Genomic DNA, 144,179 nt, shown 5'->3' with positions numbered 1-144,179 from the left:
AGTCAATCCTGTCCCCTCAAACAGTAGATACTTGCCTTAGAGTTGCTTAACCAATAGGTCTAGGGAAGTAGTCCCTCCTGGAGCACAGAAGGTCTGCCCTGGGGCAGATGCTTTCTTGGCGCTGTGTCTCCATCTTCTGGAACTAGCATCAGAATTCAATTTTGACTAACCAACCACATGGTAGGTAGTCACGGTGAAACTATTCAGCAAAGTGCACTTCCTCCCATGTATGAACAAGAGACCTAAGCTGAAAAATCAGACAATCTTTCCTCCCATCTGAATCTTGAGCTAAGTGACTTTGAGGCTGAAAATGAATGATCATTCACTCTAAAAGCAGCCTCAGAGAGGCTGTCTGGTAGCTCTTGCCCCCTGATTCCTAGTTCTGTCATAGTCTGCAGTTCATTCACTTTTATTACTGTTCTTTGAGATATCTGATATCCACCCAATAAAATCCCTTTTGCTAACATCAGCCAAAATCTGTTTCTGTTGCTTGCACCAAATGACTCTAATTGATATAGCCCCAAAGACAAGTTGAATGTTCTATCCTAGAAAGCATAAACTGCTTACAATTCCCCAAATGACAATTTTCCAGGCTTGAAAATGTTAAGATCCACCAGGCACCCATTATATTTCTTTGAGTCTCAGGATCTAGGATTTGCACATGTTTTCACTGCTGCTGCATTCATTTCCATAGCACCTACCATCAGGCCACAGTGGGAAGTCTTTCCACAGCCATTTCCTGGGGAAGTCATGTTATTTCTGAGCCCTGAGATACAACTTTTTAATTATTATTTGATAGGCCGGGTGTGGTGGCTCATGTCTGCAATTCCAACAGTTTGGGAGGCTGAAGCAGGAGGATTGCTCGAGCCCAGGAGTTTGTAACCAGCCTAAGGAACATAATGAGACCCTGTCTCAAAAAAAAGAAAAGAAAAGAAAAGAGGCCGGGCATGGTAGCTCATGCCTGTAATCCCAGCACTTTGGGAGGCCGAGGCAGGTGGATCACCTGAGGTCAGGAGTTCGAGACCAGACTGGAAAACATGGCAAAACCCCATTTCTACTAAAAACACAAAAATTAGCCAGGTGTGGTGGTGCGCACCTGTAGTCCCAGCTACTTGGGAGGCTGAGGCAGAAGAATTGCTTGAACCCAGGAAGCGGAGGTTGCAGTGAGCCGAGATTGCACCACTGCACTCCAGCCTGGGCAACAGAGTGAGACTCCATGTCAAAAAAAAAAAAAAAAGAGAGAGAGAAGAAAAGAATTATTATTATTATTTGATAGAGGAAACATGGTTTGCTGGATTTTCATATCATGCTTTTAGCACAGGGTATGCTGGGAAAATGAGAATTTATGTGTTGATACTATGGAAGACTGAGGCCATATAAATCCACTAGGTTATTTAAGCATCACGGAAAGCACCAGCCACAGAAGCCTGAGACATGACACTCCCATTGAACTTACTATTATCCTGATTGTGCCAGCCAGTCTTTGTGTATGTAATGTCTCTGATGACCCTCCACAGTCAGGATTATCAACCTTCTTATCACCGAACAGAGATTGGAAATATACTATATGGAGTTCAAGGCCAGGGGCCTATGTGCTGGGGTTGTAAACTCAGATTGGTAAAGGATCAGGCATGTAGCAAAACTGAAAATAGCAGATTGGTGGGATCAGTAACCAACTGAAGAGCTCATGCCTTATTTTAAGGGAGGAGGCCAATACTCCACTCCTCAAACAATTGGAAGCTGCCAATAAAAAGGAATTGTGGGCTGGATTTGACCTGTGGGCACCCGGTTTATAACCAGTGGTCCAAAAAGGTATCTGGAAAGAACAAACACAAATACTGCATTTACTCAACTAAACTCCAGGTGTATTTGCATGCCATGTCAAACACTTTCCCTCATTCAATGTTCATAGTAGCCCCACCAAATGGGTTTAAATATCCTAATTTTTCACTTATAAGAAAAACAAGGCTCAGATATCTTAAATACCTACCTGATATGGTTTGGCTGTGTCTCCACCCAAATCTCATCTTGATTGTAGTTCCCGTAATTCCCACATGTCATGGGAGGGATCCAGTGGGAGGTAATTGACTCATGGGGGGCAGTTACCTCCATGCTGTTCTCATGACAGTGAGTGAGTTCTCATGAGATCTTACGGTTTTATAAGGGTCTTTCCCCCCACTTCACTCTGCACTTCTCCTTGCTGCTGCTGTGTGAAGAAGGACATGTTTGCTTCCCCTTCCGCCATGATTGTAAGTTTTCTGAGGCTCCCCCCCGAGTCCTGTGGAACTGTGAGTCAACTAAACCTCTTTCCTTTATAAATTACCCAGTCTCAAATATGTCTTTATCAGCAGTGTGAGAACAGACTAATACACTACCCCATGTTACATAGCCAACAAGTGATTTTATAGGACTTTATTCCCAGGTGTGTCTAAAGCCCTTGTTTTTTCCAACATAAACAAATGACCTAAATGTCTACATTGTACAAGTTGATTTTTTCACCCTAGAAAACTGTTTAGAAAGTTTAAATTCATTACAAATATTCAATTGTCAAGAATTGTCACATAAAAATCTGGATTTCCAGCTTTGGGGGAAAATAAAATATTGAGTTCTCTGGCAACTCTGTAAATGCTGGAATATCTGGCAGTCTTGGATGTGGAGTTCCCACTGGCAAATCCACAGAAGCTGGGTGGTGGCTTTCTCCCTTCAGTGGGGCCAGGCTTGCCCTATCACATCCTACTGACACATCAGCCGGCTTCATTCCTGACTTTACTTCCTTAGCCCTGTGGACATTTCAGTTTGTCCCATCCCTACCTCTGTCCAGCATGTGTTTTCATCCTAGACAAGGGGAAGCTATTGCATTATCTTTTAGCATCCCTGGGCAGAATGTCTGGGAACTGCTATGAAGCATATACTGTCAGATGAAGTGCAGAAAATTTGCCCATGGGTTTTGTTTGAATTGTGTGCCTGCAGCAATGTTTAGGATTTGAATGCTACATTAATCAAGGTATTTGAAATCAGTATGTTTTTCCCTTTGCTTTCTGAACATAAAGGAATGTGCATCTTTATTCAGCCTTTAGTCTTACAAATGGCCATTTTACTACAAGCCTGACTGAAGGAGGCACAGAACTGAACTGGTAGCACACATTACTTTTTTGAACTTGAAGCCAAGTCAGAAATCTACCACAGTAGCATTTGTCGACCTCGAGCCAGCAAAACCAATATCCTGTCCCTTCACCAATCACAGATTCTAAAAGCTAACAAAGTCACTTCAAATAATGTCTAATATCCCAAGGCTGAGTCTTAAAGTGCCAAGGATCATTTTGATCTACATAAAATGTGTGTTTTTGGCTCACAGGCAAAAAAGTAAGAGAAAAAAATATATATATACACACACAGAGACACACATATGTATACACACACACACACACACACACACAAATGTTGTCAAATGAAATAGTTCACTAAAGACTGGTTTTCTCTCATTTTCCAAAGTCCTTCTTGACTAATCCAATCTCACCCTTATGCCACTTCTTCTCAGCAGTCATGTATTCAGTCTGCATTGTGTTATTTTATACATGTGGATGTATTAGCTCTTGGAATTGAATTGTGGAACATAGTGCTAAAGGGAACTTAAAGAATCATTGAATCCAAGCCTTTCATTTTATGGATGAAGAAACTGAAACCCAGAAAACTTAAGTGATTGCCCAAGGTCACAAAGACAGCTGAGAAAGGGCACACTTGACCCTATTCCATGGACTTTACACTCCAATGTGCATCTGTTTATTATGGATCCTCCCAAACACACTCTGAAAATGGAGTGGCCTGGTTATGATGTCTGTAATTTACTTTTAAATACTTTAGCTCAGACAGTGTGACATAAATGTGTGTGTTTGTTAGTCTTAATCTATACTCTAGGGACAGTTGGTTGCCTTAATCAAGAATTCACAGCTAGCATTTAATCAAAATGCCACACACCAGAGAGGACTATCGCAAGGCTTGGCTACCTTCAATCAACACCAGGGGCTCCGCTTATTATAATAAATGCTATTAATAGGCTTTTATTGGTGAAATTAGTGATTTATTAATCAGCATAATGGATACTACAAATGGATTGCCATTGGTGAAACTGGTACAGTTCAAGATGAAATGTTTTTAGAGCTACTCCCCATCTTATCACAACTAGGGTGAATCCTTCATCTTTGCCTGTAAGGATGACACCCAGGGCTAGAATAATAAGTGATTCTACATCCCTTATTTCAGAGGATTTTGGTTGGCCAGTACAACCATAGGGTTAGCAGAATCTTGCCTCTAGTTGGGGTATCTGTTTCAGCTGAATCCTTTGTATGTGGTATGGTTACAGCCCCTAAAGAAAAGAGGTCTGGGACTTCCCAAGATTATATAACAGGTTTTACGAACTGTTCCTGAGCCTACTTATGAATACATGCTTATTTAATAAATGTCTATATGTATGTAGAATTTGGCTGACAATTCTCCTGACCTCGTGATCCACCCACCTCGGCCTCCCAAAGTGCTGGGATTACAGGTGTGAGCCACCGCACCAGGCCTGGCACTGCTGTTTTAAGTCACCCATTTTGTGGTACTTTTTTACGGTATCCCTAGCAAACTAATATAATAACCAAATGGGCTGAGGTCTGTTTGTAAAATAGCTTCAATAATTGTTTGAATTGATATGTCCAGTATCACAACAGTCACAAATAGGTACCAACTGTGTAATTCCCAAAACATTTAATTGCATAAAGTTGTACCTGTGCTTAAAAATCTATCCAACATACTTTAGAATGGAAGGATGAGGCCAACACTACCTGACCCCACTGTCAATGCCCCAAACACATCTTTAGTCAAATTTTGTGTTCATTGCCTCACTGCAACAAAAGAAAATATATGCCAAAGGGAGCCATGAGGCCTCAACAAGGTGTTAGAAAGGATTTATAAGGTCTGGGCTTGTGGGGATGATTTGGGGGAAATTTAAGGAAATAGAGCTTTGCTCTTAATTGGATGCTGCCAGGAAGCAGGGGTGAGTCTATTATTGGATATTTTAGTAATTCTCATCTAAAAGGCAGAAGGAACAAAGTAAAGCTAAAGCTGTAAATGGTAAAGAAGCAACAGCCATTTATATTAGCCAAGAAAGAGAGGCGTTTTGTGGTTTGGACAATGTACTTCTTTTTATATGCGCTCAGATATGATTATGGTATTGTCTTGTTTTATCTTGCTCCATTAGAGTCACAGATTGGTCCTGCGTTGTGCTGGTATTCTGTGAAGTTGGTGATGTTCAACAGGAGAACACCAAGGTTTTAGCTGTGAGTTCCAGGCCAGCTTTTCTCTTTCTCACCATGGAGCAATCTTAACATCCCTACCAGTAAGGCAACTGGATATTACGCACCCCCAGGTGGGTTGCAAGGAGAAGTATGCCACATCACCATGGAAGTACCCTTGTTAAAAAAGAAAAAATTTCCATCTGAATCTAATGAAAACTTCAGCACTGTCCAACAGAAATATAAGCTACATATGTAATTTAAAATTTTCCAGTAAGCACATTTAAAAAGTAAAAATGGGCCGGGTGCAGTGGCTCATGCCTGTAATCCCAGCACTTTGGGAGGCCGAGGAGGGAGGATTACAAGGTCAGGAGTTCAAGACCAGCCTGGCCAACATGGTGAAACCCCGTCTCTACTAAAGATACAAAAAATTAGCCAGGCGTGGTGGTGCGCACCTGTAATCTCAGCTACTCGAGAGACTGAAGCCGGAGAATCACTTGAACCCAGGAGGCAGAGGTTGCAGTGAGCTGAGATCGCAACACTGCCCTCCAGCCTGGGTAACAGGGTGAGACTCTGTCTCAAAAAAAAAAAAAGTAAAAATGAAGGGGTAAAATTAATTTTTAAATATATTTTAGGTAATGCATCCAAAATATTTTAATATATAATCAATATAAAAATATTATTACAACATTCTATTCTTTTCGTAATAAGTCTGAATTCTGGTTGTGCATTTTACACTTACAGCACATTTCCATTCATACTAATTCATATTTAAAATGCTCAGTAGCCACATGTGACTAGTGGCTACCATATAAACAGTACAGATCTACACCTAACTCCCAGTTTAGTGGAAATATGAGAGATAGAGGAACACCTATGTCCATCGAAGGATACAATTAGCTTAATCTAAAATTTGTGAAGTTCTGCATGAAGGACTCAGTTTCTTCAACAAATAAATAAGGGAGAATAAAAGGAAGAAGAAACTTTTATAGATTAAAAGGTTCTTAAGGGTCATATTAACTAAACGCAATCTGTGGACCCTGTTTGAATCTTGATTTGAAAACACAAACTGTAAAAAGATATTTTTATAGTCAGTTGGAGAAACTGGATACCAGAGACTGTCTTTTAGATGATTTTAAAAAGTTATTGTTTTATTGTTGGATGTGATAATGTTGTTGTAGTTATATTAAAGCAAAAAGTCCTTATCTGTTAAAGATATATGCTGAAACATTTATATGTAAGAAAACCATATCTGAAATTTGCTTTAAAATATTTCAGAAAAAAAAAAAAATAGGAAGGAGAAAGGTAAAACAAAAATGGGAGAATGTTGATAATTGATAGGTGATGAGTACCCGGGAGTATATGATACTTTTTTCCTTACTATTGTGTTTGTTTGAATATTTCCGTAATAAAAAGCTTAAAAATAAGTGTGATAAGAGGAAAAACAATCCATCTTTTTATTTATTCTCTTAATTGTGCTAAAGTTTCACTGGTGTATACATGTCTCAAAACCTATCAAACTGTACACTTTATGTGTCACTTGTTGTATGTCAATTGAACCTGAATAAAGCTGTTTAATAAAACAATCTATTATAGGACCACACATACTTGGGAACCTAGTATGGATAAGAAGTTTTCACATGGATTATTTCAATTAATGAGGAAGATAATTTGTTACAACATATGTAAGTGACAGACCCCCAATTCTTTCTGGCCTGAGAAACCAAAATGGAGGATTATTATCAGGTCTGGTCTTATGAGCTAATAAGTTAGCCTGTAACTATTTCATAGATGCTGCCAGAGGACACAAAACTTCTGAATCAGATACAAAGAACTGTGTTACTCATGGTACAACAATGACGGTATAACATGAGGATCATTAACATATTTACATTGATTCCCTTGAACCCACTGATGGCAGCATTGGACTGTCCGGAATGGCCCCGGACACTGAAGATGCTGCCTGTGGCAGGGGAGGCACAACCAAGGTTGTGTGCTCTGTGAGGCCAGCAGGAGCTGGGAACAGGTGGGAGCCCCATTCCCTACTGAGTTGGTAGGGCAGGAACCCCACATTCCTGGGCACAGCTGCAGCCGCCCAGCCACCGCTGTGGACCCATGCATCCCTGCGCTCTCGGGGGCCCAGGAAGCCCCTCTGCCCCTGCTGGCTTGGAAGGGCCTGCTTCTTCTCCCTGACCTCTCCCCACTCCTGGTGCCTGCTCCAATTTTGGAGCAAAGTTGAAGCTGAGCCCAGGTGCTGTTCTGACCCACCTGGGTGTGCATGCGCTGGAGGCAGCGCTGACATGACAGCATCCCCCTCCCCCTCCCATCACCTTGGCTCCCTCTGAAACTCTGGATACGCACGAGCTCAGAGACGGAGACTGGGGGGTGCTGAGGGCGGCTCCGCATGGGCCTGCAGATACTCCTTGGCACAAACATCCTAGGCAACATAGATGGCATGTTGATGGCAGGAGGCAGACAGGTTACTGGGCAGGAAAGGGACGGATCCCTGGTGAAACCCCATCTTCAAGCCAGGGACAGCCTGAAGCCTGGGGGCTGGGCTGCCACTTCCAGGTGGAGTCCGAGGCCCAGAGTGAGAACTTGTGGTTTTTCCGGGCTGCCCATGGCAGCCCATGGACCAATCAGCATGCACTTCCTCCCATTTGAGCCCACAAAAAGCCAGATTCACACAGACATCAGGACTACCAGCTGCGGAAAGGAGCTACCCACTGCAGGTCTCCTGAGAGCTGTTCTGTTGCTCAGTGAAGCTCCTCTCCATCTTGCTCACCCTCCAGTTGTCTGGACATGGGACAAGAACTCAGGACCTGCCAAATGGCAGGACTCAAAGTGCCGTAACAAAAACAAGGCTGAAACACGACCCCCTGCTCGCCACATTGTGGGCGACAAGAAGGAGAAAAGACCAGCAGCCCTTCAGGGAATCCAGATTTAGGGCGTCCCCGAGCCAGGGCTTTGACACCTTGTTTGGGGGCTCCGTGGTTCCTGGCATCTCCAAGCTATTGGGCACCAAGTTCCCCTCATCCAGACACAGGTGCCCACAGCCGAAGCCGTATGTGGTACATCTGGTCCAGCGGCAGCCTTGCACGGAGCTGGCCCCTGTGCTGGTGCCTGGAAGTGCCCGCCCCACCGCAGCAGCCGGCATGCCTAGCTGTGCGTAGTAGCTTGAACCCACACTCGCTCACCCACACACCCATCACTGCTCCGTGTCTGGCTTGCCCTTGGCAGGTATGGGATCTGGGCTGGTGGTGCAAGCTGAGCACAGCCTGCCAGGCCGAGTGGGCAGAATGAGCCCAGAGGGCATGAGCAATACTCAGGCAGGAGGCACTGCCGCACACAGAGGTTTCCAGCTGGCAAGGTAACAGTCCAAGGATCCCGAGACACCATGTCCTTCCAGGGTGACACAGTATGGCTCAGATGGATACTTTGCACATGGTTATATTTACATTGCAACCAAAGAACACTGAGCTTAGGAAATCCATCACTTTTCTAGCAAGCAATTATCTCCCATTGGCCTGGGTCACTTCCCTTTCCCTAATCTGTGGCCAAGGGTATACTGCTCTACTTAGCCAGGGTCAGAGCAGCTTTGTACAGTTGGACAGGTTGTGTAATATGCACAGCACCACATGTAAAGAGGCACCATTCACACCATATATGTCATAAATCTGTATATGAAATAAAACAATTTCCAATGGATGAAGGTAAACGGTCCTGAGGAAGGTGCTGCATGGGTGGCCCTGGCCAGTGTCATGTGTCCATTTTCTAGCTGTGAGGTGAAGTCAATCCTACCCAAAACACACAATGTAGTTCCCCAAAGTAACACCAAGGAATGTTTATCAAGAGTGGGAATGGGCCAGACACAGTGGCTCATGCCTGTAATCCCAGCACTTTGGGAGGCCAAGGTGGGCAGATCACTTGAGGCCAGGAGTTAAGACCAGCCTGGCCAACATGGTGAAGCCCCATCTCTACCAAAACTACAAAAATTAGTCGGGTGTGGTGGCATGCGCCTGTAGTCCCAGCTACTTGGGTGGCTGAGGCATGAGAATCACTTGAACCTGGAAGGCAGAGGTTATGGTGAGCCAAGATCATGCCACGGTACTCCAGCCTAGGCGAAAGAGCAAGACTCTGTTTTTTGTTTTTTGTTTTTTTAAAAAAAAAGAGTGGGATGGATGTGGATGCTGGAAAGAGAAAACCACAGATGCCCATTACCCACCAGTATGATTATTGCCATTTTCCAGATGAAGATACTGAGATTCTGCAGTTAAGAAAATTGCCCAGTCCCATAAACTACAGAAAGGGACAGACTCAAACCCAAGTCTGTAAATTAGCCAGGTGGGGTGGTGTGTGGCTATAGTCCCAGCTACTTGGGAGGCTGAAGCAGGAGGATCGCTTGAGCTCAGGATATCAAGGCAACAGTGAGCCCTGATTGGGCCACTGCACTCCAGCCTGAAAAACAGAGTAAGATCCTGTCTCAAAAATAATAATCACCAAGTCTGGGTGACTCCTGAACACACCCATTTTCCGTTTGAGCCATCTGAATTCCCTGTTGTTAAGGCCAAGTCTAAACTTAGGTCTTTGTTGTTCAAATCCTTTTGATGAATGTTCCCACTTTTCCACCTAATCTCACCTCTCAGCACTCAAAATGGAATCCACCTTGAGGACCGTCTCCTGCCCTCATGCATTCCTTTTAGGAACCTATGATCCTTCTATTTTTATTTGAAATAAGCATTCTCTCTAAAACTCAAAGACGTACGATCCCTTAAAGTCAAGATCAATACGTCCATCATAAACTCTAAATTCTTTCCACAAAATCAAAGATTTTGCATTCATTTGAAGTAACCTCAACTTACCATTTAATTTCCCCAACGGGGCTTAAGTGCTGAGAAGCCAGAGGTCATGTCTTTCCTTAAAACACATAATAGCCTGGGTGCCATGGCTTATGCCTGTAATCCCAGCATTTTGGGAGGCTGAAGCAGGAGGATCACTTGAACCCAGGAGTTCGACACTAACGTGGGCAACATAGCCAGACCTTGTCTCTACAAAAAATAAAAAATTAGCCTAGTGTGGTGGTGGGTGCCCATGGTACCAGCTCCTCAAGAGACAGAGGCCGGAGAATCACTTAAGACCAGGAGTTTGAGTCACAGTGAGCTATGTATCATGCCACTGCACTCCAGACTGGGCAACTGAGTGAAACCCGGTCTTAAAAAACAAACCAACCAACCACACATAATAGACAACTTTTGGAGTATCTGGCCAGCCCCAAACTGCTCTTGTCAGAATTCCTCCCACCCACCCACAAGGGCAGACGAGTGGCAGCCATGTTTCCACCCAGTGAGCCTGCCTGTATGGCCTTAGCTTAATGGACTGGGAATGGTCACGTGACCTAAGCTGTCCAATCAGATTCTCTCTCCTGAGATTTGGCTTAAATCTGAGATCTGGCAGTGCCTCATCCCTCAGGAGAGGCAGCTGGAACACAGGATGATAAACTCAAAATCTGCAGGCTGGCTACCTTTGACCTTGGGCTCTGGAAAGCAGTAAGAGCCAGTCTGCAGAAAGGGGAAGGGTTAAATAGACTCTATGACAAATAATTGGAGAGCACAAGTTGACTGTTTACTGGAGGTTTGCAGCTCCTGATTCTAGGGGTCTCAGGCCTGTGGACACTGCCCACCCTTGTTTTCCATGAGACCCCCGAAGTAGTCTGAAACAAGTTTCATCTTATTCGAAGGAATTTACAACGGACCTAGCCCAAGGCTGGGCATACAGTAAATATTTTCACACCTGATGAATGCACCAATAAGGTAAATGGTTTGCATCTTATTACTCAATGCTATAGCACTCATTACATGGTAGATCAGCTATTCATTTGCCAGAATTATTTATGTTTATGCTGTGGAGACAGTGAAACAGGGGCTAGAGGAGGGAGAGGCTGGTGAGGTGGTGGAAGGCAGAGTCCCTAGGTAACTTGTGTAGGCCCTTGGTGAAGGCAGGGGCAGCAGGGATGGCGTGGTGAGCCAGGTGTGCAGGACGCGCAGAATTTGGCTAAGCTGGAGGGAGGGAGACATAAGGACACCTCCTGGAGTCGAAGCCAGACAAACGGCAGTAACGGGGCCACTCACCAAGTCAGAGAAGACAGAAGGGGAAGGAGCAGCTTTTCTACTTTTTCTTGGAATTTCTGTAGCATAGACAGCTGGAGGAACCAATTTTAAAAATCACCTGCTTTCCATTATGGAGTCAGATTCTCCCTTTTATTACCATCTCTTTTCTTGGACTCAATGACAGTCTGTTATTGGATTTTTAATCTGACAAAATTGATGTCAAAGGAAAGGAATGTATTATTTGAGGCCTCAAGGTTATGTCAATTTTGCTGGTTCTCAGTGATCCACACTCTCTGTTGGGTTAGGCTGGCGTGGATGAGGCTCTTTGGGGGAATTTCAAATCAGACTTAGGGATGTGGGGATGGAGAATAAGGAGATTATTCCGGACTCTCTCCCCTCTGCCTTTCTTCACTTCTCACTAAGGGATAGAGATCTAAGAACAAACAGTCCTGGGAGAAATGCTGTATATGCAACTCTGCCTCAATAGTGGGTTCAGAAAGGAGGCCAGCAGGGATCCAAGGATGGTTCCTAGAGGAGAGAGGACAGAAGACTCCCCAAGGTAGGAAAATTTCAGGAGCTCTGTACCTTCGGGTATACGCTGCCCTCTCTCTGGACTGCAGTCTTTACCCTCTTCTTTGGTTGTCACATTCCTACTCTTGCTTTTTCTTGATGTCTTCCTCACACTTGCCCAGGAAGTGCTGAACTTCGCCCTCCTCTCCTTTCCCATCTCCATAATACACGTATCACACTGTATTAGATTTTCCAAATGATGTCTGGCAGGACAGTCAAATGGTTAAGAGCACAGTCACTGGAGTTAAAACAGCCTGGATCCAAATCATGTTTCTGTCACTCACCAGCATATGACCTAGGATAAAGGAATAAACCTCCTCTTGGAGGTTTGTTCATCTCTAAAAGGGGATTAATAGACTACATGCCTTAGAGCGTTCTAATAAGGATTAAATGCAATGTGCTTAAAAGAGTGTCTGGGGGATGGGCATGGTGGCTCACGCCTGTAATCCCAGCACTTTGGGAAGCCGAGGCGGGTGGATCACCTGATGTTAGTAGTTTGAGACCAGCCTGATCAACATGGAGAAACCCCGTCTCTACTAAAGATAAAAAATTAGCTGGGCATGGTGGCTCATGCCTGTAATCCCAGCTACTCAGGAGGCTGAGGCAGGAGAATCTCTTGAACTCGAGAGGTGGAGGTTGTGGTGAGCCTAGATCACACCATTGCACTCCAGCCTGGGCAACAAGAGTGAAAGTCCATCTCAAAAAAAAAAAAGAGTGTCTGATATCCAGTGAGCATTGTATAAGGGTTTTATAATTAATGTTATTCCCCTACCGGGCTACTATCTCTCCAAAAATCAAGCCTGGGCTTGATATTATCCATGGCCTCCAAATGTGACACTATTGACTGAATAAATCTTTGCACTTAGCCAGCTGACCAGTGGCCACAACCTGGCTCATAGCCTTCATCTCTACTTGACCTAGGAAGCCCCTCTTGGAGCACTAGATCCTCCAACCTATTTCCTTCTTTTTGGGATCTCCAAGTTATACTCACATACTGCCTTTGGGTTACTCTTCTTAAAATATTAATTTCAGCAAGTCACCTCTCAGACCCAAAGACCTGACTGAAGCTCCTAGTTCCTTTCCCAGCAGTACAATGCCCACCTTTTCTGGCTGGCTAGTCTTTATCACCCATTTTGGCACCAACCCTGCAGCTAAATAAATCCTTCACTAAAATAACCCCCAGAAAGGCAAGGACAACACACTTTTTAAAAAATAACACATGAAACACATGAATAAATTCTCATTGTACAAACAAAAAAGAACAAGAGAAGAAAAAAGAAATAAACTCCAGAAATATAGGAAGTATGTATGTTTTCCATACTCCATATCCATTCACACTCCCCCTCCCTGGAGGCAGCTACTGCCGTCAGTTCACTGTCTTCTTCCAGACCTTTCTATGCCCTTGTAAGCATATAGTCATTTTGCCTTGCACGGTATTTTTTACAGAAATGGAATCATTTTGGGTTTTTTGGCTTTAGTGTTTTTTGTTTGTTTGTTTGTTTTTTGAGATGGACTCTCGCTCTGTCGCCCAGGCTGTGGTGCTGTGGCACAATCTAGGCTCACTGCAACTTCTGCCTCCTGGCTTCAAGCGATTCTCCTTGCCTCAGCCTCCCAAGTAGCTGGGACTACAAGTGCCCGCCACCAGGCCCAGCTAATTTTTGTAATTTTAGTAGAGACAGGGTTTCACCATGTTGGCCAGGTTGGTCTCAAACTCCTGACCTCAAGCGATCTGCCCGCTTCAGCCTCACTAAGTGCTGGGATTTCAGGCGTGAGCCACCATGCCCGGCCACAGTGTGCTTTTTTCCTGTAACCAATTGTCTTGGAGAACTTTTCTAAATTGCAGAGGGTTTTATAGGATGGCTTTCCATAGTTCTTTTTCTTATTGATGGACACTGAGGTTGTTTCCAAACTAAATGATGATTTCATTTTAGCACATCTTCTATCACATCAAATTATCATCTGAAAAATATGGATTTACATAAAAATAATAAATAAGAACATTAATTCTGGTTTTGTTGGTGTTCAATTTTTTTGTTTCTATAGCTGTAGATAATAAAAATAATATTCCTATATTTGTTTCCTTATATTTAAATAGCATTATAATTAAAAATCATTTTACATATAAGCCTTGTGACCTGGGACAGGTGTATTAGTTATATATTGCTGAGTAACAAATGATCCCAAAACTTCATGGCTTAAAACAACAAACACTGAAGCCAGGTGCAGTGGCACACACCTGTAGTCCCAGCAACTTGGGAGGCTGAGGCAGGAGGATTGCTTCAGCCTGGGAGTTGCAGGCTGTAATGCACTATGATTGTGTCTGAGAATGGCCACTGTGCTCCAGCCTGGGCAACATAGTAAGACCTTGTCTCTAAAAATAAAGATAAAAATAAAAACAGCATATATTCATTATCTCACAGTTTCTGTGTGTCAACTCAGCTGAGTCCTCTAGTTCAAGGTGTCACAGGCACAATCACTTGTGAGCCAGGGTTGCAATCATCACAAGGCTCAGCTGAGAGAATCCACTTCCAAACTCACTCACTGTTGGCAAGCCCAGGGTTCTCACTAGCTGTTGGCCAGAGACATCATTTCCTTGCCATGTGGACCTTTTTGCAGAGCTACTCCCAACATAGTAGCTGGCTTCATCCACAGAGAGGGCTCAGAGAGTGTTATAGACTGAATACTTGTGTCCCCTCAAAATTCACATATTGAAACTGTACTCCCTAATGTGATGATATTAGCAGGCAGGGTCTTTGGGAGGTAATCAGGATTAGAGGAGGTGCTAAGGGTGGAGCCCTCATGGAGAGGGTTGGTATCCTTAGAAGAGTCCTGAGGGAGCTTCCTTCCTATCTCTGCTATGTAAGGACACAGTGAGAAGGCTGCCGTCTACGAACTAGGAAGCAAGCCATCGCTAGACACCTGTGGCGCCTTGACCTTGGTCTCCCCGTCCTCCACAACTGTGAGAAATAAATGTTTGTTATTTAAACCACCCAGTTTATGATATTTTATTATAGCAGCTTGAGCTAAGACAGCAAGCAAGAGGAATGGAGGGACAGTAAGACAGAATCATAGTCTTTTTTAACCTAATCTCGGAAGTGACATTCTATCACTTTGACCACATTCTGTTCACTTAAAGCAGGATCAGCCCTCATTCACAGGAAAGGTGTTACATATTGGGTGATACCAGGAGGAGGGATCCCTGGGAGCCTTCTTAATGATGACTTCCCACAACTCTCTTGGCCTCTCTGTACCTCAGTTTTGTCATCTATAAAGATCTACCCTATAAAAGACATTGTGAGAATTAAAAGAATTAAAATATGTAAAGTACTTGGAACACTCCCTGGTACAGGGTTAGCACTAATTAGCTAAGTGTGGATATAAAAATAATGCAAATACATAGAACTGCTCTTAGTACACAGTGCTAAGTCCATGATGGTTGTTCAAAAAATGCTTGAATTAGGAGTACTTGAGTATAGGAGTTTGAGGCCAGCCTCGGCAACACAGTGAGACCTCTTCTCTACAAAAACTAAAAAACTAGCAGGGCGTGATGTCACGTGCCTGTAGTCCCAGCTACTCAGGAGGATCCTTTGAGCCTGGGAGGTCGAGGCTGCAGTTAGCCATGATCCAGCCACTGCATTAAGCCTAGACAACAGAGTGAGACCCTGTCTCAAAAAAAAAAAAAAAGACTTGAATTAAGAGACCTACAATTATTCACAAGAAGTTTGAGCATTTGGAAATTACCCCAGAAACAGACGAAGTTAAAAGTTCCTACTATAATTACCAGGGGGCCTTATATCACCTCCAGATTTCCCACAAGCTTCCCCGATGAGGAATTTCCATGCCGCAAGCTCCAATGCATACCTGAGTCATCTCTAAAAAGCCAACCACAATTTGCTCTGCAAATGCACACCATTTGCCTGATGGCAGAAGTTGCCTGATTTGCAAAACCACAGAATTTGTAAGTTACAGAAAAAAGGGCAAGAGCTTGTCTGCCTAGCTGGAGCATTTCTCACTGTGCTCAGCAGTTTAGTGAAATTAGGAACTCACCTGTGAGGTGTTTTTTTAAGACTCACCCTGCTATTTTAAGGAAAGAAAAGGCTACTCAGTACACCCCCAGTCTTTCAAGCTTAGCATAGAGCAGATGGGTTAAGGAGAGATGTCCTGCTTGACATATGCAATCTGGGACTCAGTAGGTGGGTGAATGAGGCCAACCTCTCATACAGCAGATGTGGTAAATGAGTCATGAATCAGGAGATAACAAAAGGCTGGACCCTGCTCCCCCAGACCACAAAGTTACTCACTAAACAGGCCAAGAAGCAGCAGCGACACTCCCAAGGGTAACTAAACCTCGCAACAACTCAACTCAGCACGTATTTTGAGTACATGCTAAATGCGACCTCTGAGCTGACTGCCCTCTGGAAGAGGAGGCTCTAGCTCATAGTGCCCGGTGTGCAAAGGTCACCTTTCTTTGTTTCAAAAGTCACCAACGAAGGAGGAAGAAGAAAGGCAACTGGGAACACCAGCTTGGTCATTGATGTGGCTCACATAGCAGACCTACCCACTCTCCCCCTGCCTACCTTCAGCAACTGCCCAGAGTTTTTTTGTTTTGCTTTTGTATTTTAATTACCCTGGTTGACTTAATCAGGTGTGCAATGATGTGAAGGAGGAAGAAAGAAGAAATTTCTCTATACCAGGGGAGGCATCTGCCAGGGTAAGAGTGGATGGGTTCGCTGTATTTTTAGAAAAATAAACCAAATTCTCTCTGCAGAGAATTGCTTTTCCTGTTCTTTGTTTCAACACCTCCCAAACCAAATTGTTTTCTGAATGACCAGGGCCTATCTAGCTGGAACACTTAAAGCTCATGTCAACGGGGCAAGGGTGAGGACTCCAGTCTCCTAATGAGAGCTAGTAAGAAGCCGTGGGAATGGAGGTCATCACACGAAGAGGCTGGAAGCGGAAGGAAAGAAAATGCGTTCCAGTAATAAATTCCAAATGCTTTGATTTTAAATTAAGAATAAAAAATATTACATTTTCTCCAATAACAGTAAAACAGTAGGTGATTTTTGTGTCATCACTTATGTTTTGTGTCATAAAAAGGTGAAAATGAAATAAATAGAACATGATTCAATTTTTCTCTCTAGACCTAACTAAGGAAAGAGTTTATGTAAAGTTTGCCCACAAAGTTCAGTGCCTTATTATAGGCTGAACAACTGTTTTCTGACTCTGTTGAGGGTGCTAATCTTAACTCTTTAACAAGACTATAAGTAGGAATCAGGCATAATTTAGAGGCATACAGACTAGTAGTTAAGAAGGGCTCTGAGCGTGTTCCCACATTCTCAGCTGTGTGATCTTGAGCAAAGTAACCTATGTCTCGGTTTCCTCAACTGTAAAATGGAGATAACAGTAGTATTCATCATACAGAATTATGTTAAATACTTAAAACTATCCATGCCCAACATGCAGTGGGCACTCAATTAACATTAGTTATTATTTTATGCTCCCTACCTATCCAAAAACTCAGGTTCAGCCATGTTACTAAAGACCTTCCAAAAACCCACAAAACCTAGTGTTGTTACTTGTGCATTCTTAAAAAAACAAACAAAACCCTACAGTGGTTTACCCCTATCATTGAGGTAAATGTCTTATTAAGCCAGTTAAGGCTCCCCTTGTGCTAACGCCACACCCCTACACTCCCGTTATATCCCCTCCAAGTCCCAATGCAATCCCAGAATACATTCTTTCACTCTGTGCTTTTAGCTCCTGCTATAATGCCTTCCCACCCCGTGGTATCTGAAATCCTTCTCCTACGAGTGCTTGGCTATTGGGCCTTGCTCTCTTACTAGAATGTAAACTCCATGAGAACCATTCTCAGAGCTCCAACAGTAGCTGACACATGATAAATGCTCAGGAAACATTTACTGAACGATTGAATACACCTATTAAGTTTTTTCAAGATTTATACCAAATTCCATCAATTCCATGCATGTATTCTTTCTACAGAAGCCCTTTGTAAGATTAAACTTTATTTCTTCTGGGCTCTAACGCCATATTTCTTGGACAAATTGTATTCATTCATTTTAAACATCCACTAATATTTTTAAAAGATAACAGCTAATGTTTAAACAGTGCTTATGATCGGCGAGGTTGTTTTAAAAGCTTGAAATATATTAAACTCATTTACTCCTCACTGCCCCACCTATAAGATAGGTATTGTTTTTATTCCACTTTTACAGTTGGAGGGAATCATTTTTCAGTCAGTCCTAACAGTTGGTCCTTACCTCTGTGTCGCCTATAAATATCCGATTTCTACCTAAGGTAACCCTTTCCCCAATTCCGGAATCGTTGGCTCAAGCAAAGTTTGCAGAAAAACAATTTAACTCGGAGCACACAGTTACATTTGGACATGCGGTTCACTCCGGGCAACCGTGCCCTCTAGCGCTTCTGCTGGGCCCGCAGGGTGGCCCTACGCCTCGCAACAAAGACTCGGACTTCGGCCGGCTCTCTACCAAGCGGACGCAGCGCCTTACACTGGAGGCTCACCCACTGTCTTCAGAGACCTCACGACCCAACCCACGTTTCTGGCATTCCTAGATGATCTCGAACTCTTAGCCAACGCTGCCCATGAGCTCTCTCCTCGGCCTGCTATACAAGCCAGGGGCGCTCAATTCAACGAAGCTTCCTCCTGGTCCGCTGGGAAAGGAATAAAGGGAGCTTACATCCTCCCCACCGCCCCCCTCTTTACTCAACCCCACCGTTAACTGTACAAAAACTAGGTCCTGTGCCCGCTGCAGACCCAACTCGAGCCCCTCGCCCTGCTCCCACCCAATGCTTCTCGTCCTGACTCCGAACACAGAACCCGGGTGGCCGCGTCGCCCTCCTCTCCTGCGCGCTGGTGACTCAGCCCTGAGGAGAGAAACCTCTCGGTTTTTTCCGACCAGTGCAGGGGCGCCCGCGCCCCGCCCCTGCCCGCCCGCGTCCGGTCCCACCCACCGTCCACGCTCCCGCCCCGCCTGAAGTTGCCCTTCTCGTTTGAGCTGAGGGACGCGTCGGCCAGGCACCCCGGGGTGTGGCCAGAGGACTTCGGCGACGCCTTCCCCCAGAGTGGCCCCCCTCCTCAACCCAGAAAAGACAACCCCGCGGGGCTGCGGCGAGCCAGGCATGCTCACTGGCGCAGGCCCGGCCCGCAGCCCGAGCAGGAAGCGCCGGCGCTAGGCGGCCCCCTGCGCTGCCAGCTGGAGCCGGGCGGAGCCAGCGCCCCGGCGCAGGGTGGCTCTGCCAGTCCCCGCGCGCCTGGGCGGCCGCACACGTGTCCAGGCGTCACGTCCGCGCGCGCCCCCGGGGCTTGCGTCAGCGGCCGTTCCAGAAGCGGGTGGGCCAGGGTTCTTCGCGCACCGCTGGGGTTCGGGGCCCTGGACGCCGCCGGGAGGAGGGCACCGCGCGGGGTCCGACGCGGAGGCGTGCTCGAACGCCGGGGGCTGAGGAGTGCATCAGCGCGGTCCAGCCCTCCGCCTACCGGGCGCCGAGCGTCTCCGCCGCCCGGACCTGGGCTGGGCGCCGTGGCGTTGCCTCGGAGCTCGCTGCCCGCGGGGCGCGCACCGCCTTGACCCGGGCGGCCCCGCGGCAGGCAGGCGCCCGCAGTTCCATGGTTGGTTCGGAGCGCGATGAGCCGCCCGTCCTCCACCGGCCCCAGCGCTAATAAACCCTGCAGCAAGCAGCCGCCGCCGCAGCCCCAGCACACTCCGTCCCCGGCTGCGCCCCCGGCCGCCGCCACCATCTCGGCTGCGGGCCCCGGCTCGTCCGCGGTGCCCGCCGCGGCGGCGGTGATCTCGGGCCCCGGCGGCGGCGGCGGGGCCGGCCCGGTGTCCCCGCAGCACCACGAGCTGACCTCGCTCTTCGAGTGTCCAGTCTGCTTTGACTATGTCCTGCCTCCTATTCTGCAGTGCCAGGCCGGGCACCTGGTGTGTAACCAATGCCGCCAGAAGTTGAGCTGCTGCCCGACGTGCAGGGGCGCCCTGACGCCCAGCATCAGGAACCTGGCTATGGAGAAGGTGGCCTCGGCAGTCCTGTTTCCCTGTAAGGTAAGCCCAGGGACAGCCCACGTACCTCCGCCGGTGACCTCAGGGACTCCGGTATCCTCCAGCCTACTGGCAGGCCTGGAGAGGCGGGCGGCATCTCTCATTTAAAAAAAAAAAAAGAAAAAATGTTTACACTTCGTCCACCCTCCCTCAAGCCCACTTTGGGAGTAGTTCTGGGTTGACATTTACCGAGTAATGGTTAATAGACAATTAACAGATTAATTGGCATTTGCTGGTCGTTAAAACATCGTAGCTCACCCGGCCCAATGCCCGCGTCCTCTGCAAACGTGTATTCGGGTACTCTCGGTAGGGCTGGGCCGCACCAGTAAAACTTGGACCGAGAAACTGACTATGTGGGGATTGAGGAGGGATGGGCGAGCTAAACGCACCCTTTACCAGCGCTAGGCTTGGCTGAATTGATAACTGGAGTCTGCACCCCGCGCCTACCGTCTGCGCACCCCTGACACGTGGGAGCTCTCGGGAGTGTAGCTAAAAAAAGGGCGCCTACAGCCTGTTTTCCTCTAGCTAGAAGAAAACCCTGCAAGCCACGCCTTTTTCTCTCCTAGCCTTCCAAAGACTGGGAAGGACTGAGGAGTTGTGGCTGCGTTTTTGTACTAAGTGGGGTGAAAACAGTCAATCAAGAAATTAACAAGGGCACTCAAGAGCTGTTGTTACAGTTGTTTAAAGCTCATCACTTCATTTTTTATTTAATGTAAAAAGTTTTCAATGCCCTTGCGAAAAATGCAAGCCACCAAGACAAGAAGTAAAATGAAAGACCAAGATCTCTCCCCTCCTTTCCCACCATTGTTAGGTTTAGTGTGTATCTTTTTAAACTATATATACATACACCCTCGCAGCTAAATATAGAATCATAGATGTCAGTGTATGTCAGGGAGGTTTTTTAATACCCACACATAGATGTAAGTTTTTCTCCAAAAATGGCATCTGCAACTTGCTGTTCTTAAATTCATATTATCACACATATTTCTCTATGCCTGAAACCTAGTCGACTTCATCGTATTTTAAATGGCTGCATAGTATTGCATTGTGTGGTCATATTATAACATTTGTTTACCTGCAGCTATTACGTGGAAACCTTCAGGAGCAGTTTCACAGACATACTTGTCTACATTATAACCTAGAACTATACTGTAAAGTCATTTTCTGAAATTAGAAGTGGAGATAATGTCATTAATACTTTCCAGTTTTTTTGTAAAAGTAACTTGCGCTGCCTCTTGGGCCATTTAGGCTGTCTTGCATTTTTCCTTGGTGCTGCTTATTTTATAGGACAAGAGCTCATTTTTAAATTAAAAATAATCCACCAGAGAATTCAGGCTTGGGACTCAGGTCAGTAAAATGAGTGCTTTAATTTGGTCTGCTGCCCTGCTGCAAATCAGGTTTAAAATAGCATATTTAAATAAGAGTTTGAATCGGTGTTTGGACTAGGGTGTTTCAGGCAACCTTAATAAATTGCTTTTAACCCCTCCTCATATAATGCTTACTAATTCACTCAGCCCAGTTTCTCAAAATTTAGGTAAAGTATTTGCATAGTTGTCTTAGGGTTGTGAAAAAGGTGACAACCTAGTGGTTGGAAAAGGTTTGGTGGTAGTTAACATAGAGTGGCTATTTGATGCTTGAGATATATTGCAGGGGTGGGGGATGCCCCACAGGATTTCTGGGGAGCCATTTTCTCACCCCTTTACTTTCCCTTAAACCCGCAGTGGCTAACAAAAGAAATGGCTTTTAGGTGAGTTTTAGTTCACAAATGAGCATTTGATATTAGTCAGTAATCCATAATTTGTTTTTAAAATGTAACCTCATAATAGAATTGTGTTGTTCCCAAGAGAAAGGGAAGGAAACATACTATATGGAGCATGAAGTTTCACTTTCAGGATCTAGAACTCTGGTTCCTTTGAAAGCATATGTTCTTTCCTAACGTGAAACAGGCTAGTGAAATCAACCTTGAAGAGTAGTTCTGGGAATCAGGGGTCCTCAGCCTTTCTGTACATGTCAGTGGTTTTCTGAGTCTCTATTCTATAAGAATGCAGTGGGGTAAAGCTATTACTTTGCAAGCTGAAATTTAAAAGGGCCAGTTATTCACCTACAGACCAAGAACCAAGCTTAGAATGTGATCTTGGGGATGCTTTTGTGTGTGCATGTGTGTGAGTTGTATAAAGCTGGGGTGTGCGTGCCTCACCTTTGGTTGATCAATAATCCAAACTATTGGCAGGGCAGCTCAGCCAGTTAGTCTGGATAAACCAAACTTGAATGTATACATAGGCCCAGCGACCAACCAAGATGTGTTAGTTGTAGAGGATGAGAAACAACAGGGAGTCGTAAGGCCTGTATCAAACTTAAAACAAGGTAGGTCTGTTTACCTAGTCCTTTGGCCTACAGTTTGAGGCTCCTAGAAATTATGGGACTGCCTTTTTACTGTCCCCACCTGCTCTCAGAATCTCTCATGGGCTGGCTCATGTGAAAAAAACCAACGTTGAATAAAGTACCAGAGCCCACATCTCAAGAGCTGCCTGGCACTGCCACTGTTTGCCTGAAAGACCACCTCCCAGGGCCTTGATTTCCTCATCTATATAAATGAGAGATGAGTCTGCTTGACTTCTGAGGACCTGTAGCTTCTAGCATTCCATGAAAAGAAGGGAGGCTATCTGGAATGTTATTGGATGCCCTCTATCTGCCAGCTACTTTGCAGGGGTCAGCTTTTACTAGTTTGCCTTTTTTTTTTTCAGATGAGGAAACTCATGCCTACAGAGTGGTTAAATGTGAAGTGACTTGTCAAATCACACAGCTAGTAAGAGGACCAGTCCAAGCACCTGCATCTCAAAGGCACAGATGTTTTGTCCTACACCTTACTACACAGGGATTTCGAATCTGAGAGTATACTCAAGATTCTGAATCATAACTCAAATAACAAAACCATCTGGTTGGATGAGTTCACCAGATGGGCCTCTTATGGGACCATCCCAAAATGACAACATACATAGTCACTATGAAATTCATTGGCAGGAATTTTGTAGGGCATGTAGGGTAGGAAGATGGGGGGGTGGGGGAAAACCTACAAACCTAGTATTTTGTGGGATATCATCACAGCTCTGGACTGCTTCAGTTGGCCAAAAAATGGATGTATTGCCAAATAACTATGCTACTTAGGTGTAGGGTAATTAATTAAAGGCTAGAGTGTTGCCAGCACCTTTGATATGGGGAACCAGGTGCATTATTAGCTCAGATCTTTGGGTGTGGTGGCTCATGCCTGTAATCCCAGCACTTTGGGAGGCAGAGGTGAGCAGATCACCTGAGGTCAGGAGTTCGAGACCAGCCTGGACAACATAGTGAAACCCTGTCTCTACTAAAAATACAAAAATTAGGGCCAGGTGCAGTGGCTCACGCCTGTAATCCCAGCACTTTGGGAGGCTGAGGTGGGCGGATCACCTGAGGTCAGGAGTTTGAGACCAGCCTGACCAACATGGAGAAACCCTGTTTCTACTAAAAATACAAAAAAGTTCGCTGGGCATGGTGGCACATGCCTGTAATATCAGCTACTCAGGAGACTGAGGCAGGAGAATCGCTTGAACCCAGGAGGCAGAGGTTGCAGTGAGCCAAGATCGCGTCATTGCACTCCAGCCTGGGCAACAAGAGTGAAACTCGGTCTCATTAAAAAAAAAAAAAAAATTAGCTGGGTGTTGTGGCAGGCACCTGTAATCCCAGCTACTCAGGAGGCTGAGGCAGGAGAATCGCTTGAACCCAGGAGGTGGAGGTTGCAGTGAGCTGAGATTATGCCACTGCACTCCAGCCTGGGTGACAGAGCAAGACTCCGTCTCAAAAAAAAAAAAAAAAAAAAGGAATGTCTAATAGTGTATGGCTTTCTTCCACTTGGGGTATTTTTTAACCCATTCTGTGGCTTGTTCCATGCCTGAGAACTTTTGACATCCTGTGCCCAGACTTAAACTCACCCTTTCAGTGTGTGGGTTTAGGGGGAGAAGTGAAGGTTGACACATTCATATCAACAACATAGTCTACTTTACCATCCAATGGTGTATTTTGATATCAGCCAAGTATTTCTCTCTACAACTGTGAGCAATGCTAATCCACTTCAGCCTTCTTACACTGTGATAATACCTTTTCTTTGTCCTCTCTGAAAGTTTCTAGTAGCATATCTCCAAATAATTATTGAATTTGAAAGCCTCAGCCAGACAAGTCTTCTCTGTGGTTGAATTGTGACAATGTCTGTGTTCCTTAAAAAAATAAAAAATAACATAAAACCAAGTAAGGTTAGACAAAACAGTTGAAAGTTTAAAAGCCCTTGGCCTCATCTAGTTCAGTGGAGACAAACTTTCTAAATGGGAGATGGGTCATGTAATGCAGAGGAGAGAAGTATTTGACACACTCATGGCCTCGGGGTCAGGGAGACCTGGAGGAGCAGTGGAGATGGTGGAGAGCCAGAGAACAGGTGCCACCTCCCAAGAGGCAGCCTTTACTCAGCTCTGGCTGATTAGTGGGGTTGGGGATGTGGGTGCAGGCATATCAGACCTTTAGATTTTTTCAAGAAAAGTCAGAAATCTGGATTTTTTTTTTCCTTTAAGAGATGGCCTCTCACTATGTTGCCCAGGGTGGTCTTGAACTCCTGAGCTCAAGCAATCCTCCTATCTCAGCCCCCCAAAGTGCTGGGATTACAAGCGTGAGCCACCGTGCCCAGCCTGGATTTTTTTTTTTTATGTTAAATATCTCGATTTTTTTTTCTAGCATTGGCTGACTTCACATGTATAGCCACCACTTGCAGACAAAGCGAACCATGTCTCCAGGCCAAATTCCAGCTGCCAGCATGCAGCCTCTGATCTGATTCTCTTGTAGAAGCATTCCTTGAGCCTGGAAGTTCTCGTTTAACTCTTGCCATACATGAACTTTGGAACTCTGTTAGGCCCTAACTGTTGGTGATTTTGTAGCTTGTTTTCTTTTCATCTTTATTTTGCCAAGAGAATATTATTTTCTGGCCATCAGGAACCCTCAGATGATGACCTTTTGACTAGATGTTTGACTCTATACAGGTCAGTTTCTTTTTTGCACCTGAGGGTCTTTAAGAGAAGGGATTGGACTAAATGATTATCCCAAGGTTCTTTCTTACCCTAAAATTTTAAAATATACTAAGCGGTCCCAGTGAAAAGAACGTGAGCCAGGAAACAGAAGACCTGGGTTCTCGTCCTGGCTTTGTGTGACTTTGGTCCAGTCACATACTTCCCTGACCCTGTTTGTTCATCCATTAGAAAGAACGGAGATAACTCCTAGTTAGTGGGTGCTCGGAAATCAGATTAGAAGTGCTGTTGAGGGGTTTTGCTTCACCATATGGAATGGAATATGGGGGGTATTGGGGTGGTTGGAAGGTTGTGATGGGGGATCACCTGGAAGCAGGAAGCACAAGCCGATTAGCCAAAAATACTTTCAAAAATTTCTTCCTAACCCCCAGAATTCTCCTAAGACAAAACTATTTACTTTGGAAGTTGTCCCTGAAGTCCTCACTATTGCCTGACATGGGCAAGGTTGGCCCATAACAGCACAGAGTGAACTGGCAAGGACCAGAGTCCACATACATTAACTCCGGGGCTCAAGATTTTAAAGAACAAAATTGATAATACACCTTTCGTTGTAGTTTACTTTTTGTATAAAGCAGAAGCATTAGAATACTATATGGCAGTACTAAAGCTTAATGGTGATTCCACACATAATTGGCCAAAGATTTTTCACAGGTCACCACGACCTGGAACTGGAGTAAATAGTTATCAGTGAAAGTTGAGCCTTAGTATAACCAGAACAGAGGCTTACCAAAAGTTACAGCAGGTCTGGCCTATAAAATACCAGCCCAAGATTGGGTTAGACTCTCCCCTTCTGTGGTAGAGCTGTTTTTTGAAGCCCCATTAAAAAGTACTGTATACATGAATATAGTGAGGCTTCACTGTAAAATGTCTTAAGCATCAGATTTTGCTTCTGACAAAATTTGTGAGACATGGCCGTTCTTATTCAAACCCATAAGGTCCTCACTCCTTGAAAGGGGCACGTAGCAGATACACATTTGCTAAACTGTGTACCAGTGCCAGCATTTGGAGCCACTGTGTATTGCTGGCGAGTTTTTCAGGACATGATCATACGCAGGGTATTTGAATGTGGTTGCACTCTGGACATCCTGAAAAGGAAAATAAGAAAGTCTTCCTGATCAAATGTATCTTTATTTTAAGCTTTGGGGTATCCTTTTAAGGCTTATGAAATAAGCCTTAATGAGGCTTATTTATTATTATAGAGCATACTGAAATGCTCTACAGAATTTCATCAACTTTGCCCTAGATTGCAAAACTGTTGTTTTCCTCATTTCCAGTTTGGTAAAGATTTTATGTAATGATTTTTAGACTGTGTAGCATCTATGGGATGTTCTCAGTTTTTGCCCACAGGTGATATACAGATGGATGAAAAATATTCCTGGTCAGGTGTGGTGGCTCATGCCTGTAATCCCAGCATTTTGGGAGGCCGAGGAGGGCAGATCATGAGGTCAGGAGTTCAAGACCAGCCTGACTACCATGGTGAAACCCCGTCTCTACTAAAAATACAAAAATTGTGCCAGGCACAGTGGCTCACACCTGTAATCCCAACACTTTGGGAGGCCGAGGCGGGCAGATCACCTGAGATTGGGAGTTCGAGACCAGCCTGACCAACATGGAGAAACCCCGTCTCTACTAAAACTAAAAAATTAGCCAGGTGTGGTGGCGCATGCCTGTAATCCCAGCTACTTGGGAGGCTGAGGCAGGAGAATCACTTGAACCCAGGAGGCGGAGGTTGTGGTGAGCTGAGATCACACCATTGCACTCCAGCCTGGGCAACAAGAGCGAAACTCCATCTCAATAAATAAATAAATAAATAAATAAATAAATAAATAAATTAGCTGGGCATGGTGGCTCGTGTCTATACTCCCAGCTACTCAGAGGGCTGAGGTGGGAGGGTCGCTTGAGCCCAGGAGGTCCAGGCTGCAGTGAGCTGAGATCTTGCCAATACCCTCCAGCCTGGGTGACAGAGTGAGACCCTGTCTCAAAAAAAAAAAAAAAGAAAGAAAGAAAAGAAAAAGAAAAATATTCTTTTGCTAATGTGCCGGCCTATGCACTGCTTTAAAATTTTGAGTCAGCAAAGATAGTATCTTTGGGTCCCTTTTACCCCCAGGATCCCTCTTACTCTGGCAGTTTTGAGGGCAGTGCCTCGTCTGGCCTGGTCCAAATCCCAACTCCAGCCCCACTGTGACTGGCTGGTGACCTCTCCAAGCCTCAAGGTTGCCATGAGGACCAAACACACTAATAATTCATGCAAAGTGCCTAACACAGCCCAGGCACTAAATAAATGTGCTCAGTTAGAAGCTGACAGAAACTAAATGGCGGATATCTGAGGTCAGGTTCATGCATAAACTTGAAAAAGAAAAAAAAGGAATCATTCCTATTTTTTCCCATAGATTTTCCCAATGAGCTTCCCTTCCCTACTCTTAATCATATAGTATTTTCATAGAGCTGTGTAAGTTGGCCCTTGTATTGGTTTTTCAGTGATGAGGCTTTTTTTTCATTTCTTTAAATCTTTTGAGAGGGAAAACTGGTTAAGCAGCATTTAAAGTTATATGTATTATATTTTGTGTATTTTTACATATTATGTTTTCTAAAGTTATGATTATTTTTAAATGTAGAACATATAGAAAATAGTATAAAATTAAAATCTCCTATAATCTCCCTCACCTAAAGATAACCACTATACCATTTTGCATACATCCTTGCAAACTTATTTCTATATCAGTGGAGTTTTTCTTTAAAAAACAAAAACAAAACAAATGAGATGGTGATATGGTTTGGATCTGTGTCCCCATCAAGTCTCATGTTCAACTGTAATCCCCAATGTTGGAGGTGGGGCCTGGTGGGAGGTGGTTGGATCTTGGGGGTAGATTTCTCATGAATGGCTTAGCACTATCCTCTTGGTGCTGTTCTCGTGATAGTGAGTCTTATGAGATCTGGTTATTTAAAAAGTGTGAAGCACCCCTCCCACCCTTGCTCCTGCTCTTGCCATGTGAGATGCCTCACTCCCCCTTTGCCTTCCACCATGATTGGAAGCTTTCTGAGGCCTCCTCAGAAGCAGAAGCCACTATGCTTCCTGTACAGCTTGCAGAACCGTGAGCCAATTAAACCTATTTGCTTTATAAATTACTCAGTCTCAAGTATTTCTTTGCAGCAATTTGAGAATGGAACAATACAGGTGGGGAATCCTGTTGTCCACACTGTTTCATAATCTGCTTCTTTATCTAACACATCATGACTGCTTTTCTACAGTGATAAATATTCTTTAGGATCATATTTAGTGGCCACATATGCAGTTCTATAACAGTACCAGAGTTATTTAATCAGGCTCCTATTTGTGGTCATTTAAATTCTGTTTTCTTACTGAGATTTTTTTTTTTTAAAGCACTGCTATAACCAAATCTTTGTACACAAAAAAATAGTTATTTCCTAAAGATAAATTCCTTGAAGTTGGATGGTAGAGCCCAAGGGTATATGCAGAAATCTAAGTGTTTTTTTTTTTTTTTTTTTTTTTTTTTGAGACAGGGTCTAGTTCTGTCATCCAAGCTGGAGTGCAGTGGCATAATCACAGCTCACTGCAGCGTCAACCTCCTGGGCTCAGGGGATCCTCCCACCTTAGCCTCTTGAGTAGCTGGGATTACAGGCACACACCATCATGCTTGGCTAATTTTTGTATTTTTTGTAGGAACAGGGTTTCACCATGTTGTCCAGGCTGGTCTTGAACACCTGAGCTCAAGTGATTCGGCCTCAGCCTCCTGAAGTGGCGGGATTACAGGCATGAGCCACCACACCCAGCCTGAGAAACTGAAGCTTTTTGATAGTAGAACAAAATTGTTTTCTCCCTTAGAATGGTTTACAGTTGAATGTCCATTTCTTCCCAGCAGCACCAACATTGGGTGTTACCTTTTGGTTTTCTTAATGCCGCAGCCTGCTTTTTCTTCCTGGTGCAGTGTCAGGCCAGAGTTGGCCGCTGCTGACCCCACCAACTTTACATCATACTCACTCTTGCCTTGGAATCTCCTGCAGTTCCAGGCCCTCTCCTTCCCACAACCCATCTGCCTAGCCAGTTCTTGCCTCTGCTCACCCCTCTCGTCTTTCTGAAACTCTTCTAAGTCTAATGGTGGAGACAGATGTGCCAATAGGGCAGAGCCCGTCTGAAGTACTAGGAGCTGAAAGGAGTCTGAAGACCTTGCCGCCATGGTGGCACCAGCTGCATGTTGAAGGTGTGCAGCGGTTTGCCTGTGAAGAAAGAAGGGATGGAAGCTCATAAGGAGGCTGTGTGGGAGGCCAGCAGAGTTGCTTGTGAAGGACGTTGCTTGCCTTGCTTATAGATGGCCCAAGCTAGGCACCCATGCTCATGCAGTTTTTAAGTTTGAGGACAGAAACTCCAGTCTGGACTAATTACATATATAATGTCTTTTTCACTACAACCTCTTGCTTTTTCTGTGCCCACTCTACCCTTCTGAGGAACAATGATCCCTCTTCCCATTCTAGACCCAAGTAGTGGCTTTTGCAGGGATGGCAGTGGTACCAGAGGGCCCTCTTATTAGGGTTGCCAGGTAAATACAGAATGCCCAGTTAAATTTGAATTTCAGATAAACAACAAATAACTTCTGGGGCCGGAGAGGAATAATAAGTATATTCCAAATATTGCCTGAGAGACATCTTGTATTTTTATTTGATAATTTTTTTTTTTTTAAATATTGAGATGGAGTCTCGCTCTGTCGCCCAGGCTGGAGTGCAGTGGTGCGATCTTGGCTCACTGCAACCTCTGCCGCCCGGGTTCAAGTGATTCTCGTGCCTCAGCCTCCCAGTTAGCTGGCACTTCAGGCTCATGCCACCACGCCCGGGTTCAAGTGATTCTCGTGCCTCAGCCTCCCAGTTAGCTGGCACTTCAGGCTCATGCCAACACGCCCGGGTTCAAGTGATTCTCATGCCTCAGCCTCCCAGTTAGCTGGCACTTCAGGCTCATGCCACCACGCCCGGATAATTTTTGTATTTTCAGTAAAGACAGGATTTCGCCATGTTGGCCAGGCTGTTCTCGAACTCCTGACCTCAGGTGATCTGCCTGCCTCAGCCTCCCAAAACGCTGGGATTACAGGCATGAGCCACTGCTCCTGGCCTATTTAATAATCTTACAACCCTACCACTTAAGTCTTTTGGTGAATTCAGTTGCTTTCGTTGAGAAATAAAGACTGCTGAGGGGAATGGAGCTGTTTGAAGAACTGTCAGGGCAGTTACATGGTTGTGCAGGTGGGAACCTGGCATGGAAGAGTGCGGGCATACTGAAAGGGTGGGTGTGGTACTGGTCACATGGCATAGAGCCTTTAACTCAGCTTTTAAGTGTTTTGTTTGCTTGAACATGCACTTTGAAAGGACCTCACAAAACTGGTTCTCCATGACAATGTGTGGTTACCTGCTAATTCTGGCTATGGACAGATGAGAAACATACATGGTCAAAAGTCAACCTTTGTTTAAAGTTTCTAAGATTAAAAATAAACCCCTGCCAGCCCTGGAAGTCTTTGTAAGACTAAACACACCCTCCCTCGATAGCAGGGTGTTCTCAGATTTCTGCAGTAATAATTATGCCAGGCCAGTTGTGGTGGCTCATGCCTGTAATCCCAACACTTTGAGAGGCTGACGTGGGAGGATCACTTGAGGCTAGGAGTTTGAGATCAGCCTGGGCAACATAGCAAGACCCTGTCTCTTTTTAAAAAGAAAGAAAAGAAATTTATGCCAAAGTCTTCCCAAGACACCTCTTAGTAAGAAAGCTAAAAGGTGGTTTGTTGACTTTCTCTTGGGCAAAAAGGACAGATTTGGGGGCCCAAGATTTTAATTAGAATTGTCTTCCCCAGAAGAAATTTAGTAAAGTCAACAGTAAGTGTTTCCTTACTCTCACCACTGTTTGGTGACACTGTTTGACTTGACAGTTCTAGTGCTGAGTAATAGTGTCTTCTCATATCACTGTCTGTAAAACCATTACTGCACTATTGGTTGATGATATCTCTTTCTTTTTTTTTTTTTTAAGAGACAGAGTCTCTCTCTGTCGCCCAGGCTGGAGTTCAGTGGCGTGATCTCGGCTCACTGCAACCTCCGCCTCCCGGGTTCAAGCAGTTCTCCTGCCTCAACCTCCTGACTACAGGCACATGCTGCCACGCCCGGCTAATTTCTTTTGTATTGTAGTAGAGATGGGGTTTCACCATGTGGCCCAGGCTGGTCTCGAACTCCTGAGCTCAGACAATCCACCTGCCTCAGCCTCCCAAAGTGCTAGGATTACAGGCATGAGCCACCATGCCAGGCCTGATTATCTCTTCACACTGCCTCACAGCAGAGTTCAGGAATTTACCATTCGAGTTAAGTGAAAATACGCTGTTCTTAGAGGAAGGATGCTAGACAGATGCAGGTTGAATATTATAAATAAGTCACAAGAACAGATTTCACTTTCTCCTGTTTCCCAAGCCTTAACATGATTAACTTGAAGAGTCTACAACTCTTCCACTGTTAATAATAGTCAAGGAGTAAATCATAGACAGTTTTATAGACCCACTCATAGGTGACTTGGTAGGCTCCAGGTCACACAGGACACTGGGTACTTGAGTTCCAATCACAGCTACTCTACCATTGTTGTAAACATATTTTAAGCAAGAGGAACATACAGCCATCAAAAGGACAACTGTGCTGATGTTTTCCAGTGTAGGTAAGATCTCAGAAAGGCTATAAACCTCCTCACTGACAGGCACGGTGGCTCACATCTTTAATCCCAGCATTTTGGGAGACTGAGGTGGGAGGATTGCTTGACGCCAGGAATTCTTGACTACCCTGGCTAACAAAGTGAGACCCCGTCGTTTCTATTAAAAAAAATTGTTAAAAACCTTCTCACTCCAAATATTTATGTAAATAAAATATGTGAAACACTTTCATCAAAAATGACAAAACCATAGTGCCTGAAATCTAAAACAAACATTTCTTCTTACATGATCTCAAAAATCTATTGATTTTTTTTTTAATTCTAAGTCCCACAGTAAAACTTCTAATTAAAGTAAAATTAACATGGTGGAAAACATTCCATCTTTGGCAGATACATCTAACATTTATTCATTTATCAACAAATATTAGATGGGCAAGAAGCAGGCAATGAATTAGTGAACCAATAAGCAAAATTAACAAACCCATAAATTAACTAGATCATTCAGTGTCTTTGTGGGGCAGGTAAACATTTTAAATCACAAAACAGCTAGCTTGAATTGCTAGAAGTCCTTTTAGAAGTTTGACTGATGGTTAAAATGTAACTTTTACCATGATGTGGATCTATACTAGGTTTAGCTGCCAACTCCCATTTGCACAAGTCCTAATTATCTGCTAATCATACATAATAAATTATACTGTCAGAAATTCATCCTTCCAGTTGAGCTCATATATCTCTTCTTCCCACTTCCAGGTTCACCTCCCAAAAGAAAAAGGGGGCTTGAGTAAATTTTATTCCTGGAGCTCATCTTTCAAATGGGTCTAGAACAAAGTGGAGTTTACCTTGGACCACTGAGAGTGGTGAATAATGAAACTACATGCCAAGGCCACAGACTTGTCAGGCACCCGCAAACCTTTAGAAGGATCAGAGGACAATGGAGAATGCATTGTCTTCTATAGGGGCCAAAGAAGTGTTGGTTATTATGACAATTCATTTCTCATTGCAAAATTGTATTGGTTCACTACAGTCTCAAATGCCTCTAGTAAAAGAAAAACTACCAACTTCAGTTGCATTTACATGTAGTTATGTAGTTAAAGGTATATATTCTTTTAAAACAAGCACTGTTATGATAAAACTTCATTCATTCAACCAATTCTGCATAAACCATTTCTGTCCCATGAAGGATAAATACGCTAACTCGGTCCCTGGATTCTTTAGTACGTTTTTATGTATGTATTTTTGAGACAGGGTGTCTGTCATTCTGTTGCCCAGGCTGGAGGGCAGTGGTACAATCACGGCTCACTGAGCCTTGACCTCCCAGGCTCAAGCAATCCTCTCACCTTTGCCCTCCTAGTAGCTGGGACTACACGTGTGCACCACAAGTCCTGGCTATTTTTTTTTTAACTTTTTATAGAGACAGGGGTATCCCTATGTTGCCCAGGCTAGTCTTGAACTCCTGGGCTCAAGCAGTCCCTTCATCTCGGCCTCCCAGAGTGCTTGGATTACAGGCTTGAGCCACCTTGCCTGACCATGTTTTTATTTTGATATGATTTCAAACTTACACAGCAGATCCTATTATCTAATCCACAGTCCATATTCGAATTACAGCTTTTGCCCCAGTAATGACCTTTATAGGAATTTTGGTTTCTCATTCTAGAGTTACGCATCGCACTTAGCCGTCAGTATGCATTCTGTGATCATTACAACTTATTTAGGTTGAAAGAAAGTGCCATTTGCTTTTTTTTTACTCCAAGACAAGGTCATTTCTTAGATTTAATTCAAAAGTTCATGAGCATCAACAACAAAATATCGATTGTGGTTTGTTTTTCTTGAGCCATTCTCATTTGAGGCGCTAGCAGGTATTTTGCTATAAATTTCAGCTGTTTCCTAGGATGTAAGCCAGTCTAGGCAATGTGGTTACTCACAGCTCCCGAAAGAGCCATGCTTCTGCTGTGGAGCGCATGCTCCTCCCATTGAGTAGATTGTTGATTGTTGGGTTCAGTAAATCATTCTTGAATTGCATGGAATCAGATTTAATTAAATAGGTTAAGTGACTTGTTCTAAACCAGTGACAGCATCTATGACCTTCACCAGCACCGCGGCTAAGAAGGCTTATTTTGCTTGCGTATGCATTTCATAAGTAAACATAATGTGACTGTGTTTATTAGGTAAATAACAGGTGTCTTGTGTTTGACTGTGTGTTGATGTATCTTGTTGTGTGTATTTGTGTATGAAGGGGTTTCTATGCTGAAAAGGAAAAAACCCTGCGTAAATTCCAACTTAAATACAACCTTCAAACCCCACACCCAGGAAAAGAATGAGAACTATTCGCTGCTTTCTGCAAAGACCTAAGAATGAGGGTCCAGATTACACATCGCATCTCAATGGCAGAACACATTTGCACAAGACTTTTGGGTCACTGCAACATGAAAAGTTTGTAAAGAGAAGTTAGAAATGGGATTTCAACATCTCTTTGTTTCTCATTCTGCTGGGCCATCATCTACCTCCCTATTTTTTTTTTTTTTTTTTTTTTTTTTTGAGATGGCGTTTCGCTCTTGTTGCCCAGGCTGGAGTGCAATGGCACAACCATGGCTCACTGCAACCTCTGCCTCCCAGGTTCAAGTGATTCTCCTGCCTTAGCCTCCCGAGTAGCTGGGACTACAGGTGCCCACCACCACAACTGGCTAATTTTTTTTGTTTTTGTTTTTGTTTTTTTGTATTTTGAGTAGAGATGGGGTTTCACCATGTTGGCCAGGCTGGTCTCAAACTCCTGACCTCAGGTGATCCACCCAACTCAACCTCCCAAAGTGCTGGGATTACAGAAGTGAGCCATCGCGCCCGGTCCTACCTCCCTATTTTCTTCTTTAGTTTTCAGTGTGTGTGTGTGTGTGTGTGTGTGTGTGTGTGTGTGTGTTTCTTTAGAGATGTTTACTTAAAACTAATTCCCCCTGGGGAAAATGAGCAGATATTTCCCTAAGGAGAAATCTCATTTATAGCTGTGGGCTTGTCCCAGGAGACACAGGCAGCCCTCTGCGAACCAGCCCAGGTGCCTTCTCTCAGTAACAAAAGGGTACAGCTAAGAACCAGACATCTAAAGGAAAGCCCTCCCCAGCTTAAACGCACAAGTCGACCTTTTCACATTTTGTGGGGCAAGCCCTAGCTGGAGTATGAAGTGAAACCTCAGGACTTTCTTGCCAGATCCCAGAGAAGGCTGGGAGGGCCTAATGGCTGGTTACTGATTTGAGATGCTGCTGCCTTATTCCTCAGGGAGTGGCACTTTCAGGGCTGTTTTTCTCTCCTTGCAAACCAAAGAAGTTAATATTAGAACCTGCTTCCAAAAGCAGTGTATCTGTGGACTCTGGGTTTTATGTGTGTTGGGTTGGTGGCCAGGGGTGAAAGCAGATGTAAATTATTTGTTTATTTTTCCCAAAATATTGATTCTTTGACTCCTGAGCTGTTGTGTGCAGTGAAAGAACCCTGGAGGGGCAGCCTGGGAATGCAGGGCTCTGCTCCTTGTGAAGCCACAAATGACCACAGGGGCCTGACCAGTCAGCCACACTCTGGGAGCATCCAGCTTCTAGTGAATAAAACAGGTAGAATGGACTCCCTGGTCTAACTCCATGCTTTGCTAGCGATCATGTTCTGATTGTGTGGCAGGGCTGGCATTCCTGAGTTGCCCTGGTAGTGCTCATTGGGTGGGCCAGTGACCTACTGGACCTGCTTGCTGGCATGGGCCGCTCCTTGCAACTGTGATTGTGGCTGCCTGGAAGCCAGGTTTTGTCATTCTTGAGAATTGGAATGAGTGGTTCTTATCAGAGTCAGTGGTTCTCAACTGGGGCCATTTTGCCCCCTAGGTGACATTTGGCCATGCCTGGAGACCTGGAGACATTTCTGGTTGTCACAACTGAGGGGCAGGGTGTGGTTGCTATTGGCATCTAATGAATAGAGGCCAGGGATGCTGCTAAACATCCTACCGTGCACAGCACAGCCCCCACAACAATGAATTATCGGGTCCAAAATGTCAATAGCACCACTGTCGAGAAACTCAAAATAAACTCCATTGTCAGGAAAGTCCCTGACCTGCCTTCTCCTTTAGGTTGTTTGTTTCTTTGTTTGTTTGTTTTTTGAGACGGAGTCTCAGTCTGTCGCCCAGGCTGCAATGCAGTGGCACGATCTCAGCTCACTGCAACCTCCGCCTCCTGGGTTCAAGTTATTCTCCTGCCTCAGCCTTCCTAGTAGCTGGGATTACAGGTGCATGCCACCATACCCGGCTAATTTTTTATATTTTTTGGTAGTGACAGGGTTTCACCATATTGGCCAGGCTGGTCTTGAACTCCTGACCTCAAGTGATCCACCTGCCTCAGCCTACCCAATTGCTGGGATTACAGGTGTGAGCAGCGCGCCTGGCCTCCTTGAGGTTTTATCCCCACTGTTTCCTCCGCTCACCCTGTGCTAGAACCAGATGGAACAATTCCATCCACAATCCACTTGTCTACAATAAAGCTTTCCTTTACCATGTCCTCCTCACCCTGTCCCACCTTGAAATCACCTGTTGCCCTCCTGGTCTTCCTTTACACAGTTGTTAAATCTATTATATGGTCTTTCTCAACTGGAAACACCACAAGGGCAGGATCCACAGCTGATTCCTTCTGTGTACTCTAGGATAGAGGTTCTCAGCCCTGGAAACCCTTAGAAACCCTTGGAGCTCTTCAAGAAAACACAAGCCCAGGCTGGGCACAGTGGCTCAAGCCTGCAATCCCAGCACTTTAGTAGGCCAAGGCGGGTAGAGCACAAGGTCAGGAGATCGAAACCATCCTGGCTAACACGGTGAGACCCCGTCTCTACTAAAAATACAAAAAATTAGCCGGGCGTGGTGGCAGGCACCTGTAGTCCCAGCTACTCGGGAGGCTGAGGCAGGAGAATGGCATGAACCCAGGAGGCGGAGCTTGCAGTGAGCCGAGATTGCACCACGGCACTCCAGCCTGGGTGACAGAGCAAGACTTCATCTCAAAAAAAAAAACAAAGAAAAGAAAACACAAGCCCAAGGCCAGGGGCCAGTGAGACTTGGCTTTGCTGCTCAGAAACACCTAGACAGTTTTACATACAGTCTTGGGGAATTCACAAACTCCTAAAGCCCTCCCTCGGATCCCTGGATAAGAGCCCCTGATGAAAGTGACAAAACACCCATGGTGCTCTGACATGCCATTCCAGAACAATGCCAAGACCGCTTGAAGTATGAAATGTGGCGTGTGTGTGTGTGTGTGTGTGTAGGGGGTTAAAGTTTAGACTTTAGTCATCATAAAAGTGGCACCAGTTGTTATGAAGACATGAACCTTACCCATGATGGAAAGAGAAGGAATAGATTGCCATGAAAGTTCTGCTTGTTCAGTAAAAGTAGAGTAAGCACCTAAGGCTTTAAAACTATTTATTTAAGTTAATAGAGGATGTAGCAAGATCCTTATGAAAAAACATGAGATCGTTGTCCACACAAATGCAAAGTAATGCCTTTTCTATTTGTGCAGTTTGGGGAGGTTCCCTGTTCTGTATATTTGGGTGGAAAGAAGTGTTGAATATGTGATTTGTAAGGCAAACCAAATAATTCAGAGTATAAATACTACTTGAGTGGGGAAAGTTATAAAATGATTGCCAAATGATAAATATTTGCTGTAAATGTTGAGTTCGTCATGAATGAGGAGTGGTTTGGGGCTTTGGGCAGAGGTGCAGCTGGTACCTTTCTGGGTGCCATTGGCCAAAGTTCATCTTATTCCTGGGATTATTCCTGGGCGGCTATGGGGAACAGTTCGTCTTGAAACATCTTCAGATATTGAGAGCTTGTTTCGAGACTCTGCCAGGCTCTGGGCTATTTCTTGCTATTTTTATTGTGTGTGTGTGTTTTTTCAAACTGGACAGAAATGTCTCACCCATCACTCACAGAAGAACATTAGGAGGCTCTGTATTCCTAGCCACACCCTAGATTTAAAACACAGTTGATAGGGATTTGTTTTTCAGGCCTTATAAAGTAAGGAACACAAAGTATAAATACACATGGATAAATAAATTTGTTTCTCCTGAGTGAGTTTTTTTACACCCAGGCTTTAGAAATTAGTTCAGAGTTTTAAAAGATGAACAAACAATTCCTATGGGCGAATAAGTAACTGAACTATTTCTGCCAATTTCTGTTAAATATTATAATCCGCTTAGGTATGGGGAAGTGGGGGTTGGAGGATGAGCTACATTTCTTTCTTTAAGCCACTCTCCTTTCCGATTAGGGGAGACTAATCCCCCTGAGAGTGGAGGCTGTCATCTTTGCTTCGGAATCCTCTGAGTGACTGTAACTTAGCGTCTTGTATGGAGAAGTCACATAGTGCATACTATCTGCTTGTTGCTAGGGATAAATTCATCTATAAAGGTTAGAATTTGACCGACTTCAAGTTTAAAAGGGGGATTATTCCATAAAGCAGGGTAGAGAGAAGCAAAAACAGCGGTGGTGGGTTTTTTTTTTAGCAACTGGACATAGCATCTTAGAAAAATGACCTGGCCTTGCCCTTATTTGGTGCCTTCATGTCTCAGTGGAGCAGGGGAATCCAAGTGTGGTAAGCCAGACAGTTCCCCTGCCATTCTGTGCTCTAGGGGTCTAAAGCTGACACCTAGTTTCACCCAAGAAGGTGATTCAGGTTTCTTAATTCTTTACAGAACAGCTTAGTACTCAGGGCAGGTGTCTACTTGTGGGCTGATTCTCCATCTGGTATCTAGGAATTAACACTGTCATCCTTGTGAGAGTCTGGAGTAGAAGTTCAGTTCCTCTTGGTGTGGTCTTTTGCCATGGCAGGTATGATTTATCCATTAGGAATGTCATCCCAAGTGCAAGGGAGAAAAAGGTTTTGTTCTCCTATCCTATTAAGGCAGTGTCTGAGGCGCAGACTGATCATGTCAGCAAACTTGTCTAGTTCTGCTTCCTCCCGGTCCTGTTGTGAGGACCTGACATACCTGGCCATGAAGTGATGTGCTCTTAAATCTGAGGAAGTGTTGGGAGTCAGCGAGCTTTGAGAGGACGGTTAGGCCCTTATTTTAAGCTCCACTGGCCAGAACCAGACTGACCAGCAGTCTTCCAAGTTAGTTAAGTAGCTCTTGGATGTGATTTCCTTCCACCCAAAAAATATGGGCAAAGCCCCCCAGAGGGAAGGTCAAAAGGATGCAGTGGGGTAATATTTCTAGCAGTATGAAGGGGTCTCCAGGCCTCCGCTGCCCTAGCCTGGTGATGCCAGCAGCAAAGAGCAAGGAACCAAAGGGCAGCCTTCCCCACGACCTGCCTGCCAGTCACCAGTTTGAGCCAGGAAGCAGTGGAGGGGGAGAACAGAATTATACTGTTGTTAATATTGTCTATATGTGAAAACTAATTTGGGGATAATATAATATTCCTTGCCCAACCCCATCCCCACCCCCAGGCAATTGAATTCTTTAAAAAACAGCTTCACAGAAAATATGGGAAGACCAGCTTTTACAGGGCTTGCTCAACAATTTTGAGATGTGCATAGGAAGAGAACTTTAGTTCTCATCCCTTTGACAGCAGAACAGGGGGCATGGAAAACAGCATATTTCTGGTTCAGGAAATACCCTTGATTTTATGCATGACAGCATTGATGATGAATAGAGACTGAGACTTTTAGTCTTGAATATTTCACTTGCTTTGAGCAAAAGTAGTTAAGAACACAGTTTAAGCCCAGGAAAACGGAGTTAAGTACTCATAGAGGGTTGAAGCAATAGAAGTTTTGAGAAGGCCCAATGGCTCAATGCATTTCTTTCTCTGCAGTATGCCACCACGGGCTGTTCCCTGACCCTGCACCATACGGAGAAACCAGAACATGAAGACATCTGTGAATACCGTCCCTACTCCTGCCCTTGTCCTGGTGCTTCCTGCAAGTGGCAGGGGTCCCTGGAAGCTGTGATGTCCCATCTCATGCACGCCCACAAGAGCATTACCACCCTTCAGGGAGAAGACATCGTCTTTCTAGCTACAGACATTAACTTGCCAGGGGCTGTCGACTGGGTGATGATGCAGTCATGTTTTGGTCATCACTTCATGCTGGTGCTGGAGAAACAAGAGAAGTACGAAGGCCACCAGCAGTTTTTTGCCATCGTCCTGCTCATTGGCACCCGCAAGCAAGCCGAGAACTTTGCGTACAGACTGGAGTTGAACGGGAACCGGCGGAGATTGACCTGGGAGGCCACGCCCCGTTCGATTCATGACGGTGTGGCTGCGGCCATCATGAACAGCGACTGCCTTGTTTTCGACACAGCCATAGCACATCTTTTTGCAGATAATGGGAACCTTGGAATCAATGTGACTATTTCTACATGTTGTCCATGATGTGACTTTCGTAAACCATCAAAATTATTTGGGCATAGTGCTCTATGTTTAATAAAGGTTTTTATAGATGTTTTATTCCATATGTCTTCACAAGTCAGGACCCACAATTACCTGTGTTTTGTTTGAACAGCAGTTTCCTATCTGGCTTCAACCCAACAAAGTTCATTAACCTGGGATGAATGGGGTTGGCCTGTTGGTAATTTGGACGCTGTTCTGTGATCTAAAACAACTCTTATTAAATTGTATTTACTCCCTAAACAACACTTGACAGGCTGTTGCACAGGGCTTCTATAGATCAGTCTGTTAGGAATGGGAGGCCCCTTCCTGCCTGCCTTCCCATATTGGTCCCTTGACATTGACAAAAGCACAGTGACTGTCAGCAGATTCCTTTACTTTTGTTTGTGGGAGGTAGGAATTGTTTTAATGCATTTTAAACAGTGTTTCTCAAATTGGATGGCTGGCTAATAGACACTGAATCACCCGGAGTGCTTATCTTAAAATTGCAGATTTAGGGAGCCTGCCAATTTAAAAGTCTCATCAGGTGATTCTTTTCAACAGTAATGTTTGAGAATTACTGGGTTAAATTGTGGGAAAGGGTCCAGATTTTAAAGGTGCTTTAAGGTTGCCCTCTGCCGATACTGTTTGTCTTTCTACTGTTTCATCCCCTAACTTCCCCCAACCCTCAAATTAAAGCTAGAACTATAGATCCACATGAACGCACACCTGAGATTTGGCCACTCACCTATGTTTTGGGTGGATTGCCTAGGAAAGCAAGTCATATGGCCATTGATAGTTCTCATGTAATTAGTTTTGCTCACCACTAGTACAGATGACCCGTTTACACGTGGCTTCCCTCGGAAGCCCTCCTCAACAGTAGCTGGTATGAAAGACTAGATCAGTAGAATTGGAAAAGCTTTATAACCGGTGTGTCATATGCTTGCTATTTAAAGCTGTGTGTTGGTTTTGTTTTTCTGCCACATTCACTAGTTTTTTAATAAATATTTTCCAAAAATGGATATTGTGCTTCATTTCCCTAATTGAATAATTGGTATTTATTGAGCATCTACTGTGTGCAAGTGCAATGAACCTTCATCACTACATCTGGGGTTGGAACTTTCACTGTTTCCACTGTGGAAACAGTCATTGGGCCAAGGTCATGGCACGGGTCCATGACAGCACTGGGGTCCGGGCTCATGTGTCTGAACCACTGACTGTCAGTGCTACAGGTCTCCTGCCAGGGCTGTCGTTTCTGTCTGACAGTGCCAGTACCTGTGCAAGAAGAGGATTGCCCCTTCTTTACAGAGTCAGAAGGAAGACGCTTGGCCACTGCTGACATCCAGAGTGCTGGGGTTGATCCAAGGTGACCCACTCCCTCAGTCCCAACCCTAAACTCCCAGAAGAATTCAGAGGATTAGGGCCAAATGCTCAGCAAGGATTGAAGGCTGCTTACCTCAGTGTCCCAATTTCTTTTTTTTTTTTTTTTTTTTTTTGAGACAGAGGCTGGAGTGCAATGGCACTCACTGCAATCTCTGCCTCTGGGTTCAAGCAATTCTCCTGCCTCAGCCTCCCAAGTAACTGGGACTAGAGGCCTATGCCACCACACCCAGCTAATCTTTGTATTTTTAGTAGAGATGAGGCCAGACTGGTCTCGAACTCCTGACCTCAAGTGATTCACTTGCCTCGGCCTCCCAAAGTGCTGGGATTAAGGCGTGAGCCACCACCCCCAGCCCTCAGTGTCCCAGTTTCATTAGCATACTACCAAATGGAGGTGATGGCTTTGGAGTTGATTTTGTTTTTTAAGTGAGATACAGTGTTCAGTTTTTAGCCAGCACAGGGCTCTGACATTTAAAGAATTGCTAAAGTAACCTCTTCTAGGCTGTTCTTAAATAAAAGTGAAAAACAGTGCCCTACACAAAAGTAGGGGTTTACAACATTTGTGGTGAATGAATGAAAACCACAACTCTTATCACTAAGAAAGTCACATTTCAAGTCAATATACAGAGGGACCTGTGAAGGTGAAGCTAGGATCCAGGAGCAGGTGAACTCTGACCCTCAGGACCAGAGCCAGTCCAGATATGGCCTCCAGGGCCCTCACAGCACCCACGCAAGGTGCAGTGTGCATACACTAGCCAAGCTTGGCAGCATCACTTCATGTCCACGGCTTACCCTCTTGTTACGTGTGATAGAGGAATCAGGACTGATTGGTTAACAGTGCATAAAAGGCAAAACTATAAACAAAAGACATAAAGAAGGAGAAAGTGGACACAAGTTATTCCAAAAGCACAAGAAGAGTTTTAGCCCAAAAAGGTAAAGTGATGGGCCAGCAGCCACACGGTGCATTACTGGCAGCACTGGTTCTATAATTCAGGCTTCTTGATTCCCCATTCAAACTTGCTCCTAGAACTTAACAAATGAAAAAGTTGTAGGCAACGCAACTCTGAACTTTTATTTTCCAGAGTTACGTAGTTCCCTTTCATCTCTGTCACTGGAAATCTGTAAACTTAACCTTTACTCTTGACTTTCTTGAAACTGTGCATTTTCTACCAGAAAATAAAAATCCCCAAGTTATTCCCTGTTTTAACAGGAAGTGAAAACAGCAGAAAAAGATTATGTAAATTAAAATGCCTTTTTATGCAGTTCCAATTGCAAATGCAATTTAAAACATGATGAGTATATTCCTTGGCTTGTTGCTTTAAAAAAAAGTGAGAAAAAAAAAAGAAAAGCAATGATAGGCATTTGTCAAAACTCATCACGTGGTCCACTTAAGTACCATATTTTAAAAAACAAAAGGAGAATATTTTATCTTTCCTGTCCTAGTTCAATATTCTAATTTGATAATCTGGCGATTAAACGATGGTAGATTAAGCCTGTGTCTTATGACGCATGAGTCATTCTAAAGAAAAAAGGGTTCTCAAAATACCTTGGGAGAAAATGTTAACAGTCATTAATTCTGGGTGCCTAGAACCTGGGTATATGTTATATTATTAATTGCATTGTTCTACGTTTTTAATTTTTTTAAAAAAACCAACCAACCTTGAGATTAGGGGTTCCCAGTGTTCTTGTAAGGAGGAACTGGTCTTGGTTTCCCTGAATCCGGAAGACTTAAAGGATTGAGACAATGGAGTTCTTAGAGGGAACTGTCCAGGGGATTATGGGAAATACTTCGGAGAAGAGGCACCCAAGCATCAACCATCTTGGAACTCTGCCAACTAGAACCTCGGCCTCAACTGACACATCCAAACTAATGGCTGAGTGTCTCTTTTAGCAGCATCAAGCAACTCCTTTACAATACCACCCAAAGTAATTTTCCTGAAGAAATTCTCCTTGTATCTAACTTCATTCAGGTTCTTGGGGCTTGCCAAATAGCCAGCAATGTGACCTTAACTTGGTCAGTTGACCTCTCTGGTCTCAAGTTTCCTAATCTGCAACATTTGAAGGTTTATCTTCTAAATGTTTTCACTTTAGTACTAATTTCTGTGAGACAATCAAGCTATTCAATGTTAGGCTGAGGTATGTAAATCATTCCTGCCAGCCTTTGTGCGAGGTGGTTCTGGTATCACTGTGGCCCAGCATGTGTCTGTCTATCAGCGTTGGCAGGTGAGTCATGCTCCAGCTACCTCTCAGATTCCCATGGTTTAGAGCTAGGGGTGGTGCCTGGGTAGAGAGACCAGTTTTGCTTTGTGGCTCTGGCTTGAGAGGCCTGTGGCCTTGAACCTTCCTGATTCATGCAGGCTGTGCCTGAAAGTATGATTATAATTTCACTGACCTGTGAAAGGGAGGCAAGAATGCTTAAACGGAGAAATCTAATTCCCCATATTGTTAAACATTCTACTAATTTGAAGCTTAAAATCTCTTATTTGTGAATAACGTTAATGTGTCTTGGAGTCTTCAAATGACAAGCAGAAAGAACTTTGATCTCATTGACACCAACACCCACCACCACTACCATTTTACAGAATAAACAAGACCTACAGAGGGAAACGCACTGGCCCCAAACCACACTGCTGATTAGAATTTTCTGTGATGATGACATGGTGTCTTCTGTATTGAGTAAAAGGGAAAAAATTACAAAACAGCTTAAAGTACAAGCCAACATTTTACCATGACTAAGGGAAGTGGCTCCCAGTCTCGATTCCCCACTTCCATTGCCACCATCTGGGCCAGGACCACTGTTGGGGCTCCTAATTGTTTGTCCTCCTTCTTCCTGCCTGCTCCAATCTATAGTCTACACATAGGCAACCAGAGGCTCTTCTGACATGAAAATCATTGGCATCACAGCTCTTCAATATTCTCTTGCGGTGCACCCTGTTCTTTTCCTTCATGGCACCACAATTGTGATTACATACATTTTTTTTTAATTGTTCAGCGCCTGCCTCCCCTTGACAACCTGCAGAGTAATAGAGACAATGAAGTCCCTGGCACCTAGGCACCCAATTAATATCTGAATGAATAAATAACTACTAACAGGCTAGTGTGAGAGCAGCATTGAAGTCAACACTTTAAGAGTTAAGGTTTTCTGGTTTTGTACCAAAAGTCCCTGGGGAAATTACGCAAGTAGGCAGGGAACAGAGATGGGGAGATAATCTAACAATCCAGAGAAAGGAAGAAACAAAGGGTTTCTCTGCCCCTGTCATCCTCCAGGCAAGGTCACTAAGGCTGGTTTGAAGTTTCTGTGCCTTGAAATTTATGTCATGGAGTTGCCTGACATTCAGATCAAAGGCCGACTCTGCTCTATGTTTGATGATCCTTGCAGGAAGCACAGATCAAGGTTCCCGTGACCTGCAGCAATTGGATTACAAGATTAGATCAATTTGCAAAGTACACCAAGATCACAGCAGTTGCCATCCATTAGGTACCTATCGTGTGCAAAGTGCTTTGTCTGTATTAACCCATTTAATCCTCTCAATAAAATAAGAAGTGTTTATTATCCCCATTTTGGAGTTGAGGAAGTGAAGGCTCAGAGAGATTAAGTAATTTGCCTACACTCACACAGCTGGTAAGAAACAGAATTGGAATATGAACCCATTGTGGAGTCCATGCCCCTTCACCATATCATGTGATCCATCATTATTCTTGTTTGGCTTTCACGTATTTTGACCATCAGCAGAAATATTGCTTATTTGTAACAGATAAAGATGAACAAGATGGAGGGGTGCAGGATGCTTGGTGAATACAGAACATACCACCTGTGCTTTGGAACTGCCTTCCCCACTGTTGTGGCATGCTAGAAGGGGATGGAGACCTAGAAATCGTTCAGACCCTCACTAGTTAAAGTGTGGTCCGTGCACCAGCGGCATCAGCATCACCTGGGAACTTGTTAGAAATGCAGCATCTCAGGCTCCACCCCAGACCTCCTGAGCAGAATCCGTATTTTAACACAGTATGCAGGTGATGTGGATGCATGTTCAAGTTTGGGAAGCACTGGTTGGATCAAAGGTTATCACCCCACAGGTCCTTTAGAATCATGTGGGGAACTTTAAAGAATGCCAGGACCTAAGTTAGAATTCTTGGCAGTAAGGCTGAGCTTCTGTGTGCTTTTTAAAGCTTCCCAGAAGGGACCAGCACACAGTCAGGGTTGAGAACCTCTGACCCAGTCCAACCTCACTGCCTTATTTTCTCTGGTATTTCTCATACAGCCACTGAGACAAGTGAAGTGACCTGCCAACACTGTAGACTGAATAACCAGGGAAGGCTGAGGAATGCAAGTGAATGTAAAAACCACCTGGAGGGAAGCATTGCAGCAAGAAAGGAACAGCAAGTGCAGAGGCCTGAGGCAGAACCAGCAGGGAAAATGCTTTGAGGTGAGGCAGGTAAGGAGCTAGAGCCTTGCCCTGTGAGGCCAGCTAGGGGTCTGGCTTTCTTTCCAGGTACAATGGGAGGCCACTGGAGAGTTTCAAGGAGCATGGATGATGGGATTTGGGTTTTTAAAACGAGCTGTAGGTGTTCAATTAAAACAACACAAAACAACAAAAACAATGATTATAAAGGGCAGGAATGGAAGCATTTTGGAAGCTATTGCATTTCACCCAGTGAAAGATAATTATGGCTTGGACAGAGTGAGCAAAGGTAGAGATTAACAGAAATGGGCATATTTGGGCTATGTTTTCAAGGTAGAGTTAACAGGAGTTGCTAAAAAGTTGGATGGGTGGGAGAGGGGTGATGATTATAGGAATAAGGAAAAGAGAGAATCAAGGATGATCACTCCTAGGCTTTCATGCTGAGTAAATGGGTAAGAAGTTCCATGTATTGGGGCAGAGACTAGTGAAGGAGCCAGCATAGGGCAGAAATCTAGAGAAACACATGGCTGAAGACATCAACCAGACAGTTGTTTGTATGAACTTGGAGCTCTGAGGAAAGGCCAGGATGGAAATACCGAAATGTGTGCATCATCACTATATGTATGGTGTTTAAGCTGTGGGGTGGAAGTGAGAAGACCCGGGGGGTTTGGGCGATGGAGGGAGGTGAATACAGACAGAAAAGAAGGTGGGACTCAGGCCTATCTCCTGGGACTGCCAACCTTTTAGAGGTCACATGAGGAACCAGAGCCTGGAAATGAGAGTGGATAGAAGAAGTGGCCATCAAGATGAGGGGAACTCCTAGACAGTACGGCATAACAGAACCCCAGGAAAAAAATCTGGCTGAAGTAGAACAGAGGAGTCAGCTGCTGAGAAGACAATCGAGGTCATGGCAAGATGTCAAGAGCAGTCTCATGGAGTGGAGAAGACAGAAGCCCAGAGGAGAGCAGGTGAGGGAGAGAACAGGGCATCGGTGAGGAGAGGAGGCAGGAGCTATAGCTATAGAGCTATAGACAAGGAGCTATAGACAAGGCTTTTAAGAAGTTCCCCAGAGAAGACGTAGAGAAATGAAGCAGTTGCTGCAGGAGAATAGTGGGATCAATGAAAGATTTTTATTTTGCATTTTAAAAATTGGAGCCACTAGAGCATGGCACTGTGCCAATGGGAAGGATCCAGAAGAGAGAGTGAAATGGATGATGTGGAGAAGGAGGCAATCACAGCAGGGGCAAAGTAATCAGAAAGACAAGTTTCCAGGGCAGATTACTTACTTATGCAGTCGAGATGGTCAGGAAGCAGCCACTATTGAAATAGAGAGAGGTGGGGAAAAAATTGTGCCAACAAGAAAGGGTTGAAACAAATTATGTTTAGAAGGCCCTGGTGAGCGAGTCTGTGCATATCCAGCCCTGAACAGGGAAAGGCACTGGCTGCAGCTCAGTCTAGAACATCCCAGGCGTCTGAGAGGTTTACACCTCAGCAAGCTGTGGTGTTTTTCTAGGTTCCATGAAAACCTGGATGAAATATTCCTGAGGACCATCCAACACCATTTCCCTGAGAGACAAGCTGTAAGTGCTGTTCTAGTTACAGATCCGAGTCCCTGGTACACTGATATCAAGTAAGGGTGCATGCAGCTCAGAAGGCAGTTTCCATTACACTGGACAAGAGTGTGGCTGCCTGCGTCCTAGAATTACAGTGGCTTCTGCTGACAATGTGAGGAGTAGCTGCCCTGTCCAGAGTGTGGCCGCGCACGCTGCCCCCTCCCCTGGAGGGACTGGAGAGAACAGCTTGGAGCATGCCCTTCCTTTTCCCTTATCTCGCCCGCTATGCTAATGCTGCTCATCCCTCAAGATCTGAGTTATTCCTCCTCAATTCAATACACACCAGTCAACTGCCCTGTGCTTGGTCCTGTACTTTATATCCTTGACATGGTTTAGTTTTCAAAACAAAACACCTTGAGGGGGATATTATCACTCCCATTAACAAAGAAGAAGGTGGGGGCTCAGAGAAGCTAAGTAACTTGCCCAAAGTCACACAGCTTGTAAGCAGTGAAAATGGGATTTACACTCAGGAATGTAGCCCTTCCAACAGCCCTGCTGCCTGCGAAAGTGACTCAGATATGGACTTTACAGTCTAGCAGAAGTCTGAAAGCATCAAAGAGGCAACTTACAGTAGCATGAAATATGCAACCACAACTACATCAACTATGCTTGCAAAGCAAGTTAAGACAAGGATGTACAAATTGCTATGGAGTTCAAAGGAAGATTGGAAAAGGCTTCCGGGAGAAAGCAGCGCGTGCACTGGGCCTTGGGTGTTGGGTAGGTTTTTGCAAGGCTGAGGTAGTTAGGAGGATGTGCCAAGAGATCAGCCTCTCATGGATCAAGACCAATCCACTCAATGCCTAAGTCCAGCCTTGTCCACCTCCCATCCACTTCTCAGGGCTATTCTTCTCTCACGCTTCCTTTGTCCTCGCGTTCCTGACACCCACACAAGGTCAGACACGTAGAAGGTGCTGAGTGAATATCAGAGTTCAGCAGTGTCGTGCCTGGTCCCTAATTCTAATCTATCCTTTAACCCATCCTCATACTAGCTAAATTTCAGGACGAACCCTGCCCACAATAAAAACTACTTCTTCTAGAGAATTTGCCCTGCCCATAGTTCCTGGAACACCCCATGCAAACCCCCCACTAATTCACACACCCACAAACTCGTAATGCAGGCCACAGCTGATAAGACCTTACCCAGGCCAGCGGTTCACTGGCTGAGCAGCCACCAGTCAGATTCTCTTGAGAGAGTCAAAGACAGTCAGTGGTGTGCACCAGAGTCACACAGCCCTGGAAAGTCAGCACACTAGCAAAGGAAAAGCCTTGATAGCAAGAGGCCCCGAGGGGTGGAGGGAGCAGCCACTGTCACCCACCCTCCCAGGTCCCCAGGGAGCCCAGAAACACTCCATTTCCTGCTTTGAGGCATCTTGGAAACAGCCTGCTGTGCCTTCACAATTAATTCTTCTTATCACTTTTTTTTTCAATTTTAGACCATATTTATTCACTCCCACCATCAAAATTAAAGAAAGTAACACACAAAGTTTCTCCCTCCTTCTAATTTTGCTTAATTTTATGATTATTGCTGTCAAGATGTATAACTTTTTTTTTTTTTTTTTTGAGATAGAGTCTCTCTCTGTTGCCCAGGCTGGGGTGCAGTGGTGCCATCTTAGCTCACTGCAACCTCCGCCTCCCGGGTTCAAGCGATTCTCCTGCCTCAGCCTCCGAGTAGCTGGAATTACAGGCACCTGCCACCATGCCCGGCTAATTTTTGTATTTTTAGTAAATACAGGGTTTCACCATGTTGGCCAGGGTGGTCTTGAACTCCTGACCTCAAGCAATCCACCCACCTCAGCCTCCCAAATTGCTGAGATTACAGGCATGAACCACTGCACCCAGCCAAGATGTATAACTTTAAAAAAAAAAAAAATTTTATTAAGTAAATTTTCAAAACGAAGGAGAATAATGTAATGAATTTGATGTGTTATCACCAACTTCAACCATTATCAACTCTTGGCCAGCTGAGCTGTATCTATACCCTCACCTACATCCACATGTGGATTTCTTTGAATCAAATCCCAGGCATCATATCATTTCATCTGTATATGTTTCAGTATAGAATATCTAAAGATTAGGACTTTGAAACATACTCACAATACTGTTTTTACATCTATAAAAATTATAAATTCTAATATAATGAAATATCCAGTCAGAGGTCACATCTCTCTGGTTGATATACAGTCTGTTTGAACTGGGATACATACATAAGATCCTCACATTTCTACTGATAAAATGCTTATGTCTCTTTTAATCTACAGATTCTCCCTCCATCTCTTTTCTTTTCTTGAAGTTATTTATTGAAGAACCCAGGGTTCCTATAGCAGAGTTTCCTATAGTCTCATTGCAACCCCAGAATATCATTTGATCAGATTCAGATTTGATTTTTCTTTTTACAAGACTGCTTCAAACCAACCAGGGAACCGTTGAGGGAAAAAAAGAAAAAGAAGACTGCTTCATAGGTGATGGTAGTGATGTGTATGTCTATAACACAAAGGACAAGGACAATGCCTGTTGCTCTCTTCCTCTAACTCTGTCTCTTTGTCTCTTTTAGTGATATTATCAGCCATTGATGGCTCATATTCACTTATTAGGAATTACAGAATGATCTTTCAAATCTATCATTCCTTCTTTATGAACTGGAAAACTTCTATAGTGACAAACTTCCTCTTTTCAACCATTTGTTTACCCTAAGGTACATTTTACAATAGATAGATTACATAAATGCCTGATTATTTTCCTTTATCAGTTTTCAAAACAATGAGGTAGTTTTTTAGCATCCTCCAAAAATAAAACCAATGAAGTAACATTTTAAAAATACATCAGGCAGGCCGGGCATGGTGGCTCACGCCTGTAATCCCAGCACTTTGGGAGGCCAAGGCAGGCAGATCATCTGAGGTCAGGAGTTCGAGACCAGCCTGGCCAAAATGGTGAAACCTCGTCTCCACTAAAAATACAAAAATTAGCCAGGTGTGGTGGTGCATGCCTGTAGTCCCAGCTACTTGGGAGGCTGAGGCAAGAGAATTGTTTGAACCTGGGAGACAGAGGTTGCAGCGAGCCGAGATCATACCACTGCACTCCAGCCTGGATGACAGAGCGAGACCCTGTCTCAAAAACTAAAAATCATTATGTCTCTCTCAAAAAAGAATATCATTATGAATTAATGTATTTTAACTTTTTTATGTATTTCAATTCATTGCCATTATTATCCTTGTTGATATTCATATCATTCCATCTTGGCTTGACAAATGCATATTCAGCTTGGTTCCTGAGTGCTTTTGACATGACCACAAATAGCCTTTGATGTTTCAGGCTCATCTTGTTCTTTCCCTGCCCTCAACATGTAATCAACGATGTCTTCAAGGAACCTTGATTTCTTTAGTGTGAAACAATGATTCAAGACCACAGTCTAGGCAGTAGGAGCCCCCGTTATTCAAACTTGAGCCAGTTTGAATGGATTTTCCACCTTGGAGCTGAATAGATGTTGACTAGAATTCTCAATGTTTCCACCAAAATAAGTTACAAAAGAAGCAAATCTGGTCACACAAATCTAATTTAAAATCTTCCCTTTTTTAGACAAGAGTGCCAAGATAATTCAATGGAGAAAGAATAATCGTTTCAACAAATAGGACAACTGGATATTCACATGCAAAAGAATGAAGTTGGATCCCTGCCTTATGCATGCATGTGTGTATATATATATATACACATATATATATAAATTTACATGACAGACAGACACTGTCCTTTGTGTTATAGATGTACACATCACCACCATCAACTATGAAGCAGTCAGGGTTTTTTCCCCAATAGTTCCCTGGTTGGTTTGAAGCAGTCTTGTAAAAAGGAAAATCAAATCTGAATCTGAGCAGATTATATTCTTGGGCTGCAATGAGACTATAGGAAACTCTGCTATGGGGAACCTGGGTTCTTCAATAAATAATTTCAAGAAAGCAAAAGAGATAGAAGGAGAGTCTATAGACTAAAAGAGACATAAGCATTTCATCAGAGGCCATGTAAGAATGTTTCTATTATATATTACATATTATATATTCATTCATTTATCCAACACACATATATACATACTGCTTCCCTATACTATGCCAGGTACTGTTCCATACACAAAGGATCCAGCAAAATGTACAAAAACTCTAGCCCTTGGCTGGGCTTGGTGGCTCATACCTGTAATCACAGCATTCTGGGAGGCCGAGGCTGGCAGGTCACTTGAAGCCGGGAGTTTGAGAACAGCCTGGCAACATGGTGAAACCCAGTTTCAACTAAAACTACAAAAAAAAAATTAGCTGAGTGTGGTGGTGCAAGCCTGTAGTCCCAGCTACTCAGAAGGCTGAGGCACAAGAATTGCTTGAACCCGGGAGGTGGAGGTTGCAATGAGCTGAGATTTCGCCACTGCAACTCCAGCCTGGGTGACAGAGTGAGACCCTGTCTTCAAAACAAAATAAAACAAACAAGCAAAAAACCTCTAGCCTTTGTGTTGCTTACATTCTCATGGAGAGAAGAAGGCAATAAACAAAATACATGCAAAGATTTTATACAGTATAATACATTGAAGATAGTCAATGCTATGGAGAAAAATAAAGCAGGGAGAAGGGGTGGTCAGTAAGGGAATAGGGGAGAGGAGGGATTGCAGTTATAAACAGAGTGATATTTGAGCAAATGCTTGACGGAGGTGAGGGAATGAAACATGCAGCTAATTGGAGGAAAAACATTCTAGGCAGGGGAACTAACAAGTGCAAAGGCCCTGAGGTGTGCATGTCTCGTGTATTCGAGGAATATCCAGGGAGCGGGGTCCAGGGAAGGAAAGTAGGAGCTGAGGTGAGAAAGTGCGAGGAGAGAAAAACTTTGCTATTTTATTGGAGCAGAGCACGGCGGCGTGTTTACATTTAAAAAGAGTAGAAATTATTCTGGATGGTGACTCCACAAGGGGAACATATGCAGCTTGCCTGGTTTCAAGATAAGGGCCATAATCAGTGGCACCCAGGAGCCGGCACGTACCAACTTGCAACAGTCAGATGTTTAGGAATCTTGAGAGCCAGTTGATAAACACAGCTATTATTAAAAATTAAATTCTAGATTTATAATTAAATAAGTTATATTTAACAGTATTATATTTAACAGTAGCAGTATTTAGTACTTAGAAAGTGGCAAAAGCAACAAATTGGGGCTTGATTTATTAGTTGTTGTCTAGACTTAAGTAAATGATGAAGAAAATGTTAATAATAGAGCTTTAACTTAGAATTATGTCATACTTGGAACCATTACATTGCAAATAGAAAAAAAAGTTACAGAAATATTTTTCTAGCAGTCAAAAACTATTGCCCAAATCAACAAAGAAGTCACTCACATCATTGATGACACTGATGAACCAGTGAAATTTTGACAAACATCTGAAAGTTAAGGCTTCTTCATTTTAATCTTACTGGTATCAACCAGCATTTATGTCATAACTGCTTGTTTGTCAATATCAACCACAGGTTGGCATACAATATATGCCAAGGGTTCAGCAAAATACAAGGTTCAGATACAAGGGTTCAGCAAAAAGCAATGAAAACATTCTGAGGGAATCAATAAGCTATATGGAATTTACAGTTTAGAATACTGTATAATTTCTTATTATTTGTACATTGGGTGCCACAATTCCTTTATATCAGTAAGATTTATCTGACACTTGCATGTGTTAAAAAAAAAAAATTTAATTTCTGGAGCACCAGTTGTTAAACATTTACCAGCACATCTCTGGCTACAATCTGATCAAATCCAATTTTACATATCTTAGAGCCCAGACAGATAGAGGAGAGAGAGGCCTCTCAAGGCAATGAAGCAATTAAAAGGAATAGAGTTACTTCTAAATCATTCTGCTCTAGAATTCGGAGTCGGCCACACTGGAGACCCAAGAATTCCTTTGTGTTTATATTTATGATACCTTCTATTTACAGTAGGTGATTCTAGCTCTCCATTTATGGTAGTGATACAGTCTCCTTTTCAAGTAAACTTGCTTAAAGTACCAAAAAAGACAATTTCGAGAAAAATGTTAAGTAAATGATAAACAGGAAATATACAGAAGTGACAAAAATTCAAATGATGACCTGCAATATCTACACTGGGAAACACTAGCTCAGTGATTAAGAACTCAGGCTGGCTGGGCACGGTGGCTCACTCCTGTAATCCCAACACTTTGGGAGGCAGAGGTGGGCAGATCACTTGAGGTCAGGAGTTTGAGACCAGGCTGACCAACATGGCGAAACCCCATCTCTACTAAAAATACAAAAATTAGCTGGGCGTGGTGGCAGGCACCTGTAATCCCAGCTACCCAGGACGCTGAGGCAGGAGAATTGCTTGAACCCAGGAGGCGGAGGTTGCAGTGAGCCAAGAACATGCCACTATACTCCAGCCTGCGTGACAGAGCAAGGCTTCCCCTCAAAAAGTAAAAGAACTCAGGCTTTCAAGCCATATCTGGGCTCAAATTCAGACACTCCTAATTACCGCTACCTTTGTAAATTCATTGGCCTCAGCGTCCTTGTCCATAAAACAGGCACGCTGCCAACTCCACAGGGTTGCAATGAGTTGTGAGATCCAGGGAAGCCCAGGGCCTGGCACAAATGGGAGCTGACAAAAGAGGGGCTCCAGGGAGGAGCCTCATCTGGGGCCTGGCCTCCTCAGCCCAAAACAGGCAATGCCTTCAACTTCCTCTCTGCCGTGTATAAAATGTAAATGTTCACAAGCACACACACGCAACAGCAGCACACACTGTTCCCTGACTCAGCGTTCTCCCCTAAGGCCCTAAGTGCTTCCCTCTCCTATCTGCTGGAGTAGCAGGTTCTTAGGGGTTCCTTAAACCTCAACAGAGCCCTCAGTGACAAGTCCCTGGATCTGCTGGGCACTCTGGTTATAAAGAGGAAAAGGCTTCTGCCCTGCCCCAGAGAGCTTTTCCCAGCTAGTGCAGGAGACTCGTAAACAGAGTAGAGCTGGTAAACAGAGTACCTGATGATGACCACGGGAATGGCGTGGTCCCCTAGGTCTCCCTGCGGAGCTCCCGTCGGTCTTCTCTGTTAGTCTTTTTTTTTGGGGGATGAAGCCTTGCTCTTGTTGCCCACGCTGGAGTGCAGTGGCGTTATCTCGGCTCACTGCAACCTCCGCCTCCTGGGTTCAAGTGATTCTCCTGCCTCAGCTTCCCTAGTAGTTGGGATTACAGGTGCCTGCGAAACGCCTGGCTAATGTTTGTATTTTTAGTACGGACGGGGTCTCATCATGTTGGCCAGGCTGGTCTCGAACTCCTGACCTCATGTGATCCTCCCACCTCGGCCTCCAAAAGAGCTGGGATTTCAGGCGTGAGCCACCGTGCCCGGCCTCTCTAAGGCTCTTTTGTTTGCAAGGAATGGCAACTCGGTCAAGGCCTCAAGTGACAGGCCTCTATTGTAATAACAATACTGCAACCAACATTGGCGACATTTGTGCTGGAGAGGCTGCACTGGCTCCTAGATCCCTGCTCCATGCCTCACCAACTGCTCTGGGACTGGCAGGCTGACCTCTGCATTTTGTAACCACCTAACAGCCTGATCCTTTGGCCTCCAATCAGATTGGCCTTTGGGTATCATGGGCAGGAGATCAGAGTGAGGGAGAAGACTTAAGAGTATGTATCCTTTCCACCCCTGCCCTGTAGGGCCAGGTTGGCCCAGCTGCACTCTTGTCCAGACCCCCACAGTTCCTGCCCTGTCACCCTGTCTTGAGGCTGCTGGGTGTCTGATAACTACTTCCTCCCTTCGCCTCATCAAGCCTAGGAGTACTAAAGACTTATCAGCCAGTTATAGCCCATGGTGTTCCACCATCCTTTGTCCCTTCATCTGACCTATACCTTTGTAAATAGTCTCCACCCTCTCCTCAGTTACCCAATTTGGGTGTCCTGCCCAGAACCAGACCACTACCTGCTGACAGAGTGCTTCATATGCACCAGCAGGCCCTTCTCCACATCTTATGTCCATTAACTCATTCAAGCATCAAAACAACCCTATGAAGCAGACACCAGTAACAGCCCAGTTTACAAGTGAGGAAACTGAGACACAGAGTGCTCAGTTACTTACTCAAGTTTACATGGTGGGAAGTAGTACAGCCAGGCAGTATCTCTGCTGACCCTACTCCGTGTCAGGATATGTACAGGAATAGGAAAGTGCGTGTCTATTTTTGCTTCCTGGAGCACAGGACCAGCCACACCAGCAGGTTTCTGGCACTCTGGAGTGTAGTTCAGAAATGGAAACTCACCCAGGCCCCACTGGGGTCTGAAGCCTCACTATCTCCTAGCCGCTGGTGTTGGCACATCGGTGTTACTCAGCCACATTCAGTCTGCTTCTCCTGCTGCCAGCACCCTGCTTCTCTCTGCTCTCCTCCCATACTCACTGCTTCTGCCTAGCATCTTCTCTGTGTATCCTTTAATTTCTACTCCTTACCAACTACTGCTGACTCAAACTCCCAAAGAGGGGACCACTTGATTCGGCCAGCCACTAGTCGACTTTAAAAGTCACTGGTCTCGGCAGGGTGCGGTGGCTCCCACCTGTCATCCCAACATTTTGAGAGGCTGACGCAGGGATCACTTGAGGCCAGGAGTTCAAGACCAGCCTGGGCAACATAGCGAGACCCTGTCTCTACAAAACAAAAATAACCGAGCATAGTGGTGTGTGCCTGTAGTCCCAGCTACTCAGGAGGTGGAAGGATCACTGTGTCCAGGAGTCCAAGGCTGCAGTGAGCTATGATCATGCCACTGAACTTCCAGCCTGGGTGACAGAGCAAGAATCTGTCTCTAAAAAAAAATAATAATAATTAATTAATTAATATTTTAAAAGTCACTGTCTTTTCCCTGAGTCAGGAGATGCATGGTTACCCGACGAGATATAGGGGTCAATGGAAGGGAAGACACCAGCAGACCCACACAGGATTGTTTCATGGCAAAGTAAACAGAGACACACACAAGCAGGAGATTGCACAGCCTGCTCCCAGGCAAAGGTATACACATTCTTATAGTGGGTGGGGAAGTGGATATGCCCTCCCAGCCCCTCCCAACTGTTCTGGAATCTCTGGCTGCATGCTGGCTCTCCTCAGTAGCAAGAAGCTGATGCAAAACAATTCTTGCACATTACCATGAGACTAGGTGAGGCAAGACTCAGTTTCCTAGGAGCACCCCAGCATACTGGGGCCTCAGGCCTACCCCAAGTCCATTCCTGCAGGTGTCCACTGGCTACCAGTCATGGTGACAATGAGAGGGCCACCTACAGCAGAAATACAGACCAGGCCATCAACACAAAAGAAGCCACTGAGGGCCCCTTCGCTGACCTCTCAGAGTGTAGCAGGCACCCAGGTCTTGACAGACTCCTCTATAGCACATTCCTTAGGCACCCTCTGCTCCAGTCTCCCTCAACTTCCCACAGTTCACAAACATACCAAGTTCTTTCATGACTCTGTGTCTCTGCCCAGCCTAGTCTCTCAGCCCAGAAGGTCTTTTCCCACCTTGTTCCTGTAAACTACTTCCTATTCATCCTTTAAAAAGACGCTCCTGAGAAAACCTCCTCAGATACCCCAAGCCAGATCAGCTGTCCTGTCTCCCGTGTTCTTCCTTCTTGGTTCTCTGGAACAGCATTCACCTTGTGATACACTGACCTTTTTTTTTTTTTTTTTTTTTTTTAATTTAAGCTGTCTGTTCTCTCTCTCTCTTAAACCAAGAACTCCTCAAAAGCAAGGCCTGTGACTGATTCCGTTTTATATTTTAGGGCCCTTCCCCAGACCAGGAACACACTAGATGTTCCCCAGGCAAGTATCAAAGAACTGAATAGATGAAGAGCAAGGAACATCATCAAAAAACAGCAAATAGGGTGGTGACTGTTGTTTCCCCAAAGCGAGCAGAGCCTGAGACAAAGCTTAGATGAAGTTTATTTAGGAAATGCTGGGCATGGTGGCTCACACCTGTAATCCCAGCACTTTCAGAGGCCGAGGTGGGCGGATCACCTGAGGTCAGGAGCTCGAGACCAGCATAGCAAAGGTATAAACATTCTTATGGTGTATACCACATGGTGAAACCCCCATCTCTACTAAAATTACAAAAATTAGCCAGGCGAGGTGGCATGTGCCTGTAATCCCAGCTACTCAGGAGGCTGAGGCAGGAGAATCGCTTGAACCCAGGAGGCAGAGGTTGCAGTGAGCCGAGATCGCACCACTGCACTCCAGGCTGGGCGACAGAGCGAGGTTCCCTCTAAAAAAAAAAAAAAAAAAAAAAAAAAAAAAAAAAGACGTTTATTTAGGAAAGTGATTCCAGGCAACAGACTGAGGGACTGGGAAGAGAGGAGTAGGCAAGGAAAGAAAGCCAGCACAGGTGCATTATCCGCCGGTCACTGCCTTAGGTAACTGAGGCTCAATCCCGCTGGGGGCTTCTGAGGCGCTGTGTAGAAGGACCTCAGAATTGTCCACTGAGAGAGAGAAGAGGGAGGTCTTCACCCTCCAGTTCCCATCCCCAGCTCATCAAAGGGTACCCCCTATCATGGTAAGTACCCTGCAAGTCCAGAAGGCAACCAGGAGGCAAATGTGTCCTGTGCCACACTGCAGGATCCAGGAGACGTCAGGCAGCCAAAGCCAGAGCCGTCAGACACACCTGCACAAAAGTGGTTGCTGCAGCAGTGGCTGAAGTTGCAGCTGGGCCAAGAGGATGTGCAGCATCCATTCAGGTCTGTATAAGAGTAGGCGAAGTTAAAGCTAGAAAAGTCGGGTTAAGGTTATATTGTAGAGGGCCTTAAACATCAGCCCAAAGCTTTATTTGCCACTAAGGATTTCCACACAATGCAGTAATATAAATAGCAGTACCAAGGGGGTGATTTGAGTTCCTTTCAGCCGCCTCCCTCAATAAACCCAATCTGCCATTCTCCCAAAAAAAAAAAAAAAAAAAAGTATTATCTTAGTAAAAACAATGCAATGCAAGTCATCTCCTGCTCCTCCCGTTAATCAGTTGCCATGCTTAAATCACTCTATAGAAATACTAAGCACCCAGTCGGGTGCAACTGTCTCTATTACCCTTCTATGAGTAAACTCCAATAAATAAATTGTTTTAATGTTTAGATCTTTGTGTCCATCTTTAAGATAAAAAAAAAAAAAAAAAAAAAGGCAAAGCTTAGGAACCTTTAAGAAAGAAACCAGTCAAGGTGGCTCGTGCCTGTAATCCTAGCACTTTGGGAAGCCAAGGCAGGAGATTGCTTGAGTCCAGAAATGTGAGACCAGCCTAGGCAACATAGCATAGACCCTGGAAAGAAAAGAAAAGAGAAAGAAAAAAGAGAAGAGAAAAGAAAAGAAAAGGAAGTGGGGGGAGAGAGAGAGAGAAAGAGAGAGAGAGAAAGAGAAAGAAGGAAGGAAGGAAAGAAGGAAAGAAGGAAGGAAAGAGAGAAGGAAAGAAAGAGAAAGAGAGAAAGAGAGAAAGAAAGAAAGAAAGAAAGAAAGAAAGAAAGAAAGAAAGAAAGAAAGAAAGAAAGAAAAGAAAGAAAGACAAACCAGTCAAGAGGGCCCTCCTTGTTCACTCCATAAGGAGTCTTCAGATGATGGGGAAGTTCCATTCTAATTTCCAAAAAGGCTTAGAGAAATTATTCTCTGATTTGCCGCTATTCAGAACAGTCTGGGAAGCACTTCCCTATCTCCTCCTGACTCTGGTGGCACACCTATATGAAAATCTGCCATGGTTGCTGTCTTTGTCCTTTTGTGGTAAATTAGATTTTCTTGAACAGTCAAAGATCAAAGGCAAGATGAGAGATTAAGATTTATTTTCTTATATGAGTCATAGCCTGGATCACCAAACAGAGTTCACCAAATGTTTTGAGCAGCGATGACATGACTGAGACAAGATTATGGAGTTCTGGTGTGATGTTTAATTAAAACTCTTCATCTGATCAAGGGCACTGTCACTGTTGGTGACAATGTAAATTACCCATCACCCAGAAATTCTGCCTCTGGGAATTTATCCTAAGACACTAATAAAGAATGTGGGCTTACACTTAGCTACACGAATATTCACCAGACTGCTCTTTAAAAAAGCAAAAATTGAGAAACAGCTTAAATTCCCAAAAGAAAGGGATTAGTTTGTTTTTTAAAAAAAAAAAAAAAAAAAAAAAAAGATAGATGTAGGGCTGGGCACGGTGGCTCCCACCTGTAATCCCAGAACTTTGGGAGTCCAAGGCGGGTGGATCACTTGAGCTCAGGAGTTCAAGACCAGCCTGGGCAACATGGCAAAACCCTGTCTGTACCAAAAATACAAAAAATTAGCTGGGCATGGTGGTGCACGCTTGTGGTCCCAGCTACTCAGGAGGCTGAAGTGGGAGGATGAGGCCAAGGCTGCAGCGAGTCAGATCACACCACTGCACTCCAACCTGGGTGACAGAGTATAGACACCATCTCAAAAAAAAATCTTAAAAAGATAGGTGTTCCATGCTGCCATAAATGTAAACACTATATATATGTACACACACACATATATTTATATATTATACTCTGACATAAGGTTAAAAGAATCTGTAGTATTCCCCAGGTTAATACTGGATGGATGGGATTATGAATATTTTAGATGTTCTTTTTGCATGATTTTCCCATTATGAGCATGAACTGTTTTCATAATATAGAAAAATAATGAAAAAAATTCACTGGTTAGGGGTGCAGTTTAGAGTCCCATTGCTCAGGCATAAAGTGAGCATAAATTTCCCTCTTTTTCTGTCTGCAGCTCATGAAGCAGTTTAGTCCAACAGACATTATCCAGCTTCTCCAGAGCATGCCCAGCACTGCAAACTGCTGGGGACGCAAAGGTGAAGATGGGGTACGTTTCCTGCCCCTGAGGGACTCAGGCCGAGTGAGCACACCTACACCTCAACAGAAACACACTGGACATCTCAGAGAAGCCTAGAATTTGAAGCACTCCTGGGCCTCCCAGAGACTAGATATTACATTAAAGTGCATTGTAAGGCAGCACTATACTAATGTAGGCTTCCAAATGCCTCCCATCGGAGGAACCGGCTCACGGGAGAAGCTAAGTGCTCTCAGGAGAGCTGGGGTGTGGAGTGAACAGCACGTGAGGAAATGGTTATGTGACATGTTTACGGCAGGCACATACAGGCAGGATTTTTTAAAATGCCGCAGCTATCCTTCCAGTAGGAATACGCATCCGATAGAGTAATAATACTTCCCTCCTATAGAAGAAGACTACAAGACACCATACTAAAGGAAGACATTTCACTTTCCTTTAATACTAGACATCTTCTATCTTCTTGTCCGAATTCAAGTGTGCTGATGCCGATTTTCTTCATTGCAATTGCATGCTGCCCTCTAGTGTTCGTCTATATTATTACACCCTGTTGTAATAGGTTGAAGGTGGAGGGGAGGGAGGTCTGGGGGAAAGTAAATGTATTGGACATGGGATAGAACTGTCGAAAGCACACAAACAATAGCCACTTAAATGGTAAAACATAACCAATGGTCCTATTTTTTTCTGTAACAATAAAAAATGTTCTTGTTTTGGGTCGGAATAACGACAGCTAATATTTATTTATCATGTGCCAGGCACAATGCTAAGAGCATTGCAGGTATTAAATCATTTAACCCAATAGAAGAAATAAGACGTAGTGTTTCATAGATCACTAGGGTGATTATAGTTTAGAATAACCTATTGTATATTTCAAAATAGCTAAGAGAATAATTCAAATGTTTCCAGCAAAAAGGAAGGACAAGTATTTAAGGTGGTGGCTGTCCCAATTACACTGATTTGTTCTTAACAAGTTATATAAATGTATTAAATTATCATATGTACCCCCAAAACACATATATCTATTATGTATCAATAAAAAATAAAATTCAAAAAAATTTCATCCAGCAATCCAAAGAGGGGAGAACTATTAGCTGCTCTGCGCATGTGCAGTGCTTCAATGTCACATCAAAACAAAGCAAAATCAGGGAACAGAGTGGTTAACGGGCTACAGAGCAACATGCCTAAGTTTTGTTGTGACTTCTGCAATACATACCTCACCCATGACTCTCCATCTGTGAGAACCTACCATTGCAGTGGAAGGAAACACAAAGAGAATGTAAAAGACTACTACCAGAAATGGATAGAAGAGCAGGCTCGGAGCCTGGCTGACAGAACAAAGACTGCATCTCAAAAAGGAAGAACACCTCCTACTCTGTTCTCTGTTCCTCCTCCTGCAGGAGCGATGATCCATTCTCCCCCCCAGTCTCTTCCTGTTCCTCACCAGGTATGATGCCAGCACCCCAGCTGGGGGGCCCTCCCATGATGCCAGTGATGGCCCCCCCCCGGATGATGCCAATGGGATGTGCTCCTGGAATGAGGCTGCCCATGGGAGGTGATATCATTTGGCTCTGTGTCCCCACTCAGATCTCACCTTGAGCTGTAATAATCTTCACATGATGTGGGAGGGACCCGGTGGGAGGTAATTGAATCATGGAGGTGGGTTTTTCTCATGCTGTTCTCGTGATAGTGAATAAGTCTCACGAGATCTGATGGTTTTATAAAGGGGAATTCCCCTGCACACGCTCTCTTGCCTGCCGCCATGTAAGACATCCCTTTGCTCTTCCTTTGTCTTCCACCATGACTGTGAGGCCTCCTTAGCCATGTGGAACTGTGAGTCCATTAAACCTCTTTCCTTTATAAATTATCCAGTCTCAAGTTGTCTTTATTTGCAGCATGAGAACAGACTAATATAGGAGGCCACATGCCAATGATGCCTGCGCCCCCAGTGATGAGTCCTCCCACCCTCCCACAATGGTGCCCACTTGGCCCCAAATGACTCGACCAGACAGATAAGAGTAGAGGGGAGGCCTCTTTAGATCAGTTTTATATTACTTGTTCTGCTCCACAAGGAGATTATGGTGCTGTGACTCTGGGTGTTTTCTTAACAGCATGACAAAGAAGACTTGCTCCTCCTTCCTATCAAAGAGAGAATAGTATTAGAGGGGAGAAGTGGGACCAGAAAAAGTGCAGTTTTCATTTGTATTGTGAAACGTGAAAATAAAATTATCGACTCTATCAGTTAAAAAAAAAAGAAAAGCAAAATCAAGGGGCGTGTGATGGATAGAGAGAGGAATATCAGAATGAAGATACACGCAGATGGCAGGGTCAGTGCTCTGTACTGCTGTTACATTAACTGTTGTTAATAATATCTGGGTGGGGAGATTTCAATTTACCCTCAAAAGTAAACCATTTCCTTTCCTTTTTAAAAAATAACTTTTTTAGGATATAGTTGACATACCATACGCTTCACCCACTTAAAGTGTACCATTCAGTGGTGTTTAGTATGTTCACAGAGATGTGTAAGAACACCACAATCAATTCTAGATCATGTTCATCACCCCTAAAAGAAATCACATGCCCATCAGCAGTCACCCCCCATTTCCCCAAACTCCACCGATTCTAGAAAATCACGACTCTACTTTCTTTACAGATTTGCCTGTTTTGCCTATTCTTTATTTCATACAAATAGGATCACACAATACATGCATGGTTCTTTGTGACTGGCTGCTTTCCTTTAACATAATGTTTTCAAGGTTCATCCACATTGTAGCATATATAAGTAATTCATTTATTTTTATCACCAAGTAATATTCCATTGTAAGGACACACTACATTTTAATTATCCATTTATCTGTGGCTGAATTTTAGTAATTTCCTCAGAAGACATAATTTTTTTTATAATTTTTATTTTTTTTGAGACAGAGTTTCACTCTTGTTGCCCAGGCTGGAGTTCAACGGCGAGATCTCGGCTCACCGCAACCTCTGCTTTCGGGTTCAAGCGATTCTCCTTCCTCCACTTCCCGAGTAGCTGGGACTACAGGAATGCACCACCATGCCCGGCTAATTTTGTATTTTTAGTAGAGACGGGGTTTCTCCATGTTGGTCAGGCTGGTCTTGAACTCCCGACACCAGCTGATCCACCCACCTCGGCCTCCCAAAGTGCTGGGATTACAGGCATGAGCCAACGAGCCTGGCCTGACATAATCATTTTCAAATTGATCTGTCCTTGTTTTTAATTCCATTCTATAGCTAATACAGGAGTTCAGTTACTTAAAAAATTCAGTCTCTTAAAATTAAAAGGGGGGCCGGGAGCGGTGGCTCACGCCTGTAATCCCAGCACTTTGGAAGGCCGAGGCGGGTGGATCATGAGGTCAGGAGATCGAGACCATCCTGGCTAACACAGTGAAACCCCATCTGTACTAAATATACAAAAAAATTAGCCAGGCATGGTGGCAGGCACCTGTAGTCCCAGCTACTTGAGAGGCTGAGGCAGGAGAATGGCATGAAGCCGGGAGGCAGAGCTTGCAGTAAGCCGAGATCGCGCCACTGCACTCCAGCCTGGGTGACAGAGCAAGACTCCGTCTCAAAGAAAAAAATATTAAAAAAGGGAATCAATTAAACAAATCATGCTCTATCTTGTCCTGAAGAACCAAGACCTCCCTATATTCATAAAATTCTCATTAAAGTATGAATTAAAAGCTATAAAAATAATATGCTGCACACATCTTTCTGAAGTAAGCACACAGTGAAATCTGCTTATCAGTGATTCTTCAAGTGAGGAGCTTTAACTGGCTTTGCAGGATATTCTACTGGGATTAACAAGGGAGAAAGAAAGCAGGTATTAAGAAATCAAGAAGTGAAGTGATTATGTTCATCCATGTTAAGGAGTTTACCTAGACTTCAATGATCCCCTCAATAATACAATGGTGAAGGATTCTAGAATCCCACAGCTGAAAATGTAGAGTTCGATTATATTATTGTTACACACATTCCTTTTCATCAACTCGTAGAAGCAAATCCAATACAAGCTAATTGAGCACAAGATACGGTGTTCTGAAAGCTTGATCCCTGAAGCAGTTGTATCAGCATCATTTGGAAAATTGTTAGAAATAAAAATTCTCAGGCCAGGCGCGGTGGCTCACGCCTATAATCCCAGCACCTTGGGAGGCCGAGGCAGGCAGATCACGAGGTCAGGAGATTGAGACCATCCTGGCTAACATGGTGAAATCCCATCTCTACTAAAAATACAAAAAAAAAAAAAAAAAAAAAAAATTAGCCAGGCGTGGTGGCGGGTGCCTGTAGTCCCAGCTACTTGGGAGGCTGAGGCAGGAGAATGGCATGAACCAGGAAGGCGGAGCTTGCAGTGAGCCGAGATCGCACCACTGCATTCCAGCCTGGGCGACAGAGCGAGACTCGGTCTAAAAAAAATAAATAGATAAAAATAAAAATTCTCAGATCTGTCCCAGACCTACTGAATCAAAAATCCAGGGGAGCCCAGGTGCAGTGACTCACACCTGTAATCCAGCACATTGAAGGCCACGACAGGAGAATCAGTTGAGGCCAAGAGTTTGAGGCTAACGTGGGCAACAACATAGGAAGACCCCATCTCTCAAAAAAAAAAAAAAAAAAAAATTAGCCAGGCACGGTGGTATGCACCTGTAGTCCTAGCTACTTAGGAGGCTGAGGTAGGAGAATCACTTGAGCCCAGGAGTTCAAGGTTATAGTGAGCTATGAAAGTGCCACTGCACTCCAGCATGGGCAACAGAGCAAGACCCTGTCTCAAAAAAAAAAAAAGTCCAGGGGGATAACACTCAGCAATCTATCTATCTATCTATCTATCTATCTATCTATCTATCTATCTATGTGTGTGTGTGTGTGTGTGTATATATATATATATATATTTTTTTTTTTTTACACTTTAAGTTCTGGGATACATGTGCAGTACATGCAGGTTTGTTACATGGGTATACGCATGCCATGGTGGTTTGCTGCACCCATCAACCCGTCATCCACATTAGGTATTTCTCCTAATGCTATCCCTCCCTTAGCCCCCCACTCCCCAACAGGCCCTGGTGTGTGATTTTCCCCTCCCTGTGTCCATGTGTTCTCATTGTTCAACTCCCACTTATGAGTGAGAACATGCAGTGTTTGGTTTTCTGTTCTTGTGTTAGTTTGCTGAGAATGATGGTTTCCGGCTTCATCCATGTCCCTGCAAAGGAGATGAACTCATCCTTTTTTATGGCTGCATAGTATTCCATGGTGTATATGTGCCACATTTTCTTTATCCAGTCCATCATTGATGGGCATTTGGGTTGGTTCCAAGTCTTTGTTATTGTGAACAGTGCTGCAGTAAACATACGTGGGCATGTGTCTTTATAGTAGAATGATTTATAATCCTTTGGATATATACCCAGTAATGGGATTGCTAGGTCAAATGGTATTTCTGGTTCTGGATCCTTGAGGAATTGCCACACTGTCTTCCACAATGGTTGAACTAATTTACACTCCCACCAACAGTGTAAAAGCGTTCCTATTTCTCCACATCCTCTCCAGCATCTGTTGTTTCCTGACTTTTTAATGATCACCATTCTAACAATGGGGTTTTCTAAATACACAATCATGTCATCTGCAAACAGAGAAAATTTGACTTTCTTTCTTCCTATTTGAATACACTTTATTTCTTTCTCTTGCCTGATTGCCCTGGCCAGAACTTCCAATACTATGTTGAATAGGAGTGGTGAGAGAGGGCATCCTTGTCTTGTGCCAGTTGTCAAAGGGAATGCTTCCAGGTTTTGCCCATTCAGTATGATATTGGCTGTGAGTTTGTCATAAATAGCTCTTATTATTTTGAGATATGTTCCATCAATACCTAGTTTATTGAGAGTTTTTAGCATGAAGGGCTGTTGAATTTTGTCAAAGGCCTTTTCTGCATCTATTGAGATAATCATGTGGTTTTTGTCATTGGTTCTGTTTATGTGATGGATTACATTTATTGATTTGCATATGTTGAACCAGCCTTGCATCCCAGGGGTGAAGCCAACTTGGTCATGGTGAATAAACTTTTTGATGTGCTGCTGGATTCTGTTTACCAATATTTTTTTGAGGATTTTCACATCGATGTTAATCAGGGATATTGGCCTAGACTTCAATGATCCCCTCAATAATACAAAGGTTCTAGAAACCTGCAGCTGAAAATGTAGAGTTCAATTATATTATTGTTATACACATTCCTTTTCATCAACTCACAGAAGCAAATCCAATACAAGCTAATTGAACACAAGATTCGGTGTTCTTAAAGTTTGATCCCTGAAGCCTGTTGAAGTTTTCTTTTTTTGTTGTGTCTTCCAGGTTTTGGTATCAGGATGATGCTGGCCTCATAAAATGAGTTAGGGAGGATACCCTCTTGTTCTATTGTTTGAAATAGTTTCAGAAGGAATGGTACAAGCTCGTCTTTGTACCTCTGGTAGAATTTGGCTGTGAATCCATCTAGTCCTGGACTTTTTTTGGTTGGTAGGCTATTAATTACCACCTCAATTTCAGAACTTGTTATTGGTCTATTCAGGGATTCGACTTCTTCCTGTTTTAGACTTGGGAGGGTGTATGTGTCTAGGAATTTATCCATTTCTTCTAAATTTTCTAGTTTATTTGCATAGAGGTGTTTACAGTATTCTCTGATGGTAGTTTGTATTTCTGTGGGATCAGTGGTGATAACCTCTTTATCATTTTTTATTGCATCTATTTGATTCTTCTCTCTTTTCTTCTTTATTAGTCTGGCTAACTGTCTATCTATTTTGTTGATCTTTTTAAAAAACCAGCTCCTGGATTCATTGATTTTTTGAAGAGTTTTTCATGTCTCTATCTCCTTCAGTTCTTCTCTGATCTTAGTTATTTCTTGTCTTCTGCTAGCTTTTGAATTTGTTTGCTCTTGCTTCTCTAGTTCTTTTAATTGTGATGTCACAGTGTCAATTTTAGATCTTTCCTGCTTTCTCTTGTGGGCATTTAGTACTATAAATTTCCCTCTAAACGCTACTTTAAATGTGTCCCAGAGATTCTAGTACATTGTGTCTTTGTTCTCATTGGTTTCAAAGAACTTATTTATTTCTGCCTTAATTTTGTTATTTACCCAGTAGTCATTCAGGAGCAGGTTGTTCAGTTTCCATGTAGTTGTGCAGTTTTTAGTGAGTTTCTTAATCCTGAGTTCTAATTTGATTGCACTGTGGTCTGAGAGACTGTTTGTTATGATTTCCGTTCTTTTGCATTTGCTGAGGAGTGTTTTACTTCCAATTACGTGCTCAATTTTAGAACAAGTGCGATGTGGTACTGAGAAGAATGTATATTCTGTTGAGTTGGAGTGGAGAGTTCTGTAGATGTCTCTTAGGTCCACTTGGTCCACAGCTGAGTTCAAGTCTTGAATATTCCTTGTTAATTTTCTGTGTCGTTGATCTAATATGGACAGTGGGGTGTTGAAGTCTCCCACTATTATTGTGTGGGAGTCTAAGTCTCTTTGTAGGTCTCTAAGAACTTGCTTTATGAATCTGGGTGCTCCTGTATTGGGTGCATAGATATTTGGGATAGTTAGCTCTTCTTGTTGCATTGATTCCTTTACCATTATGTAATGCCTTTCTTTGTCTCTTTTGATCTTTGTGGGTTTAAAGTTTGTTTTATCAGAGACTAGGATTGCAACCCCTGCTTTTTTTTTTTTTTCTGCTTTCCATTTGCTTGGCAAATATTCCTCCATCCCTTTATTTTGAGCCTATGTGTGTCTTTGCACGTGAGATGGGTCTCCTCAATGCAGCACACCAATGGGTCTTCACTCATTATCCAATTTGCCAGTCTGTGTCTTTTAATTGGGGCACTTAGCCTGTTTACATTTAAGGTTAATATTGCTATGTGTGAATTTGATCCTGTCATTATGATGCTAGCTGGTTATTTTGACGTTAGTTGATGCAGTTTCTTCATAGTGTTGATGGTCTTTACTTGGTATGTTTTTGCAGTGGCTGCTACTGCTTGTTCCTTTCCATGTTTAGTGCTTCCTTCAGGAGCTCTTGTAAGGCAGGTGTGGTGGTGACAAAATCTCTCAGCACTTGCTTGTCTGTAAAGGATTTTATTTCTCCTTCACTTATGAAGCTTAGTTTGGCTGGATGTGAAATTCTGGGTTGAAAATTCTTTTCTTTAAGGATTCTTTTCTTTAAGCGATATTGGCCCCCGCTCTTCTGGCTTGTAGGATTTCTGCAGAGAGATCTGCTGTTAATCTGATGGGCTTCCCTTTGTGGGTAACCTGACCTTTCCCTCTGGCTACCCTTAACATTTTTTCCTTCATTTCAACCTTGGTGAATCTGATGATTATGTGTCTTGCAGTTGCTCTTCTCAAGGAGTATCTTTGTGGTGTTCTCTGTATTTCCTGAATTCGAATGTTGGTCATCTTGCTAGGTTGGGAAAGTTCTCCTGGATAATATCCTGAAGAGTGTTTTCCAACTTGGTTCCATTCTCCCCGTCACTTTCAGGTACACAAATCAATGTAGATTTGGTCTTTTCACATAGCCCCATATTTCTTGGATTTCACAGTCCCATATTCCTTTTCCTTTTTTTTTTTTTTCTACTCTTGTTTTCTCACTTGATTTCATTAAGCTGATCTTCAGTCTCTGATATCCTTTCTTCCGTTTGACCAATGTGGCTATTGATACTTATGTATGTTTCACGAAGTTCTCGTGTTGTGTTTTTCAGCTCCATCAGGTCATTTATGTTCTTCTCTAAACTGGTTATTCTAGTTAGCAATTCCTCTAACCTTTTTTCAAGGTTCTTAGCTTCCTTGCATTGGGTTGGAATATGCTCCTTTAGCTCGGAGGAATTTGTTATTACCCACCTTCTGAAGCCTACTTCTGTCAATTCATCAAACTCATTCTCCATCCAGTTTTGTTCCCATGCTGGCGAGGAGTTGTGATTCTTTGGAGGAGAAGAGGCGTTCTGGGTTTTGGAATTTTCAGCCTTTTTGCGCTGGTTTCTCCCCATCTTCATGGATTTGTCTACCTTTGGTCTTTGATGTTGGTGACCTTTGGATGAGGTCCCTGAGTGGACATCCTTTTTGTTGATGTTGATGCTATTCCTTTCTGTTTGTTAGTTTTCCTTCTAACAGTCAGGCCCCTCTGCTGCAGGTCTGCTGGAGTTTGCTGGAGATCCACTCCAGACCCTGTTTGCCTGTGTATCACCAGTGGAGGCTGCAGAACAGCAATGATTGCTGCCTGTTCCTTCCTCTGGAAGCTTCATCCCAGAGGGGCACCTGGCAGATGCCAGCCAGAGCTCTCCTGTATGAGGTGTCTGTCAGCCCCTGCTGGGAGGTGTCTCCCAGTCAGGAGACACAGGGGTCAGGGAACCACTTGAGGAGGCAGTCTGACCCTTAGCAGAGCTTGAACGCGGTGCTGGAAGATCAGCTGCTCTCTTCGGAGCCATCAGGCAGGGACGTTTAAGTCTGCTAAAGCTGTGCCCACAGCTGCCCCTTCCCCCAGGTGCTCTGTCCCAGGGAGATGGGGGTTTTATCTATAAGTCCCTGACTGGGGCTGCTGCCTTTTTTGCAGAGATGCCCTGCCCAGAGAAGAGGAATCTAGAGAGGCAGCCTGGCTACAGTGGCTTTGCTGAGCTGTGGTGGGCTCCACCCAGTCCAAATTTCCTGGTGGCTTTGTTTACACTGTGAGGGGAAAACTGCCTACTCAAGCCTCAGTAATGGTGGACGCTCCTCCCCTCACCAAGCTCGAGCATCCCAGGTTCACTTCAGACTGTTGTGCTGGCAGCAAGAATTTCAAGCCAGTGGATCTTAGCTTGCTGGGCTCTGTGGGGGTGGGATCCGCTGAACCAGTCCACTTGGCTCCCTGGCTTCAGCCCCCTGTCCAGGGGAGTGAACGGTTCTCTCTTGCTGGCGTTCCAGGAGCCACTGGGGTATGAAAAAAAACACTCTTGCAGCTAGCTCAGTGTCTGCCCAAATGACCACCTAGTTTTATGCTTGAAACCCAGGGCCCTGGTGGCCTAGGCACCAGAGGGAATCTCCTGCTGTGCAGGTTGCGAAGATCATGGGAAAAGCATAGTATCCGGGCCAGAGTGCACCGTTCCTCACAGCACAGTCCCTCACAGCTTCCCTTGGCTAGGGGAGGGAGTTCCCTGACCCCTTATACTTCTCGGGTGAGGCAACACCCCACCCTGCTTCAGCTCGCCCTCCGTGGGCTGCACCCACTGTTTAACCAGTCCCAGTGAGATGAACTGTGCACCTCGGTTGGAAATGCAGAAATCACCCACCTTCTGTGTTGATCTCCCTTGGAGCTACAGACTGGAGCTGTTCCTATTCAGCCATCTTGCCAGCAATCATTTTTTTTTTTATTTTTTTATTTTTTTGTGCGTGATGGAGTCTCGCTCTGTCACATAGGCTGGAATGCAGTGGCACAATCTCAGCTCAGTGCAACCTCCACCTCCCAAGTTCAAGTAATTCTTCTGCCTCAGCCTCCCAAGTAGCTGGGACTACACGTGCACGCTGCCACACCCAGCTAACTTTTTTTAAAATTTAGTAGATACAGGGTTTCACTGTATTGCCCAGGCTGGTTGCAAACTCTGAGCTCAGGCAATCCATTCGCCTCGGCCTCCCAAAGTGCTGGGATTACAGGCGTGAGCCACTGCGCCCAGCCAGCAATCTATATTTTAATAAACCTTCCACATAATTCTGACACATGCTCTAGTTTGACAACCACCACTTGAATTCATCCTCCCTTAACACACAGAAGTATCAGGTGTCCCTCCTCATGTATGAAGCCATATTGTTGTCTCTCCTGGGCTGGGCTTGTCCCATTAGCCCATTGTGGGAATTAGATGTAATTCTCTACCTCTCTTAACTGAGGCCCGTGATGGAGACTGCAAATTGTTCCCCAGGGTCTATTCTACTCTTCTTCCTACCATTACAATAACTGGCCACCCCTACACGCTATCACAACTTTTAGCAAGTCATACAGTTTCCCAGCAAGAAGTGACATGTCCAATCCTCTCTGGCCTCTAGCTATGGCTATACAAATAATTGGTTTGGACCAAGAATGTGTGAATGGAAGTGATGCATTCAACTTCCAGATTATATTCTTTAAAACACACAAGCAAGCCAGCAAAAATCTGGCTGCCCTCCTCTTCCTCTTTCCTTCCCAACTGGAATATTGATATGGTATTCAGTGTGAGGGTGAGAACCTCATCTTAGGGGATGGTGGTGCAACAAGATAAGATGAAACCTAAGTCCTTGGATGCTTGTAGATCAGAGCTGCCCCAGTAACCTAAACTATCTTCTTCTGGACTACTATGGGAGAGAAATCAATGCACTGCAATCTTGTCGGAACTAATGTATTTTTCTTTGTTACAACAACCTAGCCTATACCTTCTTTAGAAGACGTCTTCTTTAGAAGAGGAAGGTTCCTTCCTAGAACTTCAACCCTATATCCTTTCCTAAGGTTGAGATTTCATGCACTCATTCCCATAAACCTACCTGTCTTAGTCCATTTGTGCTTCGAAAACAAAATACCACAGACTGGGTAATTTATAAACAACAGAAACGTTTCACAGTTCTGAGGACTGGGAAGTCCAAGACCAAGGTGCCAGCAGGTTTAGTGCCTGATGAGGGCCCAGTCTCTCTGCTACCAAGATGGTGCCTTGTTGCTGTGTCCAGAGGTGACAAACACTGTGTCCTCACATGGCGGATGTGTAAAAGAGATGCTAGTTCTCTCAAGCCCTTTTGTAAGGTCATTAATCCCATTCCTGAGGGCTCTGCCCGCAAGACTGACTCACTCCCTAAAGGCCTCCATCTCTTAATACTCTCACATTGATGATTAAGTTTCAACACATGAACTCTGGGGCACATTCAGACCACAGCATCACCTTTCATATATTTCCCCATCAAAGACAGTTGCCACTTCTACTTCCAGTAATGATGAGCTATGTAAGTCTGACTAATTTTCCCACTGAGGACATCTACACAAGCCAGACAAATGTATTTGTTGAAAACTCATAAAGGCACAGAATAACTAGCAAGGCACTTTAAAATAACTAGGCTAAGAAAATAAAGAAGAGGAGAATCCGGAGAGGTGTCTTTGGGCTTGCTTTTTCCCTGAAGCATTTGCCAATTCTAGAACAGGTAACTGAGAGTCTGAATAAGACTTCTGATGATCTTGACTGGCTAAGAAAATGGAAAAATGAGAGTCAAAGCCAACCAAGGGTGGAAGAGAGATGCTGGTAACTCCCCACTTGAGACTGGGACCCTGAAGGGCTGCACTTTAAGCATAATTTAAGCATAAGGGCTAAGTAGAAATAGAACATCCTTGTAGGGACACAGTCTAGTTTCGAATCATGGTAATCACTGAAATTGGATTAAGATGATCCTGGATTATGAGGCCTCCTAGATGCCTTCCTAAAGCAAATATAATCCCTTCCAGAGGAACTTAATCCTGAACCTCAAATTTTTCCACCATTTTTTTTTCAAATAACATCTGGCATAGGATAAAAAATAACCAAGTATTTAAGGAGATAAGACTACATGAATAGTAACAACAATAACAAAATATTAAGAGCAAGGATAAAGTGGATGTCACTGCTAATTAAGAGACAGAAATGGGCATTCAGAAATCACCTTCTGAAAAGAGCTTGTTGGGAGAAGAGAATGTGATGTTTAGAAAGATGCCCCTCATAGCTAATGCAACCAGGCACTTTTCTTTTTTTCTGTTGCCCAGGCTGGAGTGCAGGGGTGCAATCACAGCTCACTGCAGCCTCAACCTCCTGGGCTCAAACGATTCTCCCACCTTGGCCTCCCAAAGTGCTAGGATTACAGGCATGAGCCACCACGCCCAGCTTTAGGAACATTTTTAATTAGTCATCATCACGGCTACAGTTCTCTAAAGTTGTTCTTCCACCATGAATCAGAACAATGCTTAACTAAGGCATTCTGAAGAGATACTGTGCTTTCTTCATGGATGTGCTAGGGAGCTATCTATAGCCCATTCAAAATATTCTATATGCAAATAAGAAGTTTAAGCTGGACAAAAATTCACTTTCCTGCCTTTCTCAAAGTGGTGGTATTCATGGCAGTCTTTGAGGGAAAATGGAAAACAGAAAAGGAAACAAAAAGAACAAAGCTGGAGGCATCACACTTCCTGACTTCAAAATATACTACAAAGCTGTAGTAACTAAAACAACATGATACTGACAAAAAAACAGACACACAGACCAATGGGACAGAACGGAGAAACAAAAATAAATTCACATACTTAGAGCCAACTGATTTTCGACAAAGGTTCCATGAACACACAATGGAGAAAAGACAGTCTCATCAATACACGGTGCTGGAAACTGGATATCCACATGCAGAAGAATAAAGCTAGATCCCTATCTTTTACCATATATAAAAATCAAATCAAAATGGATTAAAGACTTAAGTGTAAGACCTGAAACAATAAAACTAGTGGAAGAAAACACAAGAGAAATGCTTCATGACATTGTTCTGAGCAAGGATTTTTTTAATAAGACCCCAAAAGCACAAGCAACAAAAAGAAAAAAAGACAAATAGAATTATTTCGAACTAAAAAGCTTCCATACAGCAAAGAAAACAATCAACGCAGTGAAGAGACAAGTTGCAGAACAGGAGAAAATATTTGCAAATCATACATCTGACAAGGGGTTCATATTCAGAATATATGAGGAACTCAAAATACTCAAAAGCTAAATAATAATAATAATGATAATAATCTGCCAGAGTATGGTGGCTCACAGCTGTACTGCCAGAACTTTGGGAGGCCAAGGTGGGAGACTCACTTGAGGCCAGGAGTTCAAGACCATCCTGTGCAAAATAGCAAGACTCTGTCTCTACAGAAAATTAAAAAATTAGCCAGGCATGATGATGCACACCTGTAGTCTTAGCTACTGGGGAGGCTGAGGTGGAAGAATCGCTTGAACCCAGGAGTTTGAGGCTGCAGTGAGCCATGATTGCACCGCTGCACTCTAGCCTAGACAATAGAGGAAGAATCTGTCTCAAACAAAGAAAAAGTGGTATATAGATACAATGGAATACTATTCAGCCATAAAAAGGAATGAAATCCTGTCATATACAACAACATAGATGAACCTGGAGGATATTATGTAACGTGAAATAAACCAGGCTATAGAAAGACAAATACCTCATGATCTTGATCATATGTGGAATCCAAAGAAGTTTATCTCATAGAAGTATTGAGTAGAACAGTGGTTACCAGAGGCTGCAGAGGGGAGGATGGAGAGAAAATAAAGGGAAATTGGTCAACGAGTACAAAGTTACAGTTAGGAGGAATAATGTCTGGTGTTCTACTGCATGGTAGGCTGACTATGGTTAACAATATTACATATTTCAAAATAGCTAGAAGAGAGAATTTTGAATGTTCTCATCACAAAGAAATGATGATATAGTTTGGCTGTGTCCCCACCCAAATCTCATCTTGAATTGTAGTTCCCATAATCCCGTGTCGTGGGAGGAACCCGTGGGAGGAACCCGTGGGAGGTAATTGAATCATGGGGGCAATTACCCCCATGCTGCTGTTCTTATGATAGTGAGTGAGTTCTCACAAGATCCGATGGTTTTATAAGGGGCTTTCCCCACTTTTGCTCCGCACTTCTCCTTCCTGCCATCATGTGAAGAATGTGTTTGCTTTCCCTTCTGCCATGATTGTAAGTTTCCTGAGGCCTCCTTAGCCATGCTGAACTGTGAGTAAATTAAACCTCTTTCCTTTATAAGTTACCCAGCCTCAAGTATGTCTTTATTAGCAGTGTGAGAAGGAACTAATACAAACGATAAATGTAAGAGGTGATGGATATGCTAAATATCCTGATTTGATTTTCACACAACATATCACATACTGAAACATCACACTGTATCCCATGAATATGTACAATTATGATGTGCCAATTAAAAACAAAATTAAAGAAAGGCAAACAATATCAAATGATGACAACAGAGAACAATTACATAATATTATATACTTGAGATAGGACATTTTTAAAAAATCCACTACCTCTTGATATGGTTTGGCTCTGTTTCCTGACCCAAATCTCATCTTGAATTGTAATCCCCACATGTTGAGGGCAGGACTGGGTGGGAGGTGATCAGACCATGGGGGTGGTTTCCCTCACGCAGTTCTCGTGATAGTGAGGGAGTTCTCAATGAGATCTGATGGTTTAAAAGTGGCAGTTTCCAGCCGGGCGTGGTGGCTCACACCTGTAATCCCAGCACTTTGGGAGGCCAAGGTGGGTGGATTACCTGAGGGCAGGAGATCGAGACCATCCTAACACGTGAAACCTCGTCTCTATTAAAAATACAAAAAATTAGCCAGGCGTGGTGGTGGGTGCCTGTAGTCCCAGCTACTCAGGAGGCTGAGGCAGGAGAATGATGTGAACCCGGGAGGCCAAGCTTGCAGTGAGCCGAGATCATGCCACTGCACTCCAGCCTGGGCAACAGAGCGAAATTCCGTCTCAAATTAAAAAAAAAAAGTGGCAGTTTCCCCTACACTCTCTCTCTCTCCTGCCACCAAGTAAGACGTGCCTTGCTTCCCCTTCACCTTCAGCCATGATTGTAAGTTTCCTGAGGCCTCCCCAGTTATGTGGAACTGAGTCAATTAAACCTGTTTCTTTTATAAATTACTCAGCCTCAGGCAATTCCTTATAGCAATGTGAAATCGAACTAATATACCTCTGAAGCACTCAATACATTAGAAACATTTTCTAAACAGAGTTATGTAGTCCTAAAATAATAATAATAAAATACAAAATCAGTCCTCAAAAAGAAAATAGGCCAGACAGGATGACTCACACCTATAATCCCAGCACTTTGGGAGGCCAAGGTAGGAGGATTGCTTGAGTCCAGGGGTTCAAGACCAGCCTGGGCAACACGTTGAGATGCCATCTTAGGAAAAAAAAAAGAAGAAGAAAATATACAATAATTAAATTTTATCTCAAAACAGCCCCATAAATTAAGTAGAAAGGTACTGATATTTCCATTTAACACACCAAGAAACTGAGGCTCAATAACCCCAAAGTCACAGTTAGTCAGGGCTGGTGCCTGGTTCTCAAATCTCAAGTTCCTGAGTCAAGCTAGACACCAGGAATGGGGAAGGGGAAAATATAAACTGACCCAGCATCATATTATCTTTGAACGGCCAAAACAACAGAGTGGCATCAACTCATGAGAAAATAAGACACTGTTCTTTCCGTAGTAAGTAGATCCAAGGGAAGGAGATTCCATAAAATGTTCAAAAAAGGCCTTAAATAGAGGGTCTAAACAAGGAGTACTTTAACAAATTAATTCACCACACAATTGAGAAAATGCCAGGGCAGTCACAGAATTGAGCTACAGCAGGTACAAGCAGAGTAAGCACAAGCACTGTCACCCTTGCTGTCTGCCAGCCCCTTGTCTCATCCCCACATCCTGACTTCCAGTCTGCTCTCTGAGGACCCTGGTTGAATTTCCTAACTTCTAAGATAGCTTCCAGCATCAAACTGCTAGTATTGTCCAGAAAAGAAATGGGCTTTTTCTTATTTTCTTTTTTTAAATTACACTTATCTTATTTGTACCTCAATATCTGTACACATAGTTCCCTGTCCTGGCCCTCCTTTTCCTGCCGTGAGCCTGCTGGAAAGCTTTTCACTTTGCTCTCTGGTCACCACATTTTGCCCTTCCTTTTAAAGCAACTCAAATATCCCCTCTCATCTGTGCTGCCTGCTCCTTTAGCCTGCAAGATCTCTTCTTTCAAAAATATTCCCTAGCCAGGCACAGTAGCTCACGTCTGTAATCCTAAGAACTTTGGGAGGCCGAGTTGGGAGGATCTCTTGAGCCCAGGAGCTTGAAACTGGGAGTTTGAGACCAGCCTGGGCAGCATAGCAAGACGCCATCTCTACAAAAAGTAGTCCCAGATACTCGGGAGGCTGAGCCGGGAGGATCAGCTTGAGCCGGAAGGAGGAGGTGGCGGTGAGCTGAGATAGCACCACTGCACTCCAGCCTGGGCGACAGGGTAAGACCCTGTCTCAAAATAAATATAATATAGGCCAGGCACTGTGGCTCACGCCTGTAATCTCAGCACTTTAGGAGGCTGAGGCAGGCAGATCACGAGGTGGGGAGATCGAGACCATCCTGGCTAACACGGTGAAACCCCATCTCTACTGAAAATGCAAAAAATTAGCCGGGCGTGGTGGCACATGCCTGTAGTCCCAGCTACTCGGGAGGCTGAGGCAGGAGAATTGCTTGAACCCGGGAGGCTGAGGTTGCAGTGAGCCGATATCGCGCCACTGCACTCCAGCCTGGGTGACAGAGCGAGACTCCGTCTCAAAATAAATATATTTATTATATTATATTATATTATATAAAATTGGCCAGGCGTGGTGGCACACATTTGTTGTCCTAGCCACTTGGGAGACCGAGGTGGGAGGATCACTGGTGCCCAAGAGTTCAGGGCTGCAGCGAGCCATGATGCCGCCACTGCACTCCAGCCTGGGTGACAGAGTGACATCCTGTCTCTCAAAAATAAAAAATGTATGTATTTTACAAAACTTTAAGTAAATACAAAGTCCCAGAAGGACGCAGGTGGTACCTAGGTGGCCAGATGCTTCAGGACTTTTCTACTCCAGGATGGATAGATGGGCCAAGTAAGAAGCAGGACCCAGATCACAGCAATGAGCAAAATTTATGGGACGCTAAAAATGTCGCCAATCAAGATTAATTAATATTAATCTAACAATATTTAAGACAACTAACATTTAAGGCAATTTTAATACGCTTATTAATATTTAAGGCAATTTAAAAAATATCCACAAACGAGGGCCCAAGGGCTGGCGCCTGATTTTGTAAATAAAGTTTCACTGGAAGTTCCAGCAAGCATCTGTCTACTCAATAACCAGACTCCAGCATCCGGAATACCAAATGGCACTGTGTGTGTCCGTCGCTAGAAGCCACTTCCTCTACCCAAGTTAAAAAAAAAGCTCCAAATAAGCTGAGAGACGAAGAAAAGATCGTTTCTCCGCAGGCTGCCAGGGGTTTCAGAGACGCTGGAGAGCAGGGACAGAAAGAAGTCTGCGGTGGCCCCCACCGGCCCTCGGCACCCACATTCTACCCGGCTAACCAGGTCCTGCCGCTTTAAATCCGGGAGGCTCGGTGGCACAGGGCAGGCAGTTGCCAGGGGAGACCAACGCACAACAGAGGCGCACGCCAGCGAGAGCCGACCCCGGCCGCAGCCAAGGAGCTGGCTGTAATCCCGCCTCCCGCCAGCCATGGCCCACTTGCGCTCGCCTAGCAGCTTCGGAGACCCGGGGAAGAAGGACCAGAAGGAGTCAGAGGAGGAGTTAGAGGAGGAGGAGGAGGAAGACGTGGAGGAGGAGGAGGAGGAAGAGGTGGAGGAGGAGGAGGAGGTGGTGGAGGAGGAGTTGGTGGGGGAAGAGCAGGAGTTGGAGGCCCCTGAGACGTTCAGCGATGAGTACCTCTGGAAGGTCACGGACATCGGTGACTACGACGACGACTTCCCAGATGGGCAGCCCCGCTTAGCCAGCATCGTCAGCCCTAGCCTGACCTCTACGTTCGTGCCCAGCCAGAGCGCGACCAGCACCGAAACGCCGAGCTCAAGCCCACCCTCCAGCACCTCCTCGCATAAAAGTACCGCCCCCGACCCACCCCTTCCTCGAGGGTTTGTCGCCCCTAGGGGGCACCTGGTCCACCCACTCCTGGGTGGTGCCTTCGTCGACTTGCGCGTAGTGCCTGATTTCTACATGCATGCACCATTCCACACACCTAATCTCTCTCACGCCCTTGTCAGAGACACTGAACCCTTGGCTGAGCTGTTGTGATGAGGCACGATTTAGGATATAGGCGAAACACCATTAAAGTTGAACTTGGGCATTGCTGTATGAAGTGCTTTTTTTTTTTTTTTTTTTTTTTTTTTTTTTTTTTTTTTTTTTTTAAGACAAGAGTCTCGCTCTGTCGCTCAGGCTGGAGTGCAGTGGCTGCAGCCTCGACCTCCTGGGCTCAGGCCTCCCACCGCAGCCTCTCGAGTAGCTGGAACTACAGGCACACACCACCACGCCCAGCTAATCTGGCGTCTCACTATGTTGCCCAGGCTGCTGGGAGTGCTCATTTTTATAACATTTTTGCTTGCATTCACACCGTGACATCTCTCTCTCTCTCTCTCTCTCTTCCCCTCTCCCCTCCCTCTTCCTCCCCTCCCGCTCCCCTCCCCCTCTCTTTCTCTATCCCTCTCTCTCTCACACAGACACACACACACACACTCATATTATTTCCAGAGAAGTGCCTTAAGGGTGCTGTACTACTAAAACAGTCCTGCAAAAAAAAACACAACTCTCTTTTGTGTTTAATTTAACATCCTGTACTGAAGCCACTCCAGTCACTTCCTTGAAAAAAGAAGCAGAGAAGTCTTTTAGAGTAGGCTTCTCAAGCTCTAGTATTAACATTTTGGTCTGGATAATTCTTTGTTGAGGAGGATTGGGGACTGTCCTGTGAATTATAGGATGTTTAGCAGCACCCCTGTCCTCTACCCGTGGCTGTGCTAGAAGCACACACCCTTGCGATGATCAAACATGTCTCCAGGCCGGGCGCGGTGGCTCACGCCTGTAATCCTAGCACTTTGGGAGGCCGAGGCGGGCAGATCACGAGGTCGGGAGATCGAGACCATTCTGGCTAACACGGTGAAACCCCGTCTCTACTAAAAATACAAAAAATTAGCCGGGCGTGGCGGCGTGCGCCTGTGTAGTCCCAGGTACTTGGGAGGCTGAGGCAGGAGAATAGCGTGAACCCGGGAGGTGGAGCTTGCAGTGAGCCGAGATCGCGCCATTGTACTCCAGCCTGGGCGACAGAGCGAGACCCCGTCTCAAAAAAAAAAAAGTCTCCAGACATTGCCATGTGTTCCTGGGGGGTAGAATTGACCTTTTGATTTAGAGGGAATAGCTGATTTTTAAATGTTTCATTCAACAGGTTTCCCTAAAATATTTCAGACATTTAGGAAAGACATGTCTGAAATGAGTATAGATAGGTAAGAAAATGTTTTCAAATTTCATATTTTTTGAACCCAATAATGTTTACCTTTTGGATAAACATGTTAGGAAGTAGAGTAAAATAATCCAGGGCATTTATGACTTATTTATTTTAAAAAGTTTTTTTAAAATATACACTAGTAGACACTTTGGAAGAGATAAAGGTTCCCACTTATCCCCAGCTTATTACCTAGCTCTAGAGATTACATGTCCATGTCCACTTATCAATGTAACATGAAAGAATAACTATATATGCCATGTGTGCAATTGTAAGTGCTTGAGAATTTAGAATATAGGCTTTTATTGGCTAAATGCAAGAGTGACCAGGGACGCCTTTTGTGGAAGAGAGTGGAAATAATAGCCTTTCCTTTTTCCTCTCTCTCTCTTGTTATTGCTATTAGCCTTCAGGCACTTTAACTATAAGAAGAAGATACCAGTGAAATGCCTTCTGGAACATCTTTGTAAATATTCCCTGAAATCTCACACCAAACCTGAGTCAATGATCTTGAATTATTCGTTACCCTAACTTTGCTTTTGTAAGCAACTTTTAAATTCTTAAGTTTAAGGAGAATTGTTCAGTCTCACTTACATGTTTTTAGTTATCCTTTTAATTCAATTTGTAATAAAGATAATGTATGCATGTGGTTAAAAAAATCAAACTATACAAAGGTATAAAAATGAAAATCTCATGCCCTTCTTCACCCCCACTCCCACTCACCTTCAGTTTTGTTTCCATTATTATTTAAAATGACATTTTCATTTCTTGGTTTATCAATTTCTAACATATGTATTGAATTCCCACCTCTCCACTTTCGTAGTTATTTTTAGTTTTTCTAACATTTAGGACTTCGAAGTATTTAAACCTCTACTTCTTGATTCATCAATTTTAGTATCTATTGACTATGATGAAAAATTAACATGTTAATGCACTTCCTCCTTCCATCTCTCTTCTCTCCTCTTTTTTCCCAATTAACAACAAACTACATGAAATGATAAATTATATTAAAATGCAATATATATTTACATAAAGTTATATTACTTTTCCAAGCTTTATTATGCTTGTATTATGGTTTGTTAATTATAATTAAAGTGCTCTGGGGTTGTTTCTAAAAATTGAAAACCAACCAACAATACTAACACTTCTATGTTGAGAAACCAGTCATATGATTGAATCTATGGACAAGAAAATATAATCCTATGTCCATAAAACTTGTCTCCTAAAAAGTAAATTTTTGCCAGACGCAATGGCTCACACCTGTAATCCCAGCACTTTGGGAGGCCGAGGCGGGCAGATGACGAGGTCAGGAGTTCAAGACCAGCCTGGCCAACATGGCGAAGCCCCATCTCTACTAAAAATACAAAAATTAGCCAGGCATGGTGGCCTGTGCCTGTAGTCCCAGCTACTTGGGAGGCTGAGGCAGGAGAATCGCTTGAACCCGGGAGGTGGAGGTTGCAGTGAGCCGAGATCGTACCACTGCACTCCAGCTTGGGCAATAGAGTGAGACTTCATCTCAAAAAATAAATAAAAAATAATAATAAAAAAATAAACTTTTTGACTCTCCGTTGTTCTGTCTACAGTTTTTCTGAGTTGGCTCACCAGCCACACTTTATTGGTTCCCATATTGTCTTCTTTCTTTTGTTGCTTTTCCTTTTGCTGGAGAAACTCCTCAGGTGAATTTTTTATATAGGTCTCTCGGATAGTCAAATTTCTGAGTTCTTGCCTGTCTTGAAATTTCTTCATTTTGCCCTTTTACTTGACTTGTTAATAAAAAAATAAATAAAAACCTGCCAAAAAGAAGAGATTTAAAACCATTCCACATGGTGAAACCTCGTCTCTACTAAAAATACAAAAAAAAAAAAAAAAAATTAGCCGGGCATGGTGGTGGACGCCTATAGTCCCAGCTACTCTGGAGGCTGAGGCAGGAGAATGGTGTGAACCTTGGAGGAAGTGCTTGCAGTGAGCCGAGATCGCGCCACTGCACTCCAGCCTGGGCAACAGAGTGGGACTCCATCTCAAAAAAAAAAAAATTTCCCTCAGAGATCTGAAGACAAAGAGTCTGAAGAGGCAAAGAAGAGATCTTCTTTGCCTCCTAGTAGCCAATACTGCCTCACCAATCTTATCCTCAGACCATTCTGATATGTAATTACTTCCTCCCCTTTTCTTCTTTTCTTGAGAACTCCTCCTAGATGCTGTTGGACCTCTTAGGTAGATTCTCCAACTTTAATAACATTTCCTTTGTATTTTCAGTATCTTCAGGATTTTTGATGTTTGTTTACATGCTACTATACAGCCCTTGTACAGAATTTTTTTACTGGAGGATTCATTTTTGAAATTTCGAAGAACCAGTGCTTGTTCTCTGATTGTTGCTGTTCAAAATAATTTGATGTGTTTTTTGTGGGTTTTTTTTGTTTTTATCTCTTTGAGGGTTTTGTTATAATATATTAAAATTCTCCTTTGTTCTTTGTATTATTTTTCCTTTCAAAGTCAATTGTTCTGTTTATTTATCTTGCTTTTTCTCTTCAGTGCTGTTGATTTTTCTTAAGTGGTAATCCTTCGTTGCCCATTTTTATTTATAAATGAATGGCTGGTAAATAGCTAGAAAGGAATCCTTCCCTAGCTTTAGTAGTTCTGTTTTCTGACAGAGCTTGCATGGGAGAGTCTGCTATGATCCCTGTGCAGATGGGTGGGGCATATTAGAGTCATTTCCTGTGGAGTGTTTGGGCAGGGAGGAGTGAAGCTCCGTAATCCTACTATTGCTAGAGTTAGGACAAGGACACTTCAGTGTATGGTCATGGTTTGTTTGTTTGTTTGTTTTTGAGATAGAGCCCTGCTCTGTCTCCTAAGCTGGAGTGCAGTGGCACGATCACAGCTCACTGTAGCCTCCACCTTCTGGGCTCAAGCCATCCTCCTGCTTCAGCCTCCCAAGTAGCTGGGGCTACAGGCACGGAACACAACATCTGGCTCATTTTTTTATTTTTTGTAGAGACAGAGTCTCACCATGCTGCCTAGGCTGGTCTTGAACTCCTGGGCTCAAGCTATCCTCCCAGCTCATCCCCCTAAAAAAGATTTGATGCAAACACACTGAGTTAACTTTACTGAAGAGATAAAAATGGAAGAAAATATTTCAAAGAAAACAAAATCAGTATTTTCTATGTGCATTAATTAATTGATTATTAAATGTTCAATGTTTAGAAGACCTGCTAACAACTATATAGGTATACTCAAAACATTTTTGTTGAAATTTCAGAAATATTCATCGCAATTTGTCTCCAGGAATTCCAATATCAGTACAAACAGAAGAAAGTTGGCTCCAAGATTTGTCTGATAAAGTGCAGTCGAGTGAGTAGTTTGATTTCTTAGCTTTTCCTGGGAGGAGGGATTGCATGTTGGAAATATCACAGGTGTAGAAGGCCAGTAACAGCTAGATTTGAATCCCAGCCCCAACACATACTAACCTTGTGATGTTGGGCAAGTTGCTTACCCTCTTTGAGTCTTACTTTCTTCATCTCTTGTTAATAGTCATATTGTCACAGGATTCTTACGAAGATCAAAATAAGATTAAATATTTTCAGTATTCAATAAACGGTAGCAATTACATTCACAACAAGAAATCATCTGCCATTATATTTTTGATACATATCTTTATTATTATACAAGTAAATATGCACACTTTTTAAATGTCAAACCACTAAGAAGTGGATAATGTAATAATTAAAACTTTAATTTTTCCAGTATATTTCCCTTCAGCTTTTATATTCACGTTTTATTTTATGTCATTTATTCATCGAATGCTTACTGAGCACCTGCCATTTGCCAAGCACCTACCATTTGCCAAACACCTACCATTTGCCAAACACCTATCATAGGTCTAGCCTATAATAGGGTATCAGCAGTGAAAAAATCAAGCAAATCCCCTGTCTCAGTGATATTAAAGTGTGGGGAGTGGAGGTGATGGTGAGAGCAATAATATACAGAATAAATCAGTTAATATATAAAACATTAGATGATGTAAGTGCTAAGCAGAAAAGTAAAGCAGGGAAGGGGTTGGAAAGTGTCGGGGGTTGGAGGTAGGGTGCAAGTTTACACAGGGTACCGGGAGAAATCTTTCCTGAGAATCTGAGGTATTTGAGAAAAGACCTACAGGAGGTGAGAGAATGAGCCAGGACAATCTCACAGGAAAGGTGTTCCAGGCAAGGGAACAGCAAGTGCCTCCTTCTAGAACAAGAGGCCAGTGTGGCTGCAGTGGAGTAAGCAGGGAGGAGAATCTCAGGGGATGAGGTCACAGAGATCTGAGGACCAGATCTTTCTCACTGGGAATGAGGTGGGAAGTTGCTGTAGAATTTGTGCAGAGAAGTGATATAATCCAACTGGTATTTTTAATGACTGCTGGCTGCTGAGAAAATATGAGGGCAAGAGCCCAGAGATTGAGCCCTGCAGCACTCCATTGTTAAGTTGGGGACATGAGGAAGAAACTAAGGAAAAGCATCCAGTGATGTAGAAGAAAAACCAGGAAGTGTCCTAGATACCAATAAAGTTTCAAGGAGGCAGGAATGATCAACAGGCTCAAATGATACTTAGAGGTTAGGAAGATGACGACTGAGAACTGACTACTAGATCTAGCATATGGAAGTCATTGGTGATGTGGATAGGACCAGCTTCAGTGTAACTCTGGGGATAAAAGCCAAATTGGAGTGGGCTCAAAGGAGAGTGAAATAAGTGTAGAATAGAAATGGAATCATACTCCACAGTCCCATTTCATTGCTAAGCTTTTAATGGTACAGTGGTGTAACTAAAACATCAACATAGTCTTATTTTTAAAAAGTCAAAAGATACAAATCAAACAATAGTTTCTTTTGACTATTACCCTCAATTTCAGATGTCACCACTATTATCATGTTGGTGTGTATCTTTCCAAATCTTTTCCTAAGCTTTTATATCCATATAAAAGTGTAGTGGTGTGGCCCCTTTTGTTTGCTGTTATTATTTACGTGAATGGTATCATACCGAATCTGTTGTTCTACTTGCTTTTTCACTTAATAGGCCTTGAAAATTTTTACCAGTAAATACAGGTAAAAATTCTTTGTAACTGTTGCATAATAGTACATAGTATAGATGTACAATTATTTATTTAAAGATTCCCCAACTGATGCATAAAATTGTTCCTAGATATTCATTTCCACAGTGTTACAGTAAGCCGCCTCCTCTTTGTGTACACACCAAGTATTGCTCTAAGACAGATGCCAAGAAAGTGGTATTGTTGAGTGAAAAGTTACACATTTTAATCATCACCTTCCTAAAGAGCTGATCCAATGTATGCTTCCATCAAAAGGGTTGTTGAGACCACCCTTTTCCTACCCTTTCCCATATTTGATATTGTCATTCTTTTAAATTTTTTACAGTCTGGTAGGTGGAAATTATTATTATTTTATTTCTTAATTATTATGATTATTGCCGAGGTTGAGCATCTTGATACCAATATATGTTTTTTTGGTCACTCAATTATCTTCTTTGAATTAAGCATTGAGTTGTCTTTTCTTTCTTGATGTTTATTTTTTGGCAGCTCTTTACATATCTGTAATACTTTTTTGAATGTTGTATATGTTGCAGATTGCTCCTCCTATTTTGTCTTTTACATTTGCTTGTGGTCATTTTTGTTATATATAATTTTAAATTTGATGTAAGTAAATATTTTCCTTGTGATTCTCACATTTTGTGGTTTAAAAAGTATTTCCCTAATTCAATAATATATGTATATTTTCCTAAATTTTCTTCTGAAACTTCTAGAATTTTACTATTTATCTTTAGCACCTAAATCAATATGGACTTGATTTTTGTGACTGGTTTAAGAAAATAACCATCCTTTTTCCCCCAAATTTTGTCTCTATACTACTCCTTAACCAGTCCAACTTTTCCACTCTGCTTTGAAATGGTGTCTTTATCCTATACTAAATTATCAAATATATATTGTGTATATTTCATGTGTGTATATACACACATGCAAATATTCTGTTCCACTGAACTATTGGTATTTTCCTATACCAATATCACACTATCTTAATTTCTATGGTTTTACATATTTAATATATGATAAACCAATTTCTCCCCTCCTTATTCTTTTTCAAAATATTATTCCCAGTTATTCTTGGGCACTTGTTCTTCCAAAAGTATTTTAGAATCAAAATTCCATTGAAAACTCCCACCAAAATTACATTGACTATGTAGATTAATTTGTGAATAATTGATACCTTTTTAATATTAAGTCTTTCTTGCTTTGCAGGAACCTAATGTACCTCTCCATTTTTTTTTCTGACCTTCATATATATATGTATACTATATATATGAGCCTCATAAAGCTCTTATTAGTCTATGCTAGGTGTTTTATAGTCTTTCATTGATGTAGCCAACCACTGGGGTCTTTTTTTCTTTCTTTTTTTGAGACAGAGTCTCATTCTGTCTCCAGGCTGGAGTGCAGTGGCACGATCTCGGCCCACTGTAACTTCCGCCTCTCAGGTTCAAGCAATTCTCTTGCCTCAGCCTCCTGAGTAGCTGGGATTACAGGCATGAGCTGCCATGCCCAGCTAATTTTTGTATTTTTTTTTTAGTAGAGACAGAGTTTCACCACATTGGCCAGGATGGTCTCAGTCTCCTGACCTCATGATCCGCCCGCCTCGGCCTCCCAAAGTGCTGGGATTACAGGCGTGAGCTACTACAGCCAGCCAGAATCTTTTTTTCTATTGTATTTTCTAATTGGTTATTGTCAATCTATAGGAAAACTATTGATTTCTATGTATCAGTCTTGTATCTGACCCCCTTGCCATACTTCCTTATTCATCATAGTAATTTGTCAGTTGAAAGTCTAGTGGACAATTACATTTCGTGTGAATAGTGGCAGTTTTATCTATTCTTCATTGTTTTGACTTATGGCAGTTGTTGTGGTCTAAATGTTTGTGTTCCCCCAAAGTTCACATATTGAAATCTGATCACTAATGTGATAGTATTAAGAAGTGGAGCCTTTTGGAGATAATTAGGTCATGAAGATGCAGCCGTCATGAATTGGATTAGTGCCCTTGTAAAAGAGGCCCCAGAAAGCTAGTTCATTCCTTCTACCATGTGAGGACACAACTAGAAGGCACCATCTATGAACCAGGAAATGGGCCCTCACCAGACACCAAATCTACTGGCACCTTGATCTTGGATTTCTCAGCTTCCAGAACTGTGAACACAAATTTCTGTTGTTTATATAAGGTACTCAGTTTATGATAATTTGTTATAGCAACCCAAACAAACTAAGACAGAAAATTGGTACCAAGATGTGGGGATGCTGCTTATAAACCAAAAAGTATCTGAGACAGGTTTCAATCAATTTAGAATTTTATTTTGCCATGGTTAAGGACATGCCTAGAAGAGAAATAAGACAGAGTCACTGAAATGGTCTTTGCCTTCCTCCAAGGATGATTTTGAGGGCTTCAGTATTTAAAGGGGAAAAGCAGGTCGGAAGGAAAGGAGGAAGGAAGTGGTAATCCACGTGTTGCAGGAGAAAACGAGCAGGTAGGGGAATAGTCAATTCTGTATTCATCTGGCACTCAGTAAATCAGCACTTTACGTAAGATAAAACGAACATAGAGTAGCTACCCATGGAGATATTTAACCTTTTATCTGTAGCTGTCTGCTTAGGAACAAAAGGAAAAGTGGTTTCTTGCATGACTCAAATTTTAGCTTAATTTTTTCCTTGTGGCATAGTGAATTGGGTTCCTGAGTTTTTATTTTTCATTCATATTTCTTCTCCCTTTTCTTTTAAAAATGTTTCATCTTTCTGAAACACACCAAAAAATAATAAATAAAATTTTAAAAATAAAATTTTTCAGAGAAAGCATTTTAGAAAAAAATGAGTCTGGTCTTAGGTTGTTTCTGATCTTTCATGGCTAAAATGGTTTTAGCAGTTTGTGAAGTCTCATGTCCTATGAAGAAAAAATAAGAGGGGGAAGGGAGAAAAACAACACCAAACAAAAGAACAATCCTGGAAAACTGCTATAGGCCACATTACTCTGAAGTCCGTACATCACTAGGCAGGTATGAAAGTGGCTTATGTATGCAAATAGGTTGTTGTTATTTTCTTCTGAAGTTTAAGTTTTCTAGCTTCAGTTTGCAGGGCTTTACAAAAGCACAGCTTAGTTTTCAGTGACTCCAAATTGGGGAAAATGGGGGAAAAAAGAAGGAAAAAAAATTGAAAACATTATTTTGAAGATTTGTAACCAAGAAAAATTAGAATTCAGTCCAAACTGTAGACAATAATAAAAATTGAAAAACTTTAGTCAAGACAAGAATCTAACAACAACTATACTATAGGTTTTGAAACATAATTTTTCTCTCTCCAGTTTCCCATTTTTACTAAAGACAAATCGTGGTAGGATTGGTTTGCTTTATTATACTTGGCCTAATTATTTGTATGCAGTGCAGTAAAAAAAGTAATTATTTTTATATAGGCTTTTAAATTGGCTTTGATGGAACTTTGTTCTGTAGAAAGAATCTCAGATAAGACTTTTTTAAAGTCGAGCCCAGCCATGGATTTGTACCATCAAATACCTATGAGTTGGGTGATCCTCTCTCCTCTTGAAGTTCCAAGACAAAACTTGGGGCTCCTAGGCCTCTCAGAAAGTGACATTCTTTACTTACCACAGGTCAGGAACTCTGTACAGGGACTGTATGGACAAGTATGAGGCCAGTTTTCCCAAAGGGCTTTTATTGGATCCATAAGTCAAATTTGATTCCTTAAGGAAAGCACACCATTCCAGTCAAAGCCTTGGTAAAATAACCAGTTTCTCCAATTGTGTTCTATCATAAATGAAAACAGATTCTTATTGCACTTATACAAATAACTGTATTGCTATAAGTTAAGAATACTCACAAATAGTTTCCAGATTCTGTAGAAATCAGGTAGAGAGAAAACAAATACACTCCAAATTTTGTTCTTAGGAGTACACTTTACTCAATTGTTAAAAGCTGTAAATAGCTTAAAAGTTTTCTTGAGTCTGAAAAACAAAACAAAGGATCAGCAACGTTTTAAGCAAAAAGTTAAAAAGATTACTTCAGACTTCTATTAGTTTAGCCTATGCAGTTAATTCCTGTTCTGCTTGATATTCATGAATATTTCAGCTCTCCATGAGTCCTGAAAGCTTTTCCTCTATTCTGATGTCACAGTCTCCGAAGTTATCAGAAACCTGCATTTGAGAACACCTGTTAGAGTTTTATAGCTGATTATAAATCCACCTTCTAAAGAGCACCAAAACAAGATAACAATTGTCTGGGGATGACGAAAAGTTTTAGGGCAGCCATAGTCAAAGACACAATTGACAAGAAAATTTGTTACCTCTGTGGTACACAATAATTTAACATAATTATAGTTATTACCGATAATGTACATTAACTCATATCAAAATTATAGGAGTTTCTCGTAATTTTAGAACACATACTAATAACATATTTATACAAATACAGGCCAAAAAAAACCAAAGATCATTTTATATTTGACAGTGCTTCCTGTATAATTTTTATACCAAATAAGCCAAATTTGTCATTTTTGGACTTTAAGGAACCTAATATCTTAAAGGATTAATTAGGTCAGGAAAAGACATAATTTATAATTTGATTTGGAAAGTTTGTCAATTATGAAAGGTTTAAAACCCTTGATATCATGAAATAGGATCACACAGGTTATTGTAAAATAAGTCATTTCATTTAACCAAAGTGATAACTCAAGGATTTCAAAAAAGAGCAAAAACCTTCATTCTTTGAGAGAGGAGACTTAATTTTCCAAATTATAAGCCCTAAAAAGGCAGCATGAAGCCAATTAAATTTGTTTTTCAAAATTTTGTAAACAATCTATAAAATTTTAATCTTGACCGTAAGATATAACTTCCATAAGCCTTTTATAAACTTTATAACCTTTATTAAGGAGTTAGTTAATGCTTCATGAAAACCTTGTTAAACTGACACAAGCACCTATATGCTAGACTTATATCAGTGTGCTTTTGACATTGATGATTAAAGAGAAACTGAACTTTCTTTATCCCTCAAAATTGGCCCTTACAATCTCACAGGCCTATCTATTCCATGATAGTCCCTGGGCCTTGAGGAGTGGAATAGCTTTAATTTCTGGCCCTGTGTCTCAGGAATGCAGTTTATTTTGATTGACATCTTCTACCAGGCCTGAAGATGGGGCCTTAATTGCTGTCAGTGTTTAAAATTCAGCTGGACTTGGTGTCCTTTTTAGACCCAGGAGTCAAAGCCCTGTAACTCAGTCTCACAAGTACTTTAAAAGTGCATACAGAAGGATACACAGATGTAATAACCTTAATTTAAAAAAAAAAATTTAATCTCAGCTTTTTTTCCTAAGCAAACCAAAACTTAATAATAATATGATAACTTGATTATATAAGTTTTTTTAAAGAAATCCTCTTATTGTGACTTACACAGACCATTCATGACATGATTGGACTTTCTGGTTTGTACTGAACATCCCTTTCTCTTAAACAACCAGTCATTCTACTCTAGGACTAAATTTACCATACAAGATTCTTTCTTTCTCATTGAAATTATTTCTCTTTAAGCTTTCTTACAAAAAACAAACAAACCTCTTCATTTTTATAACTTTCTTTACATCTCTCTTATTTCCTGGTTCCTTTTACCTTGTTTAATACATAATCTTTAAATAAGCTTTGAATTAGAAAAAACTTATTCACCTTTTTTAAAAGGACACCTTTTTTTTTTTTAAGAATGTTTTCCTATGAATATATTTTTAATGGAAAATACCCAAATAATGACATATCTATAATTTAACTTTAGATTCTAAATTATAATGAGTTCATCTACAAGTATGTATCCCATTACATTTACCTAATTATTTTAATTGTTTACCTGGATTATTTATGAAAACTGTGACAGTCATCATTTAAAGTTATGGAACTGCCATTGCAAAATTATAACTGAGACAGTGAAAAAGATTTGACCCAACTGATTCCATCTTGCTTTTAACCTCCAAGCTGTCCTTGTTCATTCCTGGGCATAGGCTGAACTAGCTTTGGGAGGAAATTAGTTTATAGTTTAGCTTTGAAACAAAGATGATAATGGTCCTTTCCCAAAACAAACCTCACTGCCTGTGGACCAGACTGCCTAAAGCCACAAGATTAGAAGTTATGGTAATCTTACTAAATTTAAGATGTAGCTATTTTTAATTAAATCAATATCAATGTCTTACTTATCAAAGATTATGCAAGTAAAGATCATTTAGTCTTGGGCTGGGTTGATAGTTTTGTAATCCCTATGTCAAATTTTGACATCTTATCATATTTGGCAGGGATAAGTATGAAATTGCTTGATTAATAAATGCAGACAAAAATGTATGCTGACAATTCTTAAGACATTTCTAATATTACTTTACCAATAATAAAAGCTAGTTTATTTATTAAAGATTTTACTAAAGTTACATAAACTTGAAAAAGCATTTGACTAGTCTTTTCTTTTTTCCTGATAAAGTATTTGGCTCAAGTGTTTTTATTTTTCTTTAAGCCAATTAATTAGAGTTGTTTTATATCTTTTCAGTAATGAAACAGTGTGTACAAAACACATACATAGATATATTAGGCATGCCAATAGAAGTACATCTTATAGTTTAATGAAAACCTTTTTTTTTTTCCTATCTTAGACATTCAGATTCTTGATAACCTATTTCACAACCCTAGGCAGTTTTCAGCTAAATAGACTTAAATTTGCACATTAAAGGAAACAACTCAGGTGAAAGTCAAATAGCAAAATTTATGTCATAATGTATGGGGAGAAAAAGTCTGGTATGCTAGAGGGAGATTAAAGATGGATGCCAAATCAAACATAAAATTATAAAAATCTTTCATAGTTTTGTATAAGGAGACCAATTTTATTTAGACAAGGACTACCTATCTTTTAACTGGATCGCTGAGCTCTGGGCAAAGCCCATGCCGAATCCTGGGTTTCCAAAGAGGGAGAATTATTATGAGGCTAGACCACATCATGTTTTTACAGTGCATGTAAAAAAAAAAAAATTTTTTTTAAACAAACACATTTATAAGTGCCTAAACTACACCTGTCTTAAAAAACCCAAGAGTAACCTCTGTTGCAGTAACTATATTAGTCAATAAATCAGATAACACAATACCAAAGAAAGCAGTTTAAAAGCTGAGCTGAACTTGTCTGTTTACACTCTTGGAGTTCCCATAAGGAAAAACAGCGTTCTCCCCCAAAGGGACTCTGGTACCTTCTCTGTTTTCTTTAAGGAACTCTGGGCTATTATAAACTATTTTAGGCTCCTCATGCAGCAGAGGGTACAAGAGAAAAGAGAGATAGCAGAAGTAAATGAAGAAAACAGAATTCAGTCAACTGAGAAGAAAAAACTTTTCTCAAAAAAAAGGGACAAGATTCTAGGAGGAAAAAAATAAAAATATGAAGGCCTTTTAAATACAAACACACACATGCACACATACACACACACACATCTTGGATGTTAGCTTTTAATTAAGCTAATTTTAACCATTGAGCTTCTTTTAAAAAAAAATCTTTTAAAATCTCATTAGCATATTTCAGCTAGAAAAAATTGCTGCTATTTCAGAAGTACCAAGTATCAAACCAGAAAGGGCTTGATTTAGGAACAAAACCCAGGCTGTTGTGGTGGGAAAATAGAAGGCAGAACCTTAGCTATGGAACTGCAGCATGAGGCAACAACCGCTGTTTCAGTTTGGCCTGGCTAGCAAAAAGGTGGCCTTGTTATGTAAAGATACAAAATATATGTTATATAAAAGATATATGTTATATAAAATAGTTACCTGCCTTCTATTGTCATGGAAGCAGGAAAAAAATGACTTCCTTGTGTTGGAAGCAAGTAAAACTTCAAAAAAAGAGAAGTTGTACAGCAAAATAAACTTTAGATCGTGACCAAATTTGAGGAGATCAGGGGTTCTCTGGAGGGGGTGCTTCCAAGCCTCAGCACCTATTGTCCTATTGGTTTGAGCCATACGGATAGCTCAAGCTAGTACCAAGCACCGATAGAAGATTTGTCAAATATCAGGGGTACCTCCACTCAGAATTCCTCTGTGGTTACCAAAATGTGAACCCCGAAAATCTGAGACAGGCCTCGGTTAATTTAGAAAGTTTATTTTACCAAGGTTGAGGATGCACACCTGTGACACAGCCTCAGGAGGTCCTGGTGACATGTGCCCAAGGTGGTCAGAGCACAGTTTGGTTTTATACATTTTAGGAAGACATGAGACATCAATCAACATACGTAAGATGAATATTGGTTTCGTCTGGAAAGGCAGGACAACTCAAAGGCGGGACAACTCAAAGCCGGGAGGGGGCTTCCAGGTCATAGGTAGAGAAGAGACAAATGATTGCATTCTTTTGAGTTTCTGATTAGCCTCTCCAAAGGAGGCATATCAGATATGCATTAATCTCAGTGAGCAGAGGCGTGACATTGAATAGAATGGGAGGCAGGTTTGCCCTAAGCAGTTCCCAGCTTGACTTTTCCCTTTAGCTTAGTGATTTTGGGGCCCCAATATATTTTCCTTTCCCATAAGCTACCCAGTTTAAGGCATTTTGTTATAGCAGCCCAAATGAACTAAGACAGCAATGTATCATGGACATCTTTCCATGTCAGGAATGATTGACCTAATTCTTTGAAGTTACTGCATAATATTTCCTCATATACAGTTATTGTGACTTACATAATGCTAGACATATCAGGGTTGTTCTTGTCTTGTTTTGCTTTTTTGCTTTTTTTGAGCTCTTCCCTATAACAAATAATGTATTAATAAAAATCTTTGTGCATTAATTTTTTTAAATACCTGTGCTGGCATTTCTATAGATAAAGATGCCTAAAACATCTTTAAAATTTTTTCAGATGATCCACATTGCCCCCCACCTCCCCAAAATAGGTCAACTTCTTTTTTTAAAAAAATTTATTTATTTGTTTATTTACTTTTTGAGACAAGGTCTTGCTCTGTCACCCAGGCTTCAGTGCAGTGGTGTGATCTCAGCTCACTACAGCCTCAACCACCTGCTCAAGCAATCCTCCCACCTTAGCCCCCAGTAACTGGGACCACAGGCATGCACCACCACAACCAGCTAATTTTTTTCAAGTTTTTCATAGAGACCAGGTCTCAGTATTTTGCCCAGGCTGTTCTCAAACTCCTGGACTCAAGTAATCTCCCCACCTTGGCCTCCCAGAGTTCTGGGATTACAGGCATGAGCTACCACGCCCAGCCTACATCAACTTCTGAAGCCTATCTGTCTCCAACAGCAGCCCTTGCTCTCCTGGCTTTGCTAAGAAAATGAGTCCCTTGCATTTTAATAGCCTCTTTCCTTTGCCTCTGTCCCATTATAGGTTGCTCTGATTGGTTTTTCATCATTCCAATCCTATGTGCTTTAAATCTTCTAGACATTTACTCAAAGTTGCTGATTTGTGGATGGCTTCTTCCCCATTTCCAGTGCTGCTCTGGAATCTAGATAGAATAATCCTGGTGGTTTACTTCACTGTCTTGAAATAGAACCCTCAGCACCCTCCTACCTGAAAAATCTCATGAAGAATAACAGACATAAAGTAGATTGATGGTACTTAAAAGAAGCAGAAAATAAAAGGGTATGCAAAGCATGATTATAACCAAGGAAAATATTAATCTGTGCAGCACAATAGTCCTCTCTTATCTACAGTTTCATCTTCTGTGGTTTCAGCTGCCTGCAGTCTGAAAATGTTAGTGGGAAATTTCTGAAATAACACGTAAGTTGTAAATTGCATGATATTCTGAGTAGAGTGATGAAATCTCTCACTATCCCACTCTGTCCTGCCTGGGACATGAATTATCTCTTTGTCGTTGGAGTCACTTAGCAGCCTTCTGATTATCAGATCGACTGTAGTGGTATTGCAGTGCTTATGTTCAAATAACCCTTAATTTCTTTTACTTATTTTGAGACAGACATTTGCTTGGTAGCCCATGTTGGAGTACAATGACATAATCTTGGCCCACTGCAGCCTCTGCCTCCCAGGTTCTACAGGTGCCCGTCACCACACCTGGCTAATTTTTGTATTTTTAGTAGAGACAGGGTTTTGCCATGTTGGCAGGCTGGTCTGGAACTCCTGACCTCAAGTGATCCACCCGCCTTAGCCTCCCAAAGTGCTGGGAATACAGGTGTGAGCCACTGCACCTAGCCCTCAGTTTCTTAATAATGGCCCCAAAGCTCAAGAGAAGTGATGTTGGCAATTTGGATATGCCAAAGAGCATCCATAAAGTGTATCCTTTACGTGAAAAGGTAAAAGTTATTGACTTCATTTAAAAAAGAAAAAAATAGTATGCTGAGGTTGCTAAGATACATGGTAAGAATGAATCTTCTATCTGTAAAATTGTGAAGGAAAAAGAAATTTGTGCATAGTAGGTTGGTATACCTGCAGTTTCAGGCATCCACTCAGGATTTTGAAATGTATCCCCTGCAGATCAAGGGGGACTACTGTATTCTAGGACTAGAAAGGAAGGGGAAACATTTTAAAACGTGATATATAGAATGCTAACTTCCCTTTGTTTATTCCTTATTGTTGGCAAAGTGTTATTTGGAAAAAGAGACAAAAGATTAAAAGATAAAAGAAACATAGTAAGGGTACTTATTTTTCCGAGAGATGTATTTTCTTTTATATTCAGCTTCTTTTCTACTTTGTCAGATTGATGACACATGTACCCTGTTTTCACAGGGAAGAAAGCCTCTAAAGAGAAAGCTGAACCTGAATGTCTGGCATCTAAGCTAAGAGGTAAATACATGTTTGGCATCATCTCCTTTTGCTGGCAAAGGTAAACTACCAGAAGGGAATCACCTTAACTCTCACAGAGCCCATCTGCTTTGAAAAAGGACTCACCTAAGAACAGGTGTGAGAAGGTGGCAAAAACGTCGGGGTTCAGGGCATCTGAACAGTGTGTGTGCTGGGCAAGGAGGATGATGGTGGGTGTGAATCTCCAAATTACAGGAGTGGAATGCACTGCACAAAGGCTTTAAACATTTCTTATAAATCTATTCTTTCTCTCCAGAAAAATGGGTAATTAATCCAGAAGAGTCGAAACTAAATATTTTATATGAGCTGGAGGTAAGAAATGTTTATCATACTAACTAGTACACTGTTCTCATAGTAAAAATGGCTTATCAAATCTTCAATTATTTCCCCTTGCCACCCCTTTCCCTTTTTTACATTTAGTTTAAGGAAGACTTCATAACACTGTTCGAGCCTTCTCTAAGAACGTTACCCAGCATCGGACCACCATCCATTCTGGCATACAAAGAAGAGAGCTCCAATTTAGGCATTAACTTCAAGGTGACTTTAATTCATGTTTTTTATTATTACTCTTAAAAAATGACATAAAAAAACACATAATGATTTGCACACTAGACAGTGAAAATACTCTAAAAGGAAAAAAAAAAGCCGAAGAGCTCAGTTACTTAGAATAGCACTTACAGTGTCTGTGTTAGTTGCCTAGGCCTGCTATAACAAGTACCACAAAATGGGTGGCTTAAAACAACAGAAACTTACTGTCTTGTAGTTATGGAGGCTAGAAGTTCGAAATCAGTGTTTTGGCAGGGCCAACATATAGGGGAAAATCCTCCCTTCCCTCTTCCTATCTTGTGGTGGTGGCGGCAGTTTTGGCATTCCTTGGCTTGCAGCTGCATCACTCCAATCTCTGCCTCAGTTGTCACAGCATTCTCTCTGTGTGTCTGGGTCCAAATGTCCCCCTTTTCTAAGGACACCAAGTCCAGTTGAATTTGGGCCCACTCTCATGACCTTATCTTAATTTGATTACATTTGCACAGACTGTATTTCTCAATAAGGTCACATTCACAGGTACCAGGAGTTAGGACTTCAATATATCTTTTTGGGAGACACAATTCAACCCGTAAGAGTGGCCGCAAAGCCTGGAAACAGGCCAGACACGGTGGCTGACACCTGTAATCCCAGCACTTTGGGAGGCTGAGACAGATCACTTGAGAACAGCCTGGGTGACAGAGAGAGACCCTGTCTTTTTAAAAAAAATTATTAGTATTTTATTTTTTTTTTGAGACAAGGTCTTGCTGTGTCACCCAGGCTACAGTGTAAGTGGCACAATTATGGTTCACTACAGTCTCAACCTCCTGGACTCAAGCAATCCTCTCACCTCTGTCTCCCAAGTAGCTGGGACCACAGGTGTGCACCACTATGCCTAGATAATTTTTTAAATATTTTGCAGAGATGGGTCTCACTATGTTTCCCAGGCTTATTATTAAAAAAAAAAAAAAAAGAAAGAAAGAAAGAAAAAGAACAAAGCCTGGAAACATGGGTGAATATTGCCATATTTGGTCATGTGAAGTGACCAATTAATGCCTATACTTGAAGGGCAAGAGAAAGGTTACCTCAAGTAATTCCAATAAGATGGTGCGCCACCACACTGCCGCTAGAGTGGTGAGGGACTGACTGGTGGAATGCTTGTTTCCAAACCTGGACTGGATGCCATGGCCATGTGGACAGAACTGCTTACTCCCCAGATCTGAGAACGCTTGATGACTTCTTCTTGGGCATAGTAAAGGTAGAGATTTATTCATTAACAATAAGGGGCACGAATCATGCAAGGCAACATATCATGGATGCACGTGTAGAGATGAATGGAAATGCTGTATGGATGCACTGAGGTGGTGTTCATTGCTATTTTGTACAGCACATTGAGCTATGCAATCTAGTGAGGGGAAACATTAAGTATATCATGTAATATAATATCTATAAACATTTACTCTTTATATTTACCCAGGTTTCTAAACTTTATGGTCACTCAACAGACTCTTCAGGCTGAAATTCTTTTTTCTTTTTATTTATTTATTGAAAAGATGTGGTCTCACTATATTGCCCAGGGTGGGCTGAACTCCTGGGCTCAAGCAATATCCCTACCTTGGCCTCCCAAAGTTCTGGGATTACAGGCATGAGCCATCACTCCCAGCCCTGAAATCCTGAAATTCTTTGTTTAAATGTAGCACCTTCCTTTTTCTGCACCACAAAGGCTTGTATCTAGGGATGTCTCTGAGGTTATACTCTCCTCCCGCAACACCCAGAGATGGGTCTTACCATGGGGAAGGCCTTGCGGCTTCTCCCCCAAGATGTCCCTGAACTGGCACTTGGACGAGGCTGGCTCCTCCTGCTCCTCAGCAGGTCTTTCAGGTCTAGTGTTGATGCCAATCTAGTTCAGGGGTAGCAGCGGCTGGCTTGCGCAGCTCTTCTCTCTAGCCACACCCTCTTCAGGTGAAGATCCCAACTCCCCTCATGGTCTTTGTGTTTTTGTTTTTGTTTTGTTTTGAGATAGATTCTCACTCTGTCACCCAAGCTGGAGTGCTGGAGTGCAGTGGCATGATCTTAGCTCACTGCAACCTCTGCCTCCTGGGTTCAAGCAATCCTCTTACCTCAGCCTCCATAGTAGCTGGGACTACAGGCACACACCACCGTGCCTGGCTAATTTTTCAATTTTTAGCAGAGACAGGGTTTACCAGGCTGGTCTCAAATTCCTGACCTCAGGTGATCGGCCTGCCTTGGCCTCCCAAAATGCTGGGATTACAGGTATAAGCCACCATGCCCGGCCTCCCTCATGGTCTTTTGAAGTATCTCCATCTTGCTTCACCCCAAGCTGAGGGTGAAAGGACAACGGGCTGAGGAGTTCACTACCAAGTCCCTTGTATGGAGCAGGTTGTGAATGGCTTGGTATTGCCCAGCTCTCTTTCTGCCCTACTCCATCATTTGATAGCTATCCTAGATTTTCCTTCATCATCTCTCTGGTGCAAGACTGCTTTTAGCAATGTGCAGTACTTACTATTGGGTAGTTTCAGTGGCTTAAATATGTTGGACATTACTCTGGGGTAGTGAATCCCTGGCTGCACTGGCCACCTTCGTCACTTTTTAGCCCTATGTCGGGCATTTTTGCCAGTCTCAGAGAATGGTTTCCATGGCATATACAGATGCCCTGGTGTTGTTAATGATCTGCAAGTCATGATCTGGGTCTCTTCCTGGAGGCCTGTACTGAGGCTTGGCTGCTCACCTGCTCAGGAGCCTGTGCAGTCACAGACATGACCTCAGGTCATTGACATGGCCACTCCACATTGAGTCAGCTGAGCCCCTAACTCCCAGTCTCTCCCTTGTTTTGCATCCCCTCCTCCTCCCTGTCCGGAATTACCTTCGCAATACAGACAAAATTCAGAGCTCCAACCTAGGCTCTCCGGAGAAAGGATTCTTGTTTATTTTAGAAAGTTGGTCATTGTACATGTTGGCCTACACAGTAATGTCAAGGCTTTTTCTTACTTGGCACTTCTTGAAAGAGTTAACGATGTTCAAATACCTTAGATCATTTGTATAAAATCCAGTGTGTGTTATCCTTATCTCTTGCATCTAGGTACACACTACACATTCCCCTCCCCAACAAGGGACTCTGGTATCCACAGTGAATTCATTTCTGCAACTTTCTTCTTGCACGAGGGAGGCATCCCGAAGACCACACATTTCCTGATAGGCTCAGCTCTGCTCTGGGGAATTGCACCAGACAGAGACCTGTAAAACACCACCTCAGGCTCCTCAAGCCTCACCATCCCTTGAAAGGAAGTGATATCACTTACTGGCACATCTCATCACCACTGCTCTTCCATTCACTGACCATGCCCAGGGTCATGCTCCTGCTGCTCTCAGAGCCTCTGGGCCTCTTTGTGGGGACTTCTTCAATTTTTTCCTCTCTCTCTGAAGGATGAAGAGGAGGAGACATCACCCAAATGTGAATTTTGTGGCAGCGATCTAAGAGCATTTTTTTCTAATGTGGATGTTTCCTCTGAACCAAAAGGGCATGTAAGTTCTAAGTCAGGCTTACTGTGGAAATAGTATTATCTTTAAACATATGTAGTATTTTCTCTTGCATCTTTCCCCTGCATTGCCATTTTTAAAAGAGTTAGGCCGGGCTTGATGGCTCACACCTGTAATCCTAGCACTTTGGGAGGCCGAGGTGGGTGGATTGCCTGAGCTCAGGAGTTCGAGACCAGCCTGGGCAACACGGTGAAACCCTGTCTCTACTAAAACACAAAAAATTAGCCAGCCATGGCGGTGTGCACCTGTAGTCCCAGCTACTTGGGAGGCTGCGGCAGGAGAATTGCTTGAACCCAGGAGACGGAGGTCGCAGTGAGCCAAGATCGTGCCACTGCACTCCAGCCTGGGCAACAGAGAAAGACTCCGTCTCCAAAAAAAAAAAAAAAAAAAAAGTTATGTGTTAGCTGTCAGGGATTTAGGGAAATGCAAATCACAAGCACAGTGGGATACTACTTCACACCCACTAGGATGGGTATAATTTAAAAGACAGATAATAACAAGTGTTGATAAAGATGTAGACAAATTAGAACCCACATGTACTGTTGAGGGGGAATATAAAATGGTGCATCACTTTGGAAAACACTCTAGTAGTTCCTTGAAAGTTTCAACATACAGTAACCATATGACCCATCAATTCTATTCCTAGGTTTATACCCAAGAAAATGGCAACATATGTCCACACAAAAACTTGTACAAAAATGTTCACAGCAGCATGATTCATAATAGCCAAAATATACAAACAACCCAACTGTCCATCAGTGGATGAATGGATGAATAAAATGTGGTATATCCATACCATGAACTATTATTCAGCCATAAAAAGAAATATGAAGTACTGAAACATGTTACCATATGGACAAATCCTGAAAACATTATGCTAAGTGAAAGAAGCCAGACATAAAGAGTGCCACATGTTGTATGGTTCCACTTTATAAACTGTACAGAACAGGCAAATTTAGAGAGACAGAATGTAAATTAGTGGTTGCCAGGGGCTGTGAAGAAGAAAGGAGAGGAAGTGACTGTTAGTGAGGACAGGTTTCAGATTCTAAAACTGATTGTGATGATAATTGTAGAACTCTGTGAATATAATACTAAAACAAATGAATTGTACTTTTTAAATGGGTGAATTGTATGGTATGTGAATTATATCTTAATAAAGCTATTACCAGAATAATAACCTATGATAGATTGTTATCCAAACCTTGTTAGTCATTTTTATCCCCTCTAATCATCTTCATCTAGGACTGATGAGATGATAGTAACTTCTGTGTTTTCCAGGCCTCCTGTTGTATTGCTTTCCAAAATCTGATTGACTATATCTATGAGGAGCAAATAAAAACCAAACCCCCTAAAACTGAATTAATTGCTATTGACCCTCATGCAGCCCATGGCAGTGAGGTCGACAGACTCAAGGCAAAAGAAAAAGCCCTGCAAAGGTAACATTTAGACTTTGATACTGAAACTCATACAGGCCAGCTTAATCAGAGCTCCTTTTGTAAATGAACCTCATTTTTTCAAGATGTATAATTCTGAAGGTGTATTTCCTAGATTCACAAGTAATAACAGATCAAACAGACAAGGATGGCATTTAAGCAGCTGAATTTTGTAGTAGACTGTTTTAAGCTTCAACCACATTTCAGATGTATGCCTGATGTTTTTTGATTTTGTAGGAAACAGGAGCAACGAATGGCCAGACATTTTGCGATCATATCAAGGGAACAGGCTCATTTCTCTGAAGATGGTGAGTTCATCAGTGCTGATCCTGTAGACCAGCTGTACAATGTCAGAAAGCTCAGATGTTTAACCACAAGATGAAATGGGTGTATTTAAAAAATAGTATTGGCCGGGTGCAGTGGCTCACGCCTGTAATCCCAACACTTTGGGAAGCCAAGGTGGGAGAATCACTTGAGCCCAGAAGTTTGAGACGAGTCTGGGTAACACAGTGAGATCCTGTCTCTATAAAAAATAATAATAAGTAGTAATATTGAAAAATTTTTATTTCTAAGTACAGTATAGCCTGCATCTGTCAAAATGCCCAGAAAAGCTGGTGTTTCCAACCATCTGGTTTTTGGAGTTTTCAGTCTTCATCTCATTGTTATTATTCATTGAAATAAATTAGCAACATCTATAGAGCACTTTACAGATAACTGCAAAGAGCTTTCAAGTTCATTGTCTCATATTTTATTAAGCATACTTTCCATTTTGTTTTCAAGCTTGAATATGGGAAATCTGTCAAAAGTAAGTCAACTTGGCCAGGCGCAGTGGCTCACACCTGTAATCCCAGCACTTTGGGAGGCCGAGGCGGGTGGATCGCCTGAGGTCAGGAGTTCGAGACTGGCCTGGCCAACATAGTGAAACCCCATCTCTACTAAAAATACAAAAATTAGCTGGGCATGGTGGCAGGTGCCTGTAATCCCAGCAACTCAGGAGGCTGAGGCAGGAGAATCAGTTGAACCTGGGAGACGGAGGTTGCAGTGAGCAGGGATCGTGCCATTGCACTCTGGCCTGGGCAACAAGAGCGAAACTCTGTCTCAAAAAAAAAAAAAAGTCAGCTTATTTTCTTCATATATTAGTTGTTGTAGAAGTCGGCTCACCAGTATCACTGTAGTACTGGTACAGTTGAAGAAATACTGAGTTTAGAATCAGAAGTCCTGGATTTATATCCTTGCTTTTCTCCTTACAGGCTGTCTGATTCAGGGTAAATGACTTAATCTTTCTGGGCATCAGGCTCCTCCTCTACCACCCAGAGCTACTGAAAAGATACTTAGATGGGAGCTAAGCTATGAGGATGCAAAGGCATAAGAATGATACAGTGGACTTTAGGGATTCGGGGGAAAGGGTGGGAGGGTGGTGAGGGATAAAAGACTTCACATCACTGCTCAGGTGGTAAGTGCACCTAAATCTCAGAAATCACCAGTAAAGAACTTATTCATGTAACCAAACACCACCTGTTCCCCAAAAACCTATTGAAATAATAAAATAAAAATTAAAAGAAGTTGAACTGCCAAAAAAAAGATACTTAGAGCTTAGAGAAGATATATTTTTATTTATTTATTTATTTTTTTTTTTTTTTTAATTTATGAAGTATTTATTGATCATTCTTGGGTGTTTCTCGGAGAGGGGGATATGGGAGGGTCATAGGATAATAGTGGAGAGAAGGTCAGGAGATAAACACATGAATAAAGGTCTCTGGTTTTCCTAGGCAGAGGACCCTGCGGCCTTCTGCAGTGTTTCTGCCCCTGGGTACTTGAGATTAGGGAGTGGTGATGACTCTTAAAGAGCATGCTGCCTTCAAGCATCTGTTTAACAAAGCACATCTTGCACCGCCCTTAATCCATTTAACCCTGAGTTGACACAGCATATGTTTCAGAGAGCATGGGGCTGGGGGAAAGGCCATAGATCAACAGCATCCCAAGGCAGAAGAATTTCTCCTAGTCAGAACAAAATGGAGTCTCCTATGCCCACCTCTTTCTACACAGACACAGCAACAATCTGATCTCTCCTTCCTTTCCCCACACTTCCCCCCCTTCTCTTCAACAAAACCGCCATCGTCCTCATGGCCCGCTCCCGATGGTCGCTGTCTCTTCGGAGCTGTTGGGTACACCTTCCAGACAGGGCAGCCGGGCAGAGGCGCTCCTCACCTCCCAGACAGGGCGGCCGGGCAGAGGCGCTCCTCGCTTCCCAGACGGGGCCGCCCGGGCAGAGGCGCTCCTCACTTCCCAGACGGGGCCGCCCAGGCAGAGGCGCTCCTCACTTCCTCCCATACCGGGTGGCAGCCGGGCAGAGGCGCTCCTCACCTCCCAGACGGGGCGGCCGGGCAGAGGCGCTCCTCACTTCCCAGACCGGGCGGCCGAGCAGAGGCGCTCCTCACTTCCCAGAGGGGGCGGCCGGGCAGAGGCGCTCCTCACTTCCCAGACCGGGCGGCCGGGCAGAGGCGCTCCTCACTTCCCAGACGGGGTGGCCGGGCAGAGACGCTCCTCACTTCCTCCCAGACGGGGTGGCGGCCAGGCAGAGGCGCTCCTCACCTCCCAGACAGGGCGGCCGGGCAGAGGCGCTCCTCACTTCCCAGACTGGGCGGCCGGGCAGAGGCGCTCCTCACTTCCCAGACTGGGCGGCCGGGCAGAGGTGGTCCTCACCTCCTAGACGGGGTGGCCAGGCAGAGGCGCTCCTCACTTCCCAGACGGTGTGGCGGCTGGGCAGAGGCGCTCCTCCCTTCCCAGATGGGGCAGCCAGGCAGAGGCGCTCCTCACTTCCTCCCAGACGGGGTGACGGCCAGGCAGAGGCGCTCCTCACTTCCCAGAGGGGGCGGCCGGGCAGAGGTGCTCCTCACTTCCTCCCAGATGGGGTGGCGGCCGGGCAGAGGCACTCCTCACCTCCCAGACGGGGCGGCCGGGCAGAGGTGCTCCTCATCTCCCAGACGGGGCAGCCGGGCAGAGGTGCTCCTCACTTCCTCCCAGACGGGGTGACGGCCGGGCAGAGGCACTCCTCACCTCCCAGACGGGGCGGCCGGGCAGAGGCGCTCCTCACCTCCCAGACGGAGTGGCCAGGCAGAGGCGCTCCTCACTTCCCATATGGGGTGGCGGCCGGGCAGAGGCGCTCCTCACTTCCCAGATAGGCAGCCGGGCAGAGGCGCTCCTCACTTCCTCCCAGACGGGGTGGCGGCCAGGCAGAGGCGCTCCTCACCTCCCAGACGGGGCGGCCGGGCAGAGGTGCTCCTCATCTCCCAGACGGGGCGGCCGGGCAGAGGTGCTCCTCATCTCCCAGACGGGGCAGCCGGGCAGAGGTGCTCCTCACTTCCTCCCAGACGGGGTGACGGCCGGGCAGAGGCGCTCCTCACCTCCCAGACGGAGTGGTCAGGCAGAGGCGCTCCTCACTTCCCATATGGGGTGGCGGCCGGGCAGAGGCGCTCCTCACTTCCCAGATGGGGCAGCCGGGCAGAGGCGCTCCTCACTTCCTCCCAGACGGGGTGGCGGCCAGGCAGAGGCACTCCTCACCTCCCAGACGGGGCGGCCGGGCAGAGGTGCTCCTCATCTCCCAGATGGGGCAGCCGGGCAGAGGCGCTCCTCACTTCCCAGAGGGGGCGGCCGGGCAGAGGCGCTCCTCACTTCCCATACGGGGTGGCGGCCGAGCAGAGGCGCTCCTCACTTCCTCCCAGACGGGGTGGTGGCCAGGCAGAGGCGCTCCTCACTTCCCAGACGGGGTGGCAGCCAGGCAGAGGCGCTCCTCACTTCCCAGATGGGGCAGCCGGGCAGAGGCGCTCCTCACTTCCTCCCAGACGGGGTGGCGGCCGGGCAGAGGCGCTCCTCACTTCCCAGACGGGGCGGCCGGGCAGAGGTGCTCCTCACTTCCTCCCAGACGGGGTGGCGGCCGGGCAGAGGCGCTCCTCACCTCCCAGACGGGGTGGCCGGGCAGAGGCGCTCCTCCCTTCCCAGCCGGAGTGGCCAGGCAGAGGCGCTCCTCACCTCCCAGAGTGGGCGGCCAGGCAGAGGCGCTCCTCACTTCCCAGAGTGGGCGGCCTGGCAGAGGCGCTCCTCACTTCCCATACGGGGTGGGAGCCGGGTAGAGGCGCTCCTCACTTCCCAGATGGGGCAGCTGGGCAGAGGTGCTCCTCACTTCCTCCCAGACGGTATGGCGGCCAGGCAGAGGCGCTCCTCACCTCCCAGACGGGGCGGCGGCAAGGCAGAGGCGCTCCTCACCTCCCAGACGGGGCGGCCGGGCAGAGGCACTCCTCACCTCCCAGACGGGGCGGCCGGGCAGAGGCGCTCCTCACCTCCCAGAAGGGGCGGCTGGGCAGAGGCGCTCCTCACCTCCCAGAAGGGGCGGCTGGGCAGAGGCGCTCCTCACCTCCCATATGGGGTGGCAGCCGGGCAGAGGCGCTCCTCACTTCCCAGACGGGGTGGCGGCCAGGCAGAGGCGCTCCTCACCTCCCAGATGGGGCAACCGGGCAGAGGCGCTCCTCACTTCCTCCCAGACGGGGTGGCGGCCAGGCAGAGGCGCTCCTCACCTCCCAGACGGGGCGGCCGGGCAGAGGTGCTCCTCATCTCCCAGACGGGGCAGCCGGGCAGAGGCGCTCCTCACTTCCTCCCAGACGGGGTGGCAGCCGGGCAGAGGCGCTCCTCACATCCCAGACGATGGGCGGCCGGGCAGAGGCGCTCCTCACTTCCCAGATAGGGCGGCCGGGCAGAGGGGCTCCTCACATCCCAGACGATGGGCGGCCAGGCAGAGATGCTCCTCACTTCCTAGACGGGGTGGCGGCGGGGCAGAGGCTGTAATCTTAGCACTTTAAGAGGCCAAGGCAGGAGGCTGGTAGGTGGAGGTTGCAGCGAGCCGAGATCACACCACTGCACTCCAGCCTGAGCACCATTGAGCATTGAGTTAGCGAGACTCCGTCTGCAATCCCAGCACCTCGGGAGGCTGAGGCAGGCAGATCACTCGAGGCCAGGAGCTGGAGACCAGCCCGGTCAACACGGTGAAACCCCGTCTCCACCAAAAATACAAAAACCATTCAGGCGTGGCGGCGCGCGCCTGCAATCCCAGGCACTCGGCAGGCCGAGGCAGGAGAGTCACAGGAGCCCGAGGCAGGGAGGTTGCAGCGAGCTGAGATCATGGCAGTACAGTCCCTTTATTTATTTTTGTAACTAAATCCCTAATATAAAGTTTCCTGATATCCAACTGTTAGAGTATCAGTTCTATTAGAACTAAAGCCAGAAAGTTCCACTTAATGAAAATTGTCATTTTTTTTTCTTTCCTTCTTCTTTTTTTTTTTTTTTTTTTTTTTTTGAGACAGAGTCTTGCTCTGTCACCCAGACTGGAGTGCAGTGGCACGATCTTGGCTCACTGCAACCTCTGCCTCCCAGTTCAAGCAATTTTCCTGCCTCAGCCTCACAAGCAGCTGGGATTACAGGCACACGCCACCACGCCCGGTTAATGTTTGTATTTTTGGTAGAGATGGGGTTTCACAATGTTGGCCAGGCTGTTCTCAAACTTCTGACCTCAAGTAATCTGCCCGCCTCGACCTCCCAAAGTTTTGGGATTACAGGCGTGAGCCACTGCACCCAGTCTCATTTTTCTTCTTTTAACAAAGGAATGTTCTCATTTTTTGACAAAGGGGAATAATAAAATTTTTAAAGATGATGAAAATTTAAATATAAAAATGTCTTATGAATCCGTGCATTTATATTGGGGTTTGAAATTTCATTTTAGAAAAGAGGCTGTAGAAAATTTAAAACATATATGTATTTTTATGTGATTCTTTTCCCACTAGAGTCAAAGCGCTTAAAAACAATTTCTTATCAACTTTCTGTGGATATTCCAGAAAAACAGACAATTGATGACATCGTATTTGATTTTCAACTAAGAAATAGTAACATGTCCATCATTTGTTGTGATTCTCGGATAGCGTGTGGAAAGGTAATGAACTCGTAATTTTTTCACTTGCTATTTAAAAAAAAAACAGTTTTACCTAAAATTATAAAATCTTTCATGAAGCTTGGCTACATGACGCATTTAACTAGTTGTCAAAAAGAATTGGTACAGACTTGGCCTTTTAACTTCTACTAGACTTTATAACAATGTCTTATGTTTGGATTAAAGCCTTTTTACTTTAAAATGTAAGAGTTGTATATTAGAGAACATTTGGAACCCTTAGAAAATTAAAAGGAAGGGAAGAAAATTACCAAAAGTCCCAGTCACTTCTCCCAAAACATTAATATTTCAATATTTTGTAGACTTGCACTGCCAAATATGGTAGCAATACTACATTTGGCTATTTAGATTTAAATTAAATTAAATTAAGAATGTAATTTCTCAGTCACACTAGCCATTCCACAAGTCCTAGATAGCTACATGTAACTAGTGGCTACTGTACTGCAGTGATGACATAGAACATTTTTCTTGTAATCAAAAGTTATATTAGCACTGTTCTAGATGGTTTTCCTTGCATGGGTTTTTGTTAATATACTTATAATTGTATCATATATATAATTTTTATCTCTTTTTTAACTTAATTATAAAAACAAATTTTCCAAGACCAGGTACAGTGGCTCACACCTTTAATCCCAGCACTTTGGGAAGCCAAAGCAGGCAGACTGCTGGAATCCAGGAGTTCAAGACCAGCCTGGACAACAAGACAAAACCCCATCTCTACAAAACAAAGAAAAATTAGCCATGCATGTTCACATGCACCTGTAGTCCCAGCTACTTGGGGGGCTGAGGCAGGAGGATCCCTTGAGCCTGGAGGTGGAGGTTGCAGTGAACTGAGATTGCGCCACTGCACTCCAGCCTGGGTGACAGAGCAAAACTTTGTCTCAAAAACAAAATTTTTTTTTCATGATATTATATAGTTTACATTAATATTATTTTCATAGCTATAAAATTTATCATGTAGTTTAACCCATTTTTCTGTTCTTGGACATACTGATTCTTAATTTTTTTGCTATACTAAATACCATTTCCTTAAATATCCTTGTATGTAAGTACATTTCTATGTAAGTATAGTCCCTCAGAATAGACTTCTCGGAATTAAATTACTGAGACCTGATTTGTTTATCTTGGGAGATGTAGAATTTAAGGGGTGAACCAGGCAAACTGGCTTGCACCTGTAATCCCAGCTACTCAGGAGGCTAAGGTGGGAGGATCACTTGAGGCCAGCAGTTTGAAACCAGCCTGAGCAACATAGCAAAATCCCATCTCTACAAAAATGTTTTTGGCTGGGTGTGTTGGCTCACGCCTGTAATCCTAGCACTTTGGGAGGCCAAGGTGGGTGGACTGCGTGAGCTCAGGAGTTCAAGACCAGCCTGGGCAACATGGTGAAACCCCATCTCTACTAAAATACAAAAATTAGCCAGGCAAGGTGGCAGGCACCTGTAATCCCAGCTACTTGGGAGGCTGAGGCAGAGAATTGCTTGAACCTGGGAGGCAGAGGTTGTAGTGAGCCAAGATTGTGCCATTGCACTCCAGCCTGGGCAACAGAGCAGGACTCCATCTCAAAAAAAAAAAAAAAAATTTTTTTAAATTAATTAGCTGGGCATGGCGGCACATGCCTGTAGGCCCACTTACTTGGGAGGTTGAGGCAGGAGAGTCACCTGAGCTGAGGAGTTTGAGATAGCAGTGAGCTATGATCATGCACTCCAGCCTGGGTGACAGATCAAGACCCCCATCTCAAAACAAACAAACAAACAAAAAGAATGTAAGGGCTGTCAGTAAACCCAGGTGACTGGCAGAAGTAAATCCAAACTATCTTTGGAGGAAGGTCACTAATTCAACCTTCAAATCACACCTACAAATTATTTTTCCAGTTCAGTTACCAGCACACAGTGAAAAATAACCAAGAACACAAGAAAACTTAACAACACAACTAAAAATCTAGAGGAATAATATCCAATAGGAAGAGACCTGAAAAGACTTTGGAAAATGAGGAAGTCTAACTGTGATCATGAAAATAAAAGATCAGCTTGAAGATATATGAAGGGAACAGAAAACTATAAACTGACATAGCAAATTTGAAATGGAAAAAAATGAACTGAAATGAAAATGAAAACTGCAACAACTGAAATGAAAAATACAACAATCGAAATTAAAAACTTAAAAGATGAGAGCTGAAAGCAGGTTAGACTCCACTAAAGAAAGAATTAGTGCCCAGGAAGAAAGGTTGAAAAGAAAAAATATCAAAACTCACTATGGGGATAAAAAAAGGCAAGAAACACAAGACAGTGTGTGGAAGAAAAATAAAAAGAAAGGTCTAACGTTCATTTATTCAAAATCCCAGAAGGAGAGAAAAAAAGATAATCAGGCAGAGGTAATATTTTAAAAGATAATGGATGATAATTTTTCAAAACTGATAAAAGAGACCAATCAACAGGTTTAAGAATCCCAGTGATCTCAAGCAGTATGAGAAAAAAAAAAATTCTAGACACATCATAGTGAAACTGCAGAAAACCAAAGACCAAAAAAAAAACAAAGGAAAGAAAGAATTCTTAGAAGTAGCAGAGGAAAAAAAGTTCAGGTTACATTTAAAAGAAAACAGTTAGACTAGCAGATGACCTCCCAACAGCAACAATAGAGGCTTAAAGGTAATGGAATGTCTTCAGTGTGGTAAAAGAAAACAATGGCCAATCTAGAATTCTATACCCAGTTAAAATATATTTCAAGAAAGGGTAAGCTAGGTCAGGCGCAGTGGCTCACACCTGTAATCCCAGCCCTCTAGGAGACCAAAGCAGGCAGACCACCTGAGGTAGGGAGTTTGAGACCAGCCTGGCTAACATGGTGAAACCCCATCTCTACTAAAAATACAAAGATTAGCCGGGCGTGGTGGCACACGCCTGTAATCCCAGCTACTTGGGAGGCTGAGGCAGGAAAATCACTTGAACCCAGGAGGTGGAGGTTGCAGTGAGCCGAGATCTTACCACTGCTCACCAGCCTGGGTAACAGAGCAAGACTCTGTCTCAGAAAAAAAAAAAAGAAAGTGTAAGAGAAAGATAAGAGGATCACTTTATAAGATAAAGATAAAGATGATCACTTTTTAATTGACAAAATTTCAATCTAACAGTAAGATATAGCATTACAAAATATATTGTCCATACTAGCACAGCCTCAAAAATATATGAAGCAAAATTTCACAGAAATAAAAGGAGAAATAAAGAAAACCATATTCATAATGAGATATTTTAGCCTACCTCTTCCTTTTTTTTTTTTTTTTTCTTTTTGAGACAGAGTCTTGCTCTGTTGCCCAGGCTGGAGTTCAGTGGCGTGATCTCGGCTCACTGCAACCTCTGCTTCTCAGGTTCAAGCGATTCACTTGCCTCAGCCTCCCAAGTATCTGGGATTACAGGTGTGTGCCACCACGCCCAGCTAATTTTTCTATGTTTAGTGGAGACAGGGTTTCACCATGTTGGCCAGGCTGGTCTCGAACTTGTGACCTCAGGTGATCCACCTGCCTCAGCCTCCCAAAGTACTGGGATTATGGGTGTGAGCTACTGCGCCCAGCACCACCTCTTTCAATAATTGACTACTAGACCAAAAAAAAAAAAAAAGGCTGGGGGGCAGTAATGCTGTAGAACGTATGAGCAATCCGTTTAACAAATTTGACCTAATGTTCATGGATAGGCAGAGGAAATATTTTAAAGATGACACTCTTCGATCATTCTTTCCAGAGTGATCTATAGATCCAATATAATCTCAGATTCCAGCAAGATTGTGTATGTGTGTGTATTGGGGGAAGGGAAGTCTTGATAAGTTGATTCTAAAATGTATGTGGAAATATAAAGAACCTAGACTAACCAAAACACTCTTGAAGAAGAAGAGGCTGAGGAAAGGAGGATGTGTTCTACCAGATATTAAGATCTATTACAAAATATAGTAATTAATGCAGTATAGTATTGGGGCAGGATAAACAAGGAAATCCATATGCATTATAGAGTCCAGAAACAGACTTATGCATGCATGAATATCTGATTTATGATAGCAATGGCACTCACTGCACATTGTGCTGGGGCTGGTTTTTATCTGCTTTTGTTTTGTTCTTATAGTAACATGTATAAAGTAAAAAAAAAAAATTAAAATAGATATGTAATGTCAGATTTCTACCAGAAGGATTTTTATCAAGTTATACTTGCAAGGATTAGGGACAATCTGTTAATAATTGCTAAGGGTTGTCTCCTGTTGTTGAAGCAGGGCCAACATTTAAATTAATAATTGATTTGTATGACTGTCTAGTAACCAGCTGATGTCCATTGTTGTCGTACTTACTACTTTATGTCCGAAACAATAGTGTCGTTTCTTTTCTGTGATGTACAGGTTGTCAGGAATGAGCTCTTAGAGAAGCACTACAAACATGGGAGCAAGTTTCTGACTTCATTTCCAGATGGGACAACACAAATATTGTATCCTCTTTCAACAAGTTATTTTTGTTAGCTTTATTACTTCAAAAAAAAGAAAGCTAAAGGAAGGAAATACATGGCCGGGCGCAGCAGCTCACACCTGTAATGTCCACACTTTGGGAGGCCGAGGCGGGCAGATCACTTGAGCTCAGAAGGTTGAGACCAGCCTGGGCAACATGGCAAAACTCCATCTCCACAAAATGTTAGCTGGGCGTGATGGCATACGCCTGTAGTCTCAGCTACTCAGGAGACTGAAGTAGGAGAATCACCTGGGCTCAGGAGGTGGAGGCTGCAGTGAACTGAGATTGTGCCACTGCACTCCAGCACAGGCAACAAAGTGGGACCCTGTCTCAGAAAAACAAACAAATAAACAAAACACAGAAAAAGATAAAGATCCAGTGTAATTGAAAAATAGAAATTTTAATAAAAAAGACAGATAAATAGAAAGATAAAAGAAAACTATAAAGGAACTTAGTGTGGTGGCTTACGCTTATAATCCCAGCACTTTGGGAGGCTGAGGCAGGAGGATTACTTGAGCCCAGGGGTTTGAGATCAGCCTGAGCAGCATAGTGAGATCTCATCTCTACAAAAAATAAGAAAATTAGCCAGGTGTGGTGGTACATACCTGAAGTCCCGGCTACTCAGGAGGCTGAGGTGAAAGGATTGCTTGAGCCCGAGGGGTCGAGGCTGCAGCGAGGCATGATCATGCCACTGCACTCCAGCCTAAATGACAGAGCAAGACCAAGAAAGAAAGACAGAAAGAGAGAGGAAAGAGATAGAAAGACAGATGGAAGGGAAGGAGGGAGGGAGGAGGGAAGGAAGGAAGGAAGGAGGGAAGGAAGGAAGGAAGGAAGGGAGGGAGGGAGGGAGGGAGGGAGGGAGGGAGGAAGGAAGGAAGGAAGGAAGGAAGGAAGGAAGGAAGGAAGGAAATACTACCCTCAAATTCTACCACCCAGAGAAAAGCTGTTAGCATTTTATTACTATTGATTTTTTAAGACAGGGTCTCACTGTGAGGCCCAGGTTAGAGTTCAGTGGCACAATTATGACCCACTGCAACCTCAACCTCCTGGGCTCAAGCAGTACCCCCACCTCAGCATCCTAAGTAGCTGGGACCATAGCATACACCACTACACCTGGCTAATTTTTTAAATTTTGGTAGAGATGGGGTCTCTGTATGTTGCCCAGGCTGGTCTTGAACTCCTGAGTGCAAGTGATCCTCCCACCTCAGTCTCCCAAATGGCTGGGATTACAGGTGTGAGCCACTGTGTCTGGCCAGCATTTAAAAATATATGTTTTTTTGGCTATTCTGAACACACTTCCTATGGAGTAGCCTTGCTCCACAAAGAGCAATTAAAAAAAGAAAAGAGAAAAATAAAAAAAGAAAAAGAAAAAGATATGGTTGGTTGTTTGTTTGTTTTTTGAGACATAGTCTCACCCAGGCTGTAGTGCAGTAGTGGGATCTTGGCTCACTGCAACCTCCGCCTCCCAGGTTCAAGCAATTTTCCTGCCTCAGCCTCCCGAGTAGCTGGGATTACAGGCACATGCCGCCACACCCAGCTAATTTTTGTATTTTTAGTAGAGACGGGGTTTCGCTATGTTGCCCAGGCTGATCTTGAACTCTTGACTTCAGGTGATCTGCTCACCTTGGCCTCCCAAAGTGCTGGGATTACAGGCGTGAGCCACCACACCCGGCCAGAACATCTATTAATAGTGCAATGTTGAATAGAAGTAGTAAGAGTAGACATTTTTGTTTAGTTTCTGATCTTAGGAAGAAAGCACTAAGTCTTTCACCATTAAGTATAGTTTTAATTGTGGGTTTTTTTTAATTAAAAAAATCAAAATTCTAAAGATGAAAAAAATTGTTTTGTAGAGACAGGGTCTTACTATATTGCCCAGGCTGGTCTGGAACTCCTGGGCTTCAACAATCCTCCTGCCTTGGCCTCCCTAAGTGCTGGGATTACAGGCATGAGCCACCATGCCCGGCCCAGCTGTGGGCTTTTTGTAGATACTCTTTATCAGGTTGAGGACATTCATTCCTATTTGAAATCCATTGAGTTTTCTTATTATTAAGAGGGTTAAAACTTGTCAAATGCTTTTTCTGTGTCTGTTGAGATGACCATGTGTTTTTTGCTCTTTATTCTATTAATATGGTATATTAAGTTATTTTCAGATGTTAAACCAACCTTGCATATCAGGGTAAACCCTACTTCATCATGGTGCATAATCCTTTTTATATTGTGACAGTTCATTTGCAAGATTGTGTTGAGGATTCTTGCATCTCATCAGTATATTCTGATCCACATAAAAAGCATAAAATTTTTTATATTAATATAGTACCTCCCATTTTCAGAATGCTTTATGATTTCAGAGTGCTCTCATAAATTGAATTTGTTCCCAGAATAGTCAAGGAGCATTAGAACAATTTATATGACCTTATCTGATCTCAGCTATCCATCTGGAAAGCTAGCCATTATTCGAGTGCCCAACAAGGTAAATGGTTTCACTTGTATTGTCCAAGAAGATATGCCCACTAACCCTGCTATCCTAGCAGTGCTGGATTCCTCTGGCAGAAGTTCCTGCTATCATCCCAATGGAAATGTCTGGTAAGCTTCTGGGTTCCTGCTGCTGCCATTTTGTGGCTTTCGTTCTGGGAAATTTTGTTTTTTCTTTTTAAATGATAAGAATGGGTTTAAGAAGATTTATTTAAGTTAGTGGTCTTTAGATGGTAATGTTCAACTCAGAGACATTTCTGGTTTACACCATTCCATATGCTTTTCAGTGGAAAAAATCCCAAGCAATTATAAAAATAAAGCTTATCATATTATTTCTATACTTAGTAAGAATATATGAACTATATAATTACAACATAGAAAAAACTTGATAAGTGATATGGTAACTCTAGGGATTTGGGATGTTAACTGAGGCAGTCTCTAGAGGCTGTGCCCTGATGATGTTATTCTGCTTCATCTATGTAAACAACTTGTCAATAGACAGTTGATACACTATGTTGTTATTGTTTGAGATACATTCCTAGCTAGTAAGCTTCCTGTAGCCACAAACAAGAACAATAACATACAGACAAAATCTCCAGAGAAATTAAGATCCTAGTCCCAATTTAACCTACTATGTATATATTCTGTGACTTCATATTATTTCATTTAGCCTGACAAAGTGAAATTTGGGTTTTAACTTCAAATACAATTTAAACTTTCTGAACTTTTCAGAAACAGGTCTTTTCCTTTAAGTTATATACAGGTATAACAATTTCATCTCAGGAATCTCTGCCAATAATTGGTGAAGTTTATATACTGCTAGTCCTTGAGAAAGTTAGGATACCAAGCTATTTGTGGTTTTTGTCCACAGCAGTAGTCAATTCATTACCACCATGTATATTGGAAAATTTCTACTTATCTTTCAGGATTCTGTAGCAATTCTATGTTACCTTCGACGGAGTGCTATATTAATTGTCACCAATATTCATTGGTTTCTAGACTAGAAACCAATAGTTTCTTTCAGATTGGTTTTATGAAGCCCCTGCCCCGTGAACTGAACTCCCAGCCACACTGAGATGGCTCCTTGATACTCTCATAGCCCTCTCTCTGCCTCTTGTGTAGTGAGTCCATTTCCCTTACTAGACTGACATTCCTTGAGGGCAAATCCTGAATCTTTGCTACAATATAGCAGCATATCTGTACATAGTGTAGACTCAAAGAATGTTTACTAAATAAACAAGGGACTGATTTATCCAGATAATTTTAGCTATATATTATTTTCACCCAGATTTCAAGATAAAACTACATCTTTCCTTCCCAGACACAATAAGATAATCACCTCAGTTTCTCATTTGTGCTTTTGTTATTAGATTACTACCACTGATCAATAATGGGGACATGAGATGTTAGCTAGGGGTCCTCATGGCCAAGTCATCTAGTTTTTAAAAAATAATTTATTATCAAATTAAGCCAATGGTCTGAGTACCCAGAACACTTTATCTATTGTCTCTCCTCAAGGTGGGGATGGTAAGAGGGTATGAGAAGGAGATAACTGAATAGACTGGCACAGCAATTAGTGCTGCCAGATCTCAGATGGTGAGGGGCTAAAAGTGATGTGGTAAAATGTAAGACATTCATGGTCTGAAGAGATGGGGTCACCTCGTGGGTCTAAGGTCCACCTTTGCCCTGTCACAGACCTCTTCTCCACTGCAGTGATCATAGAGGTGTTCCCTGAGCCTCTGCCCCCACACTCAGCCATGATGGGAGGACTCCTGGAAGGACTCCTAGCTCCTAGTTGGGTATTGCCAGAAAACAGCTCTCTTCTACTGAGGTCAACACAGTCTTCCCCAGAATTTACAGCCACAGGTCTTTATTTTGGTGTGGTGAAAATCTAAGCACTGGTCTTTCCCTCCTCTTTCAGAATTAATCTACTCTTCTGTATCTCATTTTCTCCAGACTAAACCTTCCCTGCTCCCTCTTCATCCTTCCAGACTCCTTCATCCCAGACTGATCCTTTGGACCCATTTTAGTTTATCAGTATGAACTCAAATAGGATACGGTACTTCAGATTAGTGTAGAATTTAGTCATAGTATTATCACTCCTAAGATTACCTGAAGTTTCTACCACTCGTGCTAATCGCTGGCATAAACCGTTACTCCCCTTGGTTAGCAAGTAACAGGGATAATTCCAGTATTTAATTACAGTGTTACTGTTTATGATTTTTACATTTCCTTCCTGCCCAGGGTATACATCAATATCTTGGGAGGTCAATATTCAGATCAAGCCGGCAACAGAATAAGGGCTTGGAATTGGTCAAGTTCCATCACTTCCTCACCCTTTGTTTCATTTAAACCTGTCTTTCTGGCTTTGAACCGTTATATTGGAGTCCGCATCTTAGAACAAGACAAGATTTCTATAACTTTTCTAGCAATGGGCCAACAGGCAAGAATCAGTGTTGGAACCAAAGTGAAGGTAGGTACATTTTTAAAAACAGTTTAAAGCATTTAGAATAATAATAAGAGTAAAATAACTTGTATTAGTATTACTACTGATGGATTACACTAGTGCATAATCTACTGTCCACTAGGATTTTGGAATTCAATGGAAAAACATGTAGTGAAAGCTTCATATGGAATTGAGGCAGCTTTATTGTTTCTTACTCTGAAATTCCTTTTAGTTCGGACTCAGATCCAAGTAACACTTATTGAGTGTTTGCTCTGTGCCAGAGTAGTGCTGCTTTGGGGGTTTAGTTTAAAGATTTCGTATTGTGTTTGTTTTTCTCCCCGCCATGGTAGAAAGCCTTGGGTTGGGTCAGGAGACCTGAGTTTGAATCATGTTCAAAACCAGTCATAAGCCCTGTCTCCTTGGAGACACTTCCCAGACCTCCTAGTCCTTCACCCAATCAGCCTCAACCACATCCTTCTATGGGTTTTCTGTGTACTTGCCTCCATCCTCGCGCTTGCTGAAGAGTGCTGCCTTTCCTACTGGATGGCAAGGTCCCGAAAGGAAGAATCTCTATCTTATTGACTTCTGTAACTCCAGTGCGTCTCCCAGGGCACAGCCCTGAGTACATTCTCAGTGAGCGGCAATAATGCACGATGGTTAAGAACGTGAAATTCAGGTTGCAGATTCTCTGTAGTTTCAAACCTCAGCTCTGCCACTTGACTGAGTGAGCTTGAACTTCAGTTTCCTTATCCATAAAATGGAATAATGATTCCAACCTTACAGATTGCTGTGAAGATTTGATGAGAATGCAAAGTACTAAGGGTGGTACTTGGCACTAAATAAAATAATATAGATGTAGAGATGGATACAAATAGAGATGGATGTATAGCTATATACATAAATAACACATAAAGTGTGTGACTTCGAACAGTCCCTTAAGCTTTAAGGAACTTTGATTCATCGATTTTGTTTGTTTGTTTGTTTGTTTTTGAGATGGAGCCTCGCTCTGTCTTCCAGGCTGGAGTGCAGTGGCACGATCTCAGCTCACTGCAACCTCCGCCTCCCAGGTTCAAGCAATTCTTCCTGCCTCACCGTCCCAAGTAGCTGGGACTACAGGCGCCCGCCACCACGCCCGGCTAATTTTTGTATTTTTACAAAATTTTCTGTACGGGGTTTTACCATGTTGGCCAGGCTGGTCTCGAACTCCTGACCTCAGGTAATCCGCCTGCCTCAACCTCTGAAAGTGCAGGGATTCCAGGCATGAGCCACCACTCCCGGCCTGTTTCATCGATTTTTTTTTTTTTTTTTTGAGATGGAGTCTCTCTCCATCGCCAGGCTGGAGTGCAGTGGTGCGAGCTTGGCTCACTGCAACATCTGCCTCCCGGGTTCAAGCCATTCTTCTGTCTCAGCCTCCCAAATAGCTGTGATTACAGGCACGCCACCACGCAAGGCCTGTTTCATTGATTTTTAAAGGAAGACATAGCTCCAAACTTCAAAAGTGCTTTCAACTTTTAAGTATGTGGAAATAGAATTCTCAATATTCAACACAGGAAGGAATATCTCATGACCACCAGACAAAGGGGAGATTTCAGATTCAGGCAACATAGAGCGAAGGTCTACAATGTGCTAGGCACTATTCCAGTTACTTTCAGTAAGTCTGGAAACTGCAGTCAAATTTTTAGGCTCCAGACAAACTTCTTTCTTGGTTAGAAATCTGCAGTATCCCCTCCTTTTGTTACATTGCATCCATAGTAAATACATTCTTACCCAAAATAGAAAAATACTTCTTTCTCCCTCTCTCTCTCCCTCTACTTCCTTCCCCGACCCCCGCACCTCCCTTCTTCTCCCCACTTAGAAATTAATTTTAATCAAAAAAGAGTCATTTTGATGCAAAAGGAAGAGTTCGTTATTAAAGTTTTTTACTTTTCTCATTGTTCTCATAATCACCCTTTAGGTTTTTTTTTTAATTACAAGTGACTTGTGAATATATTTTTATATTTAAAGATTCAAACAATACAGAAATAAAGATAATTTTTTTAAAAATGAAATTCCCTTCATTTCTTCTTCTATTCTAACTCCTTTCCCCAAAGTAATCACCACCCAAAATTTAGTGTGTACCTTCCTCCTTACTATGTATTTATAAATTATTTTATACATCTTTTTTTTTTTTTTCAGATGGAGTCTCGCTCTGTTGCCCAGACTGAAGTGCAGTGGCATGATCTTGGCTCACTGCAACCTCCACCTCCCGGGTTCAAGCGATTCTCATGCCTCAGCCTTCCAAGTAGCTGGGATTGCAGGTGCATACCACCATGCCCTGCTAATTTTTGTATTTTTAGTAGAGATGGGGTTTCACCATGTTGGCCAGGCTGGTCTCGAACTCCTGACCTCAGGTGATCTGCCCACCTGGGCCTCCCAAAGTGCCGAGATTATAGGCATAAGCCACCACGCCCAGCCTATTTTATACATATTTTTTGAAACATAAAAATTAGATAATATACAGATTATGTTGTTGGGGGGGGGTTCCTATTTGTTTTTGTTTCCCAGTTAGTAAGTATTGAAGATTTATTTGTGTCTACATTTTGAAGAATATTGAATTCAATATAAATATTAAATTTATATGAAATTTAATGACTTCTCAGTGGCATTAAACACAGATGATCTCTTCTTCCTGGAATCATTTCTTCCCTTGCTTCCAAGACTATTCTCCCCTGATTTTCCTTGTACCTCACAGGCCGTTTCTTCTCATTTTTCTGGCCTGATTACTCTTCATCTCCCCTTTTTCTAAATATTGGAGGAACCCAGAGCTTGTCCTTGGGCTGTCTTTTCTCTATACTCACTCCTCCGATTATCTCAGATAATCTCATTATCTGATTAGATTATCATATTATCTCATTGAGTCTCACTTCCTTAAATATCATCTGCATGCTGATAGCTCTTTAATTTGTATCTTCAGGTAGATCTCCTATGAACTCGAGACTTGCAAGTCTCTGATTCCAATTCAACATACCCATCTGGATTTCTAAGAGGGCATTAAAAACAACACAGGCCAGGCGAGGTAGCTCATACCTGTAATCCCAGCACTTTGGGAGGCTGTGACGGGAGCCTTACTTGAGCCCAGGAGTGTGAGACCAGCTTGGGCAACATAGTGAGACCTGATCTCTATGAAAGTCGTTTTTAAAATTCTCCAGACATGTTGGCACATGCCTGTGGTCCCAGCTATCTGGGAGGCTGAGGTGAAAGGATAGCTTGAGCCCACCATTGGCGGGGTGGGGGGCCGGGGGTTCAAGGCTGCATGAACCGTGATTGGGCCACTGCACTCCAGCCTGGGCAACAGAGCAAGACCCTGTTAGGAAAAAAAGAAAAAGCTTAACACAGCAGAACTTGATTTCAGCACTTGATCCAATCTCAGTCCTCTCCATCTCAGAAAATGGCAACTACATTCTTTCACTTGTTCAGGACAAAAACTTGGGAGTAGTTTCACAACTCTAAATGCTCTGTTTCACAGTCCCATACCAACTCATCTGTAAACTCTACCTCCAAAATACCTCCAGAGTCTCACACTTCTCACATTTTCCAGTGCTATCATTCTTGTCTGCCTCTTTACCTGATCCATCTCTTGCTTGATTATTGCAATAGCCTCCTAATAAGTCTCCCTGCTTCTGGTCTTCCCAAAGTCTATTCTAACACAATACTTGGAATGATACTTTGAAAACATAAACCTGTTCAGAACTATCTGGGGGCTTCTAATTTTACTCAAGTAAAAGCCAAGGCCCTATAAAGGCTTGCAATGCTGTACACAATCTGGACCTCTTTCTCTGAATAGTCTCTCTGTATTACCTTATCTCACTCATTCTGTTCCAGCCATACTGGCCTTTTTGCTATTCCTTGAAAATATCAGGCATGTTCCTGTCACAAGGTCTTTGCATTTGCTATCCCCTCAACCTAAAATGTTTTCCCCTCCATTTAGCATGTGGCTGTTCCCTCATTTCCTTCAGGTTTCTGCGCAGAGTCCTTTCCTGAGCAATCCAGCCACACCCACCCCCACCTTTCCCTAGCACTCTGAGTGCCTCTTTGGTCATTTGCCACACGTTTTAATATATAGTGCTGTCATTTTCTTTCACTTCTAAATAATTTAGAATACCTATTTTGACTTCAATGCAGTAGTCACTGAATTTTCAAATAGATAGAAAGATTTACCCCTTTCTTGTTAATTTCAAAATGGTCAGGAAATATGACTTGCAGTTTTTTCCTTCTTGTTTAGAATATATTGATATTTTCTTTGTGGTTGGTTACATAATTTTTATAAGTGTTCCATGTATATTTAACCAAAAAAGTTGTACAGTTTATTGGTAGAAAATTCTATGTCCAGTTGTTCTAGTCACACCTCCCTCTCTATTCTTTTATTTTTGTGTCATTGGGTTTACTTCTGAAAAATGTATGAAAGTTTCCCAAAATGGTTGTGAATTTGTTCATTGTTCCTAGTGTTTCAATCAACTTTTGCTGTATGTATTTTGAAGCTCTGTGATCAGGAAATTAAAGATGCTGACTCTCTTCTTTGTGAGTTGTACCTTTCGCCAGGGCCAGCCCATTCTTTCCCCTCACTCATTCGCTCTTCAGCTGTTCCCATTACGTGCCCTAGTATATTAGTGAGGGTTTTGTTTTTATTTTGACAATAATGGTAGTAATGTTATCAACATGTGTTATTCCTAATTTCCCTTTTAGTGGCCTTTACCTTAAGTGCTGTTCCATCTGATGTTAAATTCTTACATTTGCTTTCTCTTTGTTAGCATTTGTCTGATATTTTTTCATCCTTTGATTTTCAATCTTTTTAACGTAGTTTTGAGTTATATGTTCTCTTGCAAACCACATATAGTTGGATTGTGTTGCTTTCCTCAACCTAACACACTCAGTGGTTTTTTTGTTTGTTTTTAGAGACAGGGTTTTGCTCTGTCACCCAGGCTGGAGTGTAGTGGCGTGACCATAGCTCACTGTAACTGCAAACTCCTGGGTTCAAGCCATCATCCTGCCTCAGCCTCCCAAGTAGCTAGGACTACAGGCATGCACCACCATGCCCAGCTAACAGACTCAGTCTTTTAATACACTATATTTTAATGGTTAGTTTAAAATTAACATATCTTTTATAATATGCATAGAATTAACTTCCAAATCCTCTAGTTGTTTTTCTTCGTTAACAATATTCTCTCAAGTCCCTCAGAAAATATTAACTATATAAATGTGGATATATTTCCTAAAGTCTTCCTCTATCTCCTAATTATTTTTCCTTGAGTATAAGTTTCTCTGATAGGTAAATCTGGTGCCTCTCTTTAGTGGCGTCAAATATTAGGTGATTCTCAGTTGCGTGTTCAATTTGGATTTGAGAATTCCTGTTTCCCTGTTCTGCTTACTAAAGTTTGCTTCAGATGCTAAGGGGTAGAAGGCTAGTGCTAGTGCCTGCTGCCAGCCTCAGCCCGTGGGCACCAGTGCTCAACACAAAGGAAAAGGTGAGGGGCCTGCCTCCCAATTGATCAGCCTAATGTTTACCTCAGACTCCGTCCTGCTTCCCATTTCTGTTGAGTTTGAGCTCAGAGTATATGTGTTTTTGGTTAGTGGTTTCATTTGGTTATTTCTCTCTATATGCATATGGTCTCATTTGCTTTTTGATTTTTCAGGAATTCCTTAAAATTATCCTGCCGATGAAATCTTTCTTATTCCAACCCCGCTGAAAATAAGGGAGGCGGGGGGAAGAAATCTTTCTTATTAGAGCCATCATTGACTTAATCTGTAAAAAAGTTTCTGTCATGGTGTGATATTTGGGGTAAAAGATTCTGACCTACTCTTTGTTATTTGTCCATCTCATACTCTTTCCTTCCTCCATTCCTTCCTTTCTATGGAAGGAGGAGTGAAATACAGAAATGATACTGTAAGTATCATCTTTTGCAGGTAAGTGGTCACTTAGCTTGCAGAGGGTAGTAGTTCTGCTTGCATTTAACCTACCCCCAGAGAGGCTAAATGCCCCTCCTAGGCTGGCTTTGAAGCTACAGACTGAAAACACCTCAGGCAAGACTGTCCCGGCAAATCCATTTACGTTTCTGCAGCTGCAAGAAGACAACACCAGCCTTGAATCGTCAAAAGCTGTGAGAGAGTGGGGAGAGCAGAGGCCAAAGAAGGGTAATGGAGAGGTTAATTTGGAATGGCCTCCTGGAGGTTGGGACACATTTAGGAGCAGGAAAGGGAGTTTTAGTTTTTCCCAGTCCTACCTTCTCCGAGGAAAACTGCCCTTCTCAGTGCCTTCCCAGTGAGCACCCAGCCTTCAGACCAGCACTCACCCTACCTCCCCCACTGGGCACTTTCCAGACAAGGGACTGTGTCTGAGGCATCTTTGTGATCCCCTCAGTAGGTGCTGGTTAAATTACTTGAATAAATTATAGGCTTTTGAAGGTATCCAGATTCCATTTGGTCTCTCAAGTCTCCACAGCGCTTCAGCCCTTTCATCATTCAGATTAGAATAACACCACCGCCTCTGCTTACGGATGAATTAGAGTGGACCCTCTTCAGGGAATCCAACCCCACATAAGTGCCATGACTCAGCTCCTCCCACCTCCCCAGTTTCACTCCTGGACTCTGAGTTTCCTTCTCTTTCTCTTTGCTGAAAAGCTACCAAACCCTGAGGAGATTCCAATCCTCCGATACGTGAGTGGAGATGACCTTCTTCTGCTGGCCAGTTTAATAAAGATCCGTCGCCTGTTTCATAAACTTGAAGGATGTGTGAATTTTCCCTCAAGCCAGGTTTGGGAAAAATTAAAGCAACCTTCCTACCTTTCTTCACTTTCTCTAAAACTAATTGCCCTCTGTCACAGTTCTGGTATAAAGCAAGATATAATGAAGACAATAAAAAATATAATAAATGAAGAAATTTAACTAAGAATGATGGTGCTTTCATTTGTTTTGTTGAATTTTTTTGGGTTTTTTTGGTTGAGGTTTTTTTGGGGTGGGAGGATCGGGAGTGTGATGGCTAATATCAATGAAGGGTCAGCTTGATTGGATTGAAGGATGCAAAGTATTGTTCCTGGGTGTGTCTGTGTGGGTGTTGCCAAAGGAGATTAACATTTGAGTCAGTGGACTGGGAGAGGCAGACTCACCCTCAACCTGGATGGGCACCATCTGATCAGCTGCCAGGGCAGCTAGGATAAAGCAGGCAGAGGAAGGTGGAAGGAGCAGACTTGCTGAGTCTTCCAGCTTTCAACTTTCTCCTGTTCTGGCTGCTTCCTGACCTCGAATATCAGACTCCAAGTTCCTCAGCTTTTGGACTGTTAGACTTACACCAGTGGTTTGCCAGGGACTCTCGGGCCTTTGGCCACAGACTGAAGGCTGCACTGTTGGCTTCCCTACTTTTGAGATTTTGAACTCAGACTGTCTTCCTTGCTCCTCAGCTTGCAGAAGGCCTAGTTTGGGACTTCACCTTGTGATGGTGTACGTCAATACTCTTTAATAAACTCCCCTTCATATGTACATCTATCCTAGTAGTTCTGTCCCTCTAGAGACCACTGACTAATACAGGAAGGATTCAAAAAAAGTGTACAAAATGACTAAAATACCAATAAATATGCTATATTATCAATTTAGAACAAATTCTGATCATTTACTGGTTTACATTTTTTTTTTTAAGAGATGGGGTCTCACTGTTGAAGCGGTGCATTTTCTGGGGTGATACCCAAGGTTCATTGCCTCATGCCAGGAAAATTAAGCACACAGACACACACAAGGAATGAGTTTAAGAGCAGATGTTTAGGCTGGGCACGGTGGCTCACACCTGTAATCCCAGCACTTTAGGAGGCCAAGGCGGGCAGATCAGAAGGTCAAGAGTTCACCATATTGTGAAACCCCATCTCTACTAAAAATACAAAAATTAGCTGGGCATGGTGGCACATGCCTGTAACCCCAGCTAATCGGGAGGCTGAGGCAGGGGAATCGCTTGAACCCAGGAGGCAGAGCTCGCAATGAGCTGAGATGGTGACACTGCACTCCAGCCTGAGCCACAGAGCGAGACTCCATGTGAAAAAAAAAAAAAAAGAGCAGAGGTTTAATAGGCAAAAGAAAGAGAAAGGAGAATAGCTCTCTCCTGGGAGAGAGAGAGGAGCCCAAATGGGACTTCTGGCACGGGATTTTATAGACAGGCTTGAGGAGCCGGTGTCTGATTTACATAGGGCCCATAGATTGGTTGGACCAGGTGTGACGTTTACATAACGCACAGGGAAACTGGCTGCCCCACCTTAATATTATTATGCAAATGGAGTCTTTGCCTGGTAGGCACCATGTTGCCTGCTTCTTACTGTACACGTGGCTGGCAAAGAGAAGGGAAGATGGAGCCACCATTTTGAACATGCCTAGTCCCAGGTAGCCTTTTCCTATTGGCACAGCTGCCAGCATTCACCCATGCAAGCTTCCAGTTTGCTTGTCTATGTTTGCAGCTCAATTTTACAGGCTGCTCTTTGTTAGAAAAGAGAATGATTTAGGGGCTGCTTTTCATTAAAAGGAAAACCTTACTGAGGACATCCTTACCCTCATTATTTGCCTAAATAATTCCTTTTTGACTCCTATATCACTGTGTTGCCCAGGCTGGTCTTGAACTCCTGGGTTCAAGCAATCCTCCCAATGTGGCCTCCCAAAGTGCTGAAATTACAGATGAGCCACCACAGCCTAATAACGCAAGAATGCCTTTTATTATTATTATTATTATTATTATTAAAGAATGGAATTTGCTGTGGCACCTAGATTGGAGTGCAGTGGCTCAATCTCAGTTCACTGCAGCTTTGACCTCCTAAGCTCAAGTGGTCCTACCACCTCAGCCAGTTCAATGATAGGGTTGCTTTAGAATAGAAAGCAAAGTAGAGAGTTGGAGCTGGAGGACCCTCAAGACATAGAAGAGTGCCAGAACTCTGTAGCTCCTGCACTTCCTGGGACTTCTCAATTCTTTGTTCTTTGGGAGAGGGTGAAATGTAGTTTCAGGGGACACTCCTTACACTGAATTCCAAATTTGGTGCTAGTGCGGAACAAGAGGGATTAAGCCTACCCACCATTCATGACTTAGTGTCAAATTATATTGTTTCCCTGCTAAGAGCTACCTGAGGAAATACAAGAGGGAATGGAAAGGAATGGAGTAAGTGGAAGCATAGAGTATTCCAGGGAGGCTGAGCGACTGGGAGATAGGCGGCCTGGTTCTTGCTATTAATCCATTAACTTCCCTTTTTTTCTTTTCCTGCCTTTAGTTAGCCTTCTTTCTAGGAATTTTGTTAATACTGAGGATTCCGTTTTATTTTATTTTTTATTTTCACTCTTGCCACTCCCCACTGCTATCTTTGTGAAAAAGAGGTTCCTAGATTCACATCTTAATCTACATTAAAGTCTTTCTCTTTTTCTTTTTTCATTTTGCCTTTAGCCTCTTCCTTTTCATTGATGAGTAAACTTCTAGCTTCTATCAAGTGAAATATTAAAATAATTGAGCTAAAATGTATCAGAATAGCACTAAAAATTTGCACATAAGGGCAAATCGCAAGAAAGCCCTAACTGAAATCTGTTTTTGTACATCATTAAAAACCACTTCTGGGGGGGTGCTGAGCCCCAAAGGCTTTGATTGGCTGAGATTAGCAGGATAATGGGACAGCGTCTTTTACCATGTTGCCTCATGTCTAACGCCAGAATGTTATCTACTTTACTAAATGATAATTAATGACATGTAATAAGGGTGTGAAAGGAAACAAAAATATCAGGACTCCAAACTCACTGTGCCAAAGGAAAGAGTCAAGCTTGAGAACTAAGTCACGCAAAACTGCTTTCTATTTTGTTCCTAATTAGATAGCTACAAAGAGAAAAGGCTACATACTTCCCTCACAATTTACTCAAAAGGAAATTCTTTTGGGGGCCCCAAAAGCTTTACCCTAAAACAGCTTCATTGAATGTTAACCTGACAATGTAAATTAACAGCTTCTCATCACAGGCATAAGGAAAAGTCATTCCTCTGCTCACCTGAGACAAATGCATATTTGACTACTTCCTCTACTCTATGTTTATCTTATGTAAAAATGCAGATCCACCAGCATGAGATGAATGCATAATTATTCCTATATCCCCTCCTTTCCCATGTAAAATGTGGATTCAGTGAATGCTGATCAAAGACTCAAAAGATGCAACTGCTTGCCCCTTTTATTCCTTCCTCTTTTTTTCCTCCCCTTTTTTCCTTCCTCTTTCCCTTACTACCCGCTCTTTCCCCTTTAAATATTGAAATCTCAGGTCAGGTGCGGTGGCTCACGCTTGTCATCCCAGCACTTTGGGAGGCTGAGGCAGGCGGATCCAGGCAGGCGGATCCAGCCTGGGTGACACAGCCAGACTTTTCTCAAATAAATAAATATTGAAGTCTCAAACCTTATTTGGAAAAAGAATGGGTCATAGGTGTTCCTGTAGTTTTGTGCTCCTTTCTCCCGGGTGCATCCTCTATCTTGGCAAAATAAACCTCTAAAATGATTGAGACTCATTTCAGTCATTTAATTTGATTTACATTTTCTTTGATTTATAAGAAATTTACATTACTTATTTTAAAATTTATTAAAAATGAAAATATTCCCAAGTGGAAAACATCTATCTATCTATCAGTCTCATATTTCTAGGCAGTTAGACTTATTTAAGGGAACTGAATAATTCAAAATAACAATAGTGATAAATATTTTTTTATTTTTGAGACAGAGTCTCACTGTCACACAAGCTGGAGTACAGTGACACAATCTCGGCTCACTGCAACCTCTGCCTCCCGTGTTCAAGTAGTTCTTGTGCCTCAGCCTCCTGAGTAGCTGGGATTACAGGCACACATCACCACACCTGGCTAATTTTTGTATTTTTAGTAGAGACAGAGTTTCACCATGTTTCCCAGACTGGTCTCGAACTCCTGGCCTTAAGTGATACACCCAACTCGGCCTCCCAAAGTGGTAGGATTACAGGTGTGAGCCACAGCACTGGGCCAGATAGCCATCTTTAATATTGTGCTCAATTTCATTCCAGTCCTTTCTCTCTCTCTCTCTCTCTGTCTCTCTCTCTGTGTGTGTGTGTGTGTGTGTGTGTGTGTGTGTGTGTGTGTGTGTGTGTGTGTGTGTGTGTGTGTGTGCATGTGTGTGTGAAATTTCATGCAGGGGAATTAGTCATTGCCAATAAGAATTTTGAAAGATAGAAAGTAAACGGAATTTTTCTTCTCAAAAGAAAGCCACAGAAAAACTCTATTATACAACTGCAAAATAAGCCAACTAAATTAAATGCACATTGTTTGTTAGTAAACTGGAAACAAATATCTTGTGAAACTGTTAGGATTTTCATTTTCACAGTAAATTTACTACTAGTTTATTAAAAAAATAATTAAGCAAAGGCTATTGGAGTCTACATTGTTTTAATAGACGTATTTAAATAAAATTAATAGGATTTGGATGGCCAATAACATTCAGAAGCAATGTTATACTGTAATAATAAAACTTTCTTAGAAACACAGAATTTCTGGCTGGGCATGGTGGCTCACACCTGTAATCCCAGCACTTTGGGAGGCTGAGGCAGGAGGATCACTTGAGCTCAGGAGATTGAAACCAGCATGGGCAACATAGTCAGACCTCGTCTCTACTAAAAATCAAAAAAATTAGCCAGGCATGTAGTCCTAGCTACTAGAGAGGCTGAGCCTGGGAGGTTGAGCCTTCAGTGAGCTATAATCACACCACTGCACTCCAGCCTGGGCAACAGAGTGAGACTCTACCTCAAAAAAGCAAAAAAAAAAAAAAAAAAAAACAGAAATGAACTGTGTTTTTCTCCAACTATGTTAGAGGGTACACCAAGGGCAAGTAAACAATAGATTTTACTTCAAACCAAGTAATTTTGTCCTGATCATTCTATCATTCTATTGTTCCATTTCCCTGCAAAACAACAAACATTATGCTTTTTTTTTCCTTGTCTCTGTCTTATTCCAGAAATGATATAAGATGCCTTTTAGGAAAATATCCAACATAGAAAAATAAAATACTTTAAAAATAGGTGAGTATAAGTGAGGCACGTAGAAAATAATATGACATGAGATATGAAATGAGGAGTAAGATTGTTTTCAAAATGCCGTAAGGGGCTGGACAGAGCAAAACCCTGTCTCAAGAAGAAAAAAAAAGTCACAAGATCTAATACCCTTGCTAGGTTGGGATAATGAGAAGATAACCAACAAGTGATTACGGCCTCCTCAAGTTACACGTTTCCTTAGAGAGAGTGTTGTTTCAGTTTTTCCCCTGTAACACAGAGTGAAATCCAGGAGTTAGAAATACCTTGATTTGAGCCAAACTGGCAAGTGTAAAGCAGGTAATGAGAAGACTGTGTGTGTTCACAGCCACGCAAGAAAATCACTAGAGCATCTATAGTACACCTTGTGGTGTGACCCAGCATTACACAATGCACAGAAAAGTCCAGGGATCCACTTTTCACATACTTGCTCTATAGGACTGACACCGGGAAATGAAAACCACAGTGTAACATCCATCCAGACTCTTCAGAGACGATGCCCAATTGTGTCATTTTCAAAATAACACAGAGGCTTCCCTCTGTTAAACTATTAAGCAAAGGGTCAACACGCTGGAAACATAATCAACCCCTTGATCTCTTGTTTGTATGAATGCATATTAGCACCTGACAAATGTTGAATAAATGAATGAATGAACACGTAAAGTGAAATCTCTACAAGAGATATACATGGCCATGGAGGAAAATTCTTACTGTCTCTTTGCTGCTCTATTCAGTGCTTGACAGAGTGGGTTGAAAGTAGATTAAAATAGATTCATATCAAAGCCTAGTTCCCACTTCAATCCTTTTATGAAAAACCTGGCTTTCTCTGGAGTTGAGCTGCCACTGGTAACAAATTCCTCAGAAACATGGCTGGCACTGGCATTGTCTCTGTATAAACCGAATGTGTTAATAAAAGTTTTAATTCCTGGTTCAGAGTTCACTCCATCCATTCATTTGTTCATCTGTTTAATAAACATTTATTCATTGCTTATTTTATACCAAGTACTGGTGATATAAGCTTAGAACTCATAGTTTCCTGTCCTCAGGAAAAACAAGACACAAGAAGAGGCCATGACAAAACAATGAGGTATGCTCAGTGACAAAAATAAGTACAGAGAGCACCAAAAGGAGAGCATATGTCTCAGCAGCTCAGGAAGTAGATGTCATGTGCGGGTGGAGGGAGGAGGGAGCAAAGAAGGCAAAGGAATCAAATGATCCATCTCAGAATGATCATAGAATTTTTTCGAGAGGCAATAATTAACCCTTGAGTATGTTGACTGGAAGTCAGAATCACAGGTGACTCAAATGATGACGAGAAAGTCACAAATACCCAGATGATAAGTAAATAAGTATGTGCTCAACCCCTTGAGGACTTACCCACACCATCAGATTAGCAAGAAAGGGCCAGAGATGATTCGGGCAAATCCTGTCCTTGACCAAGTACTGAAGGAGGCCATAATGACTTCTGCAAAGGTAGAGAGCAAAAGCAGGAGTCGCAAGCTTCATCTCAGGCACTGAGGGTAGAAGGAGATGGCCTGGCTTTGATCCAAAGTGAAAGGTTCAGTGGTGGATGAAACCAATGCATGAGATGTTGGGACATTCAGAAGGAAAGGCAACACTGGCTAGAGCCTCTGTTTAGGACACTACCAGGGTCCTCTGCATTCTCCCTAATCTGTATGCCAGTGATCAGCAAAATGCGGGAAGGATGAAGAATGAAGTGATAGGAAAGGGTAACAGGTTTGCATGGTAGAGAAGGCATCAGTGTGTACATTCATTCATTCAATACAAATTTAGCACACACCAGGCACTGTACATGGCCCTTGTGGTGTTAATATTCCAGTGGGAAATAATTTCAGAATGTGTTAGGAGTAAGTAATCAGGTAAGCAGGGGACTACTTTATATACGTAGTCAGAGAAGGCCTCTCTGAGGAGCCAATATGTAAAAATGGAGAAGAAACTAGTTGCACAGTGAGCTGAGACAAGAGTGTTCCAGAAAGAAAGAACATCAAGTTCTGAGATGGGAATGAGCTTGCCTGCACACTCTAGGGCTAGAAAGGAGGCCACTGTGCATGACAGGGAGTGTGGTGCAAGGTGAGGCTGGTGAGGTAGGAGGAGCCAGTGAAGGCAGTTGTGTGCACTAGGGTAAGGAGTTGGGATTTTAATCCACAGACGCTTGTCTTTTTCTTGAAGGGGTGCCAATTTTTAAAACCTGCAGAGTTGATCAAACTATGCACTTTTTCTCTATCCTACCCAATAATGATGATCCAGGAGCAAGGATGGAAAAACAATGGGAACACTCAAATACCTTTGGAGAAAATGAAATTTGGTATCATCATTTGGAGAGCAAATTGCATTAGCCAATAAAGCTGGTTGTGCCTACCCAACACATGGAGGTTCTGTTCCTAAATAGAGATATCCTAAAGAAACTCATTGTATCAGTCCATTCTCTCACTGCTATAAAGAAATACCTGCGACTGGGTAATTTATAAAGAAAAGAGGTTTAATTGGCTCACAGTTCCACAGGCTGGACAGGAAGCATGATGGTGGAGCAGGCACTTCACATGGCTAGGAGCAGGAAGAAGAGAGAGAGGGCTGGGGGGCGGTGCTACACAGTTTTAAACGACCAGATCACATGAGAACTCACTCACTACACTGTACCAAGGGGGTTGGTGCTAAACCATTCATGAGAAACCATCCCCATGATACAATCACCTTCCACCAGGTCCCACCTCCAGCACTGAGGATTACAATTCAACATGAGCTTTGGGTGGGAACACGGATCCAAACCATATCACTCACGTTTACTCAGTGAAACAAAAACAAGCTTGTTCACTGAAGCATTGTTTGTAATAGAAAAACAACAGCAACAATAAAACATCCATCAACAGAATAGGTAAATTGTAGTGTATTCACACGGTGGAATTCCACACAGTACTGAAAACGAATGAACTAGAAATACCTGCATCGATATGAACAACTCTGAAAAACATTTTCACTTTGAATGAAAAAAGCAAGAGGGCAAAGGAACACATTCAGTATTATTCTATTTATATGAAGTTTTAAAATATGCAAAATGATCCCATGTATCATTTAGGTAGACTTACTTGTGTAGGAAAAGTATAAAGAAATGCACGGGAATGCTTGATGTCAAGTTTTGGGCTGGCACTTATATGTGATGTCGGGAGGTATACAGCGGGCTGTAACTATTTCTTAAGCAACATGGTAAGCTCAGGAGGTCTTCATTAACTATTCTTTATATTTTTCTAATATCTGAAATTTCTCTTTTTATGTTTAAAAGACTAGCCAGAAGCAAGCAAGTAAATATAAAAAGGAGACTGGAAGCAATTATTGGGGAGAAGCAAACAATTCTGTGAGCCAGCAGAGGCTTTAGTTGAATTCTTCAAAGTAGGTTAGGGAATCAGGCCACCAAGGCTGGAACTTAGACATTTCATCTTATCCAGAGAACAGATGAACTTTCTTTAATACAAAGTATATCTTTACTTTTTAACTCTACGCTTACATAATTCTCTAGAGATGGAGATCAGATTTAGAACTCAACACAAACAACCTAGAAATTCTCTACCTGAGTTCATTCAATTCATGGATTACCTAGAATGCACACAAGTAATGTGTCTCTAAAAAGATGTGTTACATTTTCCTGTGTTTGCACTACCTGATTTCTTTTCCCAGTGCCCAGATCAGGCAGGGATACTACACACTTCCATGCACTTCTAAGTTTTGACGATCCATTTGCTGATGGATCCAATCATTTTGCATTCAACAAAGATGGAAAAACATAACCCAATTCCCAATTCCACAAACTCAAATGAGGTTTTGGGAACTCCTCTGGGACCAAAAGGTGATATCTTTGTTTTTTTGTCAATTTTATAACAAAATCTGAGCCAGAGGATAGGATAAAACAATCCTCCTTCATACTCATATATTGCTTATACTTTGAGTCTCACAATACTGCAAATTTTCAGCAAAGATATTAAGACTGAAAGATGGCAAGTGACTTCTTAGGTCTCACAGCTAAGCAGCAAGTGGAGTTATAAAGTGAGCCCAGGTCATCTGACCCCGTCAAATATTCTTCCCTCTGTTCCTCACCAGGGCTCGCTTTGCCAAGGACCAAATCCCAGAGGGATCCAAAGAGTATGTCACTCAGACTAATCCAGGGCAAGTCCCAGCTCTCCATCAACTGTGTGCCCTTGGGCAAGTTACTGAACTTCCTTAACCTCAGTTCTCTCAGCTGTAAACTGAAAAAGATAAAATCAACTTCTCATGGTTGTACTGTCTCATTCAGTTTGGGCTACTATAATAAACTACCATTAACTGGGTGGTTTGGGTAACTGCGTAAATGTTTAGTCAATAAACATTTTTTACAAGTCTGGAGGCTGGAAGTTTGAGATCAGGGTGCCAGCATGATCAGGTTCTGGTGAGGGACTTCTTCTGGGTTGCAGACTCCCAATTTCTCACTGTATCCTTACATGGTAGAAAGAGAGCTATAGACCTCTCTGGGTTTCCTTTTTGTAAAGGCACTAATTCCATTCATGAAGGCTTCATCCTCATGACCTAATCACCTCCCAAAGACCCCACCTCCAAATACCATCACGAGGGTTGAGATTTCAACATAGGAATTTGGGGAGGAACACAAACATTCAGATCTTAACATGTACGTCTGACCACTAGAGAGAACATGTGTGCAGTGCCTGGCCTGCTGTAGTTGTGCTTAGTGATGGAAACTACTGTAATAATTACAGAGACCCCAGCCTCTCACTGACACAGTCCTTCTAACCAAACCAAGGAATTAACTCACCTTTCTTCTGGGGCTTCAAAGAATTAGAAATAATTGTAGAGGCTGAGTGTGGTGACTCATGCCTAAAATCCTAGCACTTTGGGAGGCAAAGGTGGGAGGGTCACTTGGAGCTCAGGAGTTCCAGACCAGCCTGGGCAACATAGTGAGACCTCATCTCTAGTTTATAATATAAAAAAAGAAATAATTATAGAGTTATGTTAGATGAGAGAATTAGTAGGAACTGAAAGCTCACATCAGAAAGGAATTATTTAATTATTAGTATTAAAATAAATGATGTTAATAAGTATTAACAATAATAGAAGTAACTTTGTACCATACAAACATATTTGTTTCTCTTTTACCCACAGAGAATAAACAGAAAGTGCTACATAAAATGTACCCACACAATTTCCTTAAGCACACATTTAAGTTTTTGTAGTGTTGTTTATCAATCTTAAAACAAATGAAATTGTAAAGTATGGATCATTTTCTAGTTCATTAAATTTTCTCTTTACAATAGTATATGTAAAACAGACATGGTTCAAAATAAATTACATTCTAGTGAATGGCACTTAGCCCCCCCAAGAAGGAAGCAATCAGTCCAGATCAGTGATCTTCAAACTTTTCCCATTTTATGCCCTTAAGAAAACATTTTAATGCATGTTCCCCCTTGCACATTTTTCAATTGACATCTATAATGATTCATCATAAATTTAGGCGGTTGCAAAAAATGTCATTTTCAATGTATTATAAATCTTGACATTTTGAAAGAAACATTACCTTCCAAAATGAATCCAATGGAATCTAAATACCACAGTAATATAATACTTGACATTATCCATTTAAAAAATATATGAACTAGCTCTTTTTTAACAGCCAGAAATTCTGCAACATTCCTTTTATTTTCTTTTGAACTTACAGTTTCATCCTACTTCCTCCAAAGAAGTTTATTTGGGCTGTGATATATTTTTATGCTTGAAAATCTATTACTGATCATCTTCTCATATTTCCTGACTACAAAAATAATATATTAAAGTTTAAAAATGTAAAAGTTTACTTTCTATGACCTTAAGGCTCTGCGTTCAAAAAAATCCTTTGATTAACATTACAATTATTGTTAGCACATAACTGATCAAAACAACATAGCAAATTTTGATGAATGTAAAGTTTCAGCGGAAATGTATGATTCACTCTCCTTAAATTTGGTTAAACTCAAAGAATTACAAACTGCTTAACATCTATGTTTACCAATCACTAGGGTCACTGATTTTCTCAACATGGATCCCTTGGGTGGAGCCTTGGAGGGTTGTGCACCTCTTACACTCCGTCAGTGAGACACCATGGTGAGGGGTCTGTCTTTCATCGTAAATGGGAGATGAAGAAAGAGCCTACATCTTCATTACACACACAATCTCTGTCCATTCCCATTTAGAGAAGGCATAATACTGAACCCATGGGAACTGATACCCTAAGAAGCCTTTACCCCTGAAGGTCCTCAGATCCCGTTTGAAGATCACTGAATTAGACATTCCCCAAGGGGAAAGCATTGGCTGAACATCCAGAGAAAAGTTGACACCCCACATATAGTATAACCAATTTTCCTACCCTTGCGAGGTGCAAAATGGAGGTTCTTTCTGGTCATAAAGCAAAGACTATTATATACACACACACACACTGCATACACTGTAGGGAGGAAAACTTTCTTCCCTACCACCTTATGTCCTAGAGCATGGAACCTGGAGAAAAGTGTATTACACATGTGCAAGCAGCTGAGAGAGAGCAGGAGAGAGAGCGGGAAAAAAGGACAGACTTCCCAAACAGCTAAGGGTAAGGATTTAGGTGAAAATGGGCTTCAGTGGGAATATATGGAAGATTCTGCGAGGGTCGTTTACACAATATTCTTGGAATGTCACTGTGTTAAAGGTCAGTTGCTTCTCTGTTTGAAGACTCTCTTGGAAAGGGTAGGCAGTGGGTTATGGCAACTGAATTCTCAGGGAGCTTTGCTTTAGTCAGATATGGGACATGCAGATAAGATTTATTTCCGCATCTGCTGTAACTAAAAAATTTTCAATTTAAAATAATCTTTATGCCATTTTGGTAGCATGTTAGTCCTATCAACACACACCCACACCACTCCCCCAAAGACCCTGTGGTCTATAGCCTCGCCACTCAGAGGGTAGCCCTTGAACCAGCAGCATGGATATCATCCAAGAGCTCGTTAGAAATGTGGAATCTTGGCTGGGCGCGGTGGCGCACGCCTGTAATCCTAGCACTTTGGGAGGCCAAGGCAGGTGGATCACGAGGTCAAGAGATCGAGACCATCCTGGCTAACATGGTGAAACCCCGTCTCTACTAAAAATACAAAAAAATTAGCCGGGCGTGGCGGCGGGCGCCTGTAGTCCCAGCTACTTGGGAGGCTGAGGCAGGAGAATGGCGTGAACCCGGGAGGTGGAGCTTGCAGTGAGCCGAGATCGCGCCACTGCACTCCAGCTTGGGCGACAGAGTGAGGCTCCGCCTCAAAAAACAAAACAAAACAAAACAAAACAAAAAAGAGAGAAAGAAATGTGGAATCTCAGACCCCCGAATCAGAAACTGCATGTTAACAAGTTATCCAGTAGATTTGTGTGTGCTCGCTGTGAGTTTGAGGAGCATGGATCAGCATCTAGTAGTTCTCAACTGTGGCTGCACATTAGAATCACCTGGGAGCCTTTCAAATCCCTGTGCCTGGGAAATTGGAACTCTCCCCAGGTCATTGATAAAATTAATATTAAATTTTAAAATGTGATCATGCTTTTGTGGTTATTTTTGTAAGGGGTCATTCTTTTCGATACACATACCGATATATGAATAGAATATGATATTTGAGAATTGCTTCTGAATAATTCAGCAGGGGAGGAAAGAGGAAGAAAGTATCAATGGAACAAGAAGGATCATGAATTGATCATCTTTCAAGCTAGGTGAGTGGTACTTGAGGGTTCCTTATACAGTTCTCTCCATTTTGATATGTATTTTTAAATTTCCATATAAGTTAAAAACACATACATATATTTCAAATTTTTATATATGCACACAATTTTATACACACACACACACACGCACACACACACACACACACACACGGCCTGGTTCCACTACCAGAGATTCCAAATTTAAATTGGTTGGGGCGAGCGCAGTGCATCACATCTGTAATACCAGCACTTGAGAGGCCGAGGCAGGAGGATCACTTAAGGTCAGGAGTTCAAGACAAATCTGTGCAACACAGACAAACCCTGTCTCTAAAAAAAAAAAAATAAATTGGTTGGGGTGGAGATGGATTTCAGTCATTCCTCATCCCCCAAGTTTATTAAGGTATAATGAATAAAATTGTATGTATTTATAGTATACAACCTGATAATTTTATATATATATAGTGAAATGATTACCACAATCAAGTTAGTTAATATATACATCACTTCACAGTTAACAATTTTTTATGTGGTGAGAACATTGAAGATCTACTCTCTTAGCAGATTTCAAGTATTTAATACCATATTATTAACTAGAGTTACCATGTGTGCATTAGATCCCTATAATTTATTTATCTTATAACTGAAAGTTTGTACTCTTTGACCAACATCTTTCTCATTTCACCCACCCCTAAACTCCTGGCAACTACCATTCTATTCTCTGTTTCTATGACTTCGACTTTTTCAGATTACACAAATATATGATCAGATTTCAGATCATACAGTATTTGTCTTTTCTGTCTGACCTATTTCATTTAGCATAATGTCTTCAAAATTCATCCATATTGTCACAAATGGCAAGATTTTCCTTTTTTAATGGCTGAGTAATATTCCACTGTATAAGTATATGCCACATTTTCTTTATCTGTTCATCTGTCAAAGGACACAAGTTGATTTCATATCTTGGCTATTGTGCATAATGCTGCAATGAACATGGGGGTGCAGATATCTCTTCAGGATACTGATTTTATTTCCTTTTGATACATACCTAGAAGTGGGATTGCTGGATTATATGACAGTTTTAATTTAATTTTTTGAAGACCCTCAATACCCTTTGCCATAATGGCTGTACCAATTTACATTTCTACCAACAGTGCATAAGGGTTCCCTTTTCTCCACATCCTCATCAATAGCTATCTTTTGTTATTTTGTTAATACCCATCATAATGAGTGGGGTGACATCTCATCGTGGTTTTGATTTGCAGTTCCTTGATGTTTAGTGATGTGGAGCACTATTTTTCTGTACTTGGCTATTTGTATGTCTTCTTTGGAAAAACGTCTGTTAAGGTTCTTTGCCCATTTTTAATGAGATTATTTGTTTTGGGTTTTGTTGTTGTTGTTGTTATTGAGTTGTATGTGTTTTTATATGTTTTAGATGCTTGCCTCTCATCAAATATATGGTTTGCAGACATTTCTCCCATTCTGTAGCTTGCCTTTTTGGTTGTTTCCTTTGCCATGCAGAAACATTTTAGTTTAATGTAGTTTCACTTGTTTATTTTTGCTTTTGTTGTCTGTGCTATTGGTGTCATATCCAAATATCATTGCCAAAACCAATGTCAAGGAGATTTTTTCCCTATGTTTTCTTACAGGAGTTTGACATTTTCAGGTCTTACATTAAAATCTTTAATGTATTTCAAGTTAATTTTTTGTGAGTGGTGTAAGACAGGGATCCTATTTCATAGTTTTGCATGTGGATATCCAGTTTCCCAACACCATTTATTGAAGAGATTATCCTTTCTTCATTGTATATATATATTTTTTTTATTTTGAGACAAGAGTCTTGCTCTTGTCACCCAGGCTGGAGTGCAGTGGTGCAATCTTGGCTCACTGCAACCTCCACCTCCCCGATTGGAGCAATTCTTCTGTATCAGCCTCCTATGTAGTTGGGATTACAAGCATGTGCCACCATGCTCAGCTAATTTTTGTATTTTTAGTAGAGACGGGGTTTTGCTGTGTTGTCCAGGGTGGTCTCAAACTGCTGGCCTCAAGCAATCCACCCACCTTGGCCTGCCAAAGTGCTGGGATTACAGGCGTGAGCCACCACACTTGGCCCATTGTATACTCATTTTTTTTTTTTTTTTTTTTTTTTGAGACGGAGTCTCGCTCTGTCGCCCAGGCTGGAGTGCAGTGGCGCGATCTCAGCTCACTACAAGCTCCGCCTCCCGGGTTCACGCCATTCTCCTGCCTCAGCCTTCCAAGTAGCTGGGACTACAGGCGCCCGCCACCAGGCCGGCTAATTTTTTGTATTTGTAGTAGAGACTTCGGTTTCACCGTGTTAGCCAGGATGGTCTCGATCGCCTGACCTCGTGATCCGCCCGTCTGGGCCTCCCAAAGTGCTGGGATTACAGGCATGAGCCACCGCGCCCGGCCGACCCATTGTATATTCTTAATGCTCTTTTCAAATATCAGTTGACTGTATATGAATGACCTTATTTCCAGGTGCTTGATTCTGTTCCATTGGCCTATGTGTGTCTCTTTTTATATGAGTACCATACCATTTTGATTACTATAGCTTCCTGCTTGTATACCAGGAAGTATGATGCCTCAGCTTTGTTCTTCCTCAAGTTTGCTTTAGATATTCAGAGTCTTTTTTGGTTCCTTATAAATTTTAGAACTGCTTTTTGTGGAATCAGAATTTTGATAATATTGAATCTATAGATCCCTTTGGGTAGCATGAACATTTTAAGAATATTAATCCTTCCAATCCATAAACGTGGGACATCTTTCCATTTATGCGTGTCTTCCTCAGTTTCTTTCTTTCTTTTTTTTTTTTTTTTTTTGAGACGGAGTCTCACTCTGTCACCCAGGCTGGAATGCAGTGGTGCGATCTCGGCTCACTGCAAACTCTGCCTCCCAGGTTCAAGCAATTCTCTGCCTCAGCCTCCCGAGTAGCTGGGATTACAGCGCCAGTCACCACACCCGGTTAATGCCTCAATTTCTTTCATCAATATCACGTAGTTTTCAGATTTTTCATCCCCTTGGTTAAATTATTCCTATTTTATTGTTTTTGATGCTATTGTAAATGGTAAATTAAAAAATACCTTCCTAAATAACACATGGGCCAAAGAAGAAATCATAAGGGAAAGTAGAAAACACATTTCAGATAAATGAAAACAAAATGCAATATACCAAAACATAGGATGCAGCTAAAGCAGTGCTCAATAGAAAATTTGTAGATGTAAAGACCTATATTAAAAAAGAAAAAAATCTCAAGTAATGTGATGCCTGTGTGGCTTTGTTCTTTTTATTTAGGATTGCTTAGGCTATTTGGGCTATTTTTTGTTCCATATAAATTTTAGAATAGTTTTTTCTAATTCTGTGAAAAATGCCATTGGTAATTTGAAAGGAATTACATTGAATCTGTAGATTGCTTTAGACAGTATGGACATTTTAATGATAAATTCATAAGCATGAAATATTTTTTCCATTTGTTTGTGTCATCTATAATTTCTTTCAGCTGTGTTTTTTAGTTCTTGTAGAGATCTTTCCTCTCCTTACTTAGATGTATTCCTAAGTATTTTTGTGTGGTTTTGTGTGTGTGTGTGTGTGTGTGTGTAGCTATTGCAAATAGAATTGCATTCTTGATCTGATTATCAGCTAGAATGTTATTGGTGTATAGAAATGCCACTGATTTTTGCACATTGATTTTTTTTATATCCTGAAACTTTACTGAAGTCATTTATCAGGTCTAGGTGTCTTTTCATGGAATCGTTAGAATTCTCTATGTATAGAATCATATCATCAACAAAGAGAGATAATTTGACTTCCTCTTTTCCTGTTCGGATGTCTTTTATATCTTTCTCTTGCTTGATTGCTCTGGCTAGGACTTCTAGTACTATGTTAAATAGGAGTAGTGAGAGTAGACATCCTTACCTTGTTCCAGTTCTTAGAGGAAATACGTCCAACTTTTGCCCATTTGGTATGATGTCTCACTCTCACCCAGGCTGGCATGCAGTGGCCGATCTCGGCTCACTGCGAACTTTGCCTCCCAGGCTCAAACAATCTTCCCACCTCAGCCTCCTGGGTAGCTGGACTACAGGCATATGCCACCATGCCCAGCTAATTTTTTGTATTTTTAGTAGAAATGGGGTTTCACCATATCACCCAGGCTGGTCTTAAACTCCTGAACTCAAGCAGTCCACTGACCCCGGCCTCCCAAAGTTCTGGGATTACAGGCGTGACCCACTGTGCTTGGCCTGAATTGCACGTGTTGAAACATCCTTATATCCCAAGGATAAAGCCCACTTGATTGTAGTGAATTATCTTTTTGATGTGCTGCTGGATTCAGTTTACTAGTATTTTGTTGAGGATTTTTGTGTCTGTTTATCAGGAATATTGCCTGTAGTTTTCTTTTTTGTTGTGTCTTTGGCAGATTTTTGGTATCAGGATGACACCGGTGGAAAAAAAAAAAAAAAGGAAAAAGAAAAAGAAAAATATACTTGTTTCACAAAATGAGTTAGAGAGGAATCCCTCCTCCTTTTTTCTTAATAGTTGCAGTAGGATTGGTACCAGCTTTCTGTATATCTGGTAGAATTCGGCCGTGACTCCATCTGGTCCAGGGCAGTTTTTGGTTGGTAGATTTTGTGTTACTGATTCAATTTTGTAACTCATTATTAGTCTGTTCAGTGTTTCAATTTCTTTCTGGTTCAATCTTGGGAGGCTGTGTGTTTCCAGAGAATTATCTATTTCCTCTAGATTTTCTGGTTTGTGCACATAGAGATGTACATAGTAGTCTCTGAGAATCTTTCATATTCCTGCGGGATTGGTTGTTGTATCTATCACCTTTGACATTTCTGACTGTGCTTATTTGGGTCTTCTCTCTTTTTTTTTTTCCTTTGATAATCTAGCTAGTAGTCTATCAATCTCATTTGACCTTTCAAAAAACCAACTTTCATTTTGTTAATCAAAAAACCAGCTTTTCATTTTGTTAATTTTTTTGGGGGTCTCAATTTCATTTAGTTCTGCCCTGATTTTAGTTATTACTTTTCTTCTGCTAGCTTTGGGTTTAGTTTGTTCTTGTTTTTCTAGTTCCTTCAGGTGGGAAATTAGGCTTTTAATTCTAACCTTTCTATTGTCTTGATGTAGGAATTTAGTGCTATAAACTTTCCTCTTAACACTGCCTTTGCTGCATTCCAGAAGTTTTAGTACGTTGTGTCTCTATTTTCACTTGTTTCAAATAATTTTTTGACTTCTGCCTTAATTTTGTTGTTACCCAAAAGTCTTTCAGGAGCAAATTGTTTAGTTTCCATGTATTTGTGTGGTTTTGAGAGTTTTTCTTGGTATTGATTTTTATTTTTATTTCACTGTGGTCCAAGAAGATGCTTGGTATGATTTTGATTTTTTTGAATTTATTGTGATTTGCTTTGTGACTGAACATGTGGTTAATCTTAGAGTATGTTCTTTGTGCATATGAGAATGTACATTCTGTGGTTCTTGGGAGCACTATTCTTTTTTTTTTTTTTTGAGACAGGGTCTCACTCTGTCACCCAGGCTGGAGTGCAGTGGCACAATCAGGGCTCACTGCAGCCTCAGCCTCCTGGGCTCAAGTGATCCTCCTGCCTTAGCCCCCACCCCAACCCCAACTGGCTGGGACTACAGGTGTGTGCCACTATGCCTGGCTAACTTTTTATATTTTTAGTAGAGACAGAGTTTCACCATGTTGCCCACGCTGGTCTCAAACTCCTGGGCTCAAGTGATCTACTCACCTTGGCCTTCCAAAGTGTTGGGATTACAGATGTGCGCCACCATGCCTGATGGGAGCACTATTCCTGCAGCCCAAAAGAAACAACCTGAGTGGTCACAGTGTCTCATACCTATAATCACAGCACATTGGGAGGCTAAGGTGGAAGGACTGCTTGAATCCAGGAGCTTGAGACCAGCCTGGGCAACATAGGAAGACCCTGTCTCTAAAAAAATAAATAAATAAAAATAAAAATAAACAACCCAAGTGCCCACCAATTAATGAAATAAAATGTGATATACTCATATATGGAAATATTATTTTGCAATTAAAAAAATGAAGTGTTAATAAATGAAACAGCATTGATGAACCTTGAAAGTGCCACACTAAAGTGGAAGAAGCCAGCCACAAAATACTACATATTATATGATTTAATTTATATGAGTGGTTCAGAATAGGCAAATGTGTAGATACAGAACATACATTAGAGGTTTCTTAAGGCTACAGGGATGCCAGGATAGGGAAATGATAGCCAAAGGGCACAGGCTTTCATTTTTGAGTTAATAAACATATTCTAAAATTGACTGTGGTAATTGGAGAAGCTTGTTTTAGGCAGGATAAAAATGTTCTAAAATTAGGTGGTAGCGATGGTTGCACAAATCTGTGAATATACTTAAAAACATCAAATTGTGTACCTTAAATGGGTGAATTAGCATGTGAGGCATGTGAATTACGTCTCAACGAAAAAATTTTGGCCAGGCGCGGTGCCTTACGCCTATAATCCCAGCACTTTGGGAGGCGGAGGTGGGCGGATGACGAGGTCAGGAGATGGAGACCATCCTGGCTAACACAGTGAAACCCCGTCTCTACTAAAATTACAAAAAATTAGCGGGACGTGGTGGCACGTGCCTGTAGTTCCAGCTACCTGGAAGGCTGAGGCAGGAGAATCACTTGAACCCAGGAGGCAGAGGTTGCAGTGAGCCGAGATTGTGCCATTGCACTCCAGCCTGGGTGACACAGCAAGACTCCGTCTCAAAACAAAAAAAAATTTTTTTAAATGATCAGGCATAGTGGCTCACACCTCTAATCCCAGCACTTCAGGAGGCTGAGGCAAGAGGATCACTGGAGTTTAAGAACAGCTTAGGCAACATAGTGAGACCCTGTCTTTATTTTTAAAAATTTCAGAATATTTTTCACTATTATTTTTCAAATATTTTTTTCTGATCCCTGTCTCCTCTAAGAGTCTAATTACCTGTAAGTTATAGCTCATAATGTTGTCTACAGGTCACTGATAACTCTGTTTATTCTTCATTCTTTGTACTCTTTCTTCATTTGCATAGTTTCTTTTGTTCTCTTCAAGTTCATGAATCCTTTTCTTTATCAGTATCTAATCTTCTGTTAAGTCTCAGTGAATTATTCATATAAAATATTGTATTTTAAATACTG

At 42.7% G+C, this 144,179-nt stretch overlaps 2 protein-coding genes, 2 long non-coding RNA genes and 1 pseudogene across 10 annotated transcripts; 3 read left to right on the top strand and 2 right to left on the bottom strand.

Annotated features, from left to right (window-relative positions):
- The first annotated feature begins 19,090 nt into the window (after positions 1-19,090).
- On the top strand, positions 19,091-41,193 carry SIAH2 (siah E3 ubiquitin protein ligase 2). The gene is made up of 2 exons (XM_002814178.5): positions 19,091-20,028; positions 39,620-41,193. Exons 1-2 carry the CDS (start codon positions 19,612-19,614, stop codon positions 40,175-40,177), a joined length of 975 nt encoding a protein of 324 aa, XP_002814224.1. The 5' UTR covers positions 19,091-19,611; the 3' UTR covers positions 40,178-41,193.
- LOC129058278 (uncharacterized) lies at positions 23,896-43,274 on the bottom strand. Its single transcript, XR_008523355.2, has 3 exons — positions 43,211-43,274; positions 29,209-29,363; positions 23,896-24,272 (listed from the first exon to the last, which is right to left on the bottom strand). It is a non-coding gene; the product is annotated as an uncharacterized LOC129058278 (long non-coding RNA).
- An 18,221-nt stretch (positions 43,275-61,495) lies between these two features.
- Positions 61,496-62,406, top strand: LOC129058277 (U1 small nuclear ribonucleoprotein C-like; annotated as a pseudogene).
- LOC112132779 (uncharacterized) lies at positions 61,717-79,016 on the bottom strand. Its single transcript, XR_002914502.3, has 3 exons — positions 78,892-79,016; positions 74,574-74,651; positions 61,717-62,529 (listed from the first exon to the last, which is right to left on the bottom strand). It is a non-coding gene; the product is annotated as an uncharacterized LOC112132779 (long non-coding RNA).
- ERICH6 (glutamate rich 6) lies at positions 78,561-124,112 on the top strand. Of its 7 annotated transcripts, none has more exons than XM_054550974.2 (14): positions 78,561-79,063; positions 80,396-80,453; positions 83,703-83,794; positions 96,219-96,275; positions 96,550-96,605; positions 96,714-96,830; positions 100,260-100,358; positions 101,652-101,809; positions 102,044-102,114; positions 107,689-107,783; positions 112,167-112,252; positions 114,697-114,852; positions 116,986-117,214; positions 123,283-123,835. In XM_054550974.2, the coding sequence occupies exons 1-14, from the start codon at positions 78,685-78,687 to the stop codon at positions 123,484-123,486; spliced, it is 1,857 nt and encodes a 618-aa protein (XP_054406949.2). In that variant the 5' UTR covers positions 78,561-78,684; the 3' UTR covers positions 123,487-123,835. The 7 variants fall into 7 exon arrangements, with proteins under 7 accessions (XP_054406949.2, XP_054406947.2, XP_054406951.2 ...); XM_054550972.2 differs by having other exon boundaries at positions 107,638-107,783; XM_054550976.2 differs by lacking the exon at positions 123,283-123,835 and adding an exon at positions 122,857-123,275 and having other exon boundaries at positions 78,562-79,063; positions 107,638-107,783.
- The last annotated feature ends 20,067 nt before the right edge of the window (positions 124,113-144,179 follow it).

This window comes from Pongo abelii, chromosome 2 (assembly GCF_028885655.2).
Source record: "Pongo abelii isolate AG06213 chromosome 2, NHGRI_mPonAbe1-v2.0_pri, whole genome shotgun sequence".
NCBI classification, from domain to species: domain Eukaryota; kingdom Metazoa; phylum Chordata; class Mammalia; order Primates; family Hominidae; genus Pongo; species Pongo abelii.
The sequence above is the reverse complement of the archived record's forward strand: the minus strand, read 5'-3'. Positions and strand labels throughout refer to the sequence as shown.

What these genes read in the sequence shown, in the direction of transcription:
- SIAH2 (XM_002814178.5), top strand. Translation starts at nt 19,612, where the DNA reads ATGAGCCGCCCGTCCTCCACCGGCCCCAGCGCTAATAAACCCTGCAGC. An exon ending in CAGTCCTGTTTCCCTGTAAG is followed by an intron (nt 20,029 to 39,619) that starts GTAAGCCCAGGG and finishes CTTTCTCTGCAG; the next exon opens with TATGCCACCACGGGCTGTTC.
- ERICH6 (XM_024245441.3), top strand. Translation starts at nt 78,685, where the DNA reads ATGGCCCACTTGCGCTCGCCTAGCAGCTTCGGAGACCCGGGGAAGAAG. An exon ending in AAAGAAAAAGCCCTGCAAAG is followed by an intron (nt 101,810 to 102,043) that starts GTAACATTTAGA and finishes TTGATTTTGTAG; the next exon opens with GAAACAGGAGCAACGAATGG. An exon ending in GATGGGACAACACAAATATT is followed by an intron (nt 112,253 to 114,696) that starts GTATCCTCTTTC and finishes ATCTGATCTCAG; the next exon opens with CTATCCATCTGGAAAGCTAG.